The sequence below is a fragment of the Bufo gargarizans genome, chromosome 5 (assembly GCF_014858855.1).
Source record: "Bufo gargarizans isolate SCDJY-AF-19 chromosome 5, ASM1485885v1, whole genome shotgun sequence".
Taxonomy (NCBI): domain Eukaryota; kingdom Metazoa; phylum Chordata; class Amphibia; order Anura; family Bufonidae; genus Bufo; species Bufo gargarizans.
Genome location: NC_058084.1, coordinates 75,393,588 through 75,537,766, shown reverse-complemented (window position 1 = coordinate 75,537,766; position 144,179 = coordinate 75,393,588). Strand labels below are relative to the sequence as shown.

At 43.9% G+C, this 144,179-nt stretch overlaps 2 protein-coding genes across 2 annotated transcripts; one reads left to right on the top strand and one right to left on the bottom strand.

Moving 5' to 3' along the window:
- Nucleotides 1-27,042: 27,042 nt before the first annotated feature.
- On the bottom strand, nt 27,043-69,269 carry LOC122938689 (V-type proton ATPase subunit d 2). Its single transcript, XM_044294382.1, has 8 exons — nt 69,086-69,269; nt 48,522-48,693; nt 46,626-46,804; nt 44,950-45,029; nt 40,196-40,273; nt 38,068-38,244; nt 34,256-34,333; nt 27,043-27,725 (listed from the first exon to the last, which is right to left on the bottom strand). Exons 1-8 carry the CDS (start codon nt 69,210-69,212, stop codon nt 27,564-27,566), a joined length of 1,053 nt encoding a protein of 350 aa, XP_044150317.1. The 5' UTR covers nt 69,213-69,269; the 3' UTR covers nt 27,043-27,563.
- An 8,742-nt stretch (nt 69,270-78,011) lies between these two features.
- On the top strand, nt 78,012-137,115 carry LOC122938688 (serine/threonine-protein kinase H1-like). The gene is made up of 3 exons (XM_044294381.1): nt 78,012-78,271; nt 98,032-98,698; nt 134,523-137,115. Exons 1-3 carry the CDS (start codon nt 78,027-78,029, stop codon nt 134,838-134,840), a joined length of 1,230 nt encoding a protein of 409 aa, XP_044150316.1. The 5' UTR covers nt 78,012-78,026; the 3' UTR covers nt 134,841-137,115.
- The last annotated feature ends 7,064 nt before the right edge of the window (nt 137,116-144,179 follow it).

The window sequence follows — 144,179 nt, the reverse complement described above, 5'->3', positions numbered from 1 at the left end:
CTCAACCCTGCCAATAGTAACAGACGGAACATTTTTCAAAGATTTTTTCCTCTTTGTTTCTTTATTATACCCAGAGAACTGCCTGAATCTCCTAGAGGGACAAATATTTGCCAAATGATTAATACCTCCACAACAAAAACAAACCGTCCCATGCGGGCTGAATCTTCTATTGTCAGAAGCAATCAACCCAGCTGCATGGGCTCCTGCTCAGAAGGGGCTGACAGCGACTGAGACCCCTGCGCACAGAATGGGACCGCTGCACAGTCCTGGGACCGAGTATGACAGGAAGGAGATATCTCTCCTCTCTCTCTAAGACGCCTGTCAATACGAACGGCCTGAGACATAGCAGAGTCCAAAGAAATAGGCCTTTCATGAAAGGCAAATGCATCTTTCAATCCCTCTGAAAGACCATGGCAAAATTGACTTCGGAGTGCAGCATCATTCCAACCAGTATCAGCTGCCCATCTCCGAAATTCTGAGCAGTATATTTCTGCGGATTGTTTACCCTGGCATAAGAGACGTAGTCTAGACTCCGCCAGAGCAATACGATCCGGATCATCATATATCCGACCCAGGGCTAAAAAGAATTCATCCACTGAACGGAGAGGCCGTGCCCCCTCCGGCAGCGAAAAGGCCCAGGACTGAGCGTTACCTCTGAGCAGCGATATAATGATCCCCACCCTCCGTTCCTCATCACCAGAGGAAAGGGGAAGAAGGCGAAAATGGAGTTTGCAAGCCTCTCTAAAACGCACAAAATTCTCACTACCCCAGGAGAACGTATCCAGGAGCGAGATCTTAGGCTCAGAACAAGCTCCATGAACGCAAGCTGAACCGGTCACTTGAAGCTGAGAAAAAGTCTTACGGAGGTCAGCTACCTCCAATGAAAGACCCTGGAAGCGTTCAGCCAAAAGTGAAACCGGATCCATGCTTAAGACGGTTTTGGCGGCTTATAATGTCACGGAATGTGTACAGGTAACAAGGCAAAACAACATGCATAAATGACTCGCTGGATCCAACAGCTAAGGAACAAAAGGGAGACCCCTGTAGAAGACCTGGCACTTTCCCTGGCTGCTCAGCCTATGCATAGATCCGAATGGTGGAGGTATGCATATCCACGTACCTTGACTATATAGCCCCTGAGCACCCTACAATAGTGAGGGGACACGACCACCGGCTCCCTACACCAGACACGGAGGGAGTCAGGGTCACCTGGGATCCAGCAAACAGAAAATAACAGATAACAGTATAACACTTAACTTTGTAGAGGAGAGGAGAACCAGATGGGCATGCACACATACTCCAGGCAGAAATATAAGCCGCCCAGAAAAGCCTTCTGGGGAAGAATTTAAAGAGAAGCAATTAGTCCAACACATGACAGCTGAGAGAGACTAACGAGAGGAGGAGCTGAATACCACAACACAGAAACTCAAGGGGGAGGTTCTGAAAGGCCTCTGTCAGAGCTTCTCAGCTGTCTGGTTGTGACATAGTGGTACCACATACAGCGGCAGGGGAGCTGGTGTTACTGTGAATAGTGGTCAGTACAAGGACATCCCACTTGTCCTTGTACTTAACCTCCAACATGTTCTCATTGAGGAGAGCAGGGCTGTCTCCTTTTCTTAGTGGTTGCCCTACCAGGGATCTAGGGAGGCCTCTCTGATTTTTGTGTACTGTGCTGCACACCACAGTACCTCTGGAACTTAGTGAACGGAACAGTGGTAGACTGGTGTAGTAATTATCCATGTATAGATGGTAATTCTTATCCAGGAGTGGGTGCAGTAAGTCCAACACTATCTTTCCACTATTCTGGGGGTTCAATCCGGGTGTCCCTCCCTTCATAAACCCGGAACTTGTGTGTACCCAGAGCTACTCTCACAGACTCTATGCAGTTTTATGCCATACCTTGCCCGCTTGCTGGGCAGGTACTGGTAGAATCTTACCCTCCCTTTGAAAAGTAACAGGGATTCGTCTATGCAGACATTTTGTTCTAGGGTGTTCACTTCTGAAAACTTTGCGTTGAAGTGGTCAAGGATGGGCCTAATTTTGAACAGACAGTCAAATGCGGGATCATTCTGGGGTGGGCACTGTGCATTATCGTTGTAATGCAAAAACTTCAGTATTGATTGGAATCAATTACGGGCCATGGTATTACTGTATATTTGAGTGTGGTACAAGACATCCGCACTCCAATACTGATTAATCTTAGTTTTTTTTTTACTAGGCCCATATGCAGCAAGAGTCCCCAAAAGGTCATCATCTCTGCTGCATTTACTGGGGTCCAACCTTGGGGTCTAGCGTATGTTGTTGTGGGGTTCTGGGAAATAAATTGCTGGGCGTACAAATTTGTTTGGGTTACCATCAAAATTATAAAATCTTCAGAGAAAACGATTAAAAAAAAAATCTATTTCAGTGAAGCCAGCACAGTCTATCTGAATACCTGAGTTGCCCACAAACTCAGGAATTTGGGGCTGATAATTCTCAGGGGGCGGGGTCCATATGGGCTCACTCTGGGGGGCTGCCTCCTCTGATACCTTGGGGTGCCTTCTAGAGGGTCCCTCATCAGCGGATGATGATAAGGGGGTAGAGAAGTAGAGGTAAGTGGCATCCTCTTCTCCCTCACTAGCAGTCTCAGTATCGTAGAGGCAAGACTGGCGTATGCCTCTTCAGCTGAGTATACTCGTTGGGATGAATGGGACATTTTTATTTTATTGGGGTGTAACGTGTGAAATGTGTAAACCTTTATATAGTGGGGGGGGGGGGTGTATGTAGTGTTTTCACACGTGAAGGGGCTTGTAATAAATTTGAGATTCAATTTAGAAGAAAAGTTGTAAAAAAAAAAAAAAGTATTTTCTGCACAAAAAAAGTATTTTCTGCACAAAAAAAAGTATTTTCTGCAAAAAAAAAAACTTGCAGTGCAAACTGAGCAGACGCAATCAGTAATGGACATTACTGATCGGTGCTAAGTGGTACAAAATGCACGCATGCATTCGTGCAAAAACCTAAACTCACACTAACTGAAATTTATATATACAGGTCCTTCTAAAAAAATTAGCATATTGTGATAAAGTTCATTATTTTCTGTAATGTACTGATAAACATTAGACTTTGATATATTTTAGATTCATTACACACAACTGAAGTAGTTCAAGCCTTTTATTGTTTTAATATTGATGATTTTGGCATACAGCTCATGAAAACCCAAATTTCCGATCTAAGAAAATTAGCATATTTCATCCGACCAATAAAAGAAAAGTGTTTTTAATACAAAAAAAGTCAACCTTCAAATAATTATGTTCAGTTATGCACTCAATACTTGGTCGGGAATCCTTTTGCAGAAATCACTGCTTCAATGCGGCGTGGCATGGAGGCAATCAGCCTGTGGCACTGCTGAGGTGTTATGGAGGCCCAGGATGCTTCAATAGCGGCCTTAAGCTCATCCAGAGTGTTGGGTCTTGCGTCTCTCAACTTTCTCTTCCCAATATCCCACAGATTCTCTATGGGGTTCAGGTCAGGAGAGTTGGCAGGCCAATTGAGCACAGTAATACCATGGTCAGTAAACCATTTACCAGTGGTTTTGGCACTGTGAGCAGGTGCCAGGTCGTGCTGAAAAATGAAATCTTCATCTCCATAAAGCTTTTCAGCAGATGGAAGCATGAAGTGCTCCAAAATCTCCTGATAGCTAGCTGCATTGACCCTGCCCTTGATAAAACACAGTGGACCAACACCAGCAGCTGACATGGCACCCCAGACCATCACTGACTGGGTACTTGACACTGGACTTCAGGCATTTTGGCATTTCCCTCTCCCCAGTCTTCCTCCAGACTCTGGCACCTTGATTTCCGAGTGACATGCAACAGTCCAGTGCTGCTTCTCTGTAGCCCAGGTCAGGCGCTTCTGCCGCTGTTTCTGGTTCAAAAGTGGCTTGACCTGGGGAATGCGACACCTGTAGCCCATTTCCTACACACGCCTGTACACGGTGGCTCTGGATGTTTCTACTCCAGACTCAGTCCACTGCTTCCGCATGTCCCCCAAGGTCTGGAATCGGTCCTTCTCCACAATCTTCCTCAGGGTCCGGTCACCTCTTATCGATGTGCAGCGTTTTCTGCCACACTTTTTCCTTCCCACAGACTTCCCACTGAGGTGCCTTGATACAGCACTCTGGGAACAGCCTATTCGTTCAGAAATTTCTTTCTGTGTCTTACCCTCTTGCTTGAGGGTGTCAATGATGGCCTTCTGGACAGCAGTCGGGTCGGCAGTCTTACCCATGATTGCGGTTTTGAGAAATGAACCAGGCTGGGAGTTTTAAAAAGCCTCAGGAATCTTTTGCAGGTGTTTAGAGTTAATTAGTTGATTCAGATGATTAGGTTAATAGCTCGTTTAGAGAACCTTTTCATGATATGCTAATTTTTTTAGATAGGAATTTGGGGTTTTCATGAGCTGTATGCCAAAATCATCAATATTAAAACAATAAAAGGCTTGAACTACTTCAGTTGTGTGTAATGAATCTAAAATATATGAAAGTCTAATGTTTATCAGTACATTACAGAAAATAATGAACTTTATCACAATATGCAAATTTTTTTTAGAAGGACCTGTATATATCTCTAACTAACTACCACTAACTGCAGGTATTTTTTCACACAAAAAACAAAAATAATTAAATAAAAATTTTTTGCAGCTGCTACTGAGCACACTACTGATCGGTGCTCTGCAGCATGCACGCACGCACACAGATCGTGCGTGCAAAAACTGTAGTATAAAACTTCACTACAGTGCTCTTCAAAATGCACGCATGCAGATGGTGCGTTCGTGCAAAAATCTAAACTGAAATTTATATATATATATATAAATATATAACAACAATTTTTTTATATAGCTCCACCATATTCCGCAGCGCTTTACAAATTCCTAGGGTTCATGTACAAAACAAAAGTAACTGGCTAGTATGCAACTGAAACACTAGGAGTCGGGGCCCTGCTCGCAAGAGCTTACAATCTATGAGGAACTGGGGGTAACACATAAGGTAGTTGATTGTTATAGGTAGGATTTGAGCCATTATTGAACTGACAGGAGTGGTGCCGGCCGATCTGCTTCGGGTTTGAGATTACTAGAGGATCAGATTCAGGCCAGAGGAGTTGGTGGGGGAAAGGTTTAGTCTGGGAAAAGTCATTTTAGGTAGCTTGATAAGCCTGCCTGAAAAGATGTGTTTTTAAGGCACGTTTGAAGGTGGAGAAGTTGTGAATTGACCTAGTATTCCGGGGCAGAGTATTCCAGAGAGTAGGTGCAGCTCAAGAAAAGTCTTGAAGATGGGAGTGAGAGGTAAGAATTATGGAGGTTATTAATCTTAGGTCGCTAACAGAACGGAGAGCACGAGTAGGGTGGTAGATGTAGATGAGGGAGGAGATGTATGGAGGTGCAGCACTGTGGAGAGCTTTGTGGGTGAGGGTGAGAAGTTTGAACTGTATTCTGTGGTAGATGGGCAACCAGTGAAGTGACTGGCACAGACTAGTAGCATCAGTGTAGCGGTTGGTTGGATGGATAGATGATCCTGGCTGCAGCATTTAGAACAGACTGAAGGGGGGAGAGTTTAGTGAGAGGGAGACCGATTAGTAATGCGTTGCAGTAGTCAAGACGAGAATGAATTAAGGCAACAAGTTTTTGCCGTTTCCACCATAAGAAAAGGGCGGATTCTGGCAATATTCTTGAGGTGCAGACAACAAGAGCGTGTAAGTGATTGAATATGGGGAACAAAGGAAAGATCAGAGTTAAATGTGGCCCCAAGACAGCGGGCTTGTTGCACAAGAGTTATGGTAGTACTGCAGACCGAAATTGAAATGTTAAGTTTAGGTGAGTTAGTAGATTGGGGAAGACAAGAAGTTCAGTTTTTGAGAGGTTCAGTTTTAGATACAGAGAGGACATGATGTTAGAGACATCTGCCAGACAATTACTGGTGTTTTGGAGTAAAGCAGGTGTGATATCAGGAGATGAAGTGTATAGTTGGGTGTCACCAGCATAGAGATCGTATCGAAAGCCATATCTACTGATAGTCTGTCCGATTGGGGCTGCATAGAGGGAAAAGAGTAGAGAACCTAGTACTGAGCAAAGAGGAACGCCGACATCAAGAGGAAGAGGAGAAGACGAAGAGCTAGCGAATGATACACTAAAGGAGCGGCCAGAGAGATAGGAAGAGAACCAAGAGAGAGCAGTGTCCTTACTGCCAATTGAGTGGAGCATGGTGAGGAGGATTTTATGGTCTACGGTATCAAACGCTGCAGAGAGATCCAGCAGAATCAGTAGAGAATAGTCACCATTTATTTTTGCTGTTAGGAGATCGTTAGACACTTTAGTAAAGGCAGTTTCTGTAGAGTGAAAAGGGCGAAAGGCAGATTGTAAGGGGACAAGAAGAGAGTTTTCAGATAGCTTATTAAGCGAGAGTAGACAAGACGTTCAAGGAGTTTAGAGATGAAGGGGAGGTTAGAAACAGGTCGGTAGTTAGCAGCACAGGTCGGGTCAAGAGATGCTTTTTTTAGTAGTAGGGTTATAATAGAGTGTTTGAAAGAGGAGGGAGAGAAAGATAGAGAGAGAGAATCACTGCTACAGGTTGTGGGTCGAGAAGAGAAGCCTGGAGATTTCTTCCTCTGTTATAGGGTCAAAAAGGGAGAGAAAGCATGTGGAGGAATTTGAGGGAGGAGGATTGAAATTATTTGGGGACTGGGAGATCATTTCCTGCCAGATACTGCCAATCTTGTCTCTAAAGTAAGTGGCCATGCCATCAGCGCAGTGATCAGTGACAGGTTCTAGAACTTTAGGGCTTAGATAGGAATGAAAAGTGTCAGAGTCGTTTTGGGTTATTTGAGAGTGAGGAGATGAGAGAGGTGAAGTACTTTTGTTTGGCAATGTTAAGAGCTGAATTGTATGTTTTGAGCATAAATTTATAATGGAGGAAGTCTGCTGATATTTGTGATTTTCTCCTTAAGCGTTCTGCACATCTGGAGCAGCACTGTAGAAAACGTGTTTCAGGTGTTAGCCAGGGTTGCCATGGTCTGTGTCGAGAGGGTCGGATTTATATTGGAGCAACTATGGTGGTTTTGAGGGTCTGGTTGTAATGATTGGCAGCCAAGTCTGGACAGGGGAGGGAAGTGATTGGGGTAAGAGCTAGTTGTAGGGTGTTAATAAGTTGCTGGCAGTTAATGGTGTGTAGGTTTCTATAAATGTGAAAAGTAGAATTGCCATGATAAAAGTGAGAGGTCTTTATGGTAAATGAAAGAAGATTGTGGTCAGAAAGTGGGAAGGATAAGTTATTAAAGTTTGAGACTGAGCAATGACAGAAGAATACTAGATCAAGTATATTGCTCTGTTCATGTATGGCAGAGGAAGTAAGTTGTGATAGGCCAAGAGAGGAGGTTAAAGAAAGAAAGTGAGCGGCTGATGGGGAGGTGGGATCATCAATGGGGATATTAAAATCACCCATAATAAAAGAGTTGGTGATTCAGAAGATAGGAAGTGAGGAAGCCAAGCTGCAAAGTGATCCAGAAATTGGTGGGGGGAGCCTGGGGGACGATAGACAACTGCAACTCTTAGGGGGAATGGATGGAAGAGTCTAATGGTGTGAACCTCAAAAGAGGGGAATGTGAGAGAGGGTACAGGGGGAATGACCTGAAATGTGCACTGTGGAGAAAGTAGTATGCCTACTCCTCCGCCATGCCTGTCATCAGGTCTGGGGGTATGGGAGAAGTGAAGTCCACCATAGGATATAGCAGCAGGGGAAGCAGTGTCAGAGGGTTGAAGCCAGGTTTCTGTAAGGGCTAGCAAGTTCAGAGAGTGTGAGAGGAAGAAATCGTGGATTGTGGATAGCTTGTTACGAACCGACCGTGTGTTCCAGAGTGCGCAGTTAAAAGAGACTGGAGAGGATGTGCAGTAAACATTAATCAGATTTTTGAAGTTTCTGTGTGTCGCAGAGGAGAAGTTAGCAACAGACGGAGGGCCAGGGTTTGGTGAAATATCCCCTGCAGCTAGTAGCAGGAGAACAGAAAGAGACAGCAAGTGATTGAAAGATTTATATTGGTGTTTTTTTTTATCCTGCACCATGGAGCAAGATGGGTCAGTGTAATGTATGAGGGTATAAAGTGTATGGGAACTGAACAAGGGTGAGGGAAGGAGGGAGGGACTGATGTGGAGAGAAGGGACAGAGGGTGGAAGGTGTGGTTGAATTTAAAAGGAGACAGCCTTAGTGATGAGAAGAGCAGCCAGAGCCTGAATGAAATAATAGCGTAGCATACCTGTGCTGTATGTAACTTTGTTTGAGTACTACACATAGCATCTCTGTCTCCTGCCCAACTGCCATGATTAACTGCCAAGCGCTTAGGCAAAATGGCACTTTGGCAGAGATGGCGCTTTTGGCTTCCGCTCAGAAGAAGATTTTGGAGCGGAGACAAAAGTTGTGCATACAGGACTTTTGTCTCCGCTTCAAAATCATCTTCTGAGCGGAAACCTAACGGACTCTATTATAATCTATGTGGCCCGTGGGCTCCGTTCGGCTCAGTTATGTGCCGAATCCGTCCTTTCCGTTTTCCTGCCCTGAGAACGGAAAGGCTGAATGGTGATGTGAACGAAGCCATATATCTATATATACAGTCAGGTCCATAAATATTGGGACATTGACACAATTCTAACATTTCTGGCTCTATACACCACCACAATGGATTTGAAATTAAACGAACATAATGTGCTTTAACTGCAGACCGTCAGCTTTAATTTGAGGGTATTTACATCCAAATCAGGTGAACGGTGTAGGAATTACAACAGTTTGCATATGTGCCTCCCACTTGTTAAGGGACTAAAAGTCATGGGACAATTGGCTTCTCAGCTGTTCCATGGCCAGGTTTGTGTTATTCCCTCATTATCCCAATTACAATGAGCGGATAAAAGGTCCAGAGTTAATTTCAAATGTGCTGTTTGTATTTGGAATCTGTTGCTTCAACTCTCAAGATGAGATCCTAAGAGCTGTCACTATCAGTGAAGCAAGCCATCATTTGGCTGAATAAACAAAACAAACCCATCAGAGAGATAGCAAAAACATTAGGCGTGGCCAAAACAACAGTTTGGAACATTCTTAAAAAGAAGGAACACACCGGTGAGCTCAGCAACACCAAAAGACCCGGAAGACCATGGGAAACAATTGGGGTGGATGACCGAAGAATTATTTTCCTGGTGAAGAAAACACCCTTCACAACAGTTGGCCAGATCAAGAACACTCTCCAGGAGTTAGTTGTATGTGTGTCAAAGTCAACAATCAAGAGAAGACTTCACCAGAAGGAATACAGAGGGTTCACGACAAGATGTAAACCATTGGTGAGCCTCAAAAACAGGAAGGCCAGATTAGAGTTTGCCAAACTACATCTAAAAAAGCCTTCACAGTTCTGGAACAACATCCTATGGACAGATAAAACCAAGATCAACTTGTAGAAGAGGAGAGTATGGAGAAGGAAAGGAACTGCTCGTGATACTAAGCATACCACCTCATCAGTGAAGCATGGTGGTAGTAGTGCATGGCGTGGGCATGTATGGCTGCCAATGGAACTGGTTCTTTTGTATTTATTGATGATGTGACTGCTGACAAAAGCAGCAGGATGAATTCTGAAGTGTTTCGGGCAATATTATCTGCTCATATTCAGCCAAATGCTTCAGAACTCATTGGACTGCGCTTCACAGTGCAGATGGACAATGACCCAAAGCATACTGCAAAAACAACCAAAGAGTTTTTTAAGGGAAAGAAGTGGACTGTTATGCAATGGCCAAGTCAATCACCTGACCTGAATCCGATTGAGCATGCATTTCACTTGCTGAAGACAAAACCTGAAGGGAAAATGCCCCAAGAACAAGCAGGAACTGAAGACAGTTGCAGTAGAGGCCTGGCAGAGCATCACCAGGGATGAAGGGTGGTTTATGGATCTGGAACAGCTGCAAATGAAAAAAAAAATAATCAGTGCAGCTATTCCAGATGTTCTTCTTCTTTTGATATTTTCTTCTTCTTTCGGCAGGAAAGGGTTAACTCGTGGTGCACCACAAGTCCCAGCAAGCCAGCAGCAGCGCAGAAAGACACAGAACCTCTCTGCACGCACTCACCAGCTAGAATGGCTGCATGCAGGGAAGTTCTGATCAAACAAACTGAATTGTTTAACAAATAGAGGTGCTCACCTTAAAGGGTTGTGCAATAATAGACACAACTCTATTGTAGATAGATAAATAACAATTTATATGCTGAGGTTTAAAAGTTAAAAACCTATATCCTAATTTGTGACACTATACCTGGGGCTAGCCCCTCCCATCTGTGGGCAGCCCTCAGGTAATCTGTCTTTAGGCGGTTTTTTCATCTATATAAACCTGTATTTATTACTAGTTATTGTGACTACCTGTTAACCTGATGAAGGGGACAATTTGAGCCCCGAAACGCGTTGTTCTACACACCTTTTGCTTATTATGCAAATAAAGAAGATCCACCTACAGAGACGTATTGGAATCTTTTTTACTACAAGCACTGTTAAACTGGGCAGCAGCATAAAGAGTTTAATTGTTATTGGAAAGGGTGGGGATGCGCTGCAAGAATGAGGAGCCAAAGATGTCTGAAGAAGTCATCTGTCACGATCAGTGTGGGTGGGAAACTCCACACTGAAACAGGAGGGAAGGGGAACAGTAACTGGGCCTGGAAACTAGGGAAGAAACAGGTCACCTCCTAGACAACCCTAATCCGGGCCCTAACTATCTTTCAATATGAATAGACCCTGAAGGTAGGAATATTTATATGCAGGATACCTAGGCCTTTATATCCCTATAAGGCCCTGGAAAAGGTTAGGTCCGACAACCCGTTCCTCGCCAGATGGACGAATGGAAGTCTCTGTCTCAGGCCCAGATACAAACAACAGGGAATATAACAAATACAAACAAATGCAACACTAAACTTCTTTAGAGATGGAAGAACAGGAACACCAGAGAAAAACTCACACCAGCTCAGCCAAACCCAAATGAAGCTATCAACCACATAGTCAGAAGGGTGGAGTGAGACTATAAAGGGTAGACGTGCTGACCACTGAGCAACAGCTGAGAAATGGGAAGTGGTCATTAACCCTATCAACACTGAATCAAGAGAAATCAAGGAGGCTGTTAGAGTCCTCCATGCTCAGACAATCTCCTTGATTTCCTGACATCAGTCATCTGAGGGACCGTGACATCATCATGCTTGTCTGGGCTGGATAGAGAAGAAAAAAGAGCATTGCTACAATGAGAGGAGACATCCATCGTGAGTGATTGGATTAATTCTTTATTATGCTGCTTCTGATTGTTTTGAATCAGTGTTCATATGTTTGGTAATGATGTATGTACTTACCGCCTTATACCTTTTGATTTTATTCTCAGAAATGCTGGAAAATTGATGTATCCCCCACTGGATGTCATATTTAAAGGGAACCTGTCACCAGTTTTATGGTGTCCTAACTAAGGGCAACCTAAATAAGTGACTGATTCTCTTAGCAAAATGCTGGGTCACTTTCTTTAATTGACCCAGTCAATCTGCCAACATCTTGTATTGAAAAGCTCCAGCTGATAATGATGAGTCATGAATATTCATGAGCTCCTGACTCTCCCCGCCCACCTGCTGCTGAGTGACAGTTTGTTTCCATATGAATCAGCAGCAGGTGGGCAGGGGAGTGGCTATAGCTCTGAATTAAATATACGCTGGACTCCAATCAGCTCATTAGCATGCGGCATGCGGCATCTTTGTGTGTATATTATGAGGTAATCATCTGTCAGACCAGTAAGTGAATACATCTAAGGTACTTTTTAGTAGTTAATGATTGTATATAATTAGTTAGATTATAATCAAATATCTACATAACAGGTTCCCTTTAATGATGTATTCACAACACTCAATGGTGACAGAACAGCTTTTGTAGTTGAGAGTTGTATTACCACCGTTCTATCTATCTATCTGTACCTATTACATGAAAACACGTATCCACACCCTATCTTCAACTCTATGGGACTGCCAGAGATAGCCAAGTACAGAACTGAGCTATCCATGGCAGTCCCATACAGGTGAATGGAGTTGAATGTCACATGCAACTTACTAGGGTTGTTTCGATACCAAAATTTTGATTTGATTTTGATACCATAAAAAAGTATTGCAATACTCTATACCATTCGATACCACGCGAAAAAAAAACCATAAAAAAAGCTGCGTGCATTCCGCATTTTATGGAACGTCCGGCCCATAATAGAACAGTCCGATCCTATTTTTTGGGGGGAAAAGGTGACTAAAAAAAAAGGCGATTGCGCATTTTTTTTTTCTGTTACGGCACTCACCACATAGGACTTTTTAAAATATTTTAATAGTTTGGACTTTTCAGACATGGCGATATGTGATATGTTTATTTATTTATTGTTTATATATTTTATATGTAAAATTAGGAAAGGGGGTGATTTATACTTAATATTTAGATTTTTTTTATTTTTTTACTTTTTATTTAATAACTACTTCCCCCTTAGGGGCTAGAACCTGGGATCTTTCATCCCTTATCCTATTCACCCTGATAGAGCTCTATTAGGGTGAATAGGACTTCACACTCTCCCTGCTGCCCGGTGCATAGTACACACAGCAGCAGGGAGATTACCATGGCAGCCAGGGCTTCAGTAGCATCCTGGCTGCCATGGTAACCGATCAGAGTCCCAGGATTACACTGCTGGGGCGCCGATCGGAACTGCCACTGCCACCAATGAGGAGCAGGGGAAGGGGACCCTGTGGCCACTGCCACCAATGATTTTAATATTGGGGAGGAGCCACCAATGATAATATAATTAAACTTTAATACAGGAGGCGGGTGCGGCACCTGAGGGGTTAACTGCCGCTAATCGCAGCTCCCCGCCAGCACCCGCCTCCGGGATTCGTATTACTTTCTTTGGTGGTGCAGTGCGCCCACCCCTGTCTCCTCATTGGTGGCAGCGGCACAGGAGGAGGGAGAGACTGCTTCCTTCTCCCCTGTGCTGCTGAGGGAACATGGCGCGTGCTGAGACCAGCATGCTCCTTGTTCTCTGATACCAGACTGCGCAATAGCGAAGCCTAGTATCGAAAAAAGGCAAATCCTGGTATCAAGGCCGATACCATGCAAAAGTATCGATTGGGTATCAAAAATTCTATACCCGAAACAACCCTACAACTAACATATGGAGTAAAAGTCTTGTGCGACTTGCAACCCACAACACAAAATCCATCGTCTGGATTTTTGCGTCTCTCTTGGCTTATTGGTCGCTGCACTGTGACACCATTGACAATCATTAGAACCAATGTCCTGCAAGTTTCATGTTATGCGACACATGTCGCAGTGTAGCCCCAGCCCTGCCCTCCAAAATGATGGCTTCAAAAAGTTGCAAAAAAATAAAATAAAAATAATATATGACTTTGCAACTTTTTGGGCAGCATTTTGCATTTTTACACCTTTCACAAATTTCAGTTTTGAAACATGGGTGGGAAAGCAGTCGCGGTTAGCCAGTTGAGCTAATTTAAGCCAGATCTATTAAATGACAAGTCACAAAATTGTCGCAGTCTTCCTCCAGAAAAGGGGTGATGTAGAAAGTGGAGTAATGTCTGAAGACAGAAGTACTAGACTTAAAGGGGTATTCCCATCACATACAATGGGGGCATATTGCTAGGATATGCCCCTATTGTCCGATAAGTGCTGCTCCCCGCTGCTCCCATAGAAGTGAATGGGAGCACACTGCGCACGTGCGGCCCCTGCTCCTATTCATTTCTATGGGGCAGACGGAAATAGCCGAGCCGGCACTCGGCTATTTTCGGCGGCCCCATAGAAATGAATGGAGGGCGGCTGCGCATGCGCAGTGCACCCTCCGTTAATTTTCCCGCTCCGTTCTCATTATACGTGGGATCCACACCTATTAGGCAATGGGGGCATAGCCTAGCGATATGCCCACATTGTCTGAGATAGCAAAACCCCTTTAAAGATGCACCAAATGTATCAAACAAATCAATGTATGACATTTGATAAATTTGGTGCAGACTCTGCTTATTTTGACTTTTTTTCTCTTCGGTTTCTGCAGCTGGAATGAAGTAATGAAGTGATTTCTGAGATTGTTTTGTTCTTCTGTCTTTGAGGTTAGTTACAATTGATTAGTGGGCATTAGTATATAAATGGCGCCATCTAGTGACAAAAAGGATATTCCATGCATATAAATTAAATATATTGGTATCCAGGCTAGTCAAGTTCCTCGACATTTTATGATATAGTTAATCATGTATTCCTTGACAATGTGAAGTATTAAATAATCTCGTAATAATTAGTAATAAGTAATAATTGATAACATAACTGTTATTACAGGTGAAACTCGAAAAATTAGAATATCGTGCAAAGTTCATTTATTTCAGTAATGCAACGTAAAGGGGTTGTCTGGGTTCAGAGCTGGACCCGGACATACCTCCTATTTTTACCCAGGCAGCCCCCCCTGACTTGAGCATCAAGCAGTTCATGGTAAATCGCGCAGGGCAAAGGCATTTTTCGGAGATTCAGTGACGTACCGGGGCTCTCCATGGGGCTGCTAGGAAGCCTGGTGACGTCACTGGCACTGATGGGCAGGATTTAGCGCTGCCCTAGCCAGTAAAACGGCTAGGGCAGCGCTAAAGCCCGCCCATCAGAGCCGGTGACGTCACACTGCCGGGCGGAAGTTTGTTATTGAAAACAAAAGGGACTTTGCCCTGCGCGATCTAGCGCAGGGCAAGGGAGCGCATCGGAACATGAGATGCTCCGATGCTAACATCAGGGGGCTGCCTGGGTGAAAATAAGGGTATGTCCGGGTTCAGCTCTGAACCCGGACGACCCCTTTAAAAGGTGAAACTAATATATGAGATAGACTCATTACATGCAGAGCGAGATATTTCAAGCCTTTATATGTTATAATTTGGATAAATATGGTTTACAGCTTATAAAAAACCCAAAGTCACAATTTTGAGGTCCCCTTTGCACAGGGGGTATGGATTAATTAGCTGACTAGAGTGTGACACTTTGAGCCTAGAATATTGAACCTTTTCACAAAATTCAAATTTTAGGCTGCATTAATGCAATTCCTTTTAAGTTGCATTACTGAAATAAATGGACTTTTGCACGATATTCAAATTTTTCGAGTTTCACCTGTATATGCTGCCTCAATACAGTGATGTATGATAACCTTAAAATACCAATAACTGTACAGAAATGTGAAATACTATGAAAAGGTAAGCTAAGGCCTCGTGCACACGACCATGTCCATTTTGCGGTCCACAAATCGTAGATCTGAAAAATACGGATGTGGTCCATGTGCTTTTTTTGCTGACCCATTGACTGTTGTCTGCACTTTTCTTACCGTTTTACCTGTTTTGAGATATCCTGAGATAAATAATATAATATATAGTAAATCATAATTAAATAGGATAATAAAAAAATTCCTTTCTCACAATGTCAACAGAGTAAAAATATCTTTTTTTCAAAGCTTGCGATCTTGTGCCATTTACCGTGGGATATCCGGAAACGGGTGAAAAAAATTAAAGGTATTTTGTCACTAGAAAATGACATATTGTTTAAATCACGTTTTTATGTTAAACATATTTTTAAATAATTTTTGGTGGTTATTTTAAATTTTCCATCTCATTCTCTAGATATAAAAAAATCCTGCAGTTTTCCCACTGGCCACTAAGCCTAATAATAGGAGCCATTACTTGGTCTGTACAGATCACTTTACTGCAGTTATCTGCTTATCATTACAGACAGGATTACAATGGCAGATATCACCTATATATATAGCACAAGATCCTCCATTCACAATTGGTGATATCACAGCTGATCTAGCCCATCCTGACCTCTGCACAGGTCACAGAGCATGCCTAGAAAGCTCTCCCATAGAAGTGAATGCGGTCCTCTCCTGTCCATTGTGTCTATGGCCCATGTGGCTGCCATAAAGCAATTTTCTTAATTCTGCTAACAGCTCTGGCAAGATGGCCGCCCTATAATCAGAAATAGAATAAAAAATCTACAACCGGAATTTTTTTGGGGAAAAAAAAGGCTATGTGTAAGGAAAGACACATCTTCCAATGCAAATTTCACCATTTTTAATGCATAAATTGAAACCCATACCAAAATCCACGAAATAGTTGTATGCATATGAGTGGATTTTACAGCAGATTCGCTGATTTTTTTTGTGTTGCTTTGCATCCTGTGTAGATGTACAGTGCACTGAGGATATATGCACATGATGACTATTACACATAGTTTTTCCGTGCAGGTTACACAGCAAATCTCACTCTACATCGCATATACTGTAAGTGCATTGACCTGCATTGTGGTTTTTAAAGCCGTAGCTTATCAATTGTTTGTGCGGATAAATATCAGATTTTCTGTCTTCACCGTTATCGAGAATAATCTGTCCATGTGCTATGAGAAGTGACTGGAATCAGGCAATGCTGTGTTAGGCCTCATGCACACGACCGTTTTTGTGTTCCGTTCCGCAAAATGGGGTTCCGTTGTTCCGTGATCCGTTTCCGTGTGTCTATCTTTATTTTTGGAGGACCACCAGACATAAAGGAATGTAAAAAAAGGTCTAAGACAGGTTTGCAATGCAAATGATAGGAAAAAAACGGGCGCGGACGCAGATGACAATCTTGTGTGCCTCTGCGTTTTTTAGCGGTCCCATTGACTTGAATGGGTCTGCGAACCGTTTTTTGAGAAAATAATAGGACAGGTTATATTTTTTTTGACGGACTGGAACCACGGATCATGGACGCGGATGGCAAACGGTGCATTAGCCGAGTTTTCAACGGACCCATTGAAAATCAATGGGTCCGCAGAAAATCACGAAAAACGGTGCAACGGACACGGAATAAAACAACGGTCGTGTGCATGAGGCATTAGGCTCTGTTCCCATCAGCATTGTGGCTTCTCTTTATAATGGAATCCCTAATGTTCTGTTGGATCTGTCGCCCATCATCCGCTGCTCCCAACAAACCACCCTGACCTATGATGGGGTAAGTCAGTTTCCTCCAAGTTGTCCATCATTTTGACAGGAGAAAGACAGGTACATACAGTGCTATGTTTTCTGGCAAAGAACACGGAATCTGCGAACAAAGCTTCAACACAGATGTGATCACAGCCTTAGGCTACTTTTACACCTCCGGTTTAAATTCTGGCAGGTTGTTCCGGCAGAGAACAGCCTGCCAGAATTCTCTGGAGGTAAAGGAAATGTCTGTCAGCCCTATTAAGTATAATGGGTTCTGGTGGAGATCCGTATGCATTCCGGCAGACAAGCGGAGACCCAACTAGACAGAAACCGCTGCATGCTGCGGTTTGTGTCTGGCCGATCCTCCGCTTGTGTGCTGGAACAGCCATGCCGGAGTTTCACACCGGAGGTCTGAATGTACCTCTGCTAAACAGATACTCCAGACAGATACATTGTTGAAGACTTCCGGCTAGATGTGAATATTGCTTAGAATGGATACAGTTATGTGTATCCAGGTGTATTTAGCATTTCTGGGGTCCCAGGCAAAGTTTGTGTAATGTTAGTGTAAGGGTCAACCCCTAGAATTATCAAGTTGCCTTTCCAGTGATAATATTTCACACAGACTGTTGTGCCTTCTTCCAGCCACAAGAGGCCACTGTGACTTTGAGTGAGAAATAAATGAAGTTGTTTGTCCCAGAGGATGTAGGAGGAGTTTCAAGTTCCGGGGCTTTGGCTGGAGTGTGTCTTCCTGGTTGATGTGAGCTGGGACATGGGCTGCTGTTGGACAGAGCCACAGAGACTAAAAAGTGATTCTGAGAAGAGTGATGTCGGCCAATTGAGAGACTTGTGATAGGACACAGGGCCTGGCTAACGTGCTATAGGTTAGTGGGACCATGGCAGAGGACGGGGACTCCTGGCAGAGCTGAACTGATGTGGATTCCTGTACCTGCAATCTAGAGAGAGAGAGAGAGAGAGGAAACGACAACGCGCTGGGACAAGCAAGCAACTGTATCAGGAGCCAGACGACACCTGCCCGTGGGGAAGGTGTAGAGCCAAGTTACCCAGCACAGCTCCGAACACCTGGTCGCAGGGTGTTCCATCATACGAGCCGAATTTGAAGGTATTCCTGTCGACTGCTTAGTGGATACCGGGTCACAGGTAACGACTATGCCAGATCCCTGTCACGGGGGTCGTGTGGATGAATGTACGGCTATGTGGACAAGAAGTGGGGAGAAAAGGTATCCTTGGACCAGATCATGTTCACTAAACGGGGACCGGGTTATTGGAAACAAGCCACTCCGCACAAACCCACCCAGAAAGCATTTCAACGATTCTGTGGGACACAGAAGAGTGTCCCAGCACATCAGTCTGTGGGAACTATCCGAGTGCTGGGAAGGGCTACCCTCACCCTCCCTCCTGGTCGGGAGACTGTACTGACACTGCCCGTGCGAACCTTCCGCAAACTTGAAGGTATGGAGGTGATCATTGAACCGGTGTGCCTAGGGGAGCTGGGCCAGGATGCCCTGGTGGCCTGGACACTGGCAGTGGTCCAGAATGTACGAGTATCCATAAGAGCCGTGAATATGGGACATCTAGAAGTCTCCTGACGCCAGGAGTGGAACTGGCTAGTGTGTACCTACATCGGGGAGAAGTGCAGAGTCGGAGAGAAGTGACTTTAGCTCCGGTAGGTGATGCTGTTTGGACCCTGGCAGTTACCGCCAGCGCAGAAGAGGCGCTGACCCTAGAATGGAATGGTAGAACCATCTTGGACCAAATGGAGGTAGATGTGAAGGCTCTCAGTTTGGACCACTTGCGAGCAGTTAAAACCATGCTGTGGGAGAATCAGACTGCATTTTCCCGCCATGACGATGACTTTGGCTGCACAGATGCTATCACGCATGAGATACCGATGGGGGGCACTCCTCAAATTCGGGAGAGATATCGGCAAATTCCACCAAAGTTGTACCAGGAAGTGAAGACATTGTTGAAACAGATGATAGATTCCGGAATGGTGTGAATTAGCCAGAGCCCTTGGGCAGCCCTAGTGGTGCTTGTCAAGAAGAAGGACGGCACTATTTGATTTTGTGCGGATTACCGGCGGTTGAATGCGTGCACCTCGCAAGACTCATACCCTCTGCCTTGCATCGAGGAGTCTCTGACGGCTCTAGGACAGGCAAAGTAATTTTTCACCCTGGATCTAGCAAGCGGGTACTAGCTGGTGGCAGAGCAGGCCAGGGCAAAGACAGCATTCATACTCCCTATGGGACTATTCAAATTTAACAGGATGCCATTCGGGTTGTCTAATGCCCCGGGTACCTTCCAGCGGCTGATGGAGAGATGTCTGGGAGACCTGAATTTTGAAGCCACTCTGAAATATACCTGGACAATATCATTGTGTACTCCGCTACTTTTCAAGAACACCTGAATCGACTAGGGGAGGTACTCAAGCGACTGCGATCCCATGACCTGAAGATAAAGCCAAAGTAGTGTCATCTCTTCAAAAGGGAGATCGAGTACTTGGGCCATACGGTGTCCCAAAACAGAGTGCTGCCGTCCCAAGACAAAGTGAATGAAATACAAGAATATCTAGTGCCCAGAACGCTGCGGGAGTTGAAGGCCTTCCTCGAACTGACCGGTTACTACCAGCGGTTCATCAAAGACTACGCAAAGATAGCGGGCCCTCTGAATGAGTTGCTGAGAGGAACGGCTGGGAGACCCAAGGGGCAAAGTGTTCCCTGGGGACAGAAGCAGGAGGAGGCCTTCCAGGCCCTGAAAGAAGCCTTGACATTGACTCTCATCTTGGCTTATGCCAACTTCGACAAACTGTTTCTATTATCTACTGATGGCAGTCTCTACGGACTCGGGGCAGTCCTGTCGCAGGTACAGGATGGACACAAAAGAGTTATCGCCTATACCCCCACAACTACAGTTCCTTTCGGCTGGAACTCCTTGCCCTGGTGTGGGCCATGACTGAGAAGTTTGCGGGATATCTGACAGGAGCTAAGATCTTTGTACGGACTGACAACAACCCCCTGGCCCATCTGGACACTGCCATGCTGGAATCCTTGGAGCAACGTTGGGCAGCTCATCTTGCAAAGTATGATTTCTCGATTTGCTACCGTTTCGCTACAGAGAACACTAATGCCGATGGTCTGTCAAGGGTTACTTTTGAAACTCTGGTAGGGGATCTCGGTGAACAAAAAAAAGAGGATGAAACTCCAGACTTCTGCAAGTTCGCACCTCCAGCAGTCGCGGCACAGACAAGTGGGGAGGCCCGTGCTCTACCCAAGACATTAGGGAGAACTAATAAAGAATGGGGCTGAATACAAGATAAAGACTTTGGACTGCGTCAGATGAAAGGCTGGGTAACCCAGAGATGGAAACCCGACAGAGAAGAAAGGACTGACGCCGACTTGATGCCGAGGTGAAGTCCATTCTACATCAATGGGACAGACTGGAAGTTCACGGAGCTGTTTTGTACCGCAAGTGGCAGCAGCCTGCTGATCTAGAGGCGAGGTGGCAGGTAGTAATTCGCAGAATTCCCACAAATTTAGCCCAGTGGCGGATTTTAATTAAGCATGTCATACAAGATAATTGGGATATGTTTAAAAATGAGGAAGGTTTGCAGGGTCTTACTGAAAACAGACCCCTCATTATGTTTAAGCATTGCCACACCAATAAGGACAAGGTAGTGAGGAGCCAAGTCCGAAGTTTAAAAGCAGGCAACTGGTTGTCCAATAGTAAGCCAGTAGGTAATTATCGCTGTGGCTGTTGTTCTTTTTGCAAGTACAATAGTCAAAGTAAGTTTCTGCATTTTGGTGGCGAGTCATACAAAGTACCTCACTTTATTACATGCAGGAGTAACTATGTGGTGTATATAATACAGTGCCAGTGCGGAGCCTTTTATATAGGAAAGACGATACGACCCCTCTTTGAAAGGTTTAGAGAACACATCAACTCTATTAGAACAGGGAAAGGTTTCCCCAGACTCATTCAGCATGTCCGTACGCTGCATGGGGGCGATACTAGGAGTCTCTCATTTTCAGGGATTGAGCTAGTTACACACATGTCCCAAGGCGGTGACAAGCACCGCTCGCTTCTCCGAAAGGAAGCGAGATGGATTATGAGAACAGCAGCCTTAGGCCCAGGAGGATTAAATGACAGGAATGATTTAAGTGTGTTTAATTTGATTTTGCAATGATACATTATGCATCTACTTGTATTGTTTTAGGAACATGTGTTGTTCAGGGAAGCGCCCATTGTCGTCATGGCAATGAGACGCCTTGAGGTATAAAGGTCAGCACACAGGTGTGTGCTGATGTCAGTGGCCAGATGAAGCGCTAGTCCAGCGCTAAACGGCCGTCCCTGCTACACCTGCTGTGATTTACTGCATGTATGCTCCAACCCTATTTTTTTACCCATGGAGGAATAAAGTGAGTGATTTTTTTTCTACAGTGGTGAGGAGCCACCTTCTTTTCTTTAATTGTTGAAAGTAATTCCCAGAAGCGTGGCACGGGAGATAGCCAAGGAGGCCCAGGAATTCAGAGCTCACTTCGGGCCAGTCAAGACCTACCAGTGGCTGCAACGTTATGTATATTGTCCACGACTGAAGGCCACGGTTGAGGAAGTTTGCGAGTGTGTGAACTTACTAAAAGCACGGAACAGAGGGCACCACTACAGCCCATACAGACCAAAGAACCGCTGGAAGTATTAATGATAGACTATCTCCACGTGGGACAATCAGCCAGAGGTCCACAATACTGCCTGGTTATGATTGACCACTTCTCCAAGTTTGCAGTGGTCACCCCAACTCGGGACCAGACAGCTGAGTCCGCAGCTCGGGCTGTCTGTCAAGACTTCATCCGGGTCTACAGGTGTCCGAAGCGGATTCACTCGGATCAAGGAGCGTGTTTTCAAGGGAAAGTGATGGAGGAGCTACACCGACTGTATGGCATTAAAAGATCCAGGACAACACCATATAGCCCTAAGGGAATGGGGCCTGCGATCGCTTTAACCGGACACTGCTTCAAATGCTGAGGACGATAGAGGAAGACAAGAAGACACACTGGCCTGACTATCTGCCTGAATTGGTCTGGGTCTATAATAATTGGGTCCACACCACCACCGGTTACACCCCATACAAGTTACTGTTTGGGAGAGCTGGTCAGGAAATCGTTGAATTGAACTAGAACAACCAGAGGACCTAATAGAACGATCGACCACCTCATGGGTGAAAGAACACCGTCAGTGGATCCAGACCATCCGCCGGTTAGCAGGTCAGCGGTTACAAGAAAGACCTCATACTGACCGTCCTCCAATCCAGGAGGTTCCGTTGCAGCCTAGGAACCGGGTACTGGTGCGATAGAAACATCCCAGAGGCAAGTTGAGCGAGCGTTGAGAAGTACAGCCATACAAAGTGATCAAGAGAGTGTACCCCAATGGTCCGGTCTACGAAGTACGGGTTGAAAATGAGGAGTTTGCCTCAAGGACTCTACATAGGAATATACTACAGCCATGCCAGTCTGAAGATTCCACAACAGCTCAGAGGACACCTCCTTCTGTCCTGTCCTCAGAGCTTATTATCTCCGATGAAAATGATAGTGAAGACTGGTGGGCCGTTCTTAACACTGAGGAAAGTTCCCAGGCCGTAGGTGATGAAGCTCCTGCCACAGAACTAGTGCAACACGCCAGACCTGCAGGGTATAGCGAAGTGAGGTCACGGTTATGGGCAATCAAGGGTTGCTCACTGTATTGGAGAACCCTGGGCAGGCATGTGGCAGTGAAGGAGAGGTAGACACGGTTCCTCTGGGGCACACTCTGGATGTAGGGACCAGGCCTGATGGTGGATGAGGTGCCCTGGATGTTACGGGTATTTTGAGTGCCTGGGGCAAGGTCCCTTTAAGGTTCGTGACGCCAGTGCCTTTGACGATAGTTGGAATAAGTGAGGTACACAGGTGGTATAGTGAACCAAACGTTGCTTTACTTAACAGTCCAACTTTATAAATCAGATGGTAACACAGTCTTTTAGATCACAGCTTTACAAGCAGGCTTATTCCACAAGATGGCAGGTATTGATTATGCAAGACACTCAGAGGGTAAATCCACAATGCACTCAGAATCAGGTTGTACCTTTCCTCAGAAATAGTGTACACTGTTCTTTCTAGAACTCCTGTCTGGCTTTCTATCCCAAGGCCCGGATGCCTAAATGGTGGCTTAAATCCTTGGTATATCTATATATCTTCCTCTGGTATTAGATCCTTGCATCTGCCCATCAGTGTTACTTATCTTTGCTTGTAATATCCTTACTTGTCTGGTGAATGACCGTGGGTTTCTCCCAGGAGGTTCTGTCCTTCTACTGGGGTGACTTCAGAGCTAACTAAGGCTCTCTTGGCTTCAGGCAGGCTAGATCTCCTCACTAGCCTCCTGGTCATAGCTAGCAGCCAGGGCTATCAAGCTGCATGTCAGGAGGAGGCCCTCAGCATATCCTGGGCTGGTGCCTTCTAACTTCTGTCTTCTCAGACTCCTGACTCTGCACTCACTCTCCCTGTCTAGGCCTGGACATTTATACTAGGGGCTCCCTATCTCCCTCTAGTGTCTGGGATGTCTACACCCAACTAGGCCTGCTATTGCATCATACAGGGGAACATTGCATATAAAAACACATTAGAAAATACATTAAATGCACAATTAAATATAACATTTCTGTCCCTTGTGAGTAGGAGTAACACGCACACCAATTGACCCTTGTGTAGTGCCCACCCCTACCTAGTGGGACACTACACTAGTACCGGCTCGTGGTGAGGAGGAACCCTCGACCACATCCAAATCTCCTATTGTAGTGGATGACTCCAGGTTGGCAGCTCCCAGTGGGGAGAGTGAGGTCTTAACAGATAGTCAAGTCCTCCAGAGATCCAGTAGGCTTACTGCAGGGGTTCCACCAAACAGGTACACTGCCGATCAGTTAATTTGGTCCACTTGTATGTATTGTGGACAATGTTGTACTGCCGTTTAGAAGTTGTATTAACCATTCCTTCCTTATGGACTATATAGCAAGGCCGAGGACGGCCACCTTTAAGTGGGGAGGCATGTAAGGGTTAGCCCCTAGAATTAAACAAGTTGCATTTCTAGTGATAATATTTTACACAGACTGTTATGCCGTCTTCCAGCCATATGAAGCCACTGTGTCTTTGAGTAAGAAAAAAATGAAATTGTTTGTCCCAGAGGATGTAGAAGGAGTTTCAAGCTCCCGGGGTTTGGCTGGAGTGTATCGTCCTGGTTGATGTGAGCTGGGACACAGGATGCTGTTGGACAGAGCCACAGAGACTAAAAAGTGATTCTGAGAAGAGTTCTGTTGTCCAGTTGAGAGACTTGTGACAGGACACGGGCCTGGCTAAGGTGCTATAGGTTAGCAGGACCGTGGCAGAGGACGGGGACTCCTGGCAGAGCTGAACTGATATGGATTCCTGTACCTGAAATCTAGAGAGAGAGAGGAAACGACAACGCACTGGGACAAGCAAACGACTGTATCAGGAGCCAGACGACACCTGCCCCCACGTACCAGACCAAGACAAGCAGCTACCTTGTGTGAGAATGTGACATGACTGATCTCTGTCCAGCTACCTACAGAACTGTGAGTGTGCACCGGTGCTAATCTGCGATAGGGCATAGGACAGGATTTCTTAGTCAAAGCGTTGTAGAAATGTGCCCTGGTTAGCAGGGGTCAGACAGGAAAATATCAGAGAAGAGTAGCCTGTATTTTTTTATGTGTTTAGTGGTTGGAGCGCATTTAGTATATCACGTATCAGTTACCCTTCCTGTAAATCTGTGTAAACTTGTTAACACTGTTCTTGTCATTTGTTGATTGCACACCTGGTGCATCGGCACCCACCCAGACCCGTGCCATAGTTTTCAATTATATCTATGTCCTGAGGATGCAAATACAGGTAACAGTTGTACCTCCATCAGGGAGCTAGGCTGCACTGTCAACTAGGGCCCACTGATGTCAGGGGCCCACACATTTGTGCAGCTACTCTGTGCATCTACTTCTCAGCTGAGAGCAGGACTAGCTATGCCTGGGTTTGCAGCATCTAAATGTAAAGAGGGTCTCATTCACTGACAGGAAACATAGATGTTGAAAATATATTATTTACAAGGTAGATTTGCCTTCAGTGTTACAGACTGTATTCTAGTCTCTTACAGAATGAGAGCCATGATTAGATATTATTACTATTTGCAGATGGTTTATTGAATTTTTTATTAAACAAAGCAAAGTTTAACAAAATCCAAACCAGATGTAATATTAACAGTAAATGGAGAGGTTCTGCAACACACACCCCTGTGGAGGAGCAGATGGACCACATAAAATAAGATGTAGCTATACTTATTACATATACAGAAGATTTTTTGCCGATTGGACGCGGACCTATTCATTTCAATGGGGCTGTAAAAGATGCAGATTGTTCACCATGTGCTATTCGCATCGGTATGTTCCGCAAAAAAAGACAGGACATGTCTTATTCTTGTCCGTTTTGTGGAGAAGGGTAGGACAATTCTACAAAAGTAAAAAATTAATTGTCGGCATGCACATAGCCGGGATCAGTGTTTTGCAGATCCGCAATTTGTGGGCTGAAAAACGGTTACGGTCGTGTGCATGAGGCCTAATGGTCCATTCACACGTCTGCAAGTGTTTTGCGGTCCGCAAATTGCGGCTCCGCAAAAACACGGACACCGGCCATGTGCATTTTGCGGACCGCACATGGCTGGCACTATAATGGAACTGCCTTTTCTTGTCCGTGTCTGAATGGGTCCGCACCCGTGTTAACCCGTGCGGACGTGTGAATGGACCCTTAACGGGATTGTTTAGCCCACAATAAGTAGGTGTCATTCATAATTTGTACAGCCTGTTTAGGTTGTAATTTAGTCACATATTTGTGTTGTCTTTATCTGTAGATCAAACTCCTTTCATGTGACCCTGTCCACTCAACAAAATGGTCCTTCTGCTGACGTCCAAAATGTTTCAGATTGTGTCACCACCTTACTGATTTGCATGGGTAATCATTTTCTCATTCATGGGACCCTTGTTCTCGAGATTGGTGGGAAGTGTCGTACTGGGGTTCTTTGGATCCACCAGAGAAAATTATTCTCAGGGCCCAACCCCTCTATCATTAATAATGTCTCGGTTATGAATCAAAAAAATAGACCCTACTGCCAAGTTATTGGCTCCAAAGGCCGCTCCAAATGTATTTATTTTTTCTCCTGGACCTTTTGGGCCTGCTCAGAGACTGAGCTTGAGCATCCTCTGGTAGTCTAGTGGTGGTCCAACCACTGGGATACTTCAGATACTTATCACCTATTCTGTGGATAGGTTGGTATTGTGTGAAAAATCTCTTTAAAAGGGTTACCCAGAGACACAAAAAGTTCTTTGGTTGTTTAGAAAATGTAAATTATCAAAAGTTTCTAGTAGAGTTGGACAAATGGTCTAATTTTAGTGCCAATCCCGTGGTCCGGGAAGCTCCTCTTCTGCCTTCTTTCCGACACAGGCTAACCGCTCCACTCCCCTCCCTGTGTCAGCATCAGGATGATGGGGCTGATTGTCCAACTTAGTTTATTAGCTAAGCTGAGCCCATTCTCTGTCTCTGAATTGGTACACTGGTGTAGTTTTCACAATTAAACTATGTTGGTAAATTTTATTAATTCACATTTGCCAGTCGACCAAAGAACTTTTATTTTCCCAGACAACCCTTTTAATATGAGTATTAAAGGGATTCTGTCACCACATTTTCCCCCCTACAGTAAAACATAGCTACTTGTAGGTCTCCCTGAGCTGTATTAAATGATGCCCTTATTAACTAATAGTCTTGAAAATATTATATTAGAGGTGGCGCTGGACTGAGGAAGGCGGCGCTGGGCACCGGACCGAGGGGTGCGGCTGGGCACCTTATGTAAGTCATTAGCATATCACTAAAATCGATTTTATAAAGAAATAAATCAAGACTATTAGTTAATAAGGGCATCATTTAATACAGCTCAGGGAGACCTACAAGTAGCTATGTTTTACTCTAGGGGGTAAAATGTGGTGACAGAATCCCTTTAAATATAGAAATACAACTGCTATCTGAATAGCCTTAGGGCACATGTACACAGGGGAGAGCATGGATCCTGTATCTGACAGAACCCCACCCCACCCCTTTCCTTCTGTCTTAGTATGAAATATGATTCATGCTTAGGGGTAGGTCCATTTGGTAAGCAGATGCCTAGGATACCTTTGAGAGTGGGACATGTGATTACCGGATAAAAAAAAAAAAAAGCCATACTCGGCCTTTACATTTTTTTACCAATCAGGGTTTCCCTGCATGACGGGCCTTCAGCTGGTATCAGTCACTATTATAACAGTACCTTCTTGCCTATTATAATGAAGCATAACACATTTTACCATGTGCTGGTTCAGGCTGTAAATATGTTTTCTACATAATGTTACAGAAGTTACATAGTTTGGCATTTTATAAATGTAATAGTATAATAATGGATCAAAGGGCAGTTTACAGAATGGGGATGTAGTGGTTGATTTTAGTTCGGTGCCTTTGAGAAATGCATTCTGCGATCCACACGACATTGCGACATTCCTGCTCCTTTAATTTAACATAGGCATAGAAGACCCCAAAGTGGAACTGATTGTTGAATGCCAGCACGTTCATTTGCACCTGCAAAAAACAAACAAAAAAAAAAAGTTGGATGACTAGCGAAACGTCTTCAAGAAGAAAATACAAGAAGTCCTGTTGCTGACTTATTACTACTGATATACCATGACTTGGATGAATGAGAACCTTCACAGACTAAGAGTACATTTACACGAAAGCTATCCGTGTCCATGCTGCGGAGCGGAAACTGCGGTCCGCAATGCACTGGCACTGGCTGTGTGAATCCCGTATTGCAGCGCAGACCTATTCACTTGAATGAGTCCACATTCCGCAATATACAGCAAAGATAGGACATGCCCTATCATTTGAAGTGCGGAGACACGGACCAAAAAGCACACGGAAGTGCTTCCATGGGCTTCTGATCCGTGCCTCCGCAGCCTTTTCAAGCAGCTGACCAGCAGGCTTCGCAGGTGTTGGACTCCCATTGATCAGATACTGACGACCTGTCCAGAGGATAGGTCATCAGTATCAAAAGTCAGAAAACCCCTTTAAAATAAGCTCTTTTTTATTGTCTCTTCTCTCACTTCAGCTCACTCCTCACCCCTCCCCTCTCCATAATCTTTAAAGGGAACTTGTCATCAATGTTATGCTGCCCATACTAACGGCAGTATAAAGTAGAGACAGTTGAGTTGATTTCAGCGGTTTGTCATTTATAAGTTAAAAGTAAGTGGCTGCCGAGAACTAACATCGCAATCATTGCAGACTGGGCCTGGAAAAGAGTCCCGGCCACCTGAGAAGAGTCATGGTTATTCATGAATTTCTGCTCTCCCTGCCCACCTGCTGATGATTAACAGGTTTCTACCGAGTTTTCTCCCTTTCTCTCTAGGAGAGGACTGCCAATCATCAGCAGATGGGTGAGAGTGCAGGAGATTATGAATAACCATGACTCTTCTGAGGTAGATTTGACTCTTTTCAAGGCCTGGGCTGCAATGATTATGATGCAGGTTCTCGGCAACCACTTACTTTTAGCTCATGAGTGACACACCGCTGAAATCAGCATTTCTGTCACTATTTTATGCTATCCTCAGTGAGGTCAGCATAAAGTTGATGACAGCTTCCCTTTAATGAGCAGCATGTAATTTGATCCTTCACCAAGTTGGCAGTCTGTCTTGTCTCTCAAGATGGACTTAGGGTACGTCTACACAGCGATTGAACTGACACGTGGTTTAATGGGAGTAATGACTGGGATATAACAATACCATGGTTCTCTCTATATAGGAAAGACAGAGAAGGCCAGAAGGGGGAGGGGTGGCCCTGCATGTGAAAGATAGCATAAAATCGAATTTGATACAAGTTAGCGAGAACAATTTAGAGTCAGTTTGGGTTACCTTGCAGCTTGATAATCATAAGGTAACTCGTGTATGTGTGATATATAGACCACCTAGCCAAGTTAAAGAATTAGATGATCTACTAGTTGAGGAAATAGCTAAAATGACATTGAAGGGGGAAGTTATCATTATGGGAGACTTCAATCTTCCTGATGTAAACTGGAAAACCAAAATAGCTCGTTCTGCCAGGAGTACAGATATTCTAAATTCCCTACTGGGATTATCTTTACAGCAAGTAGTTGAGGAGCCAACCCGGAAGGAGGCCATTTTAGATGTACTATTCACAAATGGGAATTTGGTATCTGATATTTCTGTAGGGGAAAGCTTGGGATCTAGTCCAGTCAGTGTGGTTTACTATAAGTACAGTGAGTGAGTCACACCACGAAAAAACGAAAGTTTTTAGAAAAACTGACTTTTCTAAAATTAGATTAGTGGTATACGAGTCCCTATCAGATTGGAACAGTTTCAATGGAGTCTAGGAGAAATTGGACTACTTAAAAGTGGCACTATTGAAGGCAACAGAAAATTGCATTAGGCTTGTCAGTAAAAGCAAAAAATGGAAGAGACCACTGTGGTACTCAGCAGAAGTGGCCAAAATCATTAAAAACAAAAAGATAGCATTTAGTAATTATAAAAAAAAAAAAAAAACAAGGAGGACAGGCAAATTTATAAGATTAGGCAGAGAGAGGCCAAACAAGTTATAAGAGCTTCTAAAGCACAGGCAGAAGAGGAATTAGCTCAGTCAGTGAAAAAAGGCAATAAGACATTCTTCAGATACATAAATTAAAAAGGAAACTAAAACAAGGAATTACCAAATTAAAAACAAAAGAAGGAAGGTATATGGAAGAAGATAAAGAATTAGCTGACTGCCTGAATGAATACTTCTGTTCAGTTTTTACAAAGGAAAATGAAGGAAAAGGACCTCAGTTAGGAAAGAAGACCAATGAATCTTTTGATGCATGTGTCTTTACAGAGGAAGAGGTTCTAAGTCAGCTGTCTTAAATTAATAAAAATAAGTCACAGGGGCCTGATGGGATACACCCAAAGCTATTAAAAGAGCTTAGCGGTGTACTAGCAAAACCATTAACAGATTTATTTAACCAATCACTGGCAACAGGAGTCGTCCCAGAAGATTGGAAATTAGCAAATGTTGTGCCCATTCACAAGAAAGGTAGTAGGAAGGAATCAGGCAACTATAGGCCAGCAAGCCTGACATCAATAGTGGGGAAATTAATGGAAACCATACTTAAGGAGAGGATTGTGGGACATCTAAAATCCCATGGATTTAAAGATGAAAAACAGCATGGGTTTACTTCAGGGAGATCATGTCAAACTAATCTTATAGATTTTTTTGATTGGGTGACTAAAATAATAGATGGAGGAGGTGCAGCAGACATCGCTTATCTAGACTTTAGTAAGGCTTTTGATACTGTCCCACATAGAAGGCTTATCAATAAATTGCAGTCTTTGTGCGTGGACTCCCATATTGTTGAATGGATTAGGCAGTGGCTGAGGGACAGAGAACAGAGGGTTGTAGTCAATGGAGTATATTCAGACCATGGTCTTGTTACCAGTGGGGTACCTCCGGGATCTGTTCTGGGACCCATATAGTTTAATATCTTTATCAGCCAAATTGCAGAAGGCCTCGATGGTAAGGTGTGTCTTTTTGCTGATGACACAAAGATTTGTAACAGGGTTGATGTTCCTGGAGGGATACACCAAATGGAAAAGGATTTAGGAAAACTAGAGGAATGGTCAAAAATCTGGCAACTAAAATTTAATGTTGATAAGTGCAAGATAATGCACCTGGGGCGTAAAAACCCAAGAGCAGAATATAAAATCAGTTATACAGTCCTAACCTCAGTATCTGAGGAAAGGGATTTAGGGATCATTATTTCAGAAGACTTAAAGGTAGGCAGACAATGTCATAGAGCAGCAGGAAATGCTAGCAGAATGCTTGGGTGTATAGGGAGAGGCATTACCAGTAGAAAGAGGGAGATGCTCATGCCGCTTTACAGAGCACTAGTGAGACCTCATTTGGAGTATTGTGCTCAGTACTGGAGACCCTATCTCCAGAAGGATATTGATACCTTGGAGAGAGTTCAGAGAAGAGCTACTTAACTGGTACATGAATTGCAGGATAAAACTTACCAGGAAAGATTAAGGCCCCTTTCACACAGGCGAGTTTTCCGTGCGGGTGCGATCCGTGCGGCGAACGTATGGCACCCGCACTAAATCCTGACCCATTCATTTCTATGGGGCTGTGCACATGAGCGTTGTTTTTAACGCATCACTTGTGCGTTCAGTGGAAATCGCAGCATGCTCTATATTGTCCGATTTTGACGTGACGCAGGCCCCATAGAAGTGAATGGGGTGCGTGAAAATCGGATGGCATCCGCAAGCAAGTACGGATGCGGTGCGATTTGCACGCACGGTTGCTAGGAGACGATCGGGATGGAGACCCGATCATTAGTATTTTCCCTTATAACATGGTTATAAGGGAAAATAATAGCATTCTGAATACAGAATGCATAGTAAAACAGCGCTAGAGGGGTTAAAAAAAATTAAAAAAAAATTAACTCACCTTAGTCCACTTGATCGCGAAGCCCGGCATCTCCTTGTGTCTCCTCTGCTGCTGAACAGGACCAGGGGTGAGCTGCTGCATTAAATAGAGGTTAAGGACCTGTGATGACGTCACTCCGGTCATCACATGGTCTTTTACCATGGTGAATCACCATGGTAAAAGATCATGTGACGTACCATGTGATGACCGGAGTGACGTCATCACAGGTCCTTAACCTCTATTTAATGCAGAAGCTCACCCCAGGTCCTGTTCAGCAGCAGAGGAGACACAAGGAGATGCCGGCTTCGCGATCAAGTGGACTAAGGTGAGTTAAATAATTTTTTATTTTTTTTTAACCCCTCTAGCGCTGTTTTACTATGCATTCTGTATTCAGAATGCTATTATTTTCCCTTATAACCATGTTATAAGGGAAAATAGTACAATCTTCAGAACATCAATCCCAAGCCCGAACTTCTATGAAGAAGTTCGGGTTTGGTTACCAAACATGCGCGATTTTTCTCACGCGAGTGCAAAGCATGACAATGTTTTGCACTCGCGCGGGAAAATCGCGCATTTTCCCACAACGCACCCGGCTCTTATCCGGGCAAAAAAACTGACGCCCGTGTGAAAGAGGCCTAAAGGACCTTAACATGTATAGCTTGGAAGAAAGACGAGACAGAGGGGATATGATAGAAACTTTTAAATACATAAAGGGAATCAACAAGGTAAAAGAGGAGAGAGTATTTAAAAGGAGAAAAACTGCTAGAAGAGGACATAGTTTTAAATTAGAGGGGCAAAGGTTTAAAAGTAATATCAGGAAGTATTACTTTACTGAGAGAGTAGTGGATGCATGGAATAGCCTTCCTGCAGAAGTGGCAGCTGCAAATACAGTGAAGGAGTTTAAGCATGCATGGGATAGGCATAAGGCCATCCTTCATATAAGATAGGGCCAAGGGCTATCCATAGTATTCAGTATATTGGGCAGACTAGATGGGCCAAATGGTTCTTATCTGCCGACACATTCTATGTTTCTATGATTTTGGCCAGGACAGCTGTAACACAAAAAAAGATCACATTGTAGTGGGGCTGATAGGAATGAATGAAATTCGCATGTCATGATCGCAGCAAACACGTGACCCCATTCATTCCTATAACTGCCCTGCTACACTGTGATACGTGGGCGCAACATTAGCGAGCGACATGTGTCGTGACCAAAATCGACATGTAGACATACCCTTAGAAGAAAATGTTAGTTTAGGAAGAGGGGGAAGAAGCATTTTTTTCTGATCTGTTACAAATTTTCTTATATTAACCTGTACTATTGATTTCTGTAAAGATTGTTGAAACCAGAGAGACCATTAAAGGGGTTTTCCAGTTTTACATGAATGCAACTCATTTATTACCTTTTTGTTCTGCAGTCTTCTAACATTTGCTAACTCCTCAGTTTTCAAGATGTCGGTTTGGTGTCAGTAAATGGAAACAAGTTGAAGAACAACCCTTAAAGGAGCTGTCGCATTAGGGCTCTTTCACACTTGCGTTCTTTTCTTCCGGCATAGAGTTCCGTCGTCGGGGCTCTATGCCGGAAGAATCCTGATCAGTTTTATCCTAATGCATTCTGAATGGAGAGAAATCCGTTCAGGATGCATCAGGATGTCTTCAGTTCCGGAACGGAACGTTTTATGGCCGGAGAAAATACAGCAGCATTTTTGCTCCGGCCAAAAATCCTGAAGACTTGCCGCAAGGCCGGATCCGGAATTAATGCACATTGAAAGGCATTGATCCGGATCCGGCCTTAAGCTAAACGTAGTTTCGGCGCATTGCCGGATCCGACGTTTAGCTTTTTCTGTAGCGGGGAGCGGGGGAGCAGCATACTTACCATCCGTGCGGCTCCCGGGGCGCTCCAGAGTGACGTCAGGGCGCCCCGCGCACATGGATGACGTGATCGCATGGCACGTCATCCATGCGCATGGGGCGCTCTGACGTCACTCTGGAGTGCCCCGGGAGCCGCGCGGACTGTAAGTATACCGCTCCCCCGCTCCCCGCTCCTACTATGGCAACCAGGACTTTAATAGCGTCCTGGCTGCCATAGTAACACTGAAAGCATTTTGAAGACTGATCCGTCTTCAAATGCTTTCAGTACACTTGCGTTTTTCCGGATCCGGCGTGTAATTCCGGCAAGTGGAGTACACGCCGGATCCGGACAACACAAGTGTGAAAGAAGCCTTAGTGATAATCGCTGTGATGTTTCAGCCACCGTGCCTCCTGGCTTCTCTGGCGGATTTCATAAACAGCTTGTGTCCACCAGAACTTGACCCACCTTCAGGGTTCTGCACACGGCAGTGCCGTTCATGTAGATTGTCATGCACATTTCTCTGTGTTTCCCACACCAAAAGTTATTGTGGATTTGCCCCAGTCTCACCATTTGCATTCTAAGGCCAGCTGCACACGTTGTAGAAAATCCACAACATTCCTGCTAAGTGTGAACATACCCTTATAGAGCGGCTCTCCATTCTGGCCCATAGAGAACAGCCTCGGGTGAGGAACTCTCCTGTATGACCACTACATGCTCTAATAGGACATATGGACAGGGGATGTTTTCATGACACAACCAAACAGTGCAGTTTTATTGCTTTATATCCTACCTCATGTTCAAAAAACTTGTCTTCTAATGTCTTTTCTTCATTTCCACTTCCAACTCCTTCAAACAATGCTCTGTATTGCTGCAAAAAACATTATTTTAAAAAAAGTATTAGAACAGGTTAGCCAGACCTGCATACAAAGAGGGGGGAGGACTAAGGGTTTTCTTTAGATTACTCCTTCCTTTTGGATCTGTTTATAATTTTTTCCTAGAAATAAAAAATCGGCTCACATTCAGAGTCATATTTCGTACCTGTTACACATTACAACCTTAGGCCTCTTTCACGCTACCGTATGGCTATTTCAGTGTTTTGCGGTCGGTTTTTTCATTTTTTTTGTTTCCGTTGTGTTTCCGTTTCCGTTCCAATTTTCCATTCCGTTTTTCCGTATGCAATATACAGTATACAGTAATTACATAGAAAAAATTGGGCTGGGCATAACATTTTCAATAGATGGTTCCACAAAAACGGAACGGATATGGAAGACATACGGATGCATTTCCGTATGTGTACCGTTTTTTTTCGGACCCATTGACTTGAATGGAGCCACGGAATGTGGGCAATAATAGGACATGTTCTATCTTTCAACGGAACGTAAAAACGGAAATACGGAAACGGAATGCATATGGAGTACATTCATTTTTTTTTGCGGAACCATTGAAATGAATGGTTCCGTATACGGACCGTATACGGAACGCAAAAAACGGCCCGCAAAACGGAAAAAAAAATGGGTAGTGTGAAAGAGGCCTTAAGGGTACTTTCACACGTGCATTTAAGTTTTCCGGTATTTAGTTCCGTCCTCGGGGCTCAATACCATAAAAAAACTGATCAGTTTTATCCTAATGCATTCTGAATGGAGATCATTCCATTCAGGATCCATCAGGATCCATCAGTTCAGTCCCTTTTACGTTTTTTGGACGGAGAAAATAACGCAGCATGCTGCAGTTTTCTCTGCAGCCAAAAATACTGGAAACTTGCTGGAATGCCGACATTAATTTACATTGAAGTGTATTAGTGGCGGATCCGACATTAAGTGTTCTGGCAAAACGGACCCGGCTTTCCAGTCTGCCATGCGCAGACCTGCAAAAATGCAAAAACAATTATACAGTTTTTCTGGATGACAACAGAGAGACGGATCCGGTATTTCAATGCATTTGTGAGACGGATCTGCCTGCGTCAGTTCTGGCGACGGAACTGCCTGCCGGAATCCTCTGCCGCAAGTGTGAAAGTACCCTAAGGTGTTTTTTTCACCATAACCATTTGTAGTGTATCAATATTTGATTGGTGGAGCTCTACCGATCTTGAGAATGGTGTTTAAAGGCAGGTTTCCATATTTACATAAGCCCCCCACCTACTGGTAAAACTGCTAAGAAAAGTCAATTGTAATACAAAGCACCTCAGACCCCACCACTTTTTGGTCCAATTTTGTGGCCAATGCAGCACAAAATTGAGACAAAGGACAATTTTGATTTCTATACAGAATAGCATTGTGTGTGGCGCAGACTGGCGCCTAGGTGGGCAATAACGAGATATGGATTTACAGGTAGACCTAACAGGACGCAGGGCATGATGGGATTTGTAGTTTTACAACAGCTGTAGAGCCGCAGTTTGCCCATCACTGCCCTAGGCATAGCGTGAGGGATCAGGGTCTGATTGGTGGGGTTCAGACTGTTGGGATCCACTCTCACTACAAGAACGGGGATCCTTTGTCCAAACCTTATAAGTAGAGCAGCCCTTGGGAATGCACATTGCTACTGTATGGGGCTGAAAGAGATAGCCAAGCGCAGTGCACTTCCATAGAGATGAATGGAGCAGTAGTGTGGGACACAGGACTTCTGTTTTTGTGATTGGTGGGTATTTTAGTGGTGGGACCACCACTAATCCAACACCCCCAGCCCTTGGGACAACCCCTTTAAGCTTGTAATAAACTAGAGATTTCAATTTCTTAAAGAGGTTGTGCAGTGGCTTAATACTGATTACTTATCCTCAGGATACCTGATCAGTATCAGATCGGCGTGGATTCCAGTTCCCGGCACCCCCGCCAATCAGTAGCTTAAAGGGGTTGTCTCACTCCACTTCATACAGAGGTAGGACCTGCACCTAGCTTTAGTATGGAGACCGCATGCTTGGCCGCCATCGGTTCATTTCTACGGGAGCACCGAAAATAGCCGAGTGCTGGCTCAACTATTTCCGTCAGCCCCATAGAAGAGAATGCAGCAGTGGCTGCGCTTACGCAGTGCACTTCCCATTCCTTTCAATGGGACTGCCAAAAATAGCCGAGCGCCGCGCCTCCTTAACTTTGTGGGCTGTATTCTAAAGATAGGTGCAGGTCCCAGAGGTAGGATATGCTCCTAATGTCTGAGGTGAGATAACCCCTATAACCCCTTAGTGACCACCCATACGTGTTTTTACGGCGGTCACTAAGGGGCCTTAGGGTCCATTCACACGTCCGTTGTTTCTTTCCTGATCTGTTCCGTTTTTTGCAGAACAGATCTGGACCAGATCTGTACCCATTCATTTTCAATGGGTCCTGAAAAAAAATCAGACATTGTGCTGTCCGATTTTTTTCAGGACCCATTGAAAATGAATGGGTACAGATCTGGTCCAGATCTGTTCCGCAAAAAACAGAACAGATCAGGAAAGATACAACGGACGTGTGAATGGACCCTAAGGCTGGGCTGCCACGTTTTTACGGCGGCCTGGTCTAAGCGCTGCACGGCTCCCCCGTGCAGCGGGGAGTGCGGACCCGGCTCTCACATGAGAGCCGGGGCCCTGCTCTAACAGCCCGGTGCATGTAAAGTGGTGACAGAGGGAGCGGACTCCCTCTGTCTCCCATCAGCACCCCGAAAATAATATCGCGGGGTGCTGATGTGTTCGGAAGCTTACCTTGCTTCCGTTCAGGGCCCCGAGCCTGTGTTCAGTTCTCTCCAGCAGGCTGTACCTCTCTGGCGCAGCCTGCTGGTCAATGTTTGAAATGCATTGCTATTGAAATGTAATGCTTTATAGAGATAATGCATTACATTTTAAAAGCAATCAAAATACTGTATATTATAGTCCCCTTGAGGGAGTTTTAAAGGGAACCTGTCACCAGGATTTTGTGTATAGAGCTGAGGACATTGGCTGCTAGATGGCCGCTAGTACATCCGCAATACCCAGTCCCCATAGCTCTGTGTGCTTTTATTGTGTAAAAAAAAAAACGATTTGATACATATGCAAATTATATAATATGCAAAAATATAAATATTACATAAATTATCCCCTATGGTGAACGCCGTGAAAAAATAAAAAAAGACAGAATTTCTCATTTATTCTTAGTTTCCACCGAAAAAAACGTAATAACAAGCGATCAAAAAGCGCCATTTACTCCAAAATGATACCAATGAAAAATACAAGTTGTCCCTCAAAAATCAAGCCCTCGCACAACTCCATAGAAAAAGAAAAAAAAAGTTATGGGTCTTGTGAAGTGGCAATGCAAAATCATTTTTTGGGTTAATAAAAGGGGTTTTATTGGAAAAAAAAGTAGTAAAACGTAACAAAAATTATAAGTATTTAGTATCACTGTAATCGTACTGACCCAGAGAATAAAGATATTATGTTATTTGTACCGAAAAATGAACGCCGTAAAATTTATAATTTAAAAACGCAGTGGCAGTATTGCTATTTTTCCCCATCTCCCTCCCAGAAAGAGTTAATAAAAGTTAATCAGAAAGCTATGTGTACCCCAAAATGGTGCCATTAAAAACTACAACTTGTCCCATAAAAAACAAGCCCTCCTAAAGCTATATAGTATTATACTGTACTATTATGATTGTACATACAGCGTAGTATTCTGCTGTGTTCTTCACTTGGTCATAGTCTTCTGCGTTGGCGAGGAGTCGCAGCCCCTCTGGGTACAGCTTGCCACAAGTTGGGTACAAAGTCTCTCTGTCTTCTTTGTTAAGCTCAGTGCCAAATGAATTTATAGTGATAATAAACGCTCGTCTGTCTGCTTCAAACTGCCAAAAAGAGTAAGAAAGTTGTCTGTCAGACATTTGCATACGTTACACTTAATGGGAATTTCTCACCCAAAAAACTGACTGATAGCTGGATAAAAATGAACTTGCATTCCCCTGCAATAGGCCCACAACGTATCCATGCACTGTATGCTATCATATGCCAAGGACTCCTAATGTCCACAATATAAGGGCTCATGCAGACCACCGTTAGTTGTTTTGCAAATTTCGGATCCACAAAATACGGATACCGGCCACGTGCATTCCACATTTTGCGGAATGGAATGGCCGGCCCCTAATGGAACAGTCCTATCCTTGTCCATAAAGCGGACAAGAATAGGACATGTTCTATAATTTTGCGGACGGACAGAACAGACGTGCGGATGCATCTTTTGCAGCCCTATTGAAGTGCATGGGTCCGCATCTGACGGGTGCGGATCGAAACCACGGTTGTGTGCATGAGCCCTGAAGAAGGGGACTCCTAAGTGCTTCAGGGCAGTGACTCTGTGGGCTTTCTGCAGGGAAGATAAAAATTACATATCCTGAATCCTTGTGTCTTTTGAGCTTCAGTAATTCAGGAGGGTTTTCCGCGGTGACAGATTCCCTTTCAGATCAAAGAAGCCGAACATAAATGTCGATATCATGGTGCCTTACTTTCCTACAAACATAAGAAATACGTATCTAAAAACTAAGGTTTATTCCACATTTAGGGTAGTGAGTGGATCCATGCAAGTTATCAATTTGCATCACTATGGCCAAATATGTATCCAAACAGCTGATATCTAGCACAGATACAGTCGGTTCTGTAAACTACTATACAACTTCTGGCTTGTCTGCTACCCATGGACACTATGGGGAGAATGTATCCAGTGATTTATTCCACAAAGTTGGAGATTATGGCGCACCTCACCTTTGCACAATAATTAGCAACTTTTCATTCCTCTTGACAAAAGTGGTGAGAAAAGTAGTTGGTATTGAGCGGGCCAGGAACGAGTTTCCGGCAAATTTATTAAAGGGATTTTGAGGATTTTTATTGATGACCTATGCTGTGGATAGGTCATCAGTATCTGATTGGTGCGGTCCAACACCCGGGATCCCGATCAGATGTTTGAGAAGGCATCGGCACTCGCAGTAACACCACCCTTCTCCAGCTTTTCCTAGGTCATGTGACTTCACATTCATTGGGCTAAGCTGCAATACCAAACACAACCACTATACAATGTACGGCGCTGTGCTTGGTGAGCTGAGAGAAGGACGCAGTGCTACTGCAAGCTCCAGTGTCTTCTCAAACAGAGGATAGATACTATCCAGAGGATACGTCATTAGTAAAAAAAAAGCTCTCAGAAAACCCCTTTAACATTTAAAATGGACATGTCGCTTCTCTGGACATGTCTGTCCTAAATAGTAACTACTTTGATTCCCCAAATATTAATAATTCTGGAGCATCGATTCTTATGACTCTGATTTCTACTTGACGTTTATGAATTAATTGTCAGCAGCTTGCGATGAAGGTACAGATGAGTGTTGCCAGTTGGGGGTGTGTCCCAGCACTGATTGGACAGTCAGACACACCCGCTACGGGTAACACCCAGCAGTACCTTTGTTGCAGACTGCCAGCAATTTATATGTAAAGTTCTAACAGGAATAATAGAGGAATGGCACATCATAGAGGCATACGAATAGATGCTCCAGAATTGTTATTACATGGAGAATGCAAGTAGTTACTAAAACTGACGAGAGGTGACAGGTCCTCTCTAAGCTACAAAATGCAGCACAAATCTCCGCCTGCTCACTGGCAGCCCAAGATGCAAAGTATCTTCCATAGGGACAGCTTTATATTGGGTGGTGCCCTGTGTGATACTTTCTAATTTGGACCAACTTTACAGGGGTCTAAAATGACAATTTTATACAAATCTAGAAAATGGAAAATCAGACTAATTTCATAATGTTATACCTCAAGAATTGGGCACATTATTTCTTCGGTCGTTCCTCCTAGAGTTTTGCATAAGTTGTAGAAAGCCTCGAGGTAAGACTGGTAGAGAAAACAGACATGATCAGTAGAGGACAGGGAATGCCGTCATATAATATCATAAAGCATCATTATTTTCTGCTTTCATTTGCACCCAAAAATCGATGTATTTACGGCTGAACCCAGACTGGGGCTGTCTTTCTGTCCAGCCCATTGTGCTATTACAGGGTTTTCTTTATTGTTTCCCACTGGGATTTTACATTGATTAAGCTATACTACCCCAAGACCTCCACCAGTCAGCAGAACGAAGGGGCAGTGGCGCTTAGCCACTGAAATGGGCTGAGCTGGAGTCCCCAAAACTGCACCTGTATACGACTTTACTATATTGGATACTGGATCAGTACGACCGGCCACTGTTTTTGGTTGGTCATACACTGATGTCCTATCCTTATGATGGACCATCTTGGAGAACACTCTATATAAAGGTGGAGACAGGATCAGTGGCGTGCCCAGGGGGGGCGCTCCGCCCCGGGGGCCAGCTCTCAGGGGGTGCCAGAGCCTAGAAGCAATGAGCGCTTCCATCAATATAGATGTAAGCGTTCATTGCAGGAGTACAGGGAGCTGTGGTCTTGTCACTCAGCTCCCTGTGCTCTGTCTCTCCCGCACTGAATGGTGAAGCAGAAGATTTCTCCCCGCTCCACCATTCAGCCTGGAGACACAGATTGTGCTGCCGGCCTGTGTGGGTGGAGCCTGCAGCCCGAAAATCTGCATAAGCTCCGCCCACACAGTGCTGCAGAGCAATCTGTGCCTGTAGGGGAGAGAGGACTGTTCTCCTCTGTGTGGTCCTAGTATCTTCTCTTTGGGCTCCTGACAAGTTTGAGGACCTTTCCCACTCAGCCAATCAGTGGCCGCAGCTGGGTCACGTGTCAAGCCAGTGATTTCCCGCTGAGCCGATCACTGGCCTGACACGTGACACAGCTGCGGCCACTGATTGGCTGAGTGGGAAAGGTCCTCAAACTTGTCGGGAGCCCAGAGAGAAGATACCAGGACCACACAGAGGAGAAGGGGAGCTGCTGCAGACGGGACCAGGGCCAGGTGAGCATAATGTTTTCACACAACATTAATAGAGGAGGGGGGTGACATGGGAGGGGGGAAATGTGCCATGCTGGGGGAAAAATGTGACATGGGGGGTGAAATGTGACATTGAGGGGGAGAAATGTGACATGGGGGGTGATGTGACATAGGGGGGAAGAATTGTGACACAAAGGGGTGATGTAAAAAGGTGGGGGTGATGTGACATGGAGGGGGAGAAATGTGACATGGAGGGGGAGAAATGTGACATCACCCCCACCGAGTTCTTGTGTGGGAAAGGGGGGGCAAAATGTTGGTAAAAATCTTTGCACCGGCCTTATGTGTAGGTAATGTGTTTTTTTCTACCATGGTGGGGGCACAGAGGGTATTTCTACCATGAATGGAACACAGAGGGCAAAATTACTACAAAGGGGGCACAGAGGGCATTATTACTACAAAGGGGCACAGAGGGCATTACTATTACAAAGAGGGCACAGAGTTAAATACTTCTACAAAGGGGGCACAGAGGGCGATACTACTACATAGGGCATTACTAGTGTTAGGGGGGCACAATAGGCATTACTACTATGGAGGGGGCACAATGGGCATTACTACTATAAATGGGATACAATGGGCATTATAACATTATAACTATGAAGTGGGCACAATGGGCATTACTACTGTGAAGGAGTCACAGTGGGCATTATTACTATGAAGGGGGCACAATGGGCATTACTACTATTAAGGGGGCACAATTGTAATTACTACTATGAAGGTGCACAATGGGCATTACTACTATGAAGGGAGCACAGATGGCATTACTACTGTGAAGGAGGCACAGAGAGCATTACTCTTGTAAAGTGGGTGGGCATAACTGTTATGGGGCACTGAGTGGGCATTATTACTATCAAGGGGCACAAAGGGCATTATTACTGTTATGGAGGGCACAGTGAGGGCATAAATACTCTGAAGGGGCACAGAGAGGGCATAACAACTGTGAAGGGGGCAAAGATAGGGCATTACTACTTTGAAATGGGCACAGTGCGGGCATAACTACTGTGAGGGAGGCACAAAGAGGGCATTACAACTGTGAAGGGGGCACAATGAAGGAATAATGTACCTCGCTTACATAACTACATCACATGCATGCTCAGTTCAGCTGAGTGTATATGTATTCTCATTGTGGGGAGAGGAATCAGCCACTGTCAGCAACCTAAGGAGTCTTGTCTCTCTTAAAGGACAAAGAATTAGACATCTTGTTTTCAAAGATACCTGCTGAGTGAAGATTATCTGAGATATATGATAGGGTCAGCCTGTCCAGCCGAAATCATCCGGTGTGGCCAACATTAGTATAATATGTATGCCCAGCTTTAGACCCTTTTGAACTGGTAGTATTCAGAGCTTTACTTAATTTACGTTATTCCCATGTTGTATGCCATGTTAGCACTGCTTTCATGCCCTTGCTCCTCTTAGTTCATTGTTACTAGAATATCCTGCCTTAAAAAATGGGAATGTTCCCTTTAAAGTGTAACTTTCATTCTTTTTTATTTTTCTAATGTGTAGGGGCAGTGATACTGACCATTTTTGTAATATACTTTAATTATTGAAATCATAAAATTAGAAAAATAGTTCTAAAGTGGCCCATTTTGTGCATTAGCAACGCTCCTCTGTCTTCTGTCTACTTAGCTGTGGAGACGCGCTCCACACTGACTGCTGCTGCCCTCACTGCCTCTCTCCACATTTATATCTATACATAGAGCGAGAGAGAGGCAGTGAGGGCAGCAGCAGGTAAAGGGGTATTCCCATCTTGGACATTGAGGGCATATCTTTAGGATATGCCCCGGCGCCCGGTGTCTGATAGGTACAGGTCCCACCTCTGGGACCCACACCTATACATGGAACAGAGCCCGCAAAGCGCTGGAGGGCACATTGTACATGCGCGACTCTCTCTATTAATTTCTTTTGGAGTGCAGAAAATAGCCGAACGGCACGCTCAGCTATTTTTGGAAGTACCATTTGAATAAATGGTAAGCACACCGCGCAAGCGCAGCTGCTGCTCCATACACTTCTATGGGGCTTACAGAAATAGCCGAGCCAGTGCTCGGCTATTTTTGGCTGTCTCATAGAAATGAATGAAGGGTGGCTGTGCAAGAACAGTGCGACCTCTTTGGGAGCTCCATTGTAAGGATAAGTGCAGGTCCCAGAGGTAGAACCCACACCTATCAGACATTGGGGGCATATCCTAGTGACATGCCCTCCAAGATGGGAATACCCCTTTAAAGGGATTCTGTCACCAGGTTTCACCCCCTCCAGATAAAAATATGGTTATGTTCAGGGAGCTTTAACCATTCCTAATGTGGTCTTATAAATGTAATCTGTAGGCTCATTTTGCTAAAAATGCGCTATTACTAACCTGTCATTCATAAAAATAAGGTACCCAAGGGGATGTAAATGGCTCCAAGCTGCCGCCCACTCCCGCCGCCGTTCTTGCCCAGCTCCGCCTTTCCCGACCTCAGCGATGCCTCATAATCTTCTGTGACGCCGCCTGCTCTCCCTCCCCCTCCTCCTGCTGTAAGATTGCTGTGACGCCTCCCCCCTCCTCCTGCTGTAACATCGCTGTGACGCCTCCCCCCTCCTCCTGCTGTAACATCGCAATGTTACAGCAGGAGGAGGGGGGAGGCGTCACCGAGATGTTACAGCAGGAGGAGGGGGGAGGCGTCACAGCGATGTTACAGCAGGAGGAGGGGGGAGGCGTCACAGTGATGTTACAGTAGGAGGAGGGGGGAGACATCACAGCGATGTTACAGCAGGAGGAGGGGGAGGCATCACAGCGATGTTACAGCAGGAGGAGGGGGGAGGCATCACAGCGATGTTACAGCAGGAGGAGGAGGGAGGCGTCACAGCGATGTAACAGCAGGAGGAGGGGGGAGGTGTCACAGCGATGTTACAGCAGGAGGAGGGGGGAGGCGTCACAGCGATGTTACAGCAGGAGGAGGGGGGAGGCGTCACAGCGATCTTACAGCAGGAGGAGGGGGGAGGCGTCACAGCGATGTAACAGCAGGAGGAGGGGGGAGGTGTCACAGCGATGTTACAGCAGGAGGAGGGGGGAGGCGTTACAGCGATGTTACAGCAGGAGGAGGGGGGAGGCGTCACAGCGATCTTACAGCAGGAGGAGGGGGGAGGGAGGGAGGGAGAGTGGGAGGCGTCACAGAAGATTATGAGGTCGGGAAAGGCGGAGCTGGGCACGAACGGCGGCGGGTGCGGGCGGCAGCTTGGATCCATTTACATCCCCTTGAGCACCTTATTTTTATGAATGACAGGTTAGTAATAGCATATTTTTTAGCAAAAATGAGCCTACAGATTACATTTATAAGACCACATTAGGAATGGTTAAAGCTCCCTGAACATAACCATATTTTTATCTGGAGGGGATGAAACCTGGTGACAGAATCCCTTTAAGTAAACAAAAGACAGAGAATGTTGCTAATGCACAAAATGGGCCACTTTACAGTAAAAATTACAGTTATACTTTAAAGCTGAATCATGTTCTGGAGTCTGTATTGCAGTAACCTACATACAAAGACCCTTTAGAGTACAGGTTTATTGATTGACATGTCTCCAGCAGATATGAAATTAGTGTCTCACCGTCCATGTGCAGTATAACATACCTTGTACAGCTTGTTCCGCATAATTTCAATATTCATCTCATCCATGTCATTCTCTGACAGGCAATCTTGGAAAAAGTCAGCTAGAGATGAAGCAAACACAATTGGACAATGGTATCATGCCTGGCATCAGCAGTGATAAAGCTTCTTAGTTTGCCTACAAATAAGTTCTCCTTTCCAAATCCCAATAGAAGCACCAATAGAAGACATTTTTGCACAAGCCATATTTGCCACCAGTGGACCAGCAGTTTTATTACATTTTATGCCAGTATATGACACAAAAAGCGGCATAGATCTACAAAAAATTTTTGTGCATGGACAGCTCAAGATGCTTCAAATGTATTAAGAAGTGAGCAGTTAGCTTTGGATTAAAAAAGCACTCCCACAACATTTTTATTTTCGGACCAGTTAAAAAAATACATGATGTAAAATATAGTGAAAGTGATCTTCCAGAGACTGTAGTTGTGAGTAATAACCTCCCTTCTGATAATCAGCTGTGTCATGCAAGTTATAACCAACCTTCTGATCCTGAGCTGTGTCATGTGACCAGCACTCTGATTTCTAACTGACATCGGACAGGAAGTCAGTTACCTCTATTCACTCCTATGAGACTGACATTGAGGCCCCCGTAGGAATACACAGAGAAACAGTATCCTGTCTACACATAAGATGCTGTGTTGTTTGGAAAATCTGAGAGTTGGTCACATGACACAGCTGAGGATTAGAAAGGAGTGGATAACTCTCAAATACAGTCACTGATAAGAAAATTACGCTCACTGCAGTTTACATCATGTACCTTTCTAACAAGTCAGGGAATAAAAAAATTTGAGTACTTTTTTAAGACTAGTGTATGAAATGCTGGTCTTAATAAATCTCACCCATGTTCTTTGTAAGCCACATTGATGATATATTGTTGAGACCACTTTCGCCTGTGGATAGGTGAAAACCAGAATACCCCTTTAAGGCTACTTTCACACTAGCGTTCGGGGCTCCGCTTGTGAGTTCCGTTTGAAGGCTCTCACAAGCGGCCCCGAACTGATCCATCCAGCCCTAATGCATTCTGAGTGGATACGGATCCGCTCAGAATGCATCAGTCTGGCAGCGTTTGTCCTCCGCTCCGCTCAGCAGGCGGACACCTGAACGCTGCTTGCAGCGTTCGGGTGTCCGCCTGGCCGTGCGGAGGCAAACGGATCCGTCCAGACTTACAATGTAAGTCAATGGGGACGGATCCGTTTGAAGTTGACACAGTATGGCTCAATTTTCAAACGGATCCGTCCCCCATTGACTTTCAATGTAAAGTCAAAACGGATCCGTTTTTTTTTTTGTTCATGGTAATGCAAACGGATCCGTTCTGAACGGAGCCACCGTCTGCATTAATATGAGCGGATCCGTTCAGAACGGATCCGATCGAACGCTAGTGTGAAAGTAGCCTAAGGTGTACATGTTGCTCTGCTAGTTGCCCCTAATGTTAATGAATGTGGATGCACAGAAATTCTTTAGGTTTAGATCTCTACCAACTGTAATGTCGCAGTTGCAGAAACTTGCAAGTCACAACACAATCACATTCACTATTATTAGGTGCAATGTAGTAGTGGGATATTGCGATCTTATGTCACTCTATGGCCCTAGCGTTATGTTTTTTATTGTGTAATATAAACTTGGTAAGAAATTGCACAAACCAAGAGGAGTGTCCACAATGATTGCATTGAATAGTTCTGCCGGAGTCTGTGCAATGTTGACTGCTTCCATCTGGTCGAAACTGCCCAGTGGGTGGCACTTAGGAACCAGCTCAGAAATAGGCCTCTGGTGTAAAGTTCCTGTGATTAGCAGGATGATATTATCAATCATGTAGCTGTACCTGCAGAGAATAATGGAATAAGGTCAGTGCTCAACAGAGCTAAACCTATTTAAATACCTTCTGTCACTTTGAAAAGAAAAAGGATCATTCATCTTCTCTATATTTCGATATCACATAATACTCCGGCATAATACTCCGGAGAGGGTGCTTAGGCTTTTCAGGATTCTAGGGCCCTTAACCAGAGCCATTGGACATTCTGAGCAGATTTGACTTGGGGATATTAAGGGTGTTATAAAAGTGGACCCTGGTCTTTACCCTTTAGCCACTTTACACGGATCTGCATTACGCTCTAGGGCAGTGATGGCGAACCTATGGCACGGGTGCCAGAGTCGGCACTCAGAGCCCTCTCTGTGGGTACCCGCACCCTGGAAAACGTCTATGTTGTACCAATATGCCTTAGACTTCTCGCAGGGCGCACCATGAACAGCACAGGCAGTGCACTGAATGTAGGCAGGATATTGTAGATAAATGATAAAGTACATGGAAGATATACTATATTGGACTGTAGTATTCAAGGTAAATTGCTGTGTTGGCACTTTGCGATAAATAAGTGGGTTTATGTTGCAGTTTGGGCACTCGGTCTGTAAAAGGTTCGCCATCACTGCTCTAGGGGAACCACCAGGCCACTACATCTTGGAGTAGTCTTTGTTCAGTAGACTGCTCTCCCACGGGGGTCAAGAGACACTGATGTGGAGCTCCAAGGGATCAGGAAAAACCGTAATCAGGGACCAGCTGAGATCAGGGCAGGCGGTGTTAGTAAAATCTAGTAAATAGTCCGAGGTCAGGGCAAGCAGCTCAGGGTCAGTACAGAGGTCAGGCAGCAAAGGGTCAAATTCAGAAGTGCACAAGTCAATGGACAGAAGTATGGCACATCTTTGTAGGACTCTAGCTACTAGAAACTATTGCTCAAGCACCATCTTTACAAGGACTAGGTGCCTTAACTACCCCAAGGAGGTCTTATAAAAGCTGTAACTAATTAGGGTGTGCTCGTATCGGCTCTTTAAGTAAACACATGCTCCATATGGGCAAAAGGAAGCAGTGCACCAGAAAATAGGCCAAAGCCTGAAGAGTGGACGGAGCAGCGATTCTCAGGCCCTCTGGGGAGCAGGAGAAAGGTGCCTAAACTGCTGAAAGTCTGGAGAAGAGGAATGGGTAAGCCAGGGGGCTGTCATCCCCACCGGAGGGAGCCAAGAAGCATCAAGGGTATGAGCCTCCATAACAGTGCATATTTGCACCTGAAAAAACTGAAAGACTTACCACAAACCCCACAGTCTGTGCTAAGTTGCTAACTAACTTATCACTAACTAATTTACTGAATCCCTGAATGTCAGAGTCTAATTATGACTGGTACGGGTCCCCATACCACCTTGCGGATGTGGACTCTTCCTACCTCCTATCACAACCACATATGTAAGAGGTGGCCACACATGCAAGGTGCCTATCCACTGATGTGTATGGGTGTTTTGGAGACAGTTAAGCAAAGTGACTCTATAGAATTTAAAAGGGAAAGCCACATGCATCCAAAACCACCTCTTGACTGCTTAGAATGACCAAATAGCCATCAAGAGGTTGTGTGGTAGAGACCTCCTTGGTCTCCCAAGTTGATGAAGTCCCCCATGTGGTTTCCCTATAATCCAGCCCTTCTGAAGGTACATGGTCATGGTAAACTCCAGAAAATTTATATTTTTAAAGAACATTCCATGAATCTGCTACTTACGTGATAAAATCTAGAAACGTGGCAAGTGGTTCAAAAGCATGGTTTCTGAAGTAGTGAAATTCAGCCATAAGCTTCTGTTTCAGCTTTCCATCAATTACAGATACTGTGAGTTGTCCAGTCTCATTTGCCAGGAAGTGTCCATAGTCTGTGGACTGCAAATGCAGCTTCAGGTCTAAAATGGCAGGAGGTAAATAGATCATATCAGATCCCAGATACATTGTGACGCTTTATAGGCAAATACATATTAATATTGAGAATGAGATGCTTAGTCTTCTGGGCTGAACTGTTGTTTGTGAGATATGCTAAATAATTTTGGCAATCCTCAAACCCCCATGTTTCAAAACATGGCACATTGTATCCTATGTATTCATACATTCATGTATTTCCCATTGCCTATATAGTCCCAGCATACTCCTCAGTGTTGGACATAGACCACCTCGATATAACACTATATGAATAGCCCTATAATTTCCAATCTGACTCTTGCATGGAGTCAGGCCATTTACATATGCAGCAAGTGCTGTAAAAAACATTTTTACATTTTTTTTTGTTTTGTTTGGGATATATTTTGCTTTTTTGCAATGAAAATGACAGGTGGGTCAATGGTTAGCCCTGGTACCTTGCAGCACTGGAGTTCTGGGTTCAGATCTGACCAAAGGTAACATTTGCATGGCGTTTGTATGTTCTCTCTTATGTTTGTGTGGGTTTCTTCTGGGAACTCCAGCTTCTTGACCCCAAAAACATACTGATTAATTTGGAATCTAGACTGAGCCCCTAGGGGGACAGGGACCAATGTGAGTGATGACAATCTCTGTACAGTGCTGTGGAATAGAGTATATGTTGGTGCTATATACACAGTCGAGTCACATTATTATGACCACCAGTTAATATCCAGAGTAACCACTGTGTGCAGCATGGACAGAAGCTAAACAGGCTGAGGGTGACTCAATAAGGTCCTGGTAGGTTGTCACAGGCATCGGGAGCCATGCTGACTGCAGTGCATTCCACAGGTGCTGGAGGGTGTGTGGAGGAGGATCTATAGAGCAACCATGACGTTTGAGGTGGTTCCACAGATGCTCAATTAGGTTCAAGTCTGGGGAATTAGGGGGACAAGGAAGTCTGGATCATGCTCTTTTAACCAATGTTAGACTTTTGTACCCATGTGACATGTTGCATTGTCTTGCTGGGGGATCCCAAAGGGAAGACAATCAGCATGTATAGGTGTATGTGATCTTCAAGGATGGATTCATACTCAAATCGATTGAGAGTGCCTTCCACGTGGATGAGCGGGCCAGAGAATGCCACAAAAACATTCCCCTGACCATAACGCTGCCACCACCAGCTTGTGTTCTTCCAGCAATGGTTGTAGGGTGTTTGTTCACTGGAGGTCCGGTTCCAATACTGATGCAAAAATTGAAGCTTTTTTAGCAGAATGTGCAGTGATCATTTGTTTGCTTCGGCGCCCCATACACAGTAGAATTCACTGAACTGGTGTTTTAGACACACGTCTGGTAGGCCCTGAGTTCATTTTGTTGGTGAGCTTCTCCACTGTAGCATGTCGGTCTGCCCTCAGGCATCTTCATAGCCAATGTTCACGATAGTGGCAGGTGGTGCTCTTCAGTTTCCACTTTGCTTATTCACAATGGTGACACTTGTCCACTCACTATGCACTTTCACCACAGCAGGACGTGAGCAGTTCACAAACTGCACAGTTTCAGAAATTCTGCCACCCTTGACTCAAAAGACAATAATCATTGCTTTTTGCAACTCTGATAAATCGCCAATTTTACCCATGACAGCAACGAGGTATATTTGTACAGACAGCCTATCGCACACCTTATATACCCACCAAGCCAGATCACCATAAGTGACGTCCTTCATGGGCTACATCATGCCGACTTCGAAAGTAGGAAGTGGTCATAATAATGTGACTCTATTGTGTAAAATAGAAATAAAAAAATCATGGCCTATCCTAATTAATGTTTGACTGGTGGAGGACTGACCTCCAAGATCCCCACCAATAAACACAATCATGAGGCCCTAGTTCTTCCCCTTCATTTACAAGACAGCTACTCCTTCAGACCCCACCTTTTAAACATTGATGACTCAAGGATAGGCCTTCCACGTTAAAACCCCCTTTAATGTTTTGACATACCTGACCTATGAATATTGGATTATAGTGAATGTTAGGTTTTTTTCAGATTTAATCTGGTGTGAATCAGTGTATGAAGCCACAAACTCTGGTACGTGGTGTAAAGCATGAATGATATTTGAACAACTGTCTGGTATCAAAAATGTATCAGATATAATTTTATTCCTATAAACCCAATAAACACTTTCTGCTAACATCTAATGAAAAAGCAAAACCAGTACAAATCTCATTATCTGAAGATGTTCACCGTGGAGAAATGTTAAAACTAACTATAAAACAGACCACAAACTTAAGCACTTGGGAGAACAATGCTATCATTTCCAGTTAATGAATGTTTCATGAAAGACGTCTTTATTGTTTCTAATCTTAGTGACCACATGACAGGGACTGTGAGTTATTGACTCATATGTTGTTTCTGGAACATGGAAAATAGTTCTGAGATCTAGTTCTCAGCTGTTTGCTTGACTTATTCCTGATGTCTGTCTTAGTGTACACAGGGATATAAATATAACAGAACACAGCCTATTATCACTGGATACATTTATTATTTTTCCGATAATTAACCATAGACCTCAGAAGAGCACGTTAAAGGGGTTGTCCGGGTTCAGAGCTGAACCCTGACATACCCATAATTTCACCCAGGCAGCACCCCTGATTTTAGCATTGGAGAATCTCATGCTCCGATGCGCTCCCTTGCCCGGCGCTAGATTGCGCAGGGCAAGGGCTCTTTTGTTTACAATAACACACTGCCGGGTGGAAGCTCCCGCCCGGCAGTGTGTTCGGTGACGTCAACGGCTCTGATGGGCGTGCTTTAGCGCTGCCCCAGCCGTTTTACAGGCTAGGGCAGTGCTAAAGCCCACCCATCAGTGCCGGTGACGTCACTGGACTTCCTGGCAGCCCCATGGAGAGCCTGGTTCTCCGCAAAATGCCTTTGCATCAGAGCATGAACTGCTCCATTGCTCAAGTCAGGGGGGCTGCCTGGGTGAAAATGGAGGTATGTCCGGGTTCAGCTCTGAACCTGGACAACCCCTTTAAGGCATTCAAAGGAAAAAAACTGATAATGTATTTAAAGGGGTTGTCCTACGAGAAATATTCAGCAGTTTTCAAACCAGCACCTGGATCTGAATATTTTTGTAAATGCATGTAATTAAAAATGTTGTATAGCCACGGAGTTATTGAATAAAATGTATCTGTATAGCACCACTTAATTTCATATTTCTTTGTCCGGCTCAATGAGAAGGCTGCACATGCTCAGTTTCATCCTTCAACTGCCTCCTGAGCTGTGATAGGGAGAGCTGAGACACACACCCTTAGCTGCAGCAGAAAGGACACTCCCCGTGAGCTGTCAGCTTGATATAAATCTAGCAGAGCAATGAATGGAGAGATCTCTGGATCCATTTGATGTACAGGGCTGGTTCTAGCTTTTTTAGAAAGAGATTGTCATGTACTATATGATGTCGGATTCTTATTTTTTACACTAGTCATGGAATAACCCCTTTAAGTTAATTCTTATCGCTTTCTCTCTCATATATATATATATATATATATATACAGTACAGACCAAAAGTTTGGACACCTTCTAATTCAAAGAGTTTTCTTTATTTTCATGACTATGAAGGCATCAAAACTATAAATTATCACATGTGGAATTATATACATAACAAACAAGAGTGAATCAACTGAAAATATGTCATATTCTAGGTTCTTCAAAGTAGCCACCTTTTGCTTTGATTACTGCTTTGCACACTCTTGGCATTCTCTTGATGAGCTTCAAGAGGTAGTCACCTGAAATGGTCTTCCAACAGTCTTGAAGGAGTTCCCACAGATGCTTAGCACTTGTTGGCCCTTTTTCCTTCACTCTGCTGTCCAGCTCACCCCAAACCATCTCGATTGGGTTCAGGTCCGGTGACTGTGGAGGCCAGGTCATCTGTCGCAGCACCCCATCACTCTCCTTCATGGTCAAATAGCCCTTACTTTTAAAGTTTTCCCAATTTTTCGGACTGACTGACCTTCATTTCTTAAAGTAATGATGACCACTTGTTTTTCTTTACTTAGCTGCTTTTTTCTTGCCATAATACAAATTCTAACAGTCTATTCAGTAGGACTATCAGCTGTGTATTCACTTGACTTCTCCACAACGCAACTGATGGTCCCAACCCCATTTATAAGGCAAGAAATCCCACTTATTAAACCTGACAGGGCACACCTGTGAAGTGAAAACCATTTCAGGTGACTACCTCTTGAAGCTCATCAAGAGAATGCCAAGAGTGTGCAAAGCAGTAATCAAAGCAAAAGGTGGCTACTTTGAAGAACCTAGAATATGACATATTTTCAGTTGTTTCACACTGTTTTGTTATGTATATAATTCCACATGTGTTAATTCATAGTTTTGATGCCTTCAGTGTGAATCTACAATTTTCATAGTCATGAAAATAAAGAAAACTCTTTGAATGAGAAAAGGTGTGTCCAAACTTTTGGTCTGTACTGTATATATATATATATATAAAAGAATACTTCACAAATACATTATCATCAGTTTTTGCCTCATGCCATCGCTACATATTCCAAAAGAATCAGTATGAAGAAATGACGAGATTATGGGAAATATGTATAAATCAATGCAGGTCATTGTGAGAACAGAAGGAAGGCTTAGGCCTCTTTCACACGGGCGTTGCGGGAAAAGGTGCGGGTGCGTTGCGGAACATGCGCTATTTTTCTGCGCGAATGCAAAACATTGTAATGCGTTTTGCACGCGCGTGAGAAAAATCGTCATGTTTGGCACCCAAACCCGAACTTCTTCACAGAAGTTCGGGCTTGGGATCAGTGTTCTGTAGATTGTATTATTTTTCCTTATAACACGGTTATAAGGGAAAATAATACATTCTGAATACAGAATGCATAGTACAATAGCGCTGGAGGGGTTAAAAAACAAAACAAAAAATTTACCTCGATTTTCACCTTAATCCACTTGCTCGCGCAGCCGGCATCTCTTCTGTCTTCTTCTTTGCTGTGAGCAGGAAAAGGACCTGTGGTGACGTCACTCCGGTCATCACATGGTCCGTCACATGATCTTTTACCATGGTGATGGATCATGTGATGACCGGAGTGACGTCACCACAGGTCCTTTTCCTGCACACAGCAAAGAAGAAGACAGAAGAGATGCCGGCTGCGCGAGCAAGTTGATTAAGGTGAAAATCGCACCGCATCCGCACTTGCTTGCAGATGCTTGCGATTTTCACACAACCCCATTCATTTCTATGGGGCCTGCGTTACGTGAAAAACGCACAAAGAGGAGCATGCTGCGATTTTCACGCAACGCACAAGTGATGCGTGAAAATCACTGCTCGTGTGCACAGCCCCATAGAAATGAATGGGTCCGGATTCAGTGCGGGTGCAATGCTTTCAACCCGCGCGGAATACTCCCCCGTGTGAAAGGGGCCTTAAAAGAGTTGTGTCACCTCATCAATTAGCATTTATTATGTAGAGAAAGTTAATACAAGCCAATTACTAATGTATTGTTATTATCCATATTGCTTCCTTTGCTGGCTGGATTCATTTTTCTATTTCATTATACGCTGCTTATTTCCATGGTCACAACCACCCTTCAATCCATCAGAGGTGGTCGTGCTTGCACACTATAGGAAAAAGCACCAAGCTGTGTGAGCTCCCATGGCCGACACTTTTTACAATAGTGTTCAAGCACGGCCACCACTGATGAATTGCAGGTTGGTCGTAACCATGGAAACGAGCTGTGTATAATGTGATGGAAAAATAAATGAAGCCAGCAAAGGAGGCAATATGGACAATAATAATACATTAGTAAATTGCTTATATTAATTTCCTCTATATGAAAAATGTCATATGCTGAAGTGAGACAAACCCTTTAAAGAAAATGACGTATTGTTTAAATCATGTTTTTAAAGAATATATTTTTAAAGAATTGATGATGTTATTTTTAATTTTACATCTCAACATCTAAATAAAAACCTAAAGTTTTCACACTGGCCACTAGGTCTAATAATACTACTTCTTGGTCCATACAGATAGCTTTACTGCAGTTACCTGCTTATCTGCCATTCTAATCCTGTCTGTAATGTTATCACCTTTGTGTATAGATAAGACAGGATCCACCATTCACAATAGGTGATTTTCTAAGCCTATCTATTCTTTCCTTGTACAATGAGCCCTGCACAGGTCACAGAGCATGCCTAGAAGACTCTCCCATAGAAGTCAATGAGGTGTCTATAGCCCATGGGGCTGCCGTAAAGCAATTTTCTTAATGCGTTCTAAATGCTGTTAAGAACAGCTCAGGCAAGATGGCCGCCCTCATAATCAAGTTTAGGAAATAGAATTTAAAAATCTACAATCAGAAAATAAAAACTGATTATAAAAAAGAGATGTGTTACTATCTGGTTTTAACTGGCAGAAAAAAAAATGGTGTCACATTTTCTTTTAAAATCCTGAAAAACCAGAGCCCATTATCCTCAGTATCAGGGTATGTAAAGTCTTCATTCATTTGGTTGTAATCAATTACTTTGCAATACAATGTCAAGAGACACCAAATTAAAGAGTTGTATTCAAAATATTTGTGCATGAGCCGACCTCCCGAGCGTCTCCCTCTTTTGAAGGGACAGTCCCTACCCTCTGTCCCGCTTTCCTCCTTCAATGTCCCTCTTTTTAATCTGAGGGATAGATTTTCAATTTTACAATTACAATATTGATCCAGAAAGTGTTTGTCTGGTTCCTCTCTGTATATTAGACCCTCATCTTGTACATCATTTCATTGTTTGATGCAATTTGGTTTTTACAAATTTCTCTATTGAGATTATTTTTGCGCTATTGTGCATAAAGAAAACGATAAGTGTATAGATGTGCAGGAAACATGGACTTTCACGCAGTGACCCACAAGTGTCCCTCTTTGACAGTACAAAAAGTTGGGAGGCATGCATCAGGCCCGAGAAGGGAGCAGTGTAGAGGACAGGAGTGGTGGTATGGTACAGATGGGAGTAGTAGTGCTCAATCTGGCGCTCTCTGGGCCATGCAGTGATGGAAGCGTACATCCTTTATTCCTTCGGGGCACATCCTAAACTTTTTGGGGGGCTCCTGCCTGGTGGTGGCCCAGGTGCCCTTGATGGTGGTATGTGTGGTAGGGTGCAAGACAGGAGAGTGGGAGGAGGACTGGCGGATGGATGTTGGGGGTTGATAACTAGACCATTTGTTTATAATAAATAAAGTCTCTCTTTACTGAGTAGATGATGGAGGTTGTAGTACATACACAGCAGGATTCTTCCAAAGGTTGTATATAGGAGGTGGCAATGATGGTAGGTGTCCTTCCTGAGTCTCTCTAGATACACTTTGCAATCTTCCAAATAACCACATTCTATTACCATTTACACGTTCTGCAAAGCCCGTCTGTGGGGCGCAGAACTTAAGCCTGTTTATGATTAACGAGCGTTCGCAGGAATGCTCATTAGCAATGATATGGCAGTCTAATACTGCTGCCGATTACCGAATTCATCAAGCAATCGGAGTCTTTCAGTATGTTTGAAAATCTTTATTTGCTGGTGGCAGATCATGCTGTGTAATAACAATCTGCTGCTGGCAAACATTTACATAGCATGGGGACAAGCGATGGCATAGTGATCGTTCCTCCCCATGCTGGGGAGGAGATCACTGCATGTAATAGCAGCCGTCTTCTCCGCTAGCGAGCCTTTAGATTTGGATGGCCAGTCGATCTCAGAAGTGTGTTGTTTATCGGAGGTAAGTAACCCTTTCCAAAAGCAGTAAAGTCTGTTGCCATAAAGATGCATTTATCTTACTAGCACAATCCAGCATGGCTTTAAGCGGTTTTCAACCATCTATAAATGTCTGTTCTCTTTGTCTGAGGGGTAGTCTCTTGGTTCAGTTGCTTCTCCGGCAGCTTTCAGTCTCAGGGATGAAGGTTTCCTGGAATAGGCCTAGTTATGATCTACTCACACATACACATCCTTGTCCTAGGCCGGCTCAGCAAAGACTCCTAACTAAGAGGGTGGGACTAGCTCATCCCCCGGCAACATAAAAAAATTGCCAGTACTACCTATCTTGTTTCTATATATCACTTTTTTGGATTCACAGTGCACAAATATCATCTGAGTAAACATTTTAAAGGAGTGAAACTTGGTATTAACCCTTCAACAATAACTTATAATATTAATCCGTTAGCAATTATCCACTGGGCAGGGTGCCCCCCAGGCCGCTCTAAAGCACAGTAAAAACGGCCGAGTCTTGTCTGAGTCTGAGCACCGGAGGACCAGGAAGCAGTGGAGGCCTTGTAGTCACCGCTTCCTGGTCCTCGGCTGTGTAGGGCTGCGCACAGGCGTAAGGCGCTCTGTGATGTCACGCTGTGCGCAGCCTTGCACAGCCGACAGCAGATGCAAATTGCTTTGGAGGAGAGGAGCTGCAGGCGGGCAGTGTCCAGGAGCAGGAAAAGTGTTTTTTGGGGGCAGATGAGAGGCACTGGGGGTTGATGAGAGGCACTGGGGGCTGATGGAGAGGCTGCTGGGTGCTGATGAGAGGCACTGGGGCAGATGAGAGGCACTGGGGGCTGATGGAGAGGCTGTTGGGTGCTGATAAGAGGCACTGGGGCTGATGAGAGGCACTGGGGGCTGATGAGAGGCACTGGGGGCTGATAGAGGCTGCTGGGGGCTGATGAGAGGCACTGGGGGCTGATGAGAGGCACTGGGAGCTGATGGAGAGGCTGCTGGGGGCTGATGAGAGGCACTGTGGGCTGATGAGAGGCACTGGGAGCTGATGGAGAGACTGCTGGGGGCTGATGAGAGGCACTGTGGGCTGATGAGAGGCACTGGGGGCAAAGGAGAGGCTGCTGGGGGCTGATCAGAGACACTGGGAGCTGATGGAGAGACTGCTGGGGGCTGATGAGAGGCACTAGGGGCAGATGAGAGGCACTGTGGGCTGATGAGAGGCACTGGGGGCTGATGAGAGGCACTGGGGGCAAAGGAGAGGCACTGTGGGCTGATGAGAGGCACTGGGGGCTGATGAGAGGCACTGGGGGCAAAGGAGAGGCTGCTGGGGGCTGATCAGAGACACTGGGAGCTGATGGAGAGGCTGCTGGGGGGCTGATGAGAGGCACTGGGGGCAGATGAGAGGCACTGGGGCCAATGAGAGGCACTGAGGGCTGATGGAGAGGATGCTGGGGCTGATGAAAGGTACGGGAGGAAGATGAGAGGCACTGGGGCTGATGACAGGCACTGGGGGCTGATGGAGAGGCTGCTGGGGGATGATGAGAGGCATGGGGCTCTTATCTGAGGTCTGATTGGGGGTCATTCATATTGGGGTCTGAGCTGAGGTCTGATTGGGGGTCTGATCTGAGGTCGTATTGGGGTCTTATTAACATTGGGGATCTTATTGGGGCTGTTAGCTGAGGTCTGATTAACATTGGGGGTCTTATTGTTCCCCTCTAAAACCTAGGTGCATCTTATGGGCCGGTGCATCTTATAGGGTGAAAAATGCTGTACATGCTTGCTCCTCCTCCCAATCTCCCCTGCCCCTTGTGTACGCCGCACGCCGGGACGTCACACGGAGGCACTGCAATGCTAGGGTGAGCCCCGGTCTCTTTCCTGAACTGCAGAGCGGTGCCCAGTTCCAGCTCTGAGCCCAGCTGCCCAGAGCACTGATCCTGAGCCTGCTGGAGTCTTCAGAACTGTAAGTATTTACAGTAATTCACTGTAAGCTATATTATATATATTACTTGTTTTATGTGAGTAAGGGTGCTGGGTGGTTGGAGAAGGGAGAGGGAGGGGTGGATGAAGGGGATAGTAGTACATTTGTATATTTGTCTTGCTTCATAACATCAATATCCATTATAAAACAAGGAAAAGGTGGGAGTGGATGGTGAGCTGATTCAGTAGTGCAATGGCCACTTGACTGGATTTGCCCTGCACTGCAGTGAAATTATTAATCCAGCATAATAAAAAAAATCCCTGTTTTTGACTTGCATAGGGTCAAAATGTTGCATATTGTTATTTTGCTGGACCTTTCGCTCCCACGTGCAGCGGGCATCATGGCTGTTTCAGTTAATTAAATGCTTTAGATGCCGTGATCAAGTGAGATCACGGCACCTGAATGCTCACGCAACATAAGAAATGAGCAAAATGCTAAGAAATTGTCATTTTTTAAAACCCTTACAGGTCAAAATAAAAAATACAAAAACATTATTTATAGGGTCATTTATGAGCCTTAAAATGATGATATATTTTTTTTACAAAAGTAAAGAAAAATAAAAAATAGATAAAGGTTTAAATCAACCCCCTTTCCGTATAATAAAAAAACAAAACTAAATAACAATAAATATAAACATCCTGGGTATCACCGCAACCGAAAACGCCCATAATATTTAAAAAATACATAAAAATATATATATATATATATCAAATACGGCGAATGTCGTAACGGAAAAAAGTGTCAAAATGGCCGATTTGCTATTTTTTCATTGCTTCTCCTACCCCAAAAAATTAAATAAAATGTGATCCAAAAGTTATGCACACTCCAAAATGGTATCAATAAAAATTATGAATTGCCCAGCAAAAAATGAGCCCCTAAATAGCTCAGTAGACATAAGTATATAAAAAGTTATGGGGGTCAGAATATGGTGATGTAAAAAAAAGAAAAAGAAATTCTCAAAGTTTAAATTAATTTGACGTAGGACGCCAGGATCGCGAGACCACATGGGACGCCGTAGTGAGTCCGGACGGTAGAGAGAGAGGAGACACCCGGCAATCACTCTCCTACCTGGCGGTAACGTATAACATTCTAGTGCCAGCCAGGCACTTGACCATTGACGAACCACCAAGTGGTAATGTATAACATCTTTACCATATTACTTTGCTAAGAGATGGTCGCACCCAATTGACTTGGACACATCCATGTTACAAGAGAGATTGTTTGGAAGACACGACCACAAGTGGCATGTTTTCATCTTATCAACTTTAATATGCACATTGCATGAGTCATTCCCTAGGTCAGTGATGTCGAACCTTTTAGAGGCCGAGTGCCCAAACTGCAACCCAAAACCCACTTATTTATCGTAAAGTGCCAACACGGCAATTTAACCTGAATACTATAGTTCAATATAGTATATATTCCATGTACTTTATCATTTAGCTATTAAAGCCTGCCTACATTCAGTGCCCTGCCTGTGCTGTTTATAGCGCTCCCTGCACTGATGAATGGCAGGAAAAGTCTAAGGCTTATTGGTACACCATAGACTTTTTTCACAGTGTGGGTGCCCACAGAGAAGGCTCTGAGTGCCGGCTCTGGCACCCGTGCCATAGGTTCGCCATCACTGCCCTAGGTCATACCATAGGTGTTACGGATTTAAGTGACATTTCTGGAATCACCTATACATTTGATTCCTGCTCATTGTGTCCCCATATTAGGGGTTACGTTACCTATCCTGATCTATAGGGCCCTACTAGCCACTCATTCGCTACTTCTGGCTACCGAACAGAACTTTATGTGTGGTGCACCATTGCGCATGCTTTTAGCTATTTTATTCTTATCTTTATATTTTATTTTCATTTTTATGTACATGTGCCTCATTTAGGTTTTATTGTTGTTCATTAAATGACTATTTTGTCTATCATTTTATACTCACTTTATTGTCCGGGGCCCCCTGATATTTGAGTGCCCCTCCATACAATATCATTTTTACACTATTTACACATAAAAAACCTATACATATGGGGTATCGTTGTAATCGTACTGACCCAGAGAATGAAGGGCATGGGTCAGTTTTTCCGTAAACAAAACACCGTGGGAACAAAACCCGTAAAATCGTGGAGGGATTGCGTTTTTTTTCCCAATTCCACCCCATTTGGAATTTTTCCCCCGCTTCCCAGTACATTTTATGCCATAATTAATGGTGGCATTAGAAAGTACAACTTGTCCCCCAAAATATAATCCCTCATACAGCTCTGTGACTGGAAATATAAAAAAAGTTATGGCTCACGGAAAATAGGGAAGAAAAATTTAAACGCAAAAATGAAAAAAAAAAAGGGGTTAATAAAGCTTATTGCACATTTTAACACCCTAATAGATCCTGCTATGATCTTAGGTACCTGCATTGCCAAGCCCATACGTACCATAGAGGTCTGCTATGTGGCCCCTAGAAAGAAGGCTCCCAGCCCAGCTCCGCCTTATCCCAAATTTAATGGGTGGGGAGAACGTGTTGGGACAACATAAAACATTAGCATGCAAGGGAGAATCAACTCAAACATCATGAAAAGGTGATGGGGCAAACAAACCTCCTCCTGTCTCAGGTAGTTGGGGATGTCATGGTGCCAGCCTGCAGCAGAAGGGGGTCCCCATTTTGATGTTTGGTGTGGGGCTCCCTTTCCTCTATGTACACCAGGGAATAAGGAATGGTCATGAAGGTATGGCAATAATTGGCGGTCCTATATATAGTCCTGAATTTAGTGAGAGGAATGATGTTCAGGCAAAAGGACAAGAATTGTTCTTAATACAAATTTTAAGACTCTTACGTTGAGCGCTTTATATAGCTGTCAGCTGAGCAGCTACCCTTCCAAGCCCCCATACAAATGCGTGCTTGGCATGTGTTTGGGGGAGGGGAGTAATCTGTTGCTTGACTACTCTGGTGGCAGCTTATCTCCCCTGAGAACAAAAGGCTTGGGTACCTCAAAATCCAACAGCATCAGCTGTCGTTGAAGAATCGGGATATGCTTAACCAGTCCGGCCAAAATCTGCATTTTCTGTCAACATTAATCTGAAGCGACTGGCCAGCTTTAGTTTATAATATAAGACCCAAGATTTCAAGAACAGTTATCCACTAGGAGAGGAAGACTTGAGTGTCTAGCAAAGACAAAACCAAATAAATGTCAGTCATCTCAGCTAGATGAGATGAACGTCTTAAGATATTACCAAACCACACTGAACAGGACCAGCAGAAACTGCTTCAGCTCCAAGATATGTTTGTCCTGTAATCAAGGGCTGCACACCGGCCAGAGGAGGACTCTGTTGCCAAAACACAGCAAAGGTCGTACTGCTTGAGATGCCTGGGAGTAGTGAGAGCTGATGTGCAAGGTTCTGTGTCATTAAGCTGGGACATTAAATGACGAATGAAGAAAGAAATAGACAACTATCTAATTATCTATCTATCCATCTATCTATCTCCTATCTTTCTATCTAATTATCTATTCTTTCTATCTCATAGCCATCTAATTATCCAACTTATCTATCTATCTTTCTATCTAATCATATATCTAACTGTCTAATCATATATCTAACTGTCTGTTTATCATCTGTTATCTATCTATATTTCATTTGTTATCTATCTATCTATCTATCAGCTATCTGCCTATATCTATCTATTATCTATCTATCTGTCTCTGTCTATCATCTTTCTGTTATTTATCTATCTACTATCTATCTTTGTCCATCTACTATTTATTATCTGTCTATCAATCAATCAATCAATCAATCAAGCTTTATTGGCAGGTCTAAAGTTATACATTAGTATTGCCAAAGCATGTGGGAAATAGGGGGTTGAGAAATGGGGTCACTCCCGGGGTCGGTATCACCTATATGTTATCATGTATCTATCATCTATCTACTATATCTATCTATTTCATATCTATCTATTCATCTACTATTTATTATCTATCTACTATCTATATATCTATCTATCTAGTATTTATTATCTATCTATCTATATCTATCTATCTATCTATCTATCTATCCAGTATTTATTATCTATCTATCTATCTATCTATCTATCTATCTATCTATCTATCTATCTATCTCTATCTAGTATTTATTATCTATCTATATCTATCTATCTATCTATCTATCTAGTATTTATTATCTATCTATCTATCTATCTATCTATCTCTATCTAGTATTTATTATCTATCTATCTCTATCTAGTATTTATTATCTATCTACTAAGAAAACATTAGCGCAGCACTGGTCAAAAAAGTATAAAGTGCAAGGCGTGCCAGCGGCTGCGGAACTTGACCGATAATCCAGGTAGGTAAAAGGGAAGATTCCATGGCACATCCATATGTGGTAAAAAAAAAAGTGTGCTTTTTTCGCCCATTCGACGTTTCAGTCCTGTTACTGGGACTTTTTTCAAGCAATAAACAAAGTGTCACAGTGCCAAACATATATACTGGTTTCACGGATGTGCCATGGAATCTTTCTATCTATCTCTCTGTTATCTATTTATCCATCTATCGATCTATCATCCATCAATTACATTAGAATATAGAGAGTATAAGGCTCTGTTCACATTTCAGGCAGGTGTTCTGCTTTTCTCTTCCATTTTTAGAACAGATAAAAGGAATCTGGTGAATCATTTAAAATACCCATTGACTTCACTGGGTAGTGTGAAATCATCAGATTAGTATCCATTCTGCCAGGATCCGCCATTTTGCCAGAAAGAGAAGCGCAGCTAACTTCGCTTTGGTTTCCTACAAAAAAATGGAGACTTGATGAAAAGCAGCTGTACATTTTTTTCACCATTGATTTGAATGGTGTGAAGGATCCTCATGGAAGACCTCAGTTTACATCCATTAAGATCTGTTTTTACAATCCGCTGGCCTTTTGAAAAAGAAGAGAAGGCTTTCTGGAAGTTTGAACAGAGCTTTAGCTAAGTATTCTGGGCGATAAACAGCCGACCTCCTGTCTAGCAATCAATTTAAAGGGGCTTTCCACATTATTTCACGGACCCAGATCCCCCTCCAATGTTATCTCCCTTTTAAAATTTCAAATGACTAAAAAGTAGAAGACATCAACATATAGTAATGTCAAATAACAGCATATAAAAGTATATATAAATATATTCAGAATGGAAAAGACTTGCATTGTGATTCTTCTTTTACCATAAACACCAAATCAAAAAAATATGTTCTATTTCTATGAAATAAACTTGGGGGGTACTATCTCTCCTTGGGGAGAGAGCACCATAAAGGGGCCCCCGGGTCCAGAGCCGAACCCCCTCCCCCCCAGGCAGCCCTCCCGAGATGAGCACCGGAGCACCCCACGCCCCGATGCTCTCCCCCGAACAGCGCCGATATGAAATTAATTAAAATAGCTTGTCCATTTAGACAGTCCCAGGTAACACAGTTACTGCTCGGTATTATACACTACTCTAGCGATGAGTCCATGGGGCAGTGATTCATCATTTTCAGAAATCACATTATATGGTTTTTTAAGAATTTATTTGTCTTGCACTGCTGAACATAAGTATTTGGACACCTGAGAAACAGCAAGAATTCTGGCTCTCAAAGACCTGTTACTGTGCCTTTAAAAAGTCCACCTCTACTCCACTCACTAACTTAGTAGCACCTGTCTGAGCTCTTTAAAGACACCTGTCCACCCCACAGTCAGTCAGACGCCAACTACTACCATGGGCAAGACCAAAGAGCTGTCAAAAGACACCATAGACAAAATTGTGGACCTCCACAAGGCTAGAAAGGGCTACGGGGCAATTGCCAAGCAGCTAGATCAACTGTTGAAGCAATTGTTAGAAAATGGAAGAGGCTAAAGACGACTTCATGCAAGGTCTCACCTCGTGGGGTATCACTGATGAAAGGTGAGGAATCAGCCCAGAAGTACAAGGGAGGAGCTGGTCAATGACATGAAGAGAGCTGGGACCACAGTTACAAAGGTCACTGTTGGTAGACCACTACGCTGTCATGGTTTCAAATCATGCATTGCACGGAAGGTTCCCCTGCTCAAGTCATCACATTTCCAGGCCCGTCTGAAGTTTGCCAATGACCATCTGGATGATCCAGAGGAGGCATGGGAGAAAGTCATATGGTCAGATGAGACCAAAGTAGAACTTTTTGGTCTAAACTTCACTCATCGTATTTGGAGGAAAAGGAAGGATGAGTTGCATCCCAAGAACACCATCCCTACTGTAAAGCATGGTGGGTGGTAACATCATGCTTTGGGTTGCTTTTCTGCGAAGGGGACAGGATGACTGCACTGTATTAAGGAGAGGATGAATGGGGCCATTTATTGTGAGATTTTGAGCAACAACCTCCTTCCCTCAGTCAGAGCATTGAAGATGGGTCGTGGCTGGGTCTCCGTAAGAAGCATATCAAGGTTCTGGAGTGGCCTAGCCAGTCTCCAGACCTAAATACAATAGAACATCTTTGGAGGGAGCTGAAACTCTGTGTTGCTCAGCGACAGCCCCGTAACCTGACAGATCGAGGGGACATCTCTGTGGAGGAGTGGGCCAAAATCCCTGTTGAAGTGTGTGCAAACCTGGTCAAGAACTACAGGAAATGTTTGACCTCTGTAATTGCAAACAAAAGCTTCTGTACCAAATATTAACACTGATTTCCTCAGGTGTTTAAATACTTATGTTCAGCAGTGCAAGACAAATAAATTCTTAAAAAATCATACAATGTCATTTTCTTTTTAAATTCTGTCTCTCAGGGTGGGAATGCACCTACAATGTGAATTTCAGACCCCTCCATGATTTCTAAGTGGGAGAACTTGCAAAATCGCAGGGTGTTCAAATACTTCTGTTCCTCACTGTATGTGACAGTATTATCCAAGGGCAGATTGGCTATAGACCCTACAGGGAAATTTTCTGGTGGGTTGTTGCCCAGAGGGCCGCCAAAGCCCTCCTCATGGCCACCAGCCAGGTACATAAAGTATGTAGGAGCATCAGGCACTTATGCACCTGGCCAGCAGCCGAAAGTGCCCTCCTAAATTCAACTGTGTCACTGTCCTCAAGACAATGATACAGTTTCATACTGTGGTGTGAGCGGCAGTATTTTGTGCTGTACTGTGGTATTTGGTTCCGCTAGGGTGGTATTTTGTCCTGCACTACAGTATTGCTGCCCCGCCTACTTCTGTTTCCCCTGCCTACATGTGTTGGTCCCACCTTCTTGTGTTGTTCCGCCTTCTTTCAGTTTGGACCCACCTAGATCATGGGGCCACTTTTAGGTTTTTCCAGGGCCACTTTAAGTTCCTAGTCCACCTCTGGTATTATCTGTTATTTAAATACTGCATATTGGAGTGCTGGTTTCCCATCAGTGGAGTCTGGTCTGTGGGGCACAATATATATCAGCACTGATATAGAGGATGGTATTGCTGGTTAATTAGAATGGACAGATATATGACCCTTCCTATAGTGTCCTAGAGCGGATACGAAGAACTGTGTCCCTGGGGACAATCAGGCATGACGGGGTTTACATTACTTGTCATGGTCTGACTACTTCCCAGTGCAGAATGGTAAAGTAAAAATATATTAGGCTCAGTTCACACTTCAGTTATTTGGTCAGTTATTTCCATCAGTTATTGTGAACCAAACCCAGTAGTGAAGCCTACTCAGAGAAAAGGTATAATGGAAAGAACTGCTCCTGTTCTGTGTTTGTGACCTGCACCTGGTTTTGGCTCACAATATCTGATGGAAATAACTGACCAAATAACTGAAGTGTGAACTCATCCTTAACCCCCTGTTAATCATATTCTGAACTCACAATTGCCAACCATAGACATACAGATTATTTCCTACTAAAGGCGTATGCACCATATCTGTTATAGCTTAAGGTGGCACCAACTCTCTACACTATGGGAGGTGGAAACCATACTTGCCAGGACAATTGGGTGAATCGGCCCACCAGCGGCTTGCATAATTCACTCCCCAAAATGGGCATTTTGGCTGCATTGCGGGACATTTTGGGGAAATTCACAGGTGGTCCAAGGAGCGGGGCTTAAGTGTCCTGAAATTTCAATTTTTAGTGTTGGTAAGGGTGCAGTCCCATGAGCGGATTTTTGGTCCCCTTCCCAGCCACATTTTTTTGTGGATCGCACACGGACCCATTCATTTCTATGAGGCTGCAAAAAAAGTGCAGCCGAGACGCAAATTATAGAACATGTCGTGTTCTTGTCTGTTTTGCAGAAACAAATAGGCATTTTTTCAATGGGTCTTGGAAAAAGTTTGGGATGCACACAGACCACATCCATATTTTGTGGATCTGTGATTTGCAGACCATAAAACGCATACGGTCATGTGAATGCCCACCTAGTATGAGCGAATCGAATCCCACGAAGTGGAATTCGATCTGAATTTCAGAATAAATTTGATTCGCCTAGAAGCCACATTTCCTCGTGCTTCGTGTCAGCGAATCGATTTATCGTTAAATAGTATAAAAAACTAAAAAATTCTAACTTACCTCCTCCATTTGCTCACGACGGCCGCCAGCCTCCATCTTGCTTGAAGATCTCGGCCGAAATCCCGTGCGGTGTGAGATTACATCATCACGTCGACTGGCGTGATGACGTCATACGTCACCACGCCAGCCGGCGTGAATGTGTAATCTCGCGTTTTTTTGCGGAACATACATGCGGACATACAGACACAAAATGCACACAGAGTCATTTCTGTTTTTAACAGCCACATTGGAGTGAATGGTTCCGCATAAGGGCCACAAAAAAAAAACTGGAACGGACACTGACATAAAATAAGCTTGTGTGCATGAGCCCTAAGGGTGTGTCATTTCTGCTGTAGCCCTTTCCCTGTAACTGCCACAGCTTCTAATAGAAGATATATCTGGTGACAGTTGAAGATTTGAACTCCTTGCACGTGACCACCTCAGTGAGGTGGACAGAGAAATAGGGAAAAGAACAAACAGCAGGTGGCGCTATACAGATACATTTTATTGACTATACTCATTATTTTAATTACTTGCAGTGGCAAAAGTATTCAAATCCAGGTGCTGCTTTGAAAAATGTCAAATATTTTTCGTAGGACAACCCCTTTAAGTAGAAATTGAGGAGAGATAATATAGCAGGGTTGGATCCGTCGGTTACATGGCCTAGGCGCAGCTCAATTCCATTCAAGTGAATAAGTCTAAACTGCAATACCCAGCACTGCCACTATACGAAGTATGGCGCTGTGCTTGGTAAGCTGTGAGGAGGCAGTGGGGCTCACTGGAGCCCCATGGCCGCTTGAAACAGGGGATCGGCGGGGATGCCGTGAGATAGACCCCCACTAATAAGATATTGTTGACCTATAATTAGGAAAGGCGATCAATATTTAACACTTTAATACATGTATTATAGCCATGGCCCCTTCGGGCACTTACTTGATGCCCAAAATGGCTAGTTTGCCCCTGTATAAAAGAAAGCATTACACCTATCTCCACTTTTCATCAATATGCCAATTAAGGCTACTTTCACACTTGCGTTCAGAGCGGATCCGTCTGGTGTTTAGAAAAAATTCTAAGTGTGAAAGTTGCTCAGACGGATCCGTCCAGACTTTACATTGAAAGTCAATGGGGGACAGATCCGTTTGAAATTGAGCCATATTGTGTCAACTTCAAACGGATCCGTCCCTATTGACTTACATTGTAAGTCTGGACGGATCCGTTTGCCTCCGCACGGCCAGGCGGACACCCGAACGCTGCAAGCAGCGTTCGGGTGCCCGCCTGCTGAGCGGAGCGGAGGACAAACGGTGCCAGACTGATGCATTCTGAGCGGATCCGCATCCACTCAGAATGCATTAGGGCCGTACGGATGCATTCGAACAGAACTCACAAGCGGAGCCCCGAACGCTAGTGTGAAAGTAGCCTTATGTAGATACTCATATAAAGATCTATATCCTCAGCCATTTTCGTTGTATTATTGTAGTGTGTGAACAAGGCCTAAAGCGTGTGAGTGAAGGAGAATTCATAAATTCCTAGTTGCTCGTACATGTAGATGATATTTGGTTGTGTTTTTTTGGCAAAAGAAAACCCCTTAGGCTAACATTTACATGACCGTATGTGTTTTGCAGTACGCAAATTGCAGATCCACACACAAAAAAAACGGATGACGTTCCGTATGGCATCCGTATTTTTTTGAGGATCCATTGTAACAATGCCTATCCTTGTCAGCAAAACGGACAAGAATAGGACATGTTCTATCTTTTTAGCGGGGCTACGGAACGGACATACGAATGCGGATAGCATGCGTTGGGCTGTCCGCATTTTTTGCGGACCTATTAAAATGAATGGGTCCTCATCCTATCCGCAAAAAAAACGTAACGAACAAGGAAACAAAATACGTTCATGTGAATGAATGTCAGAGACAGCGCACGTCGGGGCAGATTCATCAAAGTGTCCAAGAGCAAAAGCAGCTTTGTTGCCCATAGCAACCAATCACAGCACAGCTTTCATTTTTCAAGAGAAGAATATGAGCTGAAAGCTGCGCTGTGATTGGTTGCTATGGGCCTAAGGCAGATTCATCACTCTCTACTGAGCGTAAATCTAGCCTGTAAAGTGACCACCAACAAAATGGGGGGAAATATAGAATAAAATCATGTGAAACAAAATTAACATTGATATCTGTAAGAGTGTTATCTGCAGCAATAAAACAGGTAGTAATAATGATAATTTACCCTCCAAGGTTTCACATTGTGCCAGGTTGATGTAGTCGCTGGCCTTTAGGATTCCACCCTTAAATCCTCGGACTAGCCCCTCCAGATATCCGCTGTCCACATTGAAGTAAAACTCGGATGAAGGCATGGTGGAGCTGGCGGCGACCTTCTTCCTACCTCAGCGACTGCGCTCTGACAGGCTGTAATTTCCAGTGTGACACAGTAACCACTGGGTTCCTCTTTCATTAGATATAAGGCCGTTCCCTTTTGTTTATTGTGCAAACAGCAGAACTGAATGGAACCTGCTGGAGTTACATCTAGAGGAGAGGACACAATGGACGCTCGAAGGTGGACTAATTGCTATATGGGGCTCATCTATAGTATAGCCTTCTCACCAACTGTCATGAAGAGCCCCGTCTTCTGTATAAAGTAATACTCTCGATCGAGTGGTTACTAGCAGAGGATTGATTGACAGTATACAAAGTATACAAAATCCAACCAAGAGTAAACCAAACACAAAAGAGGTTGTCCTTAAAGGGTTTTTCCAGCCTCCTGATGACCTATCCTGAGGATAGGTCATTAAAAGGGTATTCCAGTTGTTATCTCCTATCTACAGGATAGGAAATAATTATTAGATCAGTGGGGGGTCCTATCACTGGTACCCTCACCAATCATATGAAGGTGGTCCCTGTACCCTGTGAAACCACCTGAAATGAACGAAGCAGCTGGTTTGACATGCATGCAGCCTGTCCATTTATTTCTGTGGGAGTTCTGGAAATAGCCGAATACAGCGCTAAGCTATCTCCGGAACTCCCATAGAAATGAATGGAGCAGCCATGTGCATGCTTGACCGACTGCTCTGTTCATTTCGGTGTACGAGGGCCTGTTCTCTTCATCGGTGGGGGTCCCAGCAGTAGGGCACCCACCAATCTAATAGTTATCCCTATCTTGTGGATAGGAGATAGCATAAGCGGAATACCCCTTTAATATCTGATTGTGAGGGTCTGACACTCAGCATCCCCACCGATCAGCCGTTCCCTGCAGCCTTTGAAGCTGGAACTAGCACTTTGAATAGACCAGGAAGCACAGCTCAAATCCCATTCACTTCAGAGGGAGCGGAGCTGCAGTAACCCAAGATGGCTACTACACTTTGAATGGAGCTCTGCTTCCTGCTCCATTTAAAGTGCTAGTTCTGGAACCAGAAGCTGCAGGGAACAGCTGATTGGTGGGGGTGCAGGGTGTCAGACCCTCATCGATCAGATATTAATGACCAATCATGAGGATAGATCAACAATATGAGGAGCCTGGAAGCCCCCTTTAAAGGGGTTGGCCCATCTGGGACTTTCATAGCTCATTGCTAGGCTGAAGTGAAGGACTGCACACTGCGTACGTGTGGCTTACTCTTCATTCACACGTTCATAGTGGTGGATGGGGGGTGGCCACACATGCACTGCTGTTCCCATACACTTCAGGGGGCCCCTTTGTGGAGATAAGATCAGGTTTCAGAGGTAGAACTTATACTTATCCGATCCCAGATGGAAATAACCCTTTTAACCTTTTGCTTACCACCGCATGACTGTCGGCAAGCTTTTAACTGTAACTCAACGCGTTGGGTTACATTGCGATGTGCCAGCGCCCCATAGCACTGTAGAACAATGTGACCGTGCTGTCATTAGACAACTGCAGTCAGAGTAAGAATCCCTGAGACCAGGCAGTGGTCTCTGTGCGTGGCATCGCTGTGTACAGCGATCCACGTCACTGTAAAGTAAAAAAGAGAGCGCCCCCTGCTGGCTGTAAAATTAACGGTGAGCCTGCAGTCTGTGAATTAACTCTTTCCTGCCCTTTATGTGGCAGGAAGGGGTTAATTCATATTTTCCATTAAAAAAATTATAAAGTAAAAAAAAATAATGAAAATTTATTGAAAAATAAAAAAAATTGTTTTGGCTATAGTTACTAGTTTTGGCAATAGTATAGCAGACTACGTACATACACATACACACATTCCCCCCCCCCCCTTTTTCGTTAATAAAAAAAATATATATTAGTTTGAGCAATAGTACAGCGGACTTTGTGTGTTTAACATATACATATATATTTTTTCCTTTTTGTTTTCTTAATTTTTTTTTAACATTTTAGAAATGTTTTGTCTTTAAATATTTCGTAACAGTATAAAAATCATAAGAATGAAAAAATATGCATTTTTCATAATTTTCACAGTTTTATCTGATATCTAAAATATCCCTCCACAATGCCTGGACCCCTTGTATGGATTATACTTACCTGCTCCCTGGCACCTGCGTCGCTCCCGATCCCTGCATGGCCGCTGCTGCATCTCCCCGTCGTTCGGTTCAAAACATCTGGCAACAGAGGAAGCCGTCAATAGCAGAACACGACGGGGATGAGCCCCCTTGAGGCTGGTCACTTTCGCAGCTAGCTACTGGCTGCACCTCGCCACACCCCACCCCGCCCCGTCGCCGGATGTTTTGATCCGCGCGACGGGGAGATGCAGCAGCAGCCATGCAGGGATCTTGAGCGGCTTACCTGGGGAGCAGGTAACTATAATCCATACAAGGGGCCCGGGCATTAGATATTTTAGATATTGGATAACATCTTTTAGATGTCCCATGAAAAATAATATCAAATACATGTAGATTGGCTCAGCAACAAATTACCGTATTATTCGTTTTATTAGACACACCTGATGATAAGAGACATCTAGGTTTTAGAGGAGGAAAACAAGAAAAAAATGTTTTTCATCAGACATCAGATCCCCATATCAGAACTTCTAATCAGACCGCTTTATCAGATCCTTAGATCAGACCTCAGATCAGATCCCATACCTCCCAACTTTTGAAAAGAAGGAAGAGGGACACTATGTCACTATGTGCGGTGTGTAAAGCTCACCACAGCAAATTTTTTCTGCACTAGGCCACGCCTCTAAGGATCCATTCACACATCTGCAAAATGTGTCTGGATCTGTTCCACAATGTTGTGGAATGGATCCGGACCCATTCATTTTCAATGGAGCCGCAAAAGATGAACAGATGAAAAGATGACATTGAACATGTCCTATTCTTGTGTGCAGACACAGACAAGAAAAGGCATTTCTATTTAACGTGCCGGCTATGTGCTGTCCGCAAAATGCGGAACGCACATGGCCAGGGTCCGTGTTTTGCGGATCCGCAGTTTGCAGACCGCAAAACACTTGTGGATGTGTGAATTGACCCTAACTCTGCCCAAAACATAACTAAACACCTAATCTCACCCAGTCCCCTAAATGCCCCCACATAGTAATTATTCCTACTTTATGCCACCACACAGTAGTTATGCCAACATTGTGCCTCCTTTACAGTAGTTATGCCCAGATATGTGCCTTCCTCACAGTAGCGATGCCCAGATATGTGCCCCTCACAGTAGTTATGCCCAGATATGTGCCTCCTCACAGTAGTTATGCCCAAATATGTGCCCCCTCACAGCAGGGGTGCCCAGATATGCGCCCCCTCACAGTAGTTATGCCCAGATATGGGCCCCCTCACAGTAGTTATGCCCAGATATGTGCCCCCCTCACAGGGATGCCCAGATATGTGCCTTCCTCACAGTAGCGATGCCCAGATATGTTCCCCCTCACAGTAGTTATGCCCAGATATGTGCACCCCGCACAGTAGCAATGCCCAGATTTGTGCCCCCTCACAGTAGCGATGCCCAGAAATGTGTTCTCTCACAGTAGCAATGGCTAGATATGTGCGCCCTCACAGTAGTTATGCCTATTTATGTGCCCCCTCACAGTAGTTATGACCAGATATGTGCCCCCACACAGTAGCGATGCCCATAAATGTGTTCTTTAACAGTAGCAATGCCCAGATATGTGCACCCTCACCCTCACAGTAGTTATGCCCAAATATGTGTCCCTTCACAGTAGTTATGCCAGATATGTGCCCCCTCACAGTAGCAATGCCCAGATATGTGCCCCCTCACATTAGTTATGCCCATATATGCGCCCCCTCACAATAGCAATGCCCATATGTGTCCCCTCACAGTAATATGCCCATATATGTGCCAACTCACAGTAATATGTCCAGTTATGTTCCCCCTCACAGTAATATGCCCAGTTATGTGCCCCCTCACAGTAATATTCCCAGTTATGTGCCCCCTTACAGTAATATTCCCAGTTATGTGTCCCCTCAGAGTAATACAGTATGCCCAGTTGTGCCCCCTCACAGTAATATGTCCAATTAAAGTAAAAAAAAAAAAAACTCCACATGCTCACCTCGTTCCCCAGCAGCAGCAGGATACATGGAGCTGCCAGCCGGCCCCTCCCTTTGCTCAGACCAGCAGTGTGGAGCACCAGCAGGGAGGAGGAATGATGGTGCAGGGAGCGGATGGCTCTTTGCTTCATTATTACAGACAGCTGTCTCTGCTTCCTATGGAACCCGAGACAGCTGCCAGAGAGCGGGATATACCTCCCCCGTACCGGGACCGCGGGACAGCCTCTGAAATCTGGGAATGTCCTGCCGGATCCGGGACAGTTAGAAGGTATGAGATCCTCAGATCAAACCTTATATCAGATCACTATATCAGACCTTCAGATCAGACAAAAGATCAGAGCACTAGTGAGCGCTTCCATAATGGAAGTGCTCACTAGTATTCCATTTGTAAGACGCACTAGCATTTCCCCCCACTTTTGGGGGGGGGAAGTGTTTCTTAGGCTACATGCACACGAACGTTGTTTGTTTCTGTGTCCGTTCCGTTTTTTTTGCGGGTAGGATGCGGACCCATTCATTTCAATGTCCGCATCCGTTTGTCTGTTCTGTAGCCCCGCAAAAAAAATAGATGGCATACGGATGTCATCCATTTTTTATTGCGGTTCCCGCAATTTGCTGGCCGCAAAACACATACAGTTGTGTGCATGTAGGTTTTCCGAGATTTTAATACTGATCATTTTCTGATCGATGAGGGTCCCACACCAGGGATCCCCACCGATCAGCTGTATGAGAAGGCATTGGCGCTCCTGTGAGTGCCGCTGACTTCTTGCAGCTTACCAAACACAGCCGCTATACAACGTACAACGCTGTGCTTGGTAAACACGGAGAAAGCTCACAGGAGCGCCAATGCCTTCTCAAACTGCTGATCGGTGGGTATCCCTGGTGTCGGACCCCCACCGATGAGATGCTCATCAGTATCAAAATCTTGGAAAACCCCTTTAAAGCGGCTGTCTCACTTCAGCAAGTGGCATTTATCATGTAGAGAAAGTTATTACAAGCCATTTACTAATGTATTGTGATTGTCCATATTGCCTCCTTTGCTGGCTGGATTCATTTTCCCATCACATTATACACTGCTCATTTCCATATTCACGACCACCCTGCAATCCAACAGCGGTGGCCATGCTTGCACACTATAGGAAAAAATGTCGGACTCTGTGGTGACCGGGACCGTGACAGCTCACATAGGCGAAAACTTATTTTATAGTATGCAAGCATGGCCACTGCCGACGGGTCGCAGTGTGGTCGTAACCATGGAAACGAGTAGTGTATAATGTGATAAAAATATTCATCCAGCCAGCAAAGGATATGTGATATATAAATTGTTGGAAAAAGGGATAGAAAAAAAAGTTTTGCTGTGTAAATTAAACTCCAAAGTAATGAAGACCACAAAAACCTTAAAAAATCTTTTAAAAAGAATAGTGAAACCAGACTAGCCAGTTTTGTTGATACTTCCCTGTCTACTGTTTGGTGACAGTAGGACATCAAGTCTGTGTCGTGCAAATAGCAGACATGTGAACTGCGTACTGTTTCTTCCAGGGGGTCATCAGAGTCCGCAGGTGGGAGCCAGGGCTTGCCCTCATACTAACAGCTGCACATGTGGGTGGGGTGGGCAGTGGTATACAGGTGTAGTGTTACCAGAGGTACAAGCCAGGGAGACGTCACCCGCAGAGGGACATTTCTGCATAGACACAAGTAAAAAAATAATTAGTAACAGAGAAAAAAAGTGATTACAAATGTGCTGCACACACAACTTCCTTCTAGGACTAATTATCACGTATCTGTGAGTCTACACAACTATGTGCTTGTTGAGTCATGAAGTGAGACCAAATCTAACGAACCTCCAGCTTTTTATAGTCTGAGCTGCTACTTCCCAGTTAGAAAGTCCCAAAATATTCCAAATGCAGTTGGAACGTTTGACAGCATTTCTGAGCGTCACTGTTCTGTTCTCTCTCACTGGCAAGATGTGTTACTGCTATTTTATTATAATGGTTTCTTAAAGGACTTTCCAGGAGTGCAATATAGATGATCTTTCCTTTGGATTAGAGATGAGTGAACCGGAACTTCACCAGGTTCAGGTTCGGTGTTCGGGTGGGTTAAGAATTCTGTTATAGATTCCGTTACGACAAAATATAATGGGTATCATAGATAGAATGGAAAAAAGAAAGCCTTTGAGAGGCATTCCGTTTTGATCTGTCATAATAGAAATCTATGGCCAAGCATAACGGATCCGTCTGGTTTCTGTTATGCAGGACTTTGTTTTCCGTCCTGCATAACGGAAACCAAATTGATCCGCTATAATTGGCCATAGACTTTTATTATGATGGATGAAAATGGAATGCCCCTCAAAGGCTTCCTTTTTCCATTCTATCTACGAATTCCATTATAACAGAACCTAAAACGGAATTCCTAACCCACCCGAACCTGGTGAAGTTCGGGTTTGCTCATCCCTACTCAGGATATCTCATCAGTGCCTGACTTCTGGCACCCCGCCGATCAGCTGTTTGAAGAGACTGTGGCACTTTGGCCTCTTCTCTGAGCAGTGACCTCATGTTCATTGATCTCATGGCCTATGTGCAGCTCAGCCTTGTGTTTTGGGTTATGGTTGCATATATATATATATATATATATATATATATATATGTATATATTTGTATCTATATTTCCTGATGCCTGGTTAGTGGGGCTGTTTGTAACAAGTTCTATAGTATAATGGTGAATATTTATAAAAATTATTCTAAAGTAAAATTGAAAAAGTTGTCCCTGACAAGTCATTCCCTACTTCAGGCTTAGAGATGTCATCTAATTGATTGCTATAGTGTAGACCACTGTCCTAGCTTGCAGTATTTTTTACAAAACTCCCTAGTGTGCCCTCACATGTTTATACCGACTACACAACCCCTGTACTCACATGTTTACACCTATACAACCACCACTCCCCATTATTTATTCCTCCTGTAATTAGTTTACCTGCAACCAGTTTAGGATCTACCTTTCAGGAGACTTTAAAGGGAACCTGTCACCGTGATTTGATGTATAGAGCTGAGGACATGGGTTGCTAGATGGCCGCTAGCTAGTCACCATAGCTCTGTGTGCTTTTATTGTGTAAAAAAAAAACCGATGTGATCTATATGCATATTAACCTGAGATGAGTCCTGTCCCTGAGATGTGTCCAGCATAAAGGAGCCCAGCACCGCCCGCATCCTCAGAATCTCCTCCTTGCTCCCCGACGTCAGAAAGCCAGAGCTAGCGCATGCGCAGTTCCTTCCCTGAGGCTGATGCCAGCACAGGGAAGAAACACCATGACGACACTGCGCATGCGCTAGCTCGCGCATCGCGAGATTATGGCACTCTGGCTTTCTGACGTCGGGGAGCAAGGAGGAGATTCTGAGGATACGGGGCAGTGCTGGGCTCCTTCACGCTGGACTCATCTCACGTACAGGACACATCTCAGGTTAATTTGCATATGGATCAAATCATTTTTTTTACACAATAAAAGCACACAGAGCTATGGGGACTGGGTACTGCAGATGTGCTAGTGGCCATCTAGCAGCCCATGTCCTCAGCTTTATACATCAAATCCTGGTGACAGGTTCCCTTTAAGGTGGCCATACACATGGGATTAAAGTCGGCTGGAATGGCAGATTTCATCCTACGAAAATGTGGACGTTCATGGCTGAAACTGCATGTTGATAGTATGATAGGCTGAAGTCAGCCACTCACTTGACATCGTGCTCAAGTACCAGAAAGTAATTATTTATATATTTATTTTTATAAAAACTGACTATCTGGTCGGCCAGGTCGTACAAATGATCCCATGGACAACTGATCGGCCACAATGCGGCTGATCATTATCCCAAATGTATGGCCAGCTATAGGCAGGATAGCCTTGTATTCATTTTTTATATTGACTCAATGTTCATTGACCTAAAAAACTATTGTTGAACCTGCAGAGCTTCATCACATGTACATAAGGACTGATTACAGCGTACTGCATCAACTCACACTAAATAATATGACACATGATTGAGCAGCATTTCATTTTTGCATCTCTAGCTTACTAAAACTATAGCAGAATGCACAATTTGAATGGGTGTGCGTATCTCATATCTTTCCTTTCTTAGATGTTCTTAGCTGTAGAGAATTCCAGGAACCACTTCTGGCCAAGGATGGTGGGTTGCAGTCCATATCATGCTGCTTATTCAGGCCATTGCAGCTACATACATAAGGGAATTCGAACTGCACCCCCCAGTGGGAGAACCAGCTGCTAGAATTTTGAATGTTACACTGATGTTGGACCATACCATAGAATCTCCATATTTAGGAAATAGATGTATAGAAGGTATTGATTGATGTACGCAGATACCCAGGTGGTTGGCTAAAAAAAGTTCTAGAAAACTGTAGGTACACTTCACAATCTGAAGAAACACTGGCTGACGCAGGTGACAATACACATCCTATCTGAAAACTTTCTCTCAGTTAATTAGGTTCCAACTGAGGTCAGATACGTTCTGCAAGGCTGCCTCCCCCAGCTACATGTCTATGTGTCACAGACTATGTACGCAGCCATTAGATGTTGTCATGGACAGTGTGTAGGAGGAGCTGATATAGCTGTTCAAGAGAATGCTTGTTCTTTTTGTCTTGGGTAACTGGATGTGTGATGGGTCCTGGTCTCCTCCTTTTGCTCCTATCTACCTGAGATGGGGTGCGTAGTCAGCAGTAAGGTGCTCCCAGAAACCCTGGAACCTCCTCTCAAGAAGAACCCCTACTATGTCAAGTGGATCAGTGCCATGGTCCCTGTTCAGTTCAATTGTGCTGAGCCAGTGAAATGCAAGGCAGAATTCTGGGGGCTACAAGAAGAACCTAAAAGAGATCGTGACATTGAGGAAAAAAAGAATCAAGTCGCCCGATACCGTGCAAAATTTGACCCCAGAGTTACAGCAAGGCAAGTTTTTCACGTTGATTTAGAAAATTTGGTATTGCATACAATTACTGTACATGCTTACATGTCTCTTGTGATCAAGCAATGCTCATAGTGTGCCCTATAGGTAAAGGTGTATTTGGTCGTATAGTATCTTGATGACAACTGGGTTGATAGATCTTTCCAGGTCTTAGGGCTCAATGCCACCCTAAATGACCATTTATTTATGGAAATGTATTGAATTGAACAATTAGATCTTAACAAACTCTCAGCTTTTTTGAAAAACAGTCTTAAAGTATTCCTCAATGAACTGTAGCCTTTTTTCTTCAGCACTGGTCTTCTGTTTATTAAGACACCTGGGTCTCTTAATACGGTAAATTCGGTGCTTTTCACTCCAGTGGTCTTTAGACTAATGACTACCACTACACCTATGTCTTTTCTTTATCTACATGTTTTTCAAAGGTTAGTCTTGATACATGGTCCCAAAAGATATTTGCGCATAACACCTGAAAGTATTTTATATATATTTGAGGTAGACAATAATTGCCTCAAAAGTAAGGACAACATAAGGATATCACATCATGCTCATGGGATTATTTTGATGATATAAAATCAGAAGGCTGTGAACAGTTTCAAATTTCTTGTGCTTGCCGATATAATCTGTCATCAGGTTGACAACAAGCCATTACATTGACCTTATACCACTTCATCACCGGGCGATTTTACGTTTTTACATTTTCGTTTTATACTCCCTGTCTTTCCTGAGCCATAACTTTTTTATTTTTCTATTTTTCCGAGATGAACTGTAGTTTTTTTTGTTATCATTTTTGTGTGTGTGTACTTTTTGATCACTTTCTATTCATTTTTGGGGGGAGGTGAAGCAACGAAAAAATTGTGAATTGGCCATTTACATATATTTTTTTTTACATTATACCATTCAATGTATGAGATAAATAATTTTATATTTTAATAGTTTTTGGATGTGGCGATGCCTATAATGTTTATTTTTATTTTGGGGAAAGAGGGATTATTTTAATCTTAATTTTATATATATATATATATATATATATATATATATATATACATAAAAAGCCGGGCTGCACTCCTTTAATTTGGTTGAAAGATGGGTGCCAGCGGTAATCCCTCGATTCAGGATAATGAACAAATAATAAAAGTCCTTGTGATAAATTAACTGGGCACTCTCAGGATATAGGGATCATACAGATATTTATTATGTATAAGACAATAAAAAAGGACAATAAAAAGAGAGAATATGGCCCTCCTATTGTACTAAACACCACTTCCTCACTATAACTAGCACTCTGAATCTAGATAAGTACTAATGACTTTGTATGGCATATTCCTGAAATAAAACGGCAATAAAATAGTACAATCGATGGCTAAAACACAAATTATTCACACAATAAAAAACTTATAAATAGCGTGGATGCTGACTGTTCACTGGGAAAACTCCAAATGTCACTGTTGCGAGTTATTCCCAAACTCACTGATAAAGTTCTGAAGCTCCAAAGTAACAATTATTAAAGGCACCGTGGCGTGATAGTCCCACAACAAACAGGTATAGCGGCGTCCCGCTCTAGATTCAACCAGTAGCGTCCCACTGGGCGAATAGCATTCAAGTCTTGTTAAATCTCCTGTCAGCAAATATTCGATGAAAAAGATAGTCTTACCGGAAAAATTTTCCTCACCACTTCGCTGCACACCGTCGCTCTGCTGGGTCGCGTTTTATAAATTACCTCCAGACTTTTTTTGAGCGGTCAGGTTGTTGAAATCCCACGTAGGTAAGTTTGGCATGTGCAGCCCGGTCTCTGCTGTAGGCCGTCACGGATTCCTTATACTTTAACCTTATCGTTGAGCGGTGTGGTACGCGGTTCCGGGACACTATCTGTTGGTCCTCACTCTTTCAAAGTTCGGGGTCCTGTTAGAGCTAGACGCGTTTCGGGGCTTAAGGTTGCCCCTTCCTCAGTAGCCATACTATTTTTATTGCACGAAATAATAAAAGTCCGCAGTACTCCTTGAAAGATTAAAAAAATGTGCTATTTATTCACACATGTCATATAGCAACGTTTCGGTTCTCTCACAGAACCTTTTTCAAGCCAGGCTCGGAGTGGCCCACAGGGGAACAGGCCCGTTGGGCCCCTGAGCAAAGTGGGCCCCTAGTTCCACACCCTTGCACAAGTGACACATGATAAAGTAGACTGACTGCACTAAATATAGATAGGCAGCATACAGCATCTCAACCAGCCTATGTTCATATTAAAAACTGGGTAAATCATGGATGCCCAACCTGCGGCCCTCCAGCTGTTGCAAAACTACAACTCCCAGCATGCCTGGACAGCCTACAGTTATTATAAGGCATGATGGGAGTTGTAGTTTTGCAACAGCTTGGAGGACCGCAGGTTGAGCATCCCTGGGGTAAATTATTTATTAAACTACCCACCTTATTATTATAGATGCATCAGGTGGTTGAGATAACTTCTAGGTATAGAGGCATACTGGCCAGTATACTCTTTATCCAGGGACATGCTTTCTTGAAGTCACTACAGGAACCCCATAATCAATCATCCTGTAGGGTCTTGCTGCTGCCTACCACTGTGTGAGCAGGTAATATCTGCATGTAGCTGTAATGTGGGCCTTCAGAATGAATTTTACTGGTGGGCCCTAGGAACCCCAGTCCAATTCTGTACCAGTAATAGGCCTAGGATACTTGTACCTTCTCTGGCCTATTACTACTATGGAACATCTTCTCCAATCGCAGTGATGGGAAGGTCTTCCTGCCCAGGAAACACATACTTTAGGGTTTTTTACCTTTCAGATGCCATGGTCACTACTGCATCTGAGGGGCTAAATGTCTATGATTGCTGACATTAGCCACAGGTGTCTGCTGTCTGCTCTGGTGCCGAGACCATAGTTAAAGACCGCACCGCGGTCCCTGACTTCTTCTAAAGTTTTGCGCTGTGCCATGTACTTTAGTATCAGCTGTACAGGAAAGAGGCTCGCTGGCAGTTCTCTTCTGTACTGTGAGCCTCTATGCTGTACTGTGCAGGCACCCAGCGGCTATTGCGCCTATACTACTCTGGAGCGGACGCCATCTTTAAAGACCCTACCACCGATGTATATAGTTTTTTAGCGGTAGGGAAGTATTTAAACAACCTGTATATCCTATGACATATACAGATTCACAGGGTAATGGTAACTAGTATGACATATAGTATAATTTATATGACCTAATAAAACTAAGCAAGTGGCATCCATTGCACCCACTAAAGCGGCACTTTAACATCAAACTGGGGGCTGTAAGCAACAGTGCAGTTGATGGTCAATAGTATTTATGTACCCGGTTCCTAGACTTGTAATGGTGCTGTGGAGCAGACTTTGTGATCCTTGGCCAGTTTTATGTAAATTTTTATTTATATATTTTCCACAGTTACTATAATGTATAAAATGGCTGAATTATTTAGAGGGCTAGTTTTAAACATAACATGTTAATTGGCTATTTTTTAAGACAAATGGTTCCAAACCAGGGTTCTTACAAATGCTGAAGTTCCTCAGAACCTGGCCAGAGTTTTTTTGGAAGACCATAGTGGAAAGAGCTAACATTGGTCCTGTCGAAGCAGAAAACATATTGAAAAATGTTTGGTATATGGACAGACAAAGCAGTCAATTATAGTCATTCAGATAAACCAAAACATTAAAGGGGTTGTCCAGGATTTTTAATATAGCTGGTCTATCCTCAGGATCGGTGGGGTTCTGGCAGCTTTACCTTTTACTTTAAATGAGTCTTATGGGAGTTCCCTATTTATGGCTTATTCCCATGATAGGTCATCAATATATGATTAGTGGGGATCCAACTCCCAGCACCCTTGTCACGCAGTTGTTTGAAGAGGATGTGGCATTTTGGTGAGCACTGGGGCCTCCTCACAGAACACCAAGCACACCACCATACAGTGTATAGAGGGTGAGCATAGTATTGCAGCCCAGGCGTATTCACATGAATAGGACTGAGCTGCAAGCAGGCCACCCTGTTCCTCCTTTCTTGGTAGGAGTGGGCTGCTCCTGTTTCCTGGAGAAGAGCTGGAGAGAGAATAGCACATGCCACAGCTTCTACTCCTAGGGACTGTATCCAGTTCTCCTGTGAGACCTTCACTCCAGAGAGATCATCAGAATCAAGAACACTGCTTCCAAGACACCCATCACCTAGAACAGGGGTGGGGAACCTCCGGTCCCCTGCCAGAACATATTGTGAAAATGCTAATGACCACTTCCATTATGGAAGCAGTCATTAGCATGCGGGAGCCACAGGAAGATGAAAACAGCACTGCACTGGCTGTCTTCACCTTCCCTGGTCTTCTTCTGGCCCCATGCTGTGTCCTCGCACATATAGTGTCAGGATGTAGAGCACATAGACACACTCTATGTCCTGAAGCTGTGTGCTGTCAGGTCACAGCACAGCGCGGCAGGAAGAAGACTAGGGAGGGTAAGTGAATCTGTGAAGTGGCAACGCCGTCCGGAGCTGGAGAGGTAAGTTTGTCTTTTTATTTATTTTAAATGTCTGATTGGGACTGATCGGAGGCTAATGGAGGGTGGGGAGGGTCTGAAGGGGGTCTGATCTAAGGCTGGGGGTCTGATAGGGGCTGATCTGAGGATGAGGGGTCTGATCTGAGGCTGGGGGTATGATGGGGATGATCTGAGGCTGGGTGGGGTGTGATCTGAGGCTGGGGGTCTGATCTGAGGCTGGGGGGCCTATTGGGGATCTGATCTGAGGCTGGGGGGCCTATATGGGGGCTATTGGGGTCTGATCTGAGGCTGGGGGGTCTGATCTAAGGCTGGGGGGTCTGATGAGGGTCTGATCTGAGACTTGGGGGGGTCTGATGGGGGCTGATCTGAGGCTAGGGAGGGTCTGATCTGAAATTTCGAGGTCTGATGGAGAGGTGATCTGAGGCTGGGGGTCTGATCTAAGGCTAGGGAGGGTCAGATCTGAGGCTGATGTAGGCTGGGGGGTCTGATAGGAGGCTAATTTGAGGCTGATGGAGGTGGGGGGGGCAGATCTGAGGCTGGGGGTCTGAAAGGAGTCTGATCTGAGGCTGGAGGGCCTATTGGGGGTCTGATCTGAGTCTGGCGGTCTGATCTGGGTCTGGCGGTCTGATCTGAGGATGGGGGTCTGAACTAAGGCTGGGGAGGGTCTTATCTGAGGCCAATATAGGCTTGGGGTCTGATAGGAGGCTGATTTGAGGCTGATGAGATGGGGGGCATATATGAGGCTGAAAAGGGACAAAGGTAGAGTCAGTTGCGAAGAAAGAGGCAGGGACAGTGGCAGGGAGAGTGAAAGCTGGGTAAACCCCTCTCTGGACCCCTCTGGGTTTAGCTTGGCTGCTATTAATGCCAAATGAAGAACTAAAGATATAACATTCTCAACTTAAAAATCTGACTGCTATATGTGGTCAAAATGGCGCCTGTACTATTTGTAATATATAATGCAGGCGCCATTTTGTGCTGCAAAAATACAGCGCTCTAGATTTTTTTTTATCAAAGCGCAATTTGTGTAACTTACCCCTATTAACCAAATATAGCAGTCAAATTTTTAAGTTGAGAATTTAGTATGGCCCCTGAACGATGTTACAAATATCCAAATGGCCCTCTGCAGCAAAAAAGGTCCCCACACCTGACCTAGAACAACCACCAGGCCATACTGACTCCAAGCCTGAATCACATAGTGGACTCCATTATACACAAGTGCCATTTAATTGCCACACAACCAGCAACTATACCTCCTCATCTGGTGCAAGAAACTGCACTTTGTACTTAATTCTACTGGATGTACCACACGTTATGTATTGCACAAGTAAGGGTACTTTCACACTAGCGTCGCTGGATTCCGGCAGGCAGTTCCGGCGACGGAACTGGCTGCCGGATCCGGCAATCTGTATGCAAGGGATACCATACTCACAAATATATTGCAATACCAGATCCGTCTCTCCGAGTGTCATCCAGAAAAACTGATCTGGTATTTATCTTTTTCACATTTTTAAAGGTCTGGCAGTGGCAGTGATTTTGGTACTGCACTCTATTCACTTCTATGGGGCTAAGCTGCTCCTAGGCCACGTGAACAATGAATGTGTCGTCAGTGGCCAAGGAAAAGCTGTGAAAAGACTGTGGCACTATTGCAAGCAGCGGTGCCTTTTCAAACAGCTGATCGGCGGGGGTCCAGAGGATAGGTCATTAGTAAGAAAATATCAGAGAACCCCTTTAACCCTAGAAAACTGTCCTACTTCTAATCCATTGTTAGCCATCTTCTCATCAGTCATAACATTTAAGCCATCTACCTAATTTCGGATAGGTCCCACCAAAACAGCTCTGACCCATCAACTCATGGACTTTACAAGGTCTCTGAAGGTGTCCTGTGGTATATGGCACCAAAACGTTTGTAACAGATTCTTTACATCCTCTAAATTGCTAAGTATCTGGCATGGATTAATGAGTGTTGGGCACCCATGACTCTGTTTTTGGTTCACCGTTTTTTCTTCTTTTGACCACTTTTGGTAAATATTAGCCATTGCATACCTGGAACATCCCACGAAACTGTTTGTAAGATACTCAGAACCAGTTGTCTAGTTAATTTAATCCTTACACTTGGGAATCTGTTACCTACATTTCACATTTAAAAGGAGTTTTACACCAATGACCTATCTTCTGGATAGGTCTACCAGCAATAAACTGTAGTACACTTAAACACCATCGCCAACATACCTTTATCTCCCTACACTTTGACTTCATCATTCAGGAAACAAACTTTAATCTATAATCTATAAGAAAAATATATGCAAATTAGGCACAAAGTGCCCAGCTGGGAGGGTTTGAGATTTCAAAATGCCCAAGCTCCACCGATTCTAGGTAATTCCAGCGCCTCCCGATATCTTCCGAACCATCCCGCCCCTCTCCCTTGACATCACAGTTGTGTTCTGCAGGCATGCTCTCTGGTCCATCCGGTGCATTATATTCCATACTATTTGCTTTGGTATCCACTGAGCATGCGCTGCAGCCTGTGTCCTCTGCAGCACATGTTCACTGGATACTGTGAGACCAAAGTCCACAGTGTGTAATAATGAAGTGTAATCTTCCTTTATGATACACACCTGATTTTAGCTTCAAATTGGGTATCTGAAAACCTGAACGTTAAAAGAGTCAAGCGATTGCCCAGGATTTTAAAGGGAGCCTGTCACCAGCGACCTCCCTCTCAAACTGTTGCATAGACAAATAGCTGTGGTTCACCTAATTAAAACAGTGTTTTTTCTTTTGTTAATCTGAAGCGTTGTTGTCAAGTTATGATACTTTTTGGTCATATGCAAATTAGGCATTTGGTGCAATTAGGGCATCATCATTGCTCTTGTTGCACCAAGCTCCATTCATTTCTGTGGCCAGCCCCTTACCTGGCTGCTTTGCCCCTGCTTGGCCTTATCAATCAAAGTAGCCAGGGAGGGACTGGCCACAGAAATGAGTGGAGCTTGGGTGCAACAAGAGCAGCTGTGTTGCCTTCATTGCACCAAAGGCCTAATTTGCATATTAGGAAAAAGTATCATAACTCAAGATCAGGGGCGTACATAGAAATCACTGGGCCCCATAGCAAGAATCGAAATTGGGCCCCCATTCCCCGTTTATAGCCCCTCCCACTACCCATTCCAGGCCTCTCTCTTTGTTCCATGAACTATTCTTAATGCTGCGTTTTATAATTTATGCCTTCAGGGCCAGATTGGGATTACAAAACAGCCCTGGCACACAAAATAGGTATAATAGATGCAGTGTGTACAGATGTATAGTATATACAGCAGTGTACTGATATGTGAGGTATGGGGTATAATATATGCAGTGTGCACAGGTATAGTATCTACAGCAGTGTAATGATATGTGAGGTACGGGGTATAATATATGCAGTGTGTACAGGTATATAGTATATACAGTAGTGTACTGATATGTGAGGTACGAGGTATAATACATGCAGTGTGTACAGATATATAGTATATATGTATATACAGCAGTGGACTGATATATAAGGTACGACCTGTAATTTATACCTCATACCTCACGTCAATACGCTGCTGTATTTACTCTATACCTGTACACACTGCATCTATTATACCTCGTACCTCACATATTACACTACTGTATATACTATATACCTGTACACACTGCATCTATTATACCTCGTACCTCACATATTACACTACTGTATATACTATATACCTGTACACACTGCATATATTATACCTCGTACCTCACATATATCAGTACACACTGCAATTATACCTCCTACCTCACATATCAGTACACTGCTGTATATACTATATATCTGTACACACTGCATCTATTATACCTCGTACCTCACATTTCAGTACACTGCTGTATATACTATATATCTGTACACACTGCATCTATTATACCTCGTACCTCACATATCAGTACACTGCTGGCTATACTATATATCTGTACATATTGCATCTATAATACTGTGTAATATATGCACACAGAGCAGTGTATTGATGTGAGACATACAAGGTATAATACTATAGATGCATTGTTTACAGAAATATGTGGTCAGTTATACATTATGGTCACTGTGTGTGTGAGGTACATGAGGTAGTGGTCACTGTATCTGTCTGAAGTATTATACATGAGTGAGCAATGAGTAAAAACAGGGCATGGAGGGGGGGGGGGGGTAAATGATGAGAAGTGGAGGACCCCTCTTACCATTCCATTCCAGTCTGTATAGATCAATGCAGAGCTGATTAGGGGTTGAAGGACCTGTGATGTACTGCACTTAATACTTGCTGTTAGGGGTTGAAGGACCTGTGATGATGTCATCATAGGTCCTGGCAGATGTACCTTTCAAAACTAGGAACCACACCATTTTTGGTGCAGTTTCTTTGCTACATCATACAGAACCTGTGATGTTGAAGATTATGTCATCACAGGTCCTGGCAGATGCGCTGTTCTAACCTGGGAACTACACTTTACACTGTGCAGTTCCCTTACAGGACCTGTGATGACATTAGCTTTAGAAAGATAGACAGAAGTAATTAGGGGGCGGGGCCTCTCCTCCGCTGCGGGCCCCTCTTCCTCCCGGGCCCCATAGCAGCTGCGTGGTCTGCCTATATGGTAGGTACGCCACTGCTCAAGATCAACAAAAGAAAAACTGCATTTTAATCAGGTGAATCACAACTATGTGTCTATGCCAACAGTTGGATATGGAGGTCGCTGGTAACACTGCCTTCTCAAAACAGTTGATCGGCGGGGGTCCCGAGTGTCGGACCCCCACCAATCAGACACTGATGACCTGTCCTTGGTTAATAGGTCATCAGTAAAAAGTAAAATCCTGGAAAACACTTTTAAGAAACAATAATTACCTAAGTGAGGCAGAAAATAACCCAACTGTGAGTTCACTTTGGAAGCAAGGACTTACCAGTAGGGTCCATTTATTTACAATCTATTGTATGTTAGTGAAGCCATGGTCTGTGTGACATCACGATATATTAAAGTGGTAGTCCCTCACAATAATATTCTCTAGTGGGCCCAGTCCAACACTGATCTAACCTGTGTCTTCAAATAACCAACTTTTACTTCAAGTGGATAACCCTGTTTTATACCTTACAGCCTTTTTTATAGGTTTGTGTTCTTTATTCTTTAACTCCCTGATAGGGTTTGCAGTGACAAAAACAATAATTGGTGAAAATATGTTCTTGTGACAGTAGGACTTCCTTGAGATAGATTGGTTTATAAAGGATTAACTACATAACTTCATTTAGGCACAGTCTGCATGTAAGCAGTCATTGTGAACCAGAAGGGATTTTTAATATATTTTGTGCCCCGTCATACTATAAAATGAAGATGTTTTAGGTCAGTTAACTGAGACCTTTTCTTTTTTCTGCTGTGAAATCGTGGAACCATGAAGGCTTTTGAGTGATGACAGAAAAGATATGTCATCTGCATTTGGCTGTACAAGTCCAGGCAAGCAAGATTGTAGAACACATCAAGGTCTATATATATATTCTTGCGTTATGCAAATTATCATCGGTTTCTTGCATAGTTTACATTAAGTAACTATTTAGGTCATTTTGTTTAATCAACCTGCTAAAGATATAAGTATAGAAATAGCTGCTGTCCCCTGAAATTTCCCAACATTGATATTGTGAGTCTATAGGAAATGTGCTTCTTATAATGGATGAAGTTACAGGCAATTATCGGGAACAAACCATTCTTTCCCAATAATTGCCTGATCTTCAGAGAAGATCTTCATGCAGCAATCATATGCTCTGTATGGGGACTTGTTATCACTACTGTGATTGCTTGTCCCCATAGAGTATGATTGTTTCTTGGTAGCAGATCCTTGTTTACATAAGGAGATGTGCTGCACAGAAATGATGATTTTTTTGTTTTGACCAAAAGACACAAAAATGCTCGATTGACAGGTGATCACTGGCACCCTTACATAGGCCAATTATGGGGAACAAGCGTTTGTACAGACCTTCATCATTGATAACTGGCCCCATTATTGGTCAGTGTAAAAGGACCTTAAAGGGAATCTGTCAGCAGTTTTATGCTGCAAGGTTCTAACAGCTCTAACGCATGCCAGTGAGTCCTGATATTCATCAGCTTCTGGCTTTCTCCCCCCCCCCCTGCTACCGATTGACAGTTTTTTGTTTTATGAACTGAGTTATCAGCAAAAGGGTGGAAAAAAATTAGAAGCTCATGAATATTTAGGACTCATTGGCATGTGCTGGAGTGTTCAATACAAGATTTTACCAGAACGGCTGAATCAATAAAAGAAAGAGCATTTTGTTAAGGGGATCTGTCACTAATTTGTGTTGCTTTTAGTTAGGACACTATAAAACAGGTGACAGATTCCCTTTAATGGTGCATTTACACAGCCCAATATTCGGGCTGATTATCGGGAATGAACATTCCTATGAACGCTCATTCCCGAGAATCGTCCTGTGTTGATTCCATAGATCACCCGATGAACGAGCAAAAATGCTTGTTCAGTGGGTGAAATGATTGGAGGTGTGGACCCCTGAATCATTGTTCGCAGACAGCAGATTGTGCCGTCTAAACAGTACTCTGCTGCCCAGGGGCAATGATTTTGGGGACAGCAGCAGTGATCACTCGTCTTCATACTGTGGCGTTAAGTGGTGCTGCACCTCCACTTAACAATCAGCCAACTGTCTGGAGCGCTTCTTTGCTGATAATGGCTGCTCGTCGTTATGTATAAGTGAAGCCTAAAGGGGTTATCCAACCCCTGAAATGCCCCCCATATGCCTGGGTCCCTCACACACATTGTACTTACCTCGCTTCCTGGCACCCGTGTTGCTTCTGAAGCCCGTGTTGCTGCATCTCATTGTGTGCGGATGCGGATAAAAACATCCCCTGCATCGTCACCCACGATGCTAGGGAGGCTTGCCCCCACTACCGCCTGCTATTGGCTGACCCCTCCCCCCTGAATGTTTTCATCCACGCACAGGGAGATGCAGCAGTGGCTGTGCAGGCCTCAGAAGTGACGCGGGTGCCAGGAAGCGAAGTAAGTAGAATCTGTGTGAGGGGCCTGAGCATATGCGGTAAAATTTCAGGGGTCAGATAACTACTTTAAAGGCTATATACACCTTTAGGGGCAATTTTCTTTTATTATGGCATTGATCTCATTTTAAGCTAAAACATTTTTTTTATTGGTGTTTATTAGAAATATGGAACCCTATTTTCTGTACAGAGCTGAATTTTCTCTCTTTTCCATCAGCCAGCTAATCTGACGGGCTCCCTATTTCTGCTCTCTGATATTATAACACTTATTATAGCTCTGTTCTTAACTTACTGATAGGAATGTGGCTTAAATAAGTGCTTATGACCTCTTAGTAATTTAGAGATAAGGGTTAGATGAACAGCACAAAGTGAAAGTGAAAAGTACAATTCACACAGCTAGACAAACAGTTAACTCTTTGTGACAGAACGGCTCAATATTTTCAATAAAGGCCAATTGAATTAAATAAAATTATTTTTAGCCAAAAATGAGTAAAACGCAATCATAAAAAAATTGCCTCTGAAGGTGTGGATTATGAATATTAATTGTCTTCTAATATACATTGACCACTCAACCATTCATAATAAGTAATTTTGATTATGTAAACCACCACCAGAGCTTCACATAGGGCATAGAGGAAGAGGTAAATTACATTACAATAATCTAGTGCTGGACTGGTGGTCTGGAACCCTAGGAATCAACACAGCCTGTTGTGATTCCTCAGCATGTACGGGGCCTACAGGGGAGAGCATTCAGATAATGATTTAGCTCATGTTTCTTTCTTCATAACATCTTTTTTTTTTAGGCAGTCTTGAAGCCAAGCATGACAACAGAAGAAACATAGGTTTATGGTATTACATACACATTACAAAATGCCTTTGCAGCGACCTGGCACCAGGGGCGATATATGTGAATTATGGTGGGCCAATGGTGGTAGTAGTAGTTTTACTGTTACGGTTAGCAGGGCTCCATGGGCCGGCGTGCAGTGATTTGAAGGACAGCACCAGCTCATTCGGGGCACACTCTGTTGTCCAGGGACTCCTGCCAGATGGTGGTTGAGGTGCCCTTGGTGGAATGGGTTTTAAAGGTGCAGGGGAGGCAGAGTCCCTGGTGTTCATGACCCCAGCACCTTTGCACACAATAAGGAGACAAGTTCTCTTAACAACTTCCCAGTACTTTATTGAAGTTGATCTAAAGGTCATCAATGTGCGCAAAGGTCATTTACAGCAAGGCAGCTTCTACAATGGTTCAGGTTGGTTCCCAAAAGTTGCATAAGAGGTAGTTTTCTATAATAATCAATCCCTCTCCCTTGTTTCTCCAGGCTGGAGGCATGTACTATCTCTGCTGTACTGTATAGTCATATACTTCTGTATCCTCTCTAGGAATACTATCTTCTGACAGGTGGCCTTTCTGTCTTTGGTTATGGTGGGCAGCTGTTAGCTTAGAATCTCTCCACCAAATGCAAAGGAGACTAGAGCCTGATAAACGACAGTTACCTTCCTTTGCCAATATTCTCACTTCCTCTCTGGGTTGCTTGGATCTTCTGTAATCTTTCCCTTCTAGGGGCTGGTACATGGAACTAACTCTGGAGTTTTGATAACTCTGCAAAATGGCTGCTGATGTGCAGCTTTTCCTCAGACATCCCACTCTCCTCCTTCTTCTCTCCTCTCAGAGAGCAGGGCGGAGTCAGCCCTGGGTGGTTTGTTAGAACCTTCCCCTCCCTATGCAACTTTATGGGAACTCAGGCACAAGCACATTTTCATGAAACACAATCACTATATTAAGCAGTGTGTTTCAGGACACTGCACCTTCACTTACAGTCCCCAACATTTTTGGAGGAATTTGAGGCCAAGTCATTCTTGGCACCCATTGGAGGTTTGGATTCTGAACTTAGCAGTAGAAGATCATAGTAAGTGATTTTAGCTGGATGTGATTGCTGAAAGAAGCAAGTGATGATCCTCTGACTTTACTGATTAGATATACATTTTTAAGGTCTTCACTGTCACTTTAATGAAACCTAATAGGGTCATGACCACAACAAACTCACATCTTCCATCACCATAAAGCCTCTTGCACACGGCCATATCCGTTTTGCAGTCTGCAAACCGTGGATCAGCAAAACATTTCCTGTCCTGCACTATTGTAGAAACGTCTACTCTTATCGGCAATATGGACAAGAATAGGACATGTTCTGCACCATGTGCTGTCCACATCTTTTGAGACCCGATGGTAATGAATGGGTCCACATTCGATCTGCAAAAAAAAATGGTCATGTGCATGGGGGCATAAAACTAACACCACCTGTGAACACGTGCATACAGTATGTTTTACTATCATTGATAAACTTAACTTTTAGGGCTTGTTCACACAGTATTTTCCGTGTGGTGATTTCCACAGCAAATCTCTTAGGCTACTTTCACACTAGCGTTTTTGCTGGATCTGGCAGGGTTCAGCAAAAACGCTTCTGTTACTGATGATACAACCATCTGCATCCGTTATGAACGGATCCGGTTGTATTATCTTTAACATTCCCAAAACGGATCCGTCAAGAACTCCATTGAAAGTCAATAGGGGACGGAACCGTTTTTGATTGTGTCAGAGAAAATGGATCCGTCCCCATTGACTTGCTCCGTATACCAGGACGGAAAGCAAACCGCAGCATGCTCTCCAGTATGGGAACCGAACGGAATGCATTATGGAGCACTCCGTTCTGTTCAGTTACGTTTTGTCCCCGTTGACAATGAATGGGGACAAAGAGGAAGCGTTTTTTCCGGTATTGAGACCCTATGACGGATCCCAATACCGGAAAATATTAACGCTAGTGTCAAAGTAGCCTTACCCATTGTTGTCAACGGGAGTCCGCACTGCCATCCATACCACTGTGGATTATTTCTACAGATATTTCCAGACGTTGTCAAAAAGAGACATGTTCCTAAATCCGCAGGGTCAGCTTTGAGTTTCTGATATAAAGAGTATGGTGGCTCACTAACGCCTGTAGCTATGAGTGGGTGCTGCTAAGCCTAACGACTCACCCAGTCAAAAGGAAAGTGTAAAATATAGAGAGGCTGAGCACTCTCCAAATGGACCACACAGGGACTGATTCAAAAATACTAATGTTGATATTTATATTAATATTTATTACACCAATTTGTAGATCAAATTCAGATAAACAATATCACAAAAAACACAATAAGTAATAAAATATTCAATATTAAAAATATTCAGATTAAGAACAGCATCATAAATAAATAGCTGGATATACAATGGCATGCAAAGGGTACTTAATACAACTTAGGTAAATGAATATGTCCTGATAGAATAAAAAATCACTAACAGTTCGATGTTAGATGATCAATGGTATGTAAATCGAAGATTAGTTTATATCGAATAGATATTCTAATGTTCGAATGAATGTCCGGACTAAAATTCGATATTTTCTTTTGATTATACCTCATGCGAAAATATTATATAAAAAAATTATTAAAAAAGAGACATAATCATTGACTTTCTTATTAACCATTTACTATTTCGATTTATTTTTCAGTAATTATTTCGATGACTTTTTCGATAACTTTTTCGATAGCTTTTTCGATGGCTTTTTCAATAGCTTTTTCAATAGCTTTTTCGGAAACGGGCCCAAATGGAATTCCTCGATCTAAATATCAGAGTTGAACAAGATAAACTAATATGTTCGACATATCAAAAACCAACGGCTAGAAACAGTTTCATTCTCCACTCCAGCTGTCATTTGCCTAGGTGGCTGCTCAATATACCGAGCAGCCAACTCAGACGCCTAAAGAGGAATTGCACCCTTAATGACACTTTCGAACAAGAAGCTGAAGTATTGAAATTACAATTCAAAGAAAAAAATTATCCAATGAAATCTGTTGAAGACTCTTTAAATAAGATAAAAGATCTTGATAGGCAGACTTTTTTCAATAAAACTTTTGAAGAGATAGAGAATCCTATAGATCTTGAAAAGATGCCAGAATTGGAACGAACTAACATTATCCTTCCTTTCAATTCACATAAAAAAAATTGAAACAATTATAAACAAACATTGGCACTTTATCCAAAAAGATAAAATTATAGGAACATTATTACCTAGGAAGCCAAACATTATCTACACTAAAGCTCCCAATTTAGGCTTAAAAATTGCCCTGACCGTTAAATCTGGAAAATCTGCCTCGGATTCGACTATCCACAAGTGGCTTAATTTGAAAGGCTTTTTTAGATGTAACACCTGCTCGAATTGCAAAAAAACTATTTTTTCTAAGAAAACAATGGAAGTCTCATCCACTTCGAATGGTTTCAAACATTAAATTAAAGATTTTTTAACATGTAATAGTAAAAATGTAATATATATCCTTCAGTGTCCTTGCGACAAACAATATACACTCACCTAAAGAATTATTAGGAACACCATACTAATACGGTGTTGGACCCCCTTTTGCCTTCAGAACTGCCTTAATTCTACGTGGCATTGATTAAACAAGGTGCTGATAGCATTCTTTAGAAATGTTGGCCCATATTGATAGGATAGCATCTTGCAGTTGATGGAGATTTTATGGGATGCACATCCCAAAAACCTCTATTGGGTTGAGATCTGGTGACTGTGGGGGCCATTTTAGTACAGTGAACTCATTGTCATGTTCAAGAAACCATTTTTCCAGTCTTCAACAGTCCAATTTTGGTGAGCTTGTGCAAATTGTAGCCTCTTTTTCCTATTTGTAGTGGAGATGAGTGGTACCCGGTGGGGTCTTCTGCTGTTGTAGCCCATCCGCCTCAAGGTTGTCCGTGTTGTGGCTTCACAAATGCTTTGCTGCATACCTCGGTTGTAACGAGTGGTTATTTCAGTCAACGTTGCTCTTCTATCAGCTTGAATCAGTCGGCCCATTCTCCTCTGACCTCTAGCATCAACAAGGCATTTTCGCCCACAGGACTGCCCGCATACTGGATGTTTTTCCCTTTTCACACCATTCTTTGTAAACCCTAGAAATGGTTGTGCGTGAAAATCCCAGTAACTGAGCAGATTGTGAAATAGTCAGACCGGCCCGTCTGGCACCAACAACCATGCCACGCTCAAAATTCCTTAAATCACCTTTCTTTCCCATTCTGACATTCAGTTTGGAGTTCAGGAGATTGTCTTGACCAGGACCACAACCCTACCAGCATTGAAGCAACTGCCATGTGATTGGTTAACTAGATAATCGCATTAATGAGAAATAGAACAGGTGTTCCTAATAATTCTTTAGGTGAGTGTATAGGACGCACGAAAAGGACTCTGAAGGAGAGAGTCTCTGAACATTTTACAAAAATCTGAAGTGGATCAGACAAACATACTGTCTCCAGACATTTTAAATTGTATCATAATCAGGATCCAAATGTTTTATCCTTCGCTGCTATTAAAAGGCTTAAACCACACTGGAGAGGTGGGGACTTTATCAAACAAATGTCCAGAGTCGAATCTAGATTCATTTTTAATTTCGACTCAATTATACCGATGGGCTTGAACGCTGAATCAGAAATTTACTGTTTTCTTTAAAGCCCATCCTAGGTTGGGCGCCCCCCATCTGACTCAGGCCCAGAGGTGGTTTGTCTTACCCACTCTGGTCCTTCTCGGATGGAGGGCTCCCAATCCTTTACTCCCCACCCCCATTTGGGCCCGTTTCCGAAAAAGCTATTGAGAAAATTTTCAAAAAAGCTATCGAAATAAGCTATTGAAAAAGCTATTGAAAAAGCCATCGAAAAAGCTATCGAAAAAGCTATCGAAAAAGTCATTGAAATAATTACTGAAAAATGAATCGAAATAGTAAATGGTTAATGAGAAAGTCAATGATTATGTCTCTTTTTTAATAATTTTTTTATATAATATTTTTGCATGTGGTGAGCCATACTCTTAACCTTTTGACTATTTATTTTATACATAATCAGATATTGCGAAAAATTATATAAAAAACGCAATTGTGTTCTTTAATTATACAGAAACCGCATCCGAAATACTGCATAAGACATTGTTAGTACTCAATGGTTCTATTAAATTTTTTAACTTTTAACATATATAATATTGTGATAATAATATTTAACACCTCTTGTTTTATATGATATCTTTTATATTACACATCATGATTATCTAAGATGACTGTTATTACTGTATAGAATATATATACATATGCATAACCAACAGAGATAAGAATTTGTAAAAACGCATGGAAAACGCATAAAAGCCGCATCTGTTGAAAAAACCGCACCTGCGTTTTTTGAGAAAATTATACTGATGTTGCATAAACTGTGCCATAGGCTTATGCATAACTATATAAGACATTGTCAAATATTTTTAAAGAGCGCTATCTCTGGAAAATTGGTACTTATAAAAACTGTCACCTATGGATACATCTGATATGCATCTTCACCCTTTATTCCACACCGGGTTTTATATGCAATGGCCCAAACAAGCTGTCAGATCCATTCCAGATCTTCTATTCTGCCTAATCACAGAGGATTTTAGGTATAAAAAGGGGTATATCCACCTCTGCGGGTTACCACTGAGGAAGGGGCTAGGAAAAGACCCCAAAACGCGTCTGCTTTCAAAAGACCCGCACATCAGCTGATGGACGTCCTGACCCTAATAACTTGAATTGAGGATTTTACCCTGATATACTTTTGGCATCTAGCGAATATTCTGACCCTTACATCGATAGAGTTACGATCAAAGCTCCTGTTACATCGGAGAATCTCTACACTGAGGGCTGTCAACTCGCTCACACTGCTCCTGCGGAATCACTACTAACAGGTACCGCCGAATCTGACACCATTAGCCACGTGGGACGCCACTGTGTGCTCTAGTCAGACGGCAATTGCAAGTGTGATTTTCATTTTGCCATATAGGGGATACTGATCGAACATGTGGGTATAATCGAAAAGTATAATCGAAAGAAAATATTGAATTTTAGTCCGGACATTCATTCGAACATTAGAATATCTATTCGATATAAACTAATCTTCGATTTTCATACCGTCGATCATCTAACATCGAACTGTTAGCAATGTTTTATTCTATCAGGACATATTCATTTACCTAAGTTGTATTAAGTACCCTTTGCATGCCATTGTATATCCAGCTATTTATTTATGATGCTGTTCTTAATCGAATATTTTTAATATTAAATATTTTATTACTTATTGTGTTTTTTGTGATATTGTTTATCTGAATTTGATCTACAAATTGGTGTAATAAATATTAATATAAATATTAACATTAGTATTTTTGAATCATTCCCTGTGTGGTCCATTTGGAGAGTGCTCAGCCTCTCTATATTTTAGCTTTGAGTTTCTGCCGCAGATTCCATGGTGGATTTATCCAGGGGAAAATTCTGCTGTGCAAACATACACTTACCGACACGTTTCGCCAAATTATTGGCGTCTTCAGGGGTTGCGGGCAGTCTGCTAGTGAGGGAGGGGGCGGGAACCAGACTTTAAAACTTCCCTGTTATGATGTCACCAATGAGTTGGCGAAACATGACGGGGGCATCTTGTGAAATGTTTTTAAACACCATGCGCACCTTCGATCTGACTGCATGGCGATAATTGTTTAGTCTTGAAGAGTTCTAGTTAATAGAAATACAGACATACACTGCACTACAGCCTCCTTGCTAATGGTGGACTGTGAACAAACAGTGCTAGCACTTTCTATAGGGCAAGTAGTAGTCATTTCGGTAGCACGGCTGATAGTTTTAAATCACATTTAAGTTAGAGTAAATTATTTTATGATAGCAAATAAATGTTACATTTTAGGATGTGATGCTAGTAGCACATGTAACTAAAAGACAATCATTGGTCCTCCGGACCATTTGTAATTAATGGCATGTGACGTTATGTGGCGAATTTGGTATGGAAATTTTTTGGCAGTGTGTGAATGAGACCAAGGAATCACCATGTTCAGGCTGGTAAGACCACAGTAAAAAAATTCACAAGAAGCCCTAATTTACAACAATTCTAAGGTAGTTCAAAATGAGTTCAGACCATAATATCCTCCTTGGCTTGTTCTATAGTGATAATGCATGTGCATAAATTATATGTACTAGATTGCTGGTAACAGCCAGCTGGATTCCATTTGAAATACTGAATAGAGAATTTACAGGGCACTTGATGCATGAGCTAATAGTTAGCATTTTTGGTTCTGATTAGTTGTTTCTTCTTTTAGATACGATATCAAGGCTCTTATTGGAAGGGGAAGTTTCAGCAGAGTGGTAAGAGTTGAACATAGAGCTACACGTCAACCATTTGCCATCAAAATGATTGAAACAAGAGCGAAAGAAGGCAAGGAAGTCTGCGAGTCAGAGCTTAACATCCTCCGAAGAGTCAGCCACCATAACATCATCCAGCTCATTGAAGTGTTTGAGGCTCACGACCGAGTGTATATGGTGATGGAACTAGCCACAGGTGGAGAACTGTTTGACAGAATTATTGCTAAAGGATCCTTTACTGAACGAGATGCAACCAAGGTGCTCCAGATGGTTTTAGATGGTATAAACTACCTCCATGGACTTGGAATCACACACAGAGATCTAAAACCAGAAAATCTTCTTTATTACCACCCCGGAGCTGACTCCAAGATATTGGTCACTGACTTTGGCTTGGCAAACTCTGGTAACAAAGGAGGGGACTGGTCGATGAGGACCATATGTGGGACTCCTGAATACATTGCACCTGAGATTATTCTGAGAAAACCTTATAGTAATGCAGTGGACATGTGGGCTCTTGGAGTCATTACTTACATTTTACTAAGTGGATCTATGCCCTTTGAAGATGAAAACCGAACCAGACTTTACCGGCTGATCCTTAAAGGAAAATACAGTTACTTAAGTGATGTAAGTATACAGGTTCTATACTCGGAATTGTACCTTTAGATCATAAAGGAAATGTGTCACAAATTTTTATCTGCCAGTTAAAACCATATAGCAGCACATTAGCTTTTTTCTAATCTGATTTTATTTTCTGATTGCAGATTTATTTATTTCCTGAACATGATTATAGCGGCGGCCATCTTGCCTGTGCTGTTCTTAACAGCATTTACAGAGCATTAAAAAAAATTCTTTACGGCAGCCCCATGGGCCATAGACACAATGTTCAGTAGGGGACCTCATTGACTTCTATAGGAGAGCTTTCTAGGCATGTACTGTGACCCGTGTAGAGGTCATTGTATAAGGAAAGAATAGAAAAGATGTGACAATCACCTATTGTGAATGGTGGATCCTATCTTATCTGTACACACAGGTGATATCTCCTTATCATTACAGGCAGGTTTAGAATAGCTGCAGTAACGCGATCTGCAGAGATGCTCTAGAAGTATTATACTCACCAAAGACCTGTGAATTAGTTCTGGAGAGCCTCTCTTAAATCAATGAAAATCTATTGCGTAGGTAAGTATACACTAACAAGATGACTATATGTTCTATTGTGTTGGAATCTATACAACTTAGGCAGGGTGCTAGGTCTTCTTAAAGAAACCAGCTATGTAGGACTTACTGGAAGTGCTTCATATCATGGAGACTTATTGGCAATGTTCCATGGAATAAGTATAAGCAAAGAGGCTTCTCCCAAGAAAAGAGAACCATCTGACTAGCGCCAACTTGTGGAAGTGGCTCCTTATAAGTCAAAATTCTTCTTTGAAGTTGGAAGCAATGAGTACTGGTATCTTACACATTGGGGGAGGGGGGAACATTTATAAAAAAAAAAAAGGAAAAAGCCTTTTACTTGGTTTTTGATAGCCCCTGCACATGGAATTGTGAGTATAGCACTTCTAGCACTGGTATTACTCACTGCTCCCTGGTCTTCTGCCCACACCTGCTCTTTGTCCTGACATCATACAGCATCAGGACGTGGCACACACTGTGACCTGACACTGTGTAACATCAGGTTACAGTGCAGCACTGCAGAAAGATCGTGCTAAAGTGGCGGTACCGTCTGGAGTAGGAGGGGTAACTTGTTTTATTTCTTTTCTGTCTGATCTGAGGACTGATGAAGCCTGGGGTCTGATGAAGATTAGGGGTCTGTTATCGGGTGAAGAAGAGAGTTACTAAATGGGTTTTTAGCTCTGTATATACAAAAGAAGAGAACAAAACTGATCTTTGTGGTGCTGGGGCTGTTAGTACATCCAGTAATATACTCAATTAGCTAACTGTAGATATGGTCCAAGCTAAGTTAAATAACGTAAATGTGAACAAGGCTCCGGGTCCAGATGGATTACACCCAAGAGTTCTTAAAAAGCTCAGTTCAGTCATTGCTTTGCCCCATTTATAATTTTTAAAGCTTTTCTAGGTACTGGTACAGTGCCAAGTGATTGGTACAAGGCAAATGTGGTGTCCATATTTCATAAAGGATCTAGGTTCTTCACAGGTAATTATAGACCTATAGGCTTGGAAAGTATAGTTTGTAATTGGATTGAAAACTAGCTGAATGACTGTGTCCAGAGAGTTGTGGTCAATGATTCCTATTCCGGGGTTATAAGTGGTGTACCCCAAGGTTTAGTGCTGGGTCCTCTATTATTTAATTTATTTATTAATGATATCGAGGACGGGATTAATAGCCCCATATTTTTTTTTTGCAGATGACACTAGCTTTGTAGTACTGTGCAGTCTATGGAAGATGTCCATAAAATACAAGCTGACTTGAACACTGAGTGATTAGGCATTAACTTGGCAAATGAGGTTCAATGTTGATAAATGTAATGTTATCCATCTTGGTAGTAATAATCTGTTAGCTTCATATGTCCTACCTAGGTGATTTAAAACTGGGAGAGTCACTTATAGCGAAGGATTTGGGTGTCCTTGTAGATGGTAGATTAAATTACAGCACACAATGTCAATCAGCTGCTTCTAAGGCCACCAGGATATTGTCATGCATTAACGAGGCATGGACTCGCGGGGCAGGGATGTAATACTACCACTTTATAAAGCGTTGGTGCAGCCTCATCTGGAATAAGCAGTTAAGTTCTGGGCACCAGTCCATAAAAAGGACGCTCTGCAGCTGGAAAAAGTACAGAGGAGAGTGACTAAACTGATAAGGGGCATGGAGGGTCTTAGTTATGAAGAAAGATTAAAATAATTACATTTATTCAGTCTTGAGAAGACACGTCTAAGGGGGGGGGGGGGACATGATTAACCTATACAAATATATACATGGGCCATACAAAAAAATACGGTGAAAAACTGTCAAATGTCAAATGCCCTCAAAAGACAAGGGGGCACTGCCCCCGACTGGGGAAGGAAAAGTTCAGTCTCCAGAAGCATCAAAACTTCTTTACTGTAAGAACTGTGATTCTGTGGAATAGACTTCCTCTCTTAAATCTAGGTGCTTCTTATGGTCACGTGCATTTTAGAGAGAGAAAAATTACGGTAATTTATGATGAGAAACAGGCCTTATCATAAATTAGACGCATCCTTTGGCAGTCCATGCGCCTAGACCAAAATCCACTTCCGTTTCTAGCTGGACTAGATTTCAGTTGTCATTTTCACCAATAACATAGCGGTCTCGATAAATCTACCCCTACAGTATTACTTTTAGCGCTGGCTTAGATTAATGAAATGCTACCTTTCACTTATCAATCTGTTGCTTCAATCTATAGAAAACATACTTTTTTGACTCCATGTGCACCCTTGCTCTTCCTTCTTCCTCTGCCAGTCCTTACCTCTCCTTCTTGAGCTACAGGATCAGGTCAGATGACAATGCAGAAACCTGGTCCTGTCAATCCAGATTAAGAGGGAGGCCTGGCACAAGAAGCAAGTATTTAGATTACGGCATAATAAGTAACAGTCATAATCCTCTTCTCAAGGATGGATTGGCAATTTTTTTTTTTTACTGAGTTACTTTTCACATTTTAATGAACTTTTAATGAACTGTGCTTCGTCATAGTTAAACCATACAATCCTGCTCTCAGCATCCCTTACATGTAATATGCTACCAATAATCTTCTACTGAGAATGTTTTACTTTAGCCTATGTAGCCTAGTACAACTGTAATTGTGGAGGGACAGACAAAAGGGTGGTACTGGTACTCATCTAAATTTCCACCTGCTGTTTTTCGTTACCTAGTTGCCAGTGCCACTAGTTGGACTCTTTTGACTCGGCAATGATGATGTGGATGTTGACCATGGGATGCTGACCATTTGGCAGTTTTCCCCGTGGGTCCCTATGATTGCTTCTTATAGACCTTCCTATAGACCTGTCACCAGTCCACTTAAGGTTTGACATCCAAGGTAGCTGTCAATCAGAAATTACACATCCATGGAGTCAATAAAGGCTAGCTCCACCCTAATTGTCCTTCAGTGGCATAGGTTCTCAAGTGCTAAGGTTCACTTTTTAACTAAACTTTGCCCTGAAAGAATAAAATTAGTTTTTTATCCCAAAATCATGAAATCTGTTGTTAATGTTCTCTAGGCGGTCCTATCAGTGATTGAAGTCCAGGAGGCGGTCCTATCAGTGATTGACTGGTATCTATGTATGCACGGTCATAGAGGGAAGGCTGTCAATCACTGATAGGACCGCCTCCTGGACTTCAATCACTAATAGGACCGCCTCCTTGAGTTCAATCACTGATAGAACCGCCTCCTGAACTTCAAAGCTCTGAATGAGCAGGAATTTAAATTAGTAAATTAGAAGTTATACTAAATCTTTTCCCACAAAACTATATATCAATCTGCTCAGCTCCTCCTGCTCTATAACGTGCTGCCTGCAGATCAAACACCATGTTCCATGCTACAGGTTCCATTTAACTGTTTATTGTTTTCTTCTGCTTAGCATCCTGCACTACTTGGAGCAATCTTAACCCCTTAGGGACGCATGACGTACCAGTACGGCATGTTTCCCGAGTCCTTAAGGACCCATGACGTACCGGTATGTCATGGCTTTAATTCGTGATTCCGGCGCCGCGGGGGTTAATCGGAACGGGATGCCAGCACCGCCATCCTGTAACAACGCGGGGGGGGGGGGGGTCATTTGACCCCCCGTATCGGCGATCGCAGAAAACTGCAGGTCAATTCAGACCTGCGGTTTTCAGCGTTTCCGGTCCATTCAGGTCTCCGGTGACCCGATGAACCGGAAAAAGACTGTGATCGGTGGCGTGATTACACACCACCAATCACAGTCTGTGCATTTGGAGAGGCGGTGCTGGCCCTGGTGCTGAACGCCGCTGTCCAGGGTGCTGATTGGTGCAGGGGAGAGAGGCGCGAGATTCAAACTTCCTGCGCTCCTTTCTCCCCTCCTCTTCCTGTTCTGCACGAGCACCGTGCAGCACCGTTCAGCACCAGCTCCTGAGTCGCCCCTAATCGCCATCCATCACCCTCCTGCACCCATCGCCATCCAGGTAGGTTAGGGTCAGTGAGGGAGAGGCACCATTAAGCAGGGAAAGAAGGAAAAAGTTAGTTAGGAAAAAAAAAAAAAAAAAAGAACTTTTATCCTAAACTTTCTTTGTTCCATCTTTCAGACCCCAGACCCCCCCCTGCCACTAGCTCCCCACCACCAGGCCATCCGGAAATGTCTGCATTATTCCGATAATGCAGCATGTCCACCGCGAGGTGATCCTGCCTATGACCGTCTGTATAAAATACGGCCGGTCATCGATCACTTTGGGGCCAAATTTGAACAGGCCTATGTACTTGGAAGGGAGGTCGCGGTTGATGAGTCTCTCATTGCGTTCAAGGGGAGACTCAGTTTCCGCCAATACATTCCCAAAAAGCAGGCAAGGTATGGCGTGAAGCTATACAAAATTTGTGAGAGTACCTCAGGGTACACTTGCAAATTTCGTGTGTACGAAGGGCGAGATTCCCGTATTCAACCCCCAGAATGTCCCCCCACTCTGGGTGTTAGCGGGAAACTCGTGTGGGACCTTATGTACCCACTGCTGGATAAGGGTTACCACTTGTACGTGGATAACTTTTATACCAGCATTCCCTTGTTCAGGTCCCTTGCCGCCAGATCCACGTTCGCTTGTGGGACCGTGAGGACAAATCAATGCGGCCTCCCTGCCCACTCCCTCCAGGTACCTATCCCCAGGGGTGCACTTACCAGTGGAAACCTGTTGCTGGTCAGGTATAAGGACAAGAGGGATGTCCTTATGCTGTCCACAATCCACGGTAACAGCACCACCCCCGTCTCTGTGCGAGGTACCGCGGCAACAGTCCTCAAGCCCGATTGTATGGGAGGAGTAGATCTCTCTGATCAAGTCCTCAAACCATATAATGCCATGCGCAAAACCCGGGCATGGTACAAAAAAGTTGCGGTCTACTTGGTGCAGGTTGCCATGTACAACTTTTTTGTACTATCCCGAAGTGCTGGCAGCACAGGGACATTCCTCCAATTCTATGAGGCAGTCCTCAAGGCCCTGATCTTTTCGGACCGGGAAAGAGCAGGCCGGAGTACCTTGGTAACTGGAGGCGCCCGGATCGTCCCTGGCCAACACTTTCCAGGTGTGGTCCCCCATACTGGAAAGAAGGGATGAACCCAAAAAAGATGCAGAGTGTGTCACAAGAGGGGGATACGGAAGGACACCACCACTCAGTGCGACACTTGCCCCGATCATCCGGGCCTCTGCGTTATCGATTGCTTCAGGGAGTATCACACTTCCATGGAGTACTACATTTTTATAATCCCCAACAGTCCACTAGAGAACATAAAAAACTATGGCTCTCAGACTTTGGAGACACGGAAACAATTTCCCCCCCCCAAAAAAAAAAAAATTTGTTTTAGAGAAGGCATCCTCAAACTGCAGCCCTCCAGATGTTGTAAAACTATAACTCCCAGCATGCCCAGACAACCTACAGCCATCAGCAGGGCATGGTGGGAATTGTAGTTTTACAACATCTGGAGGGCCGCAGTTTTTAGGATGCCTGCTTAGTGTCTCCAAAGTCTGAGAGCTATACATATTGGGCATCGTCGCGTGCGTAAAAGTTGTCGCTATAAAAATAAAATTTGACCAAACCCCTCGGATGAACAGCGTTAAAAATATAAAATAAAAACGGTGCCAAAACACCCATTTTTGGGCAAAATTTCCATTTGAATCCTTTTTTCCGGTAATAAAGCAAGGGTTAACAGCCAAACAAAACTCAATATTTATGGCCCTGATTCTTTAGTTTGCAGAAACACCCCATATGTGGTCATAAATGGCTATATAGCCGTACGGCAGGGCATAGAACGAAGGGAACTCCATATGGTTTCTGGAAGGCAGATTTTGATGGACTGTTTTTTTTTTTTTTACACCATGTCCCATTAGAAGCCCCCCCTGATGTAGCCTAGACTAGAAACTCCAAAAAAGTGACCCCCATCTAAGAAACTACATCCCTCAAGGTATTCAAAAGTTACTTTACAAACTATGTTAACCCTTTAGGTGTTCCACAAAACTAAATTGCGAATGTAGAAACAATTTTAGAATTTACATTTTTTGTTACCTTGCCTCAAAAAAGTGTAATATAGAGCAACCAAAAATCTTTTTTCCCCCTAAAATAGTCCCAAAACAACAACCACCTTATCCCGTAGTTTCCTATATGGGGTCACTTTTATGGAGTTTCTACTCTAGGGGTGCTTAAGGGGGCTTGAAAGGGTACATGGTGTAAATAAACCAGTCCAGCAAAATCTGCCTTCCAAAAACCATATGGCGTTCCCCTTCTTCTATGTCCTGCCGTTTAGCCAAATAGTAGTTTATGACCACATATGGGGTGTTTCTGCAAACTACAGAATCAGGGCAACCCATTTTGAGTTTTGTTTGGCTGTTAACCAATTTTTTCCAGTAATAAAGTAAGGGTTAAAATGGAAAATTTTCCAAAAAATTGAAATTTCTAAATTGTTTCTCCATCTGCCATTAACTCTTGTGGAACATCTAAAGGGTTAACAAAGTTTTTAAACCCAGTTTTGAATACCTTGAGGGGTGTACTTTCTTAGATGGAGTCACTTTTTTGAAATTTCTATTCTAGGGGTGCAACAGGGGGCTTCAAATGGGACATGGTATAAACAAAACCAATCCTGCAAAATCTGCCTTGCAAAACCCATATGGTGTTCCCCTCCTTCTATGTCCTCCTGTTTGGCGAAACAGTAGTTTACGACCACATATGGGGTGTTTCTGCAAACTACAGAATCAGGGTAACCCATATTGAGTTTTGTTAGGCAGTTAACCGTTGTTTTATTCCTGGAAAAAATTGATTATATTGGAAAATTTTCCAAAAAATAGAAATTTCTAAATTGTTTCTCCATTTGCCATTAACTCTTGTGGAACACCTAAAGGGTTAACAAAGTTTGTAAACCCAGTTTTGAATACCTTGAGGGGTGTACTTTCTTTGATGGAGTCACTTTTTTTAAATTTCTTTTCTTGGGGTGCAACGGGGGGCTTCGAATGGGACATGGTATAAACAAAACCAGTCCTGCAAAGTCTGCCTTGCAAGACCCATATGGTGTTCCCCTTCTTCTATGTCCTCCCGTTTGGCCAAACAGTAGTTTACGACCACATATGGGGTGTTTCTGCAAACTACAGAATCAGGGCAACCCATATTGAGTTTTGTTTGGCGGTTAACCCTTGTTTTATTCCTGGAAAAAATTTATTATATTGGAAAATTTTCCAAAAAATTGAAATTTCTAAATTGTTTCTTCATCTGCCATTAACTCTTGTGGAACACCTAAAGGGTTAACAAAGTTTGTAAACCCAGTTTTGAATACCTTGAGGGGTGTACTTTCTTAGATGGAGTCACTTTTTTGAAATTTCTATTCTAGGGGTGCAACGGGGGGCTTCAAATTGGACATGGTATAAACAAAACCAGTCCTGCAAAATCTGCCTTGCAAAACCCATGTGGTGTTCCCCTCCTTCTATGTCCTCCCGTTTGGCCAAACAGTAGTTTACGACCACATATGGGGTGTTTCTGCAAACTACAGAATCAGAGCAACCCATATTGAGTATTGTTTGGCAGTTAATCCTTGCTTTATTCCTGGAAGAAATTGATTATTTTGGAAAATTTTCCCAAAAATTGAAATTCTTAAATTTTATGTCCATTTGCCATGAAGTCTTGTGGAAGACCTAAAGGGTTAACAAAGTTCGAAAAAACTGTTTTGAATACCTTGAGGGGTGTAGTTTCTAGAATGGGGGTCGTTTTTGGGAGGTTTCTATTATCTAAGCCTCACAATATGACTTCAAACCTGAACTGCTCCATAAAAAGTGGGATTTTGAAGATTTCTGAAAAATTTCAAAATTTGCTTCTAAACTTCTAGAGAAACTGAAACTTTGAAATTTGCTAATTTTTCCAAATTTTGGGTAAATATGGTATTTTTTAATGCAAAAAAAATTACTTTTTTGACCCAATTTTAGCAGTGTCATGAAGTACAATATGTGCCGAAAAAACAATCTCAGAACGGCCTGGGTAATTCAAAGCGTTTTAAAGTTATCAGCACTTAAAGTGACACTGGTCAGATTTGCAAAAAATGGCCTGGTCCTTAAGGTGAAATAAGGCTGTGTCCTTAAGGGGTTAAGGCTCAACTCACACATGCAGTTTTTGTCGTAGGTTTTGATGTATTTTTTTGAGGCAAACATAAGTGTGCATCCTAAAAGAAGAAAAGTATAAAGAAAAGATACTCATGGAGTCAGCCATGTTGGTTAACCATGTTACCACCTTCTTACTTGTCCATAGCCTCACCCTTTTCTGTGCAGGGGCTGAACCAGTTGAACTACTGTCCAGAAGAGAAATTCAGCTATACAAGGTTTAGAAAGTAGTCACATGATGAAACCATGTAACTCCATTTTGGTTGCCATGGACAGGATGGCCATGGTGGTAGGCTGTTTACATAGCTTGTGGAAGGGTAACCTGATGACTTCTGGCAAGCAGTTCAGATGAGGTGTGTTTAATGTGGCACAGCATGGACTGTGTCCCCATTTATAGTACTGTATATTAACATTTAAAAGGCTATGGATACCTTTGAGTCATTTTTATTGATTCAGATGTATTTTAGACTAAAATATGCATTTGAGATTGGTTTTTATTAAAAAGTTTGCTTGGTGTGGCTTCTGGAGCTTGCATGTTTCACAGCACATAGCAATTGCAGAGTGTCGTACTGTCAGTCTATCTGACAGTTCAGTCTCCAGAACCTCTCTTTCTCCTCTTATGAACAAAAATCTCAGCTGACTTATGTCCACATCATGGTTTTGATTTGGTCATAAATCAGCTTAGAACATCAATCTAAAGAGTACAGTATGGCATTACACATTTGCTATGTATTGTGAAACATGCAGGCTGCAGAAGCCACACCAAACAAAATATTTAATAAAAACCTATTACAAAAATGTTTTTGGTCCAAATCAGTAAAAAATTATGGTTGTCCATATAAGAGATATTTTCAAGTGTTCTTATTTTTTTTCAGATATAATTACAATTACTTCCGAATTTCACAAGGTCTAAGGGTGGGTTCACATCACGTTTTTGCCATCCACTAAAAGTATACATTGGGAAAAAAGAAGAATACAAAAGTGCAGCACACCACGTTTTTGTATCCTGCAGAGTCCAGTAAAAAAAACTGTTACGTTAACGTATACTTTTTAATTTTTTACAATAAAACTCAGTGATGAACAGATGCCACTGTATGGCATCAGTCTTGAGACATTTGTTAACGTATACGTTTTTTGTATATGTTAAACAGATGGGAAAAACATGATGTAAACCCAGCCTAATATATTGATGCTTACTTAAAGGGGTTTTCTCATCTCAGACAATGGGGGCATATCGCTAGGATATGCCCCCATTGTCTTATAGGTGCGGGTCCGCTGGGACCCACACCTATATCGAGAACGGAGACCCGAAAGTGAAGGAGAGCGCACTACGCACTCCATTCATTTCTATGCGGCCGCCGAAAATAGCTAAGAGCTAGCTCAGCTATTGCAGTCTGCCCCATAGAAATTAATGGGAGCATGGGCTGCGCATGCGCGGCACGCTCCCATTCACTTCTATGGGAGAGGCGGGGATTAGCACTTGGTGGTGGACGGACCCCGAGAAATCTGAGGTCCTCCAGCCACAGCGCTCCTCGCTCCGTTCTCGATATAGGTGCGGGAATACCCCTTTAAGCTGGCATAATAGAAATGGAAATTCACTGAAATGTTAGATAACCATCTCACCACTGCGAGATAGATGATTAACCCAAGTCTTCAGTGACCATATATCTTACTATTTTAGGTAATTTATTAATACTGTACTTGAAACAAGTTATCTGATATGTATCCAGGGAAGACTGGGGAAACTGGGCACCCAGGGCCCCTGTTCCCAAAAGAAGTCCCCTGTGTATTTTTTGGCTGCCGCCCCAGATCCCAGGGGGTACACCCCTTACAACTGTATCGAATTTCCCCAGATTTGAGTGGCAGAGCAGAAGGTAGGGATTTCATCACCATACAGTGCAATGATTGCTGCATGATGTTATCATTGGCTGTAACTTGTTACCGGGTCAAATATCTCCCCGTGTAAAAAGACCCTAAGGGTTCATATACATTGCAGAACCTTTTGAAAGACACATGTACAACAGTGAAAGGAAACTGTACAACTCTGTGCACTTATAGGTTTCATTGGGCACTTTGTACAGCAAGCCCCTGAGGAGCCGGAGCAGAGGATGAGGTAATGGCGCTAATGAGATGTTGTGTCACGGTGTACTCTCTCAGGCTGTCGCTCCTTGGGGTTCCGTGCAGTGAAAATGTGAACTGAAGGAATCAGGCAGACATAAGAGAACAACAAATGGATTTTGTTACTGACTGCAAAAAGATAACTTGTGGTACACCCAGAAATAATAAATACAAGATGAAGTCTCTGTCACCAGATGATGAGGTATGATGGCTGGTTAGAGGGGAATCAGAAATATGCTGGCTAATAAAGTCTCTCTCCTGATTCTTCTTTAGTACGGCTTTTAAGCCGGCACCTGTGTGTGTCTGTAGGTGTCCACTACATAACATAGGATTTCAGATTTGCCTATCCTGCCCTGGAGTGATGGGTCTTAAGTTGTTCTCCCTCACTTTGCAGAGACATAGTTCACGTTGATGAGTGTCTTAACTTGTCATCCCCCACCTTGCAGCAGTGTCTGTAAAGCTGATTGTAACTGGTCACTCTACTGTCTGGAGCACCGCAATTTGATGGATTTTTGGAGCCTTTGGACGTTCCTGTTCCCCTGGAGTAGTGTTCCCTACAGTGGAGATGGATTTTTTGTCCTAAGGGCTGATGTAATGTGCTCCCTGTCTCCTCACTAGTCTAGCTAGCTCTTCCCTCCAGCCCACTGCTATCAAGGTGGGGAGGTATGGAGCAGTTAGATCCATTCTTAGGGCCACTCATACACCATCTGCTGTGATATTGCATTTGTGTATGAAGACATTTCCCCACAGAAGTGTTTTCTGATGGAGTTTGATGGAGCATGATTTTATTTTCTGTTGGATTTGTTTAGTACTTGACTGATACTAGAACCTATCATTCATTAGCTTTGCTCACCTGTCCTTGTTTAAATGCTAATATAATAAAGATTAAAGGGGTTATCCCACTTCACCTTTTCATACTTACCTGCTGCCAGCGCGCCGTTCACTTCCTGGATTCTGGCTGGGGGCGGACTTCATCTTGATTTAAGTCTTCTCCCGGCTGGGCCACGCGCTGGACTGAACGCGCACGCCACCGCGCATGCGCGATGGTGACTTATTCCTGGGCAGTATAGTACAGAGCCGGCGTGTGCGTTCGCGGCTCTGTACTATTCTGGCCAGGAAGAAGTCACCATCGCGCATGCGCGGCGGCGTGCGTGTTCAGGACAGCTAGATGATGCTATAACCACATTAAACACTTCAGGAATACCAAGACTTAGGCAGACGTGATCTGTAATGATTCTCTAACTTTATTCTACAGGTCGTCAAATTGCAGGATTTTATTAAAGGAATTCTGTCACCTCCCCTAAGCCAAAAAACGATTTTAAAGCAGCCATGAAGCACAGCTTACCTGGATTAGGCTGTGCTCTTTTATCTTGAAATCCGTCCAGCAGTTACTGCAAAAAACGACTTTGATTGATATGTAAATGTGTCCTGAAGGTGCCCAGAGGGGCGTTTTTTTCTTCTTAGAGAGCCCAGTACCGCCCCTCTTTCAGTGCCCAGCCCGCCTTCCTTGTACTGTCTAACCGCCGCCTCCAGCCTGCCACAGCCTCTCCTCCCTCTCCTCCCCCTCCCTCACGCCGAACGAACTCTCGCACAGGCGCAGTACCCACTGAGGGCTGCGCCTGTGCGATCAGCAGGAGACTGAGGGCAGCAGCTTCATCTTCGTCACTGGGCATGCGCCGAGCCCAGTGACGTCCGATGCTCGCTCTTCCCTCAGTCAGCAGGGAAGAGCGAGCATCGGACGTCACTGGGCTCGGCGCATGCCCAGTGACGAAGATGAAGCTGCTGCCCTCAGTCTCCTGCTGATCGCACAGGCGCAGCCCTCAGTGGGTACTGCGCCTGTGCGAGAGTTCGTTCGGCGTGAGGGAGGGGGAGGAGAGGGAGGAGAGGCTGTGGCAGGCTGGAGGCGGCGGTTAGACAGTACAAGGAAGGCGGGCTGGGCACTGAAAGAGGGGCGGTACTGGGCTCTCTAAGAAGAAAAAAACGCCCCTCTGGGCACCTTCAGGACACATTTACATATCAATCAAAGTCGTTTTTTGCAGTAACTGCTGGACGGATTTCAAGATAAAAGAGCACAGCCTAATCCAGGTAAGCTGTGCTTTATGGCTGCTTTAAAATCGTTTTTTGGCTTAGGGGAGGTGACAGAATCCCTTTAACCACCTCCGGACCGCCTAACGCACATGTGCGTTCCGGAGGTGGCAGGCTGGCGCACAGTCACGCATATATGCGTCATCTCGCGAGACGCGAGATTTCCTGTGAACGCGCGCACACAGGCGCGCGCGCTCACAGGAACGGAAGGTAAGCGAGTGGATCTCCAGCATGCCAGCGGCGATCGTTCGCTGGCAGGCTGGAGATCCGAATTTTTTAACCCCTAACAGGTATATTAGACGCTGTTTTCATAACAGCGTCTAATATACCTCCTACCTGGTCCTCTGGTGGTCCCTTTTGTTAGGATCGACCACCAGAGGACTCAGGTAGGTCAGTACAGTCGCACCAAACACCACACTACACTACACCCCCCCCCGTCACTTATTAACCCCTTATAAACCCCTGATCACCCATGATCACCCCATATAAACTCCCTGATCACCCCCCTGTCATTGATCACCGCCCTGTCATTGATCACCCCCCTGTCAGGCTCCGTTCAGACGTCCGTATGATTTTTACGGATCCACGGATACATGGATCGGATCCGCAAAAAGCATACGGACGTCTGAATGGAGCCTTACAGGGGGGTGATCAATGACAGGCGGGTGATCACCTATATACACTCCCTGATCACCCCCTGTCATTGATCACCCCCCTGTCATTGATCACTCCCCTGTAAGGCTCCATTCAGACGTCCGCATGATTTTTACGGATCCATGGATACATGGATCGGATCCGCAAAACACATGCGGACGTCTGAATGGAGCCTTACAGGGGGGGTGATCAGTGACAGGGGGGTGATCACCCTGATTACCCTGATCACCCCCTGTCATTGATAACCCCCCTGTAAGGCTCCATTCAGACGTCCGCATGCGTTTTGTGGATCCGATCCATGTATCCATGGATCCGTAAAAAATCATGCGGATGTCTGAATGGAGCCTTACAGGGGGGGTGATCAGTGACAGGGGGGTGATCACCCTGATTACCCTGATCACCCCCTGTCATTGATAACCCCCCTGTAAGGCTCCATTCAGACGTCCGCATGCGTTCTGTGGATCCGATACATGTATCCATGGATCCGTAAAAAATCATGCGGATGTCTGAATGGAGCCTTACAGGGGGGGTGATCAGTGACAGGGGGGTGATCACCCTGATTACCCTGATCACCCCCTGTCATTGATAACCCCCCTGTAAGGCTCCATTCAGACGTCCGCATGCGTTCTGTGGATCCGATACATGTATCCATGGATCCGTAAAAAATCATGCGGATGTCTGAATGGAGCCTTACAGGGGGGGTGATCAGTGACAGGGGGGTGATCACCCTGATTACCCTGATCACCCCCTGTCATTGATAACCCCCCTGTAAGGCTCCATTCAGACGTCCGCATGCGTTCTGTGGATCCGATACATGTATCCATGGATCCGTAAAAAATCATGCGGATGTCTGAATGGAGCCTTACAGAGGGGGTGATCAGTGACAGGGGGGTGATCACCCTGATTACCCTGATCACCCCCTGTCATTGATAACCCCCCTGTAAGGCTCCATTCAGACGTCCGCATGCGTTCTGTGGATCCGATACATGTATCCATGGATCCGTAAAAAATCATGCGGATGTCTGAATGGAGCCTTACAGGGGGGGTGATCAGTGACAGGGGGGTGATCACCCTGATTACCCTGATCACCCCCTGTCATTGATAACCCCCCTGTAAGGCTCCATTCAGACGTCCGCATGCGTTCTGTGGATCCGATACATGTATCCATGGATCCGTAAAAAATCATGCGGATGTCTGAATGGAGCCTTACAGGGGGGGTGATCAGTGACAGGGGGGTGATCACCCTGATTACCCTGATCACCCCCTGTCATTGATAACCCCCCTGTAAGGCTCCATTCAGACGTCCGCATGCGTTCTGTGGATCCGATACATGTATCCATGGATCCGTAAAAAATCATGCGGATGTCTGAATGGAGCCTTACAGGGGGGGTGATCAGTGACAGGGGGGTGATCACCCTGATTACCCTGATCACCCCCTGTCATTGATAACCCCCCTGTAAGGCTCCATTCAGACGTCCGCATGCGTTCTGTGGATCCGATACATGTATCCATGGATCCGTAAAAAATCATGCGGATGTCTGAATGGAGCCTTACAGGGGGGGTGATCAGTGACAGGGGGGTGATCACCCTGATTACCCTGATCACCCCCTGTCATTGATAACCCCCCTGTAAGGCTCCATTCAGACGTCCGCATGCGTTCTGTGGATCCGATACATGTATCCATGGATCCGTAAAAAATCATGCGGATGTCTGAATGGAGCCTTACAGGGGGGGTGATCAGTGACAGGGGGGTGATCACCCTGATTACCCTGATCACCCCCTGTCATTGATAACCCCCCTGTAAGGCTCCATTCAGACGTCCGCATGCGTTCTGTGGATCCGATACATGTATCCATGGATCCGTAAAAAATCATGCGGATGTCTGAATGGAGCCTTACAGGGGGGGTGATCAGTGACAGGGGGGTGATCACCCTGATTACCCTGATCACCCCTTGTCATTGATAACCCCCCTGTAAAGCTCCATTCAGACGTCCGCATGCGTTCTGTGGATCCGATACATGTATCCATGGATCCGTAAAAAATCATGCGGATGTCTGAATGGAGCCTTACAGGGGGGGTGATCAGTGACAGGGGGGTGATCACCCTGATTACCCTGATCACCCCTTGTCATTGATAACCCCCCTGTAAAGCTCCATTCAGACGTCCGCATGCGTTCTGTGGATCCGATACATGTATCCATGGATCCGTAAAAAATCATGCGGATGTCTGAATGGAGCCTTACAGGGGGGGTGATCAATGACAGGGGGTGATCAGGGAGTCTATATGGGTGATCACCCCCCTGTCATTGATCACCCCCCTGTCATTGATCACCCCCCCCCCCCTGGTAAGGCTCCATTCAGACATTTTTTTTGGCACAAGTTAGCGGAAATTTTTTGTTTGTTTTTGTTTTTTCTTACTAAGTCTCATATTCCACTAACTTGTGTCAAAAAATAAAATCTCACATGGACGCACCATACCCCTCACGGAATCCAAATGCGTAAACATTTTTAGACATTTATATTCCAGACTTCTTCTCACGCTTTAGGGCCCCTAAAAATCCAGGGCAGTATAAATACCCCACATGTGACCCCATTTCGGAAAGAAGACACCCCAAGGTATTCCGTGAGGGGCATATTGAGTCCATGAAAGATTGAAATTTTTGTCCTAAGTTAGCGGAAAGTGAGACTTTGTGAGAAAAAAACAAAAAAAAATCAATATCCGCTAACTTATGCAAAAAAAAAAAAATTCTAGGAACTCGCCATGCCCCTCATTGAATACCTTGGGGTGTCTTCTTTCCAAAGTGGGGTCACATGTGGGGTATTTATACTGCCCTGGCTTTTTAGGGGCCCGAAAGTGTGAGAAGAAGTCTGGGATCCAAATGTCTAAAAATGCCCTCCTAAAAGGAATTTGGGCCCCTTTGCGCATCTAGGCTGCAAAAAAGTGTCACACATCTGGTATCGCCGTACTCAGGAGAAGTTGGGGAATGTGTTTTGGGGTGTCATTTTACATATACCCATGCTGGGTGAGAAAAATATCTTGGTCAAATGCCAACTTTGTATAAAAAAATGGGAAAAGTTGTCTTTTGCCAAGATATTTTTCTCACCCAGCATGGGTATATGTAAAATGACATCCCAAAACACATTCCCCAACTTCTCCTGAGTACGGCGATACCAGATGTGTGACACTTTTTTGCAGCCAAGGTGGGCAAAGGGGCACATATTCCAAAGTGCACCTTTCGGATTTCACAGGCCATTTTTTACACATTTTGATTGCAAGGTACTTCTTACACATTTGGGCCCCTAAATTGCCAGGGCAGTATAACTACGCCACAAGTGACCCCATTTTGGAAAGAAGACACCCCAAGGTATTCCGTGATGGGCACGGCGAGTTCCTAGAATTTTTTATTTTTTGTCACAAGTTAGCGGAAAATGATGATTTTTCTTTTTTTTTCTTTTTTCCTTACAAAGTCTCATATTCCACTAACTTGCGACAAAAAATACTAGGAACTCACCATGCCCCTCACGGAATACCTTGGGGTGTCTTCTTTCCAAAATGGGGTCACTTGTGGCGTAGTTATACTGCCCTGGCAATTTAGGGGCCCAAATGTGTGAGAAGAACTTTGCAATCAAAATGTGTAAAAAAATGCCCTGCAAAATCCGAAAGGTGCACTTTGGAATATGTGCCCCTTTGCCCACCTTGGCAGCAAAAAAGTGTGACACATCTAGTATCGCCGTACTCAGGAGAAGTTGGGGAATGTGTTTTGGGGTGTCATTTTACATATACCCATGCTGGGTGAGAAAAATATCTTGGTCAAATGCCAACTTTGTATAAAAAAATGGGAAAAGTTGTCTTTTGCCAAGATATTTCTCTCACCCAGCATGGGTATATGTAAAATGACACCCCAAAACACATTCCCCAACTTCTCCTGAGTACGGCGATACCAGATGTGTGACACTTTTTTGATGCCAAGGTGGGCAAAGGGGCATATATTCCAAAGTGCACCTTTCAGATTTTGCAGGCCATTTTTTACACATTTTGATTGCAAGGTACTTCTCACACATTTGGGACCCTAAATTGCCAGGGCAGTATAACTACGCCACAAGTGACCCCATTTTGGAAAGAAGACACCCCAAGGTATTCCGTGAGGGGCATGGCGAGTTCCTAGAATTTTTTATTTTTTGTCGCAAGTTAGTGGAATATGAGACTTTGTAAGGAAAAAAGAGAAAAAAAAAAAATCATCATTTTCCGCTAACTTGTGACAAAAAATAAAAAATTCTAGGAACTCGCCATGCCCCTCACGGAATACCTTGGGGTGTCTTCTTTCCAAAATGGGGTCACTTGTGGCGTAGTTATACTGCCCTGGCAATTTAGGGGCCCAAATGTGTGAGAAGTACCTTGCAATCAAAATGTGTAAAAAATGGCCTGCAAAATCTGAAAGGTGCACTTTGGAATATGTGCACCTTTGCCCACCTTGGCAGCAAAAAAGTGTGACACATCTGGTATCGCCGTACTCAGGAGAAGTTGGGCAATGTGTTTTGGGGTGCCATTTTACATATAACCATGCTGGATGAGAGAAATATCTTGGCAAAAGACAACTTTTCCCATTTTTTTTATACAAAGTTGGCATTTGACCAAGATATTTTTCTCACCCAGCATGGGTATATGTAAAATGACACCCCAAAACACATTCCCCAACTTCTCCTGAGTACGGCGATACCAGATGTGTCACACTTTTTTGCTGCCAAGGTGGGCAAAGGGGCACATATTCCAAAGTGCACCTTTTGGATTTCACCGGTCATTTTTTACACATTTTGATTGCAAAGTTCTTCTCACACATTTGGGCCCCTAAATTGCCAGGGCAGTATAACTACGCCACAAGTGACCCCATTTTGGAAAGAAGACACCCCAAGGTATTCCGTGAGGGGCATGGCGAGTTCCTAGAATTTTTTATTTTTTGTCGCAAGTTAGTGGAATATGAGACTTTGTAAGAAAAAATAAATAAATAAAAATCATCATCATTTTCCGCTAACTTGTGACAAAAAATAAAAAGTTCTATGAACTCACTATGCCCATCAGCGAATACCTTAGGGTGTCTACTTTCCGAAATGGGGTCATTTGTGGGGGTTTTCTACTGTTTGGGCATTGTAGAACCTCAGGAATCATGACAGGTGCTCAGAAAGTCAGAGCTGTTTCAAAAAGCGGAAATTCACATTTTTGTACCATAGTTTGTAAATGCTATAACTTTTACCCAAACCATTTTTTTTTTTGCCTAAACATTTTTTTTTTATCAAAGACATGTAGAACAATAAATTTGGTGAAAAATTTATATATGGATGTCGTTTTTTTTGCAAAATTTTACAGCTGAAAGTGAAAAATGTCATTTTTTTGCAAAAAAATCGTTACATTTTGATTAATAACAAAAAAAGTAAAATTGCCAGCAGCAATGAAATACCACCAAATGAAAGCTCTATTAGTGAGAAGAAAAGGAGGTAAAATTCATTTGTATGGTAAGTTGCATGACCGAGCGATAAACGGTGAAAGGAGTGTAGTGCCGAAGTGTAAAAAATGCTCTGGTCATGAAGGGGGTTTCACCTAGCGGGGCTGAAGTGGTTAAGGAGAATTATTTAAAATAATATATTTTTTATTATTTTTTTTATTTGCCCCTAGGGCATATTTTTGGTTATTGCCTAAATAATACTTTGGAATACATAGGCCCAGATTTACTAAAGTGTCTGCCCAAAAAATTGTCTACAAATTGCTGCAGGGGAGGTGGGGCTTAGCAGAAAGGGAGCAGAGCTTCATGGGACCAAAAAGTGTGCAACAATTCTGGCATAAAAATCTGTCTCAAAGTAAGCCAATCAGTAGTTGGTATAGAGTCAGAGAATAGTGTCTGTCCCTGCACCACATTTATCTTCCTGAACCCCTGTGATAAATCCGGTGCAGGTCTACACAGCCTCCTTACGCCATCTTTAGGATTATTAAATCTGGTCCTGTATTTCAAAGCATTACCTGTTGGGACCAACACAGATGCCTTCAGCTGACAAGCACACATGCAACAGGTCAGCCAGTTTCATAGATACAAAACTGCTGACAGATGCCCTTTAATAAATCTGTCTAAAATGCCTACTTTTTCATCTTTTGGTGAGCATACTGTAGCATAAAAGATTGTGCACAATCTGCAAGGCTAGGTGAGTATTCATTTTGGAGATACTAACGGACTACCATATTGTGTTGTGGGAAAATAAGGGGACATCATATTATGTTGGGGCACATAAGGGGCATCATATTGTGTTGGGAGCACATAAGAGGCATTATACTGTGTTATACTTGTCAGGGCATAAGTGGGCATATGTGCAAAAGTGGACATCCTACTGTGTGAAGGGCACAAAAGAAGACATCATATTGTGTGAGGGGCACAGAGAGCGCATTATACTATGTGTTAGGGACAGCATATTAGCACTATGATAGGGCGTGCTTTGGGGTGGACCTGTCACGACTGTGACTGATCCAGACAGGTCTGGGAGGAGAAGGTCGTAGCGACTTGCTACTCGCGATAGCTTGTGAGTTTGCTCCGTGGTTCAGGGTATGTCATCTGGGTTTTGCCTTATGAACCTTTTTGTCCTGACTGGGAGTTTGTAGGCATCCTTCTCAGGTGAGTCCTGTCTGCCACTCCCAGCTACTATATTAGTTTCAGTTTTACTTGCAGTCATTGCCTGATATAGTCCTTACTTCCAGTGCTATTCTGACCTTTGAAGGAGATCGTTGGACGGTATTGCTGTGGAGTTCTTGTCTGGCGTGGACTGTCGTTATTGGGATCACCTTCTGTGCTCGTGACTGGATAAGTCTATCTCTGCTGGAGATTGTTTGTTTGTTGCTGTCTTCCCCTGTTGTTCTCCTAGACATGAGTGATGGTGACTAGTGCTCCCATCTGCCTTTCCCCAGTCTAGTCTTCTTAGGGTGACTGAGGGTTTAGGCATCCTGCTCGCCGCACGGGTTCACACCCCGTCTAGGGTATCAGGCAGACAGGTGCCAGCTTAGGGTTAGTAAGGGGTGGCCGTTCTATTTCCCATCCGTAGATAAGGGTCCCCTTTCCCCTCCGTCTGGTGCGACATGACTGCTGCTGGGATAGCGGTCGTGACAGTATATCTGGCCTTTAAAAAAAAAAAAAAAAGAGACATTTCTTTTTTTTTTTCTTTTTTGCTTGCTGTTTTGTTTTGTATTTTTCTGTTCCACTATGGATCTGGTTACGGTTTTGGCGAAACAATTACAGGGGTTATTCCTTGAAGTGGCAGGATTAAAAGCAACAGTGCTGCAGCAGCAGCAGCAGCAATCCTTGGGTTCCACCGTTGCTACGGGAAAACAAGGTACTCCTGAGCCAAAAGTGGTTTTACCTGATAGGTTCTCAGGAGGGAGAGACCAATTTGTAACCTTCAGAGAAGCTTGTAAATTGTTCTTCAGGTTACGCCCTAGATCCTCCGGCGGCGAGGAACAACGGGTGGGCATTGTAATTTCTCTCCTGCAAGGAGATCCGCAGTCTTGGGCTTTCTCCCTACCATCAGACTCTCCAGCCTTACGATCAGTGGAGGAGTTTTTTGAAGCCCTGGGTCTCGTATATGATGACCCGGACAGGGTCTCACTGGCTGAGTCTAAGCTACGTGGACTTCGGCAAGAGAACCGGTCTGCTGAACTATATTGTTCTGAATTCCGTAGGTGGGCTACTGATACATTATGGAATGACTCGACCCTTAGGAGTCAGTTCTGCCAGGGGTTGTCTGAAAAATTAAAAGACGTGCTGGCGGTATACGAGGTCCCTGGGTCTCTTGAGGCTGCTATGTCTCTGTCCAAAGGAATCGACAGACGACTCAAGGAGAGACTATTAAATTCTACAGAGGCCTCTATAGGGCAGGGATCGGTTTGTTATGATCCAGTCGAACCAATGCAAATAGGGGGCGCCACTAGACGGGTGAATCCTCCGAAGGTCCGCCGTAGGTCAGAGGTTTGTTTTCGTTGTGGGGGGAGGGGTCATTTTGTAAAGGTATATCCCTCAGAACCCAAGAGAACAAACAAAGGAGCCGCCGGAAAACTAGAGTCCCCAGATTGTGCGGAGGATAACAGTCTGGGCGTATTCGTTTCCTCCATACGCATGTCTCAGTTTTTGTTGTCCGCTACCGTTGAGGCTGGCAATAAGACTGAGATCTGTTCCGTCTTTTTGGACAGTGGGGCGGGGGTCAACTTGGTGGATTCACGGTTTGCTCAGGCTCTGGGTTTTACTCCAGAACCGGTACGCAGAACTATTCCTGTTTTTGCCATCGACTCCTCCCCTCTTACTCAGAGAGAGTTAACTCAGATCATCCATAACATCCATCTGCAGGTAGGGGACCTCCATAAAGAGCATATCTCTTGTTATGTCCTGGACGGTCTTCCGGCTCCTATGGTATTGGGGCTTCCCTGGATAGTGACTCACAATCCAGTGGTGGATTAGCAGGCCGGGGAGATTGTGGAGTGGAGTGAACATTGTAAGGACAACTGCTTGAGTAGTAGGTGCTCTACACTCTGTAACATCTCTACCAGCCTTTCTGTCAGATTTTATGGATGTGTTCTCTGAGAAGGGTTGTCAGGGGTTACCACCTCATCGTCCATATGATTGCCCAATTAATCTATTACCTGGGGCAAAACTACCTAAAACCCGGTTATACAATCTTTCCGGCCCGGAGAGGAAGGCTATGCAAGATTATATCTCGGAGAGTTTGGCTAAGGGACACATCAGACCCTCTTCTTCACCCGTGGCTGCAGGGTTCTTTTTCGTTAAAAAGAAAGATGGGGGCCTGCGTCCTTGCCTGGATTTCCGGGAATTAAACCGGATAACTATCTGAGATCCCTATCCTCTTCCTCTCATTCCCGACCTCTTTAATCAGGTTGCTGGTGCTAAATGGTTCTCCAAGATGGATCTTAGAGGAGCCTATAACCTGGTTCGCATCAAAAAGGGGGATGAGTGGAAGACGGCTTTTAATACTCCAGAAGGGCATTATGAAAATCTGGTTATGCCTTTTGGTCTTACTAATGCGCCTGCGGTGTTCCAACATTTTGTCAACGATATTTTTAGTCACCTTATCGGGAGATTTGTTGTGATATATCTTGATGACATCCTGGTCTATTCTCCGGATCTGGATACACATAAGATCCATGTGAGACAAGTGCTGCAGATATTAAGGGCCAACAAATTGTTTGCTAAATTAGAGAAATGTGTGTTCACCGTAAAAGAACTGCCATTTCTGGGGTATGTGTTGTCAGATTCAGGTTTCCGCATGGATACAAAGAAAGTCCGGGCGATTATGGACTGGGATCTGCCTGAGAACCTGAAGGCATTGCAATGCTTCCTGGGGTTTGCCAATTTTTATAGAAAGTTTATAAAGAACTATTCTTTGGTGGTCAAACCACTGACGGACATGACCCGAAAGGGTTCCGATTTTTCCAAATGGTCACATACAGCCAAAACTGCCTTTACATCTCTGAAGGAGAGATTCACCTCGGCCCCTATTCTCGTACAGCCAGATGTCTCGCTTCCTTTTATTGTAGAGGTTGATGCATCAGAGGTGGGGGTGGGAGCGGTACTATCTCAGGGCCCGTCCCCTGGTGAATGGCGTCCGTGTGCTTTATTTTCGAAGAAATTGTCTACTGCAGAAAGGAACTATGATATTGGCAACAGGGAACTTTTGGCTATTAAGTTGGCTTTTGAGGAGTGGCGTCATTTTTTGGAGGGGGCGGTTCATCCCGTCACGGTGATTACTGATCACAAAAACTTATATCTGGAGTCTGCTAAACGTCTCACCCCTAGACAGGCTCGGTGGTCGTTATTTTTTACTAGGTTTAATTTTGTAATAACCTATCGCCCGGGGGCAAAAAATACTAGGGCGGATGCATTGTCTCGAAGTTTTCCTGGAGGGGGTGATGTTGATGTACCAGAGCCTATTTTGCAAAAGGGGGTGGTGGTCTCTGCATTACACTCAGGTTTAGAGGGGAGGGTGTTGGAAGCTCAGGGGGACGCCCCGGCCTCCTGCCCCTCGGGTAAACTGTTTGTGCCAGAAAATTTACGCCTGGAAATACTAAAAGAACACCATAACTCCACACTGGCAGGACACCCAGGTAGTAGGGCAACCTCTGAATTAGTGTCTCGTCGGTTCTGGTGGCCTAAGTGGCGCCAGGAGGTGTTGAATTTTGTGTCTGCATGTGCTACCTGTGCTCGTTCTAAGGTAGATCATACTCGTCCGGCAGGGCGTCTTTTACCTCTGGCCATCCCCAACAGGCCTTGTACGCACCTATCAATGGATTTCATTACGGATCTACCAGTATCAGCGGGGAAGACTGTTATTCTTGTAGTTGTTGACAGATTCAGTAAAATGGTGCACTTTATTGCTCTTACCGCATTGCCTAATGCTAACACACTGGCTCAGGTTTTTATTGACCACATCGTGAAGCTTCACGGGGTCCCTTCCGATATTGTTTCGGATCGTGGTACCCAATTTGTTTCTAAATTTTGGAAAGCTTTTTGTTCTCGTTTAGGGGTTCATCTGTCGTTTTCTTCATCTTTCCATCCACAGTCTAACGGTCAGACTGAACATACCAATCAAAACCTAGAGACATATTTGAGATGCTTTGTTTTCCGAAAATCAGGAGGAGTGGTCATCTTATTTACCGTTAGCCGAGTTTGCCATTAATAATCGTCGTCAAGAATCCACCGATAAGTCACCATTTTTGGGTGCGTATGGTTTCCATCCTCAGTTTTGTACGTTTAGTGAGGGGGGGCTATCTGGGATTCCCGAGGAGGAACGATTTGCGTCTTCACTTTCATCAGTGTGGCAGAGTGTGCAAGAAAGTTTGAAGAGAATTGGTGGTAGATACAAACGTGTGGCTGATAAGAAGCGCTCTGAAGGTCCGGACCTTGGGGTGAATGACTTGGTGTGGTTGTCTACCAGAAATATCAAGTTGAAGGTTCCCTTGTGGAAATTAGGTCCGAGATTTATTGGTCCTTATAGGGTAATTAAGATCATTAACCCGGTGGCTTTTCGTCTGGAGCTACCTCAGACTCTAAGGATCCATAATGTCTTCCACAGATCTCTGCTTAAGAGATATGTAGAACCTCCTGAACCATTGCCATTACCGTCTCCACCAGTGGTTGTTGATGGCAGTCTTGAGTTTCAGGTAGAAAAGATTATTGATTTACGATATGTTCGCCGCTCTCTTCAGTACCTGGTGCACTGGAGAGGTTATGGTTCCGAAGAGAGAATGTGGGTACCAGAGATAAAGGCAGACAGACTCATTCGGGCTTTTCATAGGTCCCATCCGGAGAGGCCTGGTCTTGAGGGTCCGGTGGCCCCTCGTAGAAAGGGGGGTACTGTCACGACTGTGACTGACCCAGACAGGTCTGGGAGGAGAAGGTCGCAGCAACTTGCTACTCGCGATAGCTTGTGAGTTTGCTCCGTGGTTCAGGGTATGTCATCTGGGTTTTGCCTTATGAACCTTTTTGTCCTGACTGGGAGTTTGTAGGCATCCTTCTCAGGTGAGTCCTGTCTGTCACTCCCAGCTACTATATTAGTTTCAGTTTCACTTGCAGTCATTGCCAGATATAGTCCTTACTTCCAGTGCTATTCTGACCTTTGAAGGAGATCGTTGGACGGTATTGCTGTGGAGCTCTTGTCTGGCGTGGACTGTCGTTATTGGGATCACCTTCTCTGCTCGTGACTGGATAAGTCTATCTCTGCTGGAGATTGTTTGTTTGTTGCTGTCTTCCCCTGTTGTTCTCCTAGACATGAGTGATGGTGACTAGTGCTCCCATCTGCCTTTCCCCAGTCTAGTCTTCTTAGGGTGACTGAGGGTTTAGGCATCCTGCTCGCCGCACGGGTTCACACCCCGTCTAGGGTATCAGGGCAGACAGGTGCCAGCTTAGGGTTAGTAAGGGGTGGCCGTTCTATTTCCCATCCGTAGATAAGGGTCCCCTTTCCCCTCCGTCTGGTGCGACATGACTGCTGCTGGGATAGCGGTCGTGACAGTATATCTGGCCTTTAAAAAAAAAAAAAAAGAGACATTTCTTTTTATTTTTATTTTTTGCTTGCTGTTTTGTTTTGTATTTTTCTGTTCCACTATGGATCTGGTTACGGTTTTGGCGAAACAATTACAGGGGTTATTCCTTGAAGTGGCAGGATTAAAAGCAACAGTGCTGCAGCAGCAGCAGCAATCCTTGGGTTCCACCGTTGCTACGGGAAAACAAGGTACTCCTGAGCCAAAAGTGGTTTTACCTGATAGGTTCTCAGGAGGGAGAGACCAATTTGTAACCTTCAGAGAAGCTTGTAAATTGTTCTTCAGGTTACGCCCTAGATCCTCCGGCGGCGAGGAACAACGGGTGGGCATTGTAATTTCTCTCCTGCAAGGAGATCCGCAGTCTTGGGCTTTCTCCCTACCATCAGACTCTCCGGCCTTACGATCAGTGGAGGAGTTTTTTGAAGCCCTGGGTCTCGTATATGATGACCCGGACAGGGTCTCACTGGCTGAGTCTAAGCTACGTGGACTTCGGCAAGAGAACCGGTCTGCTGAACTATATTGTTCTGAATTCCGTAGGTGGGCTACTGATACATTATGGAATGACTCGACCCTTAGGAGTCAGTTCTGCCAGGGGTTGTCTGAAAAATTAAAAGACGTGCTGGCGGTATACGAGGTCCCTGGGTCTCTTGAGGCTGCTATGTCTCTGTCCATAAGAATCGACAGACGACTCAAGGAGAGACTATTAAATTCTACAGAGGCCTCTATAGGGCAGGGATCGGTTTGTTATGATCCAGTCGAACCAATGCAAATAGGGGGCGCCACTAGACGGGTGAATCCTCCGAAGGTCCGCCGTAGGTCAGAGGTTTGTTTTCGTTGTGGGGGGAGGGGTCATTTTGTAAAGGTATATCCCTCAGAACCCAAGAGAACAAACAAAGGAGCCGCCGGAAAACTAGAGTCCCCAGATTGTGCGGAGGATAACAGTCTGGGCGTATTCGTTTCCTCCATACGCATGTCTCAGTTTTAGTTGTCCGCTACCGTTGAGGCTGGCAATAAGACTGAGATCTGTTCCGTCTTTTTGGACAGTGGGGCGGGGGTCAACTTGGTGGATTCACGGTTTGCTCAGGCTCTGGGTTTTACTCCAGAACCGGTACGCAGAACTATTCCTGTTTTTGCCATCGACTCCTCCCCTCTTACTCAGAGAGAGTTAACTCAGATCATCCATAATATCCATCTGCAGGTAGGGGACCTCCATAAAGAGCATATCTCTTGTTATGTCCTGGACGGTCTTCTGGCTCCTATGGTATTGGGGCTTCCCTGGATAGTGACTCACAATCCAGTGGTGGATTGGCAGGCCAGGGAGATTGTGGAGTGGAGTGAACATTGTAAGGACAACTGCTTGAGTAGTAGGTGCTCTACACTCTCTGTAACATCTCTACCTGCCTTTCTGTCAGATTTTATGGATGTGTTCTCTGAGAAGGGTTGTCAGGGGTTACCACCTCATCGTCCATATGATTGCCCAATTAATCTATTACCTGGGGCAAAACTACCTAAAACCCGGTTATACAATCTTTCCGGCCCGGAGAGGAAGGCTATGCAAGATTATATCTCGGAGAGTTTGGCTAAGGGACACATCAGACCCTCTTCTTCACCCGTGGCTGCAGGGTTCTTTTTCGTTAAAAAGAAAGATGGGGGCCTGCGTCCTTGCCTGGATTTCCGGGAATTAAACCGGATAACTATCTGAGATCCCTATCCTCTTCCTCTCATTCCCGACCTCTTTAATCAGGTTGCTGGTGCTAAATGGTTCTCCAAGATGGATCTTAGAGGAGCCTATAACCTGGTTCGCATCAAAGAGGGGGATGAGTGGAAGACGGCTTTTAATACTCCAGAAGGGCATTATGAAAATCTGGTTATGCCTTTTGGTCTTACTAATGCGCCTGCGGTGTTCCAACATTTTGTCAACGATATTTTTAGTCACCTTATCGGGAGATTTGTTGTGATATATCTTGATGACATCCTGGTCTATTCTCCGGATCTGGATACACATAAGATCCATGTGAGACAAGTGCTGCAGATATTAAGGGCCAACAAATTGTTTGCTAAATTAGAGAAATGTGTGTTCACCGTAAAAGAACTGCCATTTCTGGGGTATGTGTTGTCAGATTCAGGTTTCCGCATGGATACAAAGAAAGTCCGGGCGATTATGGACTGGGATCTGCCTGAGAACCTGAAGGCATTGCAATGCTTCCTGGGGTTTGCCAATTTTTATAGAAAGTTTATAAAGAACTATTCTTTGGTGGTCAAACCACTGACGGACATGACCCGAAAGGGTTCCGATTTTTCCAAATGGTCACATACAGCCAAAACTGCCTTTACATCTCTGAAGGAGAGATTCACCTCGGCCCCTATTCTCGTACAGCCAGATGTCTCGCTTCCTTTTATTGTAGAGGTTGATGCATCAGAGGTGGGGGTGGGAGCGGTACTATCTCAGGGCCCGTCCCCTGGTGAATGGCGTCCGTGTGCTTTATTTTCGAAGAAATTGTCTACTGCAGAAAGGAACTATGATATTGGCAACAGGGAACTTTTGGCTATTAAGTTGGCTTTTGAGGAGTGGCGTCATTTTTTGGAGGGGGCGGTTCATCCCGTCACGGTGATTACTGATCACAAAAACTTATATCTGGAGTCTGCTAAACGTCTCACCCCTAGACAGGCTCGGTGGTCGTTATTTTTTACTAGGTTTAATTTTGTAATAACCTATCGCCCGGGGGCAAAAAATACTAGGGCGGATGCATTGTCTCGAAGTTTTCCTGGAGGGGGTGATGTTGATGTACCAGAGCCTATTTTGCAAAAGGGGGTGGTGGTCTCTGCATTACACTCAGGTTTAGAGGGGAGGGTGTTGGAAGCTCAGGGGGACGCCCCGGCCTCCTGCCCCTCGGGTAAACTGTTTGTGCCAGAAAATTTACGCCTGGAGATACTAAAAGAACACCATAACTCCACACTGGCAGGACACCCAGGTAGTAGGGCAACCTCTGAATTAGTGTCTCGTCGGTTCTGGTGGCCTAAGTGGCGCCAGGAGGTGTTGAATTTTGTGTCTGCATGTGCTACCTGTGCTCGTTCTAAGGTAGATCATACTCGTCCGGCAGGGCGTCTTTTACCTCTGGCCATCCCCAACAGGCCTTGGACGCACCTATCAATGGATTTCATTACGGATCTACCAGTATCAGCGGGGAAGACTGTTATTCTTGTAGTTGTTGACAGATTCAGTAAAATGGTGCACTTTATTGCTCTTACCGCATTGCCTAATGCTAACACACTGGCTCAGGTTTTTATTGACCACATCGTGAAGCTTCACGGGGTCCCTTCCGATATTGTTTCGGATCGTGGTACCCAATTTGTTTCTAAATTTTGGAAAGCTTTTTGTTCTCGTTTAGGGGTTCATCTGTCGTTTTCTTCATCTTTCCATCCACAGTCCAACGGTCAGACTGAACATACCAATCAAAACCTAGAGACATATTTGAGATGCTTTGTTTTCCGAAAATCAGGAGGAGTGGTCATCTTATTTACCGTTAGCCGAGTTTGCCATTAATAATCGTCGTCAAGAATCCACCGATAAGTCACCATTTTTGGGTGCGTATGGTTTCCATCCTCAGTTTTGTACGTTTAGTGAGGGGGGGCTATCTGGGATTCCCGAGGAGGAACGATTTGCGTCTTCACTTTCATCAGTGTGGCAGAGTGTGCAAGAAAGTTTGAAGAGAATTGGTGGTAGATACAAACGTGTGGCTGATAAGAAGCGCTCTGAATGTCCGGACCTTGGGGTGAATGACTTGGTGTGGTTGTCTACCAGAAATATCAAGTTGAAGGTTCCCTCGTGGAAATTAGGTCTGAGATTTATTGGTCCTTATAGGGTAATTAAGATCATTAACCCGGTGGCTTTTCGTCTGGAGCTACCTCAGACTCTAAGGATCCATAATGTCTTCCACAGATCTCTGCTTAAGAGATATGTAGAACCTCCTGAACCATTGCCATTACCGCCTCCACCAGTGGTTGTTGATGGCAGTCTTGAGTTTCAGGTAGAAAAGATTATTGATTCACGATATGTTCGCCGCTCTGTTCAGTACCTGGTGCACTGGAAAGGTTATGGTTCCGAAGAGAGAATGTGGGTGCCAGCATCAGAGATAAAGGCGGACAGACTCATTCGGGCTTTTCATAGGTCCCATCCGGAGAGGCCTGGTCTTGAGGGTCCGGTGACCCCTCGTAGAAAGGGGGGTACTGTCATGACTGTGACTGATCCAGACAGGTCTGGGAGGAGAAGGTCGCAGCGACTTGCTACTCGCGATAGCTTGTGAGTTTGCTCCGTGGTTCAGGGTATGTCATCCTGGGTTTTGCCTTATGAACCTTTTTGTCCTGACTGGGAGTTTGTAGGCATCCTTCTCAGGTGAGTCCTGTCTGTCACTCCCAGCTACTATATTAGTTTCAGTTTCACTTGCAGTCATTGCCAGATATAGTCCTTACTTCCAGTGCTATTCTGACCTTTGAAGGAGATCGTTGGACGGTATTGCTGTGGAGCTCTTGTCTGGCGTGGACTGTCGTTATTGGGATCACCTTCTCTGCTCGTGACTGGATAAGTCTATCTCTGCTGGAGATTGTTTGTTTGTTGCTGTCTTCCCCTGTTGTTCTCCTAGACATGAGTGATGGTGACTAGTGCTCCCATCTGCCTTTCCCCAGTCTAGTCTTCTTAGGGTGACTGAGGGTTTAGGCATCCTGCTCGCCGCACGGGTTCACACCCCGTCTAGGGTATCAGGGCAGACAGGTGCCAGCTTAGGGTTAGTAAGGGGTGGCCGTTCTATTTCCCATCCGTAGATAAGGGTCCCCTTTCCCCTCCGTCTGGTGCGACATGACTGCTGCTGGGATAGCGGTCGTGACAGTATATCTGGCCTTTAAAAAAAAAAAAAAAGAGACATTTCTTTTTTTTGTTCTTTTTTGCTTGCTGTTTTGTTTTGTATTTTTCTGTTCCACTATGGATCTGGTTACGGTTTTGGCGAAACAATTACAGGGGTTATTCCTTGAAGTGGCAGGATTAAAAGCAACAGTGCTGCAGCAGCAGCAGCAATCCTTGGGTTCCACCGTTGCTACGGGAAAACAAGGTACTCCTGAGCCAAAAGTGGTTTTACCTGATAGGTTCTCAGGAGGGAGAGACCAATTTGTAACCTTCAGAGAAGCTTGTAAATTGTTCTTCAGGTTACGCCCTAGATCCTCCGGCGGCGAGGAACAACGGGTGGGCATTGTAATTTCTCTCCTGCAAGGAGATCCGCAGTCTTGGGCTTTCTCCCTACCATCAGACTCTCCGGCCTTACGATCAGTGGAGGAGTTTTTTGAAGCCCTGGGTCTCGTATATGATGACCCGGACAGGGTCTCACTGGCTGAGTCTAAGCTACGTGGACTTCGGCAAGAGAACCGGTCTGCTGAACTATATTGTTCTGAATTCCGTAGGTGGGCTACTGATACATTATGGAATGACTCGACCCTTAGGAGTCAGTTCTGCCAGGGGTTGTCTGAAAAATTAAAAGACGTGCTGGCGGTATACGAGGTCCCTGGGTCTCTTGAGGCTGCTATGTCTCTGTCCATAAGAATCGACAGACGACTCAAGGAGAGACTATTAAATTCTACAGAGGCCTCTATAGGGCAGGGATCGGTTTGTTATGATCCAGTCGAACCAATGCAAATAGGGGGCGCCACTAGACGGGTGAATCCTCCGAAGGTCCGCCGTAGGTCAGAGGTTTGTTTTCGTTGTGGGGGGAGGGGGTCATTTTGTAAAGGTATATCCCTCAGAACCCAAGAGAACAAACAAAGGAGCCGCCGGAAAACTAGAGTCCCCAGATTGTGCGGAGGATAACAGTCTGGGCGTATTCGTTTCCTCCATACGCATGTCTCAGTTTTAGTTGTCCGCTACCGTTGAGGCTGGCAATAAGACTGAGATCTGTTCCGTCTTTTTGGACAGTGGGGCGGGGGTCAACTTGGTGGATTCACGGTTTGCTCAGGCTCTGGGTTTTACTCCAGAACCGGTACGCAGAACTATTCCTGTTTTTGCCATCGACTCCTCCCCTCTTACTCAGAGAGAGTTAACTCAGATCATCCATAACATCCATCTGCAGGTAGGGGACCTCCATAAAGAGCATATCTCTTGTTATGTCCTGGACGGTCTTCCGGCTCCTATGGTATTGGGGCTTCCCTGGATAGTGACTCACAATCCAGTGGTGGATTGGCAGGCCAGGGAGATTGTGGAGTGGAGTGAACATTGTAAGGACAACTGCTTGAGTAGTAGGTGCTCTACACTCTCTGTAACATCTCTACCTGCCTTTCTGTCAGATTTTATGGATGTGTTCTCTGAGAAGGGTTGTCAGGGGTTACCACCTCATCGTCCATATGATTGCCCAATTAATCTATTACCTGGGGCAAAACTACCTAAAACCCGGTTATACAATCTTTCCGGCCCGGAGAGGAAGGCTATGCAAGATTATATCTCGGAGAGTTTGGCTAAGGGACACATCAGACCCTCTTCTTCACCCGTGGCTGCAGGGTTCTTTTTCGTTAAAAAGAAAGATGGGGGCCTGCGTCCTTGCCTGGATTTCCGGGAATTAAACCGGATAACTATCTGAGATCCCTATCCTCTTCCTCTCATTCCCGACCTCTTTAATCAGGTTGCTGGTGCTAAATGGTTCTCCAAGATGGATCTTAGAGGAGCCTATAACCTGGTTCGCATCAAAAAGGGGGATGAGTGGAAGACGGCTTTTAATACTCCAGAAGGGCATTATGAAAATCTGGTTATGCCTTTTGGTCTTACTAATGCGCCTGCGGTGTTCCAACATTTTGTCAACTATATTTTTAGTCACCTTATCGGGAGATTTGTTGTGATATATCTTGATGACATCCTGGTCTATTCTCCGGATCTGGATACACATAAGATCCATGTGAGACAAGTGCTGCAGATATTAAGGGCCAACAAATTGTTTGCTAAATTAGAGAAATGTGTGTTCACCGTAAAAGAACTGCCATTTCTGGGGTATGTGTTGTCAGATTCAGGTTTCCGCATGGATACAAAGAAAGTCCGGGCGATTATGGACTGGGATCTGCCTGAGAACCTGAAGGCATTGCAATGCTTCCTGGGGTTTGCCAATTTTTATAGAAAGTTTATAAAGAACTATTCTTTGGTGGTCAAACCACTGACGGACATGACCCGAAAGGGTTCCGATTTTTCCAAATGGTCACATACAGCCAAAACTGCCTTTACATCTCTGAAGGAGAGATTCACCTCGGCCCCTATTCTCGTACAGCCAGATGTCTCGCTTCCTTTTATTGTAGAGGTTGATGCATCAGAGGTGGGGGTGGGAGCGGTACTATCTCAGGGCCCGTCCCCTGGTGAATGGCGTCCGTGTGCTTTATTTTCGAAGAAATTGTCTACTGCAGAAAGGAACTATGATATTGGCAACAGGGAACTTTTGGCTATTAAGTTGGCTTTTGAGGAGTGGCGTCATTTTTTGGAGGGGGCGGTTCATCCCGTCACGGTGATTACTGATCACAAAAACTTATATCTGGAGTCTGCTAAACGTCTCACCCCTAGACAGGCTCGGTGGTCGTTATTTTTTACTAGGTTTAATTTTGTAATAACCTATCGCCCGGGGGCAAAAAATACTAGGGCGGATGCATTGTCTCGAAGTTTTCCTGGAGGGGGTGATGTTGATGTACCAGAGCCTATTTTGCAAAAGGGGGTGGTGGTCTCTGCATTACACTCAGGTTTAGAGGGGAGGGTGTTGGAAGCTCAGGGGGACGCCCCGGCCTCCTGCCCCTCGGGTAAACTGTTTGTGCCAGAAAATTTACGCCTGGAAATACTAAAAGAACACCATAACTCCACACTGGCAGGACACCCAGGTAGTAGGGCAACCTCTGAATTAGTGTCTCGTCGGTTCTGGTGGCCTAAGTGGCGCCAGGAGGTGTTGAATTTTGTGTCTGCATGTGCTACCTGTGCTCGTTCTAAGGTAGATCATACTCGTCCGGCAGGGCGTCTTTTACCTCTGGCCATCCCCAACAGGCCTTGTACGCACCTATCAATGGATTTCATTACGGATCTACCAGTATCAGCGGGGAAGACTGTTATTCTTGTAGTTGTTGACAGATTCAGTAAAATGGTGCACTTTATTGCTCTTACCGCATTGCCTAATGCTAACACACTGGCTCAGGTTTTTATTGACCACATCGTGAAGCTTCACGGGGTCCCTTCCGATATTGTTTCGGATCGTGGTACCCAATTTGTTTCTAAATTTTGGAAAGCTTTTTGTTCTCGTTTAGGGGTTCATCTGTCGTTTTCTTCATCTTTCCATCCACAGTCTAACGGTCAGACTGAACATACCAATCAAAACCTAGAGACATATTTGAGATGCTTTGTTTTTCCGAAAATCAGGAGGAGTGGTCATCTTATTTACCGTTAGCCGAGTTTGCCATTAATAATCGTCGTCAAGAATCCACCGATAAGTCACCATTTTTGGGTGCGTATGGTTTCCATCCTCAGTTTTGTACGTTTAGTGAGGGGGGGCTATCTGGGATTCCAGAGGAGGAACGATTTGCGTCTTCACTTTCATCAGTGTGGCAGAGTGTGCAAGAAAGTTTGAAGAGAATTGGTGGTAGATACAAACGTGTGGCTGATAAGAAGCGCTCTGAAGGTCCGGACCTTGGGGTGAATGACTTGGTGTGGTTGTCTACCAGAAATATCAAGTTGAAGGTTCCCTTGTGGAAATTAGGTCCGAGATTTATTGGTCCTTATAGGGTAATTAAGATCATTAACCCGGTGGCTTTTCGTCTGGAGCTACCTCAGACTCTAAGGATCCATAATGTCTTCCACAGATCTCTGCTTAAGAGATATGTAGAACCTCCTGAACCATTGCCATTACCGCCTCCACCAGTGGTTGTTGATGGCAGTCTTGAGTTTCAGGTAGAAAAGATTATTGATTTACGATATGTTCGCCGCTCTCTTCAGTACCTGGTGCACTGGAAAGGTTATGGTTCCGAAGAGAGAATGTGGGTGCCAGAGATAAAGGCGGACAGACTCATTCGGGCTTTTCATAGGTCCCATCCGGAGAGGCCTGGTCTTGAGGGTCCGGTGGCCCCTCGTAGAAAGGGGGGTACTGTCACGACTGTGACTGACCCAGACAGGTCTGGGAGGAGAAGGTCGCAGCAACTTGCTACTCGCGATAGCTTGTGAGTTTGCTCCGTGGTTCAGGGTATGTCATCTGGGTTTTGCCTTATGAACCTTTTTGTCCTGACTGGGAGTTTGTAGGCATCCTTCTCAGGTGAGTCCTGTCTGTCACTCCCAGCTACTATATTAGTTTCAGTTTCACTTGCAGTCATTGCCAGATATAGTCCTTACTTCCAGTGCTATTCTGACCTTTGAAGGAGATCGTTGGACGGTATTGCTGTGGAGCTCTTGTCTGGCGTGGACTGTCGTTATTGGGATCACCTTCTCTGCTCGTGACTGGATAAGTCTATCTCTGCTGGAGATTGTTTGTTTGTTGCTGTCTTCCCCTGTTGTTCTCCTAGACATGAGTGATGGTGACTAGTGCTCCCATCTGCCTTTCCCCAGTCTAGTCTTCTTAGGGTGACTGAGGGTTTAGGCATCCTGCTCGCCGCACGGGTTCACACCCCGTCTAGGGTATCAGGGCAGACAGGTGCCAGCTTAGGGTTAGTAAGGGGTGGCCGTTCTATTTCCCCTCCGTCTGGTGCGACACGACTGCTGCTGGGATAGCGGTCGTGACAGGACCTTAGTGGTGCTACAAGGAGGAACTTAGCGCCCAAGATATATCTTTGCTTGGGGCTCCAGAAATGTGAACTTTGACCCTGATGTGGGCCACAGCGTTTTTAAGTGCTGGGCTTGGGGAGCAATGTCCACTAAGCTGCTCCCATCCAGCATCAATACCCCCCTGGCTTGGCTTTATTGACATAAAGACAGACATGTCAGTCAAGACAAGCTGGGTGACCAGAAGCTGGTGGGAAAACAGACGGAATAAAATACAGTTCATTGAGCCTGTCAGTATTTTATGAAATTGCTGACAGGTTCCCTTTAACAAACCTAGAAATAATTGTTACTGTTTTCTCTGTTCTTTATCATACTTATCCCCCTATTCAGTGTTTCCTCTTTTAGACTCTGATATAGCCATTGTATAGCTATATTCATATTATTACTATATTACGTGATATGACTAATGTTTTCCAAAGAATGAAGATGTCATTGTCTCTTTTCAGCCATGGCCAAGTGTTTCCAATCTTGCAAAGGACTTTATAGACCGCTTACTCACTGTAGACGCCAAAGACCGGTTGTCAGCCAGTGATGCCATCCAACATCTGTGGATCAAAACCATGGCGGCTTCATCATCCATGAAGAACCTTCATAGGTCAATCTCCCAAAACCTAAGAAGAAGAGTCTCATCTCGATGTCAGAGTACCATGTCCGAGCAGTCAATGAAGTCTGGTAACTCCAACAAGTCCCGGAGGATGAAAGAAATTATGGAACGCAATATGCGTTATCATGCACACGTCGTGAGCCATGAGGTCTCGCACTAAGCATGTCACACATTGTTATACCTCTTCCACATATTTTTTATTGATAGTTTACTTTTCACTCATAGACTTTTTATATAAAAACTCAACACGATGATGAGAACCCCCCAAAAAAACAATAGCCCCATCCTTGTCACTAATGTTGCTGAATTATCCCTGCAAATAATGTATATTTACTACTTGGCATGTACCGGATGTCACTATGTGTGTGTTTAATGGGGGTGGGGGATTGGAAATATATCCATTATTCAAGGTTTTATATATTTGCACAATAATGGACTTAATGGGATTGTGCCATGATTCTGAATAAATATGTATCCCGCCCAACAGTTATAGCTCTTATACCACTTTCCCTAAATACTTTCATTTATCAAAACTGCCTTATTCTAAAGTTATTAGCCTACCATCGAGCCCTGTGGCAAATCAGTTTTGAATTCAGTTGCTATTGGTTACGTCCTGCAGTGGAGTCTTGTGATACAGGACGCACATGCTCACAGCGCTTCTTTTCCTTCCCTTCAATAACCCCTCCTCTATGTGCAGTGTCAGTTAGATGTCAGTTATGAATGGACGGATGGACAGACAGACCGTTAGATAATAGACAGACAGGTAAACATAAAGATACATTTTGTTCTAACAATGATAGACATTAGCACAAGTTGTGTCTGTTACAAAATCCAGTTACACAGAGCATTTTGAATATGTGGAAGTAGAAAATAAACTAGTGTCATATGTTCTGCTCATATACATCTCATTGCTCTAAGGCATGATGGGACAGCAGTCACATGACCAACCAGGAAGTAGGATTCAAGCATGGGGGATAAGCGAAAACGGCAAATGAGATCAATTTGAAAAAAAGAAGAAAAAAAAAAGAAAAACATTCCAAGGAGGAATGGGAGCTAGAGTACCTTATAAAAATAAACTTTGGATTGAAAAGTAGTTTATGGCACAACTTATTTAAGTAGGGGTATTAGGAGATTTCTTTATGTACTTTTTTGTTCCAATGTACCGTAACTTATTGCTAGAGATGAGCGAATTTTTCTAAAGTTTGATTCGGGTGATCGTGGCATCTGAGTGTAAAAACAGTGTGAAATTAACATATATTTTTTTTTAAATCAAACTTATTGCGTCCATTTGCTCGCGACGGGCCGGCCGCTGCCATCTTGCTTTACGTCATCTGGGCGCAATCTACATCTGGGCGCAATTACTCCAGGCAGCAAAGCCAAGGCATAACTGTTTCTTTGTCTAGATCAGGGGTCAACAACCTTCGGCACTCCAGCTGCTGTGAAACTACAACTCCCAGCATGAAAACGGATGTTCTTGTAACTCCCATAGAAGTGAAAGGAGGATTCTGGGAGTTATAGTTTCAAAACAGCTGGAGTGCCGGAGGTTGCTGATCCCTGATCTAGATGCATGATGTTCCCTCTGTAACCATTTAGTTTTTATCCAAATATTGCACTCTACTAGGTATATTGAAGAATAAATCCTGTTTAATTAATCCTACTACATCAGCTGCTCTAATAGAGACGACTCGCAGCTATGGCTATGCAGAAACAACTAGGATAAATCCGGATAAATCTCAAATACCAAGAAGATGTGAAATAAATCTTTGTGACACTTGAAATGGGATTATATTATTACATAAGACTCATTGTCCTTGCTCTGTATCTCAATAAATATATTATTGACTGAAGGATGATCTGTTACAGTGAGTATTGACCAGTCACACATAGAGTCATCGACCTGTTGATGCGAGCTCCTCTACAAATCAAATGGGCAATCTATTTTTACATTCAAGGTCATTATTGCCAAAATTGCTTTCTCCATTTCCATATATAAATGTCGTATTATGGTATAAGAAGGTACAGACAAACTGTGTGTGGAATCTATGCAGTTACACAGGGGCCCAGTAAGTAAGCGGGTCCTTTTACATGAAAAGCAGTCACAGATTCCTGCTGTCTATTAAATACCATGTAAATGAATGAGCCAATGAATTACTGGAGAATTGTTAGAGATATATGGAAGTGCTCCATTATGACTTACTGGAGAGCAAGGAACCCTCTGCAGTTTGTGTCCACCTATTGAAAGATGCATACCAATGGTACATGGTTCTCTACAAGAATGGACAGTGAATGATTTTGAATTGGTCAAAGAAGACCAGAATTTTCTCAGAAATCGATTTCCGCAATCAGATTTGCAATATCTCTTGTGGTTCAAAAGTTATGAACACAGAAAGTTAAAAACTTCAAAGTTCTGTGTTCAATTGCAGGGACAACACATTGAACACGTCAAATAGTTGTGCATCACAGAGAACGTTCCCCGTTGTTGTTGCACCTTTCTGCGTTGATAAGTTTTGAACCGCAAGAGATATTGCAAATGTGATGGTGGCAATCGATTTCTGGGAAAATTTTCCTATTGGAAAAATTTGCCTTTGATACAATATGGCGGCTTTCAAGATGGTGGCTATATTCCGGACATAGCCTAAAAGATAGGCCCCGTCACCTATTACTTGCTGGGGTATTCAGATATTTCATTTCTGAAATAAAAGGGTGCTCTGAGACTTTTGACTCATGCTGTATATCCAAGTATTACACAGTCTATATACTTTCCATAATATAAAAAATCTCCCTGGAGCATCCATTATGCCAATGAAGGCCGAGTCATCATTTAAAAGCCAGCAGCACAGTGGTTCATTGGTTAGCACTGGGGTCCTAGGTTTAAACCCAACCAAGGACAACATCTGCATTGAGTTTGTATGTTCTCCCCGTGTTTGCGTGAGTTTTCTCTGGGTACTCCGGTTTCCTCCCACGCTCCAAAGACATACTGATAGGGGACATTAGATTGTGAGCTCCAATGGAGACAGCAAGCGATGATAATGTCTGTAAAGTGCTGTGGAATATGTCAGCGCTATAAAAGTGAGTAAAATAATAAAGTCAACCAGATCCTTTGCTGATTAGAATTATATTTATTGTATATAATAGTAAAGGTAAATGTTTATTTTATACATTTGATATTGAAAAAAGTATGCATTGGTTGTGGATGGTACTGTTATTGATAGTAAACGACCTCATAGGCCCCGCTATGCCAGGGGGTTGGTATGAAAGACAAATAAGGATACTTTTACATCAGCGATTTTCCTTTGCGGTATTGAGATCCATCATAGGATCTCAATACCGAAGGAAAACGCTTCAATTTTGTCCCCAATCATTGTCAATGGGGACAAAACTGAACTGAAAGGAACGGAGTGCAGCAGTATGCATTCCGTTCCATTTGGTTGCGTTCCCATGCCGGACAGAAAAACGCTGTGTTTTTGAGGGAGTCATGAAATACGGAGCAAGATGGATCCTTGGAAATTTTTATGGCCATTTAAGAGATAATACAACCAAATCCGTTTATAACAGATGTAGCTGGTTGTATTATCCTAAGGGCTCGTTCACACAAACGTATGACTTTTTCAGTGTTTTGTGGACCATTTTTAACGGATCCGTTATTCCGTTTTTTTGTTTCAATAGTGTTTCCAGTTCCGTTCCGTTTTTCCGTATGGCATATACAGTAATTACATAGAAAAAAATTGGGCTGGGCATAACATTTTCAAAAGATGGTTCCGCAAAAATGGAATGAATACGGAAGACATACGGAGTACATTCCGTATGTGTTGTTTTTTTTTTGCGGACCCATTGACTTGAATGGAGCCACGGACCGTGATTTCCAGGCAATAATAGGACATGTTCTATCTGTGAACGGAATGGAACACGGAAACAGAATTCTTACGGATTGCATTCCATTTTTTTTGCGGAACCATTGAAATGAATGGTTACGTATACCGACCTATACGGAACAAAAAAGACGGCCCGTATACGGAACCAAAAAACGTTCGTGTGAATGAGCCCTAATTGCCAGACCCAGCAAAAAAGCTAATGTGAAAGTATCCTAAGTTGCATTTTTCTCTGTTGTCCTCACCATCGGCACTCAGGAGAGGAAAAACACTTAGTGGAGGAAACCTCCAGGGAACCGTAACTGAAGAACTAGGAAACAACCTGCCATCTATGTTACTAGCAACAGGAAATTCCTTGATGCCTGTTATTCATCTGCTCAATAATATTGTTTAACCAGTTGTTATGCATATGCCTTACACTGAATCTGGTTCATTCAGGACTAGCCTGGGTAATTTTGGGAGGGGTTTTTGATTGGTTAACATTTCTTTAAGTTGAGTTTCTGCACTTCTTTGGCAGGTCTAGTGAAAGCTCTGTACATGTGTTTCCAGATTCTTGCATCAAACTTTAGTCCATTGGTATTGTATTAGTGATTCTCGTGGCCTGTGGCTCTACTGTCTTTCATTGCTGCTAGCATAGTAGTTTTGTTTCTTGTGGAATCTGTTTTGCGTTTGCTGTTTGGTTTTGATTTGTCTTGGCTGTCTTGCTGCGTTATATTGTAGAGCAGGGACATTTCTGCTCACTGATTTATTACTACTCATTGTCATTCACCATACTCTACCTGAGTACCTATACCATCTTTTATCTGCTCCATTGCTAGATTTCCAGTTCCTTCGTCCTTTGCCATCATTCAGTTCCTGTCATTTATCGGTGAGTTATTTCTGTCATTTCTCTTTGCTGTCTGCCAGTGTTGATACAGTATGTGCTTCATATATTTTTCTTGTGGCTGTTTTGGTTGTTATGCAGTTCTGCCCTTTTGTACGTCCTGGCGGTATCTAAATACCAGGAGACACTGTACTTGGGAAAGGTGACTGCTATAGGTGAAGTCCAGTTCTAATGTTTTTCGAACAATCTGTGTCAATACAATCTAGAAGCATTGGTTGTTCTATCATGAGGTGTAGTTGGCAGCTGTCATGTCCTTGGTAGAATCTTCATTGACTCCAGCTGCTTTTAAGGATCAATAATGGTCCAATTCTTATAAAGAGGCATTTGAACTTACAAAAGACTTGAAAAAACAATGTCTTGTAGAGCCATCAGCAGACAATAAGCAGCAGCTTTGTCAATAGACTTCATACAATACTCTATTATAAAATGGGCTTTATCTGCTGATGAATATACAGAACTTAATATTTCTTCATGTATTGTATCACTGGAGAAATAATAACCATATTATGACAGAATATTGCTGTTTTTTCCATCTCTTATTCCAGTAATGGTCTGTAAAGTGGAGCTTTATTCATCTCTTTGTGATGGAATGTCCTTTAGTTTTGAGCAGTTCGGTTACATTTAATCACCTGGGATGTTGTGTTGTTAGTTCCTCTTTTGGCTTTATAACTTGCCAACATCATTGGAAAATGTGAAAAGTGCCCATTAACCCATTCTCCTCCATAAACCACCAGTGTTGTTCCTATAAGCTTTTTCTTTGCCGATGACCCAATCACCAATCATTTTGAATTACGGTAAGTTTATGGCTTAGCAGGGGCTCCATTTCACTTATCTGCCTAGTGTTCCAAAATGCCACCTCAAACATCACCACACCAGCTGGGAACCAGTCAACTGCTATGTTTAGAGATGAGTGAATTTCTTAAAAATTCGATTCGGCTGCTTCGCCGAACTTTACGAAAAAATTGCTTTGTGACTAATTACTTTGCCACGAAGAGCATTTTTTTGTAAGAAGTGGGTGCAATGACAGGGAGCTGTGATTGCGCTGCTCCCGATTATTGTACCCCTCAGATGCCGCGTTTATACATGATTGCGGCATCTGAGAGTAAAAACAGTGTAAAATTAACAGAAAAAAAATTCAATCATACTTACCACCTCCATTTGCTCGCGACGGGCCGGGTGCCGCCAACTTACTTGAGAATCTGGTGCAAAATCTTGCACGGCCCGAGATGACGTTGTCACAGCGGCTGGCGTGGGGACGTCATATGTCACAACACATAGGATTTTGTCCCTAGGTCTTCAAACAGCCGGCCCATCACAAGCAAATGGAGGAGCTAAGTATGATTTCTTTAGTTTTTTTTACACTACTTCAGGTAAAATTAATTCACTACCACAAAGCACGAGGAAATTCGGCTTCATGGGGAATCTAATTTATCCTGAAATTCGGATCAAATTCCACTTCATTGGATTTCGATTCGCTCAATTCTAGCTATGTTGTAGGGCTTCTGTGGAAGTATCTGTGGATATTTTACTACTGACGACTTATTTGTCAGGCTAGGATATCATATCATTTCTGGTGATTTAGACAAAGGGTATTCAAATTTTCTGAGATTTCATTACTGATAACCTAGGTCATCAGTATCTGATCGGTGGAAGTCCGACACCCAAAACTGTTCAAGAAGGCAGCGGCGCTATACATTGTATAGTGTTTGGTATCACGCTCAGCCCATTTCACTTCTATGAGACTGAGCTGCGCTTAGACCACATGACATGTTGTCACTTGCCTGGGAAAAGTTGTGAGAAGGCCGCTGTGCTCACAGGATTGCTTGTCCCTTCTCAAACAGCTGATTGGTGTGGGGATGGGTGTTGGACCCCCAACGATCAGATATTGATGACCTATCCAAAGGATAGGTCATCAGTAATTCAATCTCAGAAAACTCCTTTAATAGTTGGAACATTGTCTAAATCACCAGAAATTATATGATGTTCTAACCAACATAGTTACATAGTTAATACGGTTGAAAAAAGACAAACGTCCATCAAGTTGGACCAAGGGATAGGTGGGGACGCGAATCCCAGAAGGAAGTGAGACTCAGATTTCTACACGTTTTCATAAGCATTTATGTTTTTTACTTTTAAGAATTCGTCTAAACCCTTTTTGAAACTGTCCACTGTTCCTGATGTGACCACGTCCTGAGGAAGTCTATTCCACAGATTCACAGTTCTTACAGTAAAGAAGCTTTGACGCTTCTGGAGACTGAACTTTTTCTTCTTCAGTCGGAGGCAGTGCCCCCTTGTCTTTTGAACACATTTTACATGGAAAAGCTTTTCGCCGTACTTTTTGTATGGCCCATTTATATACTTGTACAGCTTAATCATGTCCTCCCTTAGACGTCTCTTCTCAAGACTAAATAAATTCAATTATTTTAATCTTTCTTCATAACTAAGACCCTCCATGCCCCTTATCAGCTTAGTCGCTCTCCTCTGTACTTTTTCCAGCTGCAGTGCATCCTTTCTATGGGCTGGTGCCCAGAACTGGACTCCGTATTCCAGATGAGGCCGCACCAATGCTTTGTAAAGTGGTAGTATTACATTCCTGCCTGAGAGTCCATGCCTCGTTTAATGCATGACAATATCCTGGTGGCCTTATAAGCAGCTGATTGACATTGCATGCTATAATTTAATCTACCATCCACAAGGACACCCAAATCTTCTCTATAAGTTACATCCCCTAGGACATATGAAGCACAGAGATTATTACTACCAAGATGCATAACTTTACATTTGTCCAAATTGAACCTCATTTGTCAAGTTGATGCCCAATCACTCAGAGTGTTCAAGTCAGCTTGTAGTTTATGGACATCTTCCATAGACTGCACAGTACTACACAGCTTGGTGTCATCTGCAAAAATAGAAATGGTGCTAATAATCCCGTCCTCAATATCATTAATAAATAAATTAAATAATTTAACCGGACAAATACTATTCAGCAGTCAGCTTTGGCGTGCTGTCCGCATTTTTTATGGACCCTTTGAAATGATCCGCATCTGATCTGCATTTTTTGCATGCGGACTGAACATATGGTCGTTTGAATGGGGCCTAAACCTGTACACCTAAGGGCAGGTTGAAGATGGCGACATCGCAGCAAGAAAAAGCTTTTTGTGTGCTGGAATTTGCAAGTACACAGTACACAGAAAATTTCTAAATAAATTTGGTAAATGTGCTCCGCATAGGAACTGCATTTCACATTGGGTGAAGTCATGTTTATGTCATAGGAAAAGTCTGGGCCGCCCGAAGACTGCAAAGAGACAGTGAATAGGATTGGAGCCGAGTACAAGTATAAATGTAAGCGATTTCTAGCCACAGGTATTGGTAAAATCCATAAAATTTTATTTTTTTCTCCAATAAAAGCAGTTACAAAAGGTAAATACAAAACAGACCTCACATCTCCCTGACGCGTTTCGGGTACACGCTTTTAGCCCCCTTAGTCATAGAGTCACTAGATGACTACACTAGTCAGGTTTTATGGTGGAAAGGAGGGAGAGGACACACCCAGCGGGTGTGATTGGCAGAGGAATACTAGCCACTTCCAAATTAACTCCTTAACCACCATAAAAACTGGACTGTGTGAACAGAACCTTAAAACGACATTGCCAAATAAACACAAAATACAACAAAGCATTTTCTTACATAAAATTTAAAACTTTGTGCACTGTCACAATCGTGAGGCTTTTTGGATATTCAAGCTTGAATCATGTGTCCCCCATAGACTGTATAGAAAACAAGATCTAATCTTACATTATTAATTTTACTGTATTTGGCAATGTCGTTTTAAGGCTCTGTTCACATAGTCCAGTTTTTATGGTGGTCAAGGAGTTAATTTGGAAGTGGCTAGTATTCCTCTATGCCAATCACACCCGCTGGGTGTGTCCTCTCCCTCCCTTCCACCATAAAACCTGACTGGTGTAGTCATCTAGTGACTCTATGACTAAGGGTGCTACAAGCATGTACCCGAAACGCGTCAGAAAGATGTGAGGCCTGTTTTGTATTTACCTTTTGTAACTACTTTTAATGGAGAAAAATTAAAATTGAATGGATTTTACCAATACCGGTGGATGGAAATCGCTTACATTTATCGCTGTGGGAGTGCAGTCCTGCAGCATCCGTGCCCCGGAGGTCCGAGCAGAAGCTGGCGTTTGTTATTATATGAGTACAAGTATAGACCTGACTAGTAGAGAAGGGCCACAAACCACAGTTTGGCTTATCTTATGAAGACGTCTGCGTTGTAAGCCATAATAATTACAGATTCTTCAGGAACAAAAACTGGATGACAAACTGAAATGCTGTGACTTTCGCACTGACTTGCAGGGGCGCTTCGAAGACGAATTTGCTGAAAAGCTGGTGTTCAGTGCTGAGACTACATTTCACCTCAGTGAGAAGATCAAGTGCCACAACATTAGTATCTGAGTCTCAGAAAACCCACGTCTTAGGGTCCACTCACACGTCCGTAATTTCGTCCTGCATTTTGCGGAACGTAATCGCGGACCCATTCTATGGGGCCGCACGATGTGCGGCCCGGATGCGGAATTGCGGACCTGCACTTCCGGGTCCGCTATTCCGATCCCGAAAAAAATAGAACATGTCCTATTCTTGTCCGCAGTAGCGGACAAGAATAGGCATATTCTATTAGTGACTGCGATGTGCGGTCTGCTAAATGCGGAACGCACATTGCCGGTCTTCGTGTTTTGTG

Bases quoted from the DNA above. Each gene is read 5' to 3' on its own strand.
- LOC122938688 (XM_044294381.1), top strand. From the start codon at position 78,027: ATGGGGTGCGTAGTCAGCAGTAAGGTGCTCCCAGAAACCCTGGAACCT. The intron at 78,272-98,031 runs GCAAGTTTTTCA...TTCTTCTTTTAG, and splicing joins GACCCCAGAGTTACAGCAAG to ATACGATATCAAGGCTCTTA. The intron at 98,699-134,522 runs GTAAGTATACAG...GTCTCTTTTCAG, and splicing joins AATACAGTTACTTAAGTGAT to CCATGGCCAAGTGTTTCCAA.
- LOC122938689 (XM_044294382.1), bottom strand. From the start codon at position 69,212: ATGCCTTCATCCGAGTTTTACTTCAATGTGGACAGCGGATATCTGGAG. The intron at 40,274-44,949 runs GTATGTTATACT...TTTCTCTACCAG, and splicing joins TGCGGAACAAGCTGTACAAG to TCTTACCTCGAGGCTTTCTA. The intron at 27,726-34,255 runs GTAGGATATAAA...TGTTTTTTGCAG, and splicing joins ACAAGTTTTTTGAACATGAG to GTGCAAATGAACGTGCTGGC.